Genomic DNA, 144,179 nt, shown 5'->3' with positions numbered 1-144,179 from the left:
GATTGTTTCGCATATACTCTTGTAACTGGAAATGGGCTATTGATGATTATTTAAATGTGAATAAAAGCACACTGCCACTAGGAGGCTCTTACTGGGAACTGAATAAACTGAACACAGACCAGATTATTGGATTTCACTGGTGTCCCTCCCTGCTCTGTGTCTGAGGACAAGTCTCTGTTGGACACATAACTCAGAAGTAGTTCTTGGACGCACTGTTCACTCCATATAAATCGTGGTCGTTTTATGAGCCTCTGGTTTACTAAAGCTGTCCCCTCACACACACACACACACACACACACACACACACACACACACACACACACACACACACACACACACACAGCCCAGTCAGGTCTCTACTGGGAAGGTCACACACACCTCGTCCCTGTTTTGAGACTTCAGATGTGTCTTTTGGTGTAAAAAAACACAAAACTGACTCATTGCACAGACATGTTTTTCTCTTACTCAAGTGTACCTTGATTCTCTGTAACAAAACGCTCTCTTAGCTAAACTTTAAGAGTCATCAGAGTCTCACTGTCACCTTGTAAAGCGTACCAACAGATTTTGCACGCCAACATGGAAAGTTGGTACTATACCATGGCTGAAAGTTATAATCCACAATTTCAGTTTAGGTCCTTGTCTTGTTTGACCCACAGTTTAGAACCCACCTGCCAAACTAATTTATGATCCTGTTAAGAGAAACACTGCCCAGGATCTTGAAGGCTAAATTTCTGGCCCCAGCGCTGCTACAATATTTCACGATTATCAGGCTATCCCTGGCGGCATCATAAAACACCTCATATTACCACACTTCCCTGTCTGTCTTGGTCGCAGCCTTTTTTACACCCTCTCTGTGGTGGGTCAAAATTTAAGGCACTTTTTAAAGGCCATATTTCCTTCCAAAACCCAAAACTGGTGTGTGTCACAAGGTTGTCGGGTGTATTGGTCATTATAACAGGGAGTTGGCCGAACTTTCTCCTATTATTGTTTGTATATTCTTTAGGCGTTTTCAGTACGACACGTATTGTTATTTCAGAGGAGATGCATGTTTTGCTGACAGTAATGCTGATGCATGGAGAAAGACGTTAGAAATCGCAAAAGGAACTGCCCACAACAGTGTTTCTCAGAGAAGTGTTTTACTGGCAGGTCTTTCACTAAAGCGTATAATACTGTTGTTGATTTTAGCCGGCTGTAGACGAACTGCAGTTAGCCCAGTCAATGGCACTGTTCAAGGCCTCTCCATCATTTTCTGTGAGCAGAGCTGCGACTAGCCCGTAAAGCTGCTCATAAACTGACACTAACAGAGCTGGCTCTGCCCAGATACATAAAGCACCCAAAGCAACACAAACGCATTACTGGCACTGTATTAACAACAACTCAAAGCACCGGCGGTTCTTTTCACCTGAAAAGAGCTATCAGTGTGCACATGATTAAAGAGGCTTTAAACTGATAAATGTTTTAACTTAATGGCATTAAAACTTTATATTTAACTGTCTTTTTTAAAAGTTTTTTATAATGTTATTGCTTTAAGAGGTGACCCATGAATCACCCTAAAGTGATTTGACTGGGAGCTCAAAATCAACAAAAAAAGAGTAAGTGGAGGGCTGAATTAAGACATGGAGTTTAAAACCTCTTTTGTGTGATGAAATATTATAATCTTCCAGAGTATGGGGAGATTGACCTGTCAAGCCTGCACTGTATTGAGCAAAGGCTCAATATTAGCTCAAATAATGGCCCGTTTTGAATTAGTTAATCCTGCTATTATCTGAAATGAGAACAACTGGCCAGACCCAATGACTGCTTGGCTAGGAATCTGTTTTGTGTCTTTGCTTACGGTTTTAACTGTAACAAGCTGAGGGGAGAAAGCAAAAAGACTGAAATCTATTATGCCAATGTCACTTGGGCAAGCATTCCCTTCGAAACATCACAGCAAAAGAGGTCTTTAGGTGCAGATTCCCACCAGAATGGCACAGAAACCCAGCCAGGAAAGCCAAAGGCAGGTCTAAAGGGAAACAACCTCATTTTACTGGAAAATTGTTAAATTGAGAAATCTATGAAGCACAAAGATTGCAATCAAATGGAGCAACAAATGGAGCAGACAAAAGGGGTCAAAGGTTTTTGTTTTTTGCAGTGAATGGAGGCACAGTGACTGAGGAATGAAGACAGAGCAGCATTTAAGGGCCCACAAAGCTGTGCATTTAAATAAACAGGGTTACGTCCTTCTCCTTTGGGCCCAATGAAGTCCATCAAAGAACATGGTAATGCCCTACTGAATGGACGCAAGGACTCCCAAACTCCCGCTTTTTCAGTTCGTGTGAAAGAATGTGACATAATAAACACCCCCCCCCCCCAAAAAAACAGACATAAACTGAGCTTTAAATATTTTCTGCCCTGGTTACAGCTTTAAATCATTATTGGGGTTGCCATGTGGGACGTTTGGCAGTGTGCAGATGTCATTATTTGTGGGAAGTTAATAAGTAATGTTGTGCCCTCAAGTAGTAAAAACAGAAATACAGGAATCAATATTAATTGCTGAGGGGCAGGAGTACTCCCAACAGCAGTGGAAAATGTGTCATCTCTGTTGTATCCAATAAAGTTGCGTCTACACAGCTTCTGGGATTATCAGTGTACAGGTTCTGCTCATCCATTACTATAACTTCATAATTTATCATAACAGTTATGGAAGAAATATTTAGATCCTTTACTTAAGTGAAAGTAGTGATCCCACAGTGAAAACGTCCTGCATTCAAAATTTTACTTAAACCTGCATTAATTGATTTGTTTGGCCAAATGGGGACTGTGCAAAAAGCAAGCAGCAACCTCCGGGTCTGAAAAGTGAAGTCAGTGCGGAAGTGCCTTTCTAATGGCCAGCAGAGGACAACTCCACTGGTTGAAAAAAGAAGTCTGATTGTATAGAAGTCTATGAGAAAACGACCTAGTTCTTACTTGATTTATCAGTAAACATTCTTCTAATGAGTTTATGGTTTCAGTTGTTCATTTTGTAAATTATGGTCACATTTAGAGTAAAATAGATAATAAAGCTGGGTATGCTTTAAGGCGTGGCTACCTTGTGATTGACAAGTTGCTACCATGGCGACCTGTCAATCAGGATAGAGATGATGAGTATCCACTGCACTGTGTACATTTAACTAGCCGTGAACTTGTTTTTTGGATGCTGTCTGTGTTTTTGTCTCAGAACTTTGACGCTTTCACAGTGTGTTTTCAGTTCATGAAAGTTAATTGTAACATTTTGGTTGCCTAAAAATGTCTTGTTCAGCGTTCGGTCATACTAAGAGACACTCTAAGGAGTCAACTGTTAATTTTTTCTGTTAAGTACATTTTGTTTTAAGCCTGTTTTTCACTAGCCAGAATTAGCATCCCAATTAATATTAGTTAACGTGAATTATGGACACATCTTGCTAACCAAGATAGCTAGCTCCAACCACTCAGCCAAATATAGTAACTTCTGTCTCCAAAAAACCAAGATGGCGACGGCCAAAATGCCAAACTCGAGGCTTCAAAATGGTAGTCCACAAACCAATGGGTGACGTCACGGTGGCTGCTTCTACTTCTTTTATACTTCCACTTCTTTTATAGAGTCTATGGCAAAAAGTGATAAACACAACATTGACATATTATAACCTTAGAATTAGCATTAATTTGGAGTCATGTTTCTGGCCACCAGGGAAATGTAAATCCAATTTTTACTCTCCTTTTAGTTCTGTTTTGGTCTCCACCAACTCCTGAGGGAAATATCTGGCTCTTTAGCTGTTAAATGCTCCACCATGTTCACCAGCTCCTCGCTAACTGTGTCTGTCTGAGGTTTGGTGCTGAGCAGGTAGCGTACAGTGGGTTAGGGTTAGGCATAGGACTGGGGGTGGGGGGACTAAGTATGCAGGGCCCTCATGTGAGGAGTAGGGTTGGGTACTGAACAAGGTACTTTTAAGGATACCAACTGAATTACGGCGGTCCTACCGAACACCAATTCATGTTAAATCAATCTGTGCCAAATTTTGGGAAAGAGAGAGAGCGAGACTACGTCACCCCTGCTGCTTGTTCAAGTCACAGGGACACCTGTGTGTGTAGTGAGTGTGTAGTTGAACAAGAGAGAGCGAGCAGCAGAGAGTGACGGTTAATGCAAGCGGTGCAGAGGAAAAGGTGAGCAGTGATGCTGTCAATCTGGCAGTAAATGAATAGTGTAGGTTAAAGTTTGTCTTTGAATAACGGCTGCAGCTTCTCAAGACCAAAGTAAAGCTCTCGTGTGTTGTTTCCTAACTGCTGGAATAGTGTCGCTATGAGGATCAGCACCGCCTGAGGGGGCACTTTCCGCTATCTAAACTGGGGCAGCATTATGCTGGCATTGTTTGGTTTAGTGTAGTAAAAGCAAAGCAGGCGTAATGATGGCTCTTTTTATGGCAGTATTGCTGCCTTTGTAAAAAAGGGCTAATGAGTCAGGGCAATGGTGAGCCGAAAGCGGTCACAAGTGTGGTTACACTCTTCAAAACTCAAGGCAGAAAACACTCACTGCATAAGCTGGCCAGGGCCAGGTGTTTCCCCTAACCTGAGGAAACACCTGGTTAAACACAAAATATATCTTAAAGCTGAAGAGAGTAGCCTACCATGTTTGATAGTTTGAAAGCCAATTCCCCCGCAGCAGCTGCAGCTAATGCCTGCAGCCAGCAGGAAGAAGTTAACTTACCCTCCATGGATGACTGAAAAATGAGGCAGTGAGGTAAAATGTTCAAAATAAATAACAAGGTTGAAATTGAGAAGTTTGGACTTATTTTTTTACAAATGAAATGACATTTTTGTTATTACAGAGAGAGTAAAGTACTGAAAAAGGTAACACTGGGTAACCAGTACTGGTATCAGTTCAAATGTGAAAGGTACCCAAAACCTAGTGAGGAGGGCCCACAAAGATGCTAGAATGAATAACCGTGGATGTGGGGAGGGGCCCATAGAGAATGTCTATGTACAGGGTCCAGAATTTTTGCTACACCCCTGGCTGCTGCTTCCGCTGGAAGCAACGCTGATGAGAGCTGTGAGAGTGAACCAGAAACAGTAAAGTTGCAGGCCATAAAACCAAAACAATGAACTAAAAGATGCTAAAACGCATCATGGAACTGAGGGAAACTCCAGAGTCAGGTGATAATTCTCTGTGGGTTCATCACTACGAGTGACCCCTTTCACATTACATATGGCCATTTGATCCATTATTAAAATAAAAACATTAATTGGTGCAGTTTTAAGCAAAATTAGCATAAAGCATATGGGCAAAATATATTGGGGAGTTGAATGTAAAAGTACCCATGCAGAAAGGCCAGTTACATACGTTAACATGTGAACGTAAACAGCATTTTAATATTGCAGCTGGTCAAGATTTGAACCAATTTTGATAATGGTTACTTTATAACAATGCATCATGGTTTTTAAAATTACTATATGTTGTTTGTAAAATCTTAATTAGCAAAGTAACTAGGTACAATATCTGTCAAATAAATACAGTAGAGTACTTTTTTTTCCCTTCTGAAATGTAATGGAGTAGAAGTATAAAGTAGCACAAAATTGATATACACTAGACAAGTAAAGTACAAGCACTTCAGAATCGCAGTTACCTTCCACCACTGCTGAATGGTCAGTGCATTGAAAATGAAACATCAGTCACACAGAAAAACATTTGACTAACTTAATCCTACACTCCAAAATGAGCCAGAAGTCAGGAACAAGAGAAGATTTTATGATCCTGAACAGATGTTATTTTTCCTGCTTATCAACTATTGCTTTTTAAGCGAGCATGCACACACACAATTCCGTGCGCAAAATCTTGTTTATGATGTGGGCTCAGAGATTGTGGGCCACTCAAGTCTAGAAACAGGTGTTCCCTGCCAGCTCGGTCCCAGCTGAGCTGCAACATAGATGCAGCTCTTCGGTTCACTCAGCTCACTCGGCAAAGCATCCATTCCAAGTACTTTTAATTTTACAAGAGCCCAGGGGCCACTAGACCCGCTCTGGCTCTGGATCTATGGCGTCTGTGCCTGGATGCACAACATGGACCCGAGCGTCTCTCACACACACACACACACACACACACACACACACACACACACACACACACACACACACACAAACTATCCTGTGTAAATACTGCAGGCCAGGCCCAGCTAGGACCAAATTGGGTGGCAGCATGGTGCTGCACTTCCACTCAGACATCTGTTCATTTAACTGTTATCTGCCATCGTGCCCTTGGGTCGTCTCATTCAGCAAGCCACTTTGTTAAGCTAAGGGGACAGAGGGAATTTTATGCTAGGGTTGTTTGTCTGTTTGAAAGTTAGCTAAGGTTGTATTTGGTTGGTTATATTGTGCTCCCTTTGTAGGTGAAGTGTCAAGGCTTACTTAGTCATAAACGCTGCAGCTAAATGATAGTACATTTCTGGTTTTCTGGAGTGCGAATGAGTATGTGGCATGTTTCTCTCTTTCTGTCTCTTTCTCCCTCTCCTTTTTCTGCAGACACAGTATCTCTTGCCGCTGGGTGCAAGCCCTCTCTTCCTCCGTATAAATGATTCAGACCCTTATTAGCGTTAGGTGATATGGCTGCAGTGGAAAAGGAGAGAGGCAGAAAAGAAGACAGGGAGCAGACTGGGCAAAGAGAGGGGGATGGCGAGTAAGAAGAAAGAAAAAAACAGATTGGGGTGAGGGAGGGGTGGAAAAAGAATGGGTGGCAGGAAGCAAGAGGGTGGGGAGATCAGTGTGGTGAAACATAGCAAGGGTAAGAGAAGATGGATGAATTACAGGGATTTGAAATGTAATGTTGATGGCCAAGGATGAGAAAGATCGTTCCAGCTGGGAAAAAAGCAGGGTTTCACTTCTGCTTGCATTCTTTCTTCAATAATTAAGCATTTCTACAATAAGATTTGGTTAATTGGATTATTTACAATGCAAGTATTAGCAAGATTTTTTTGTGATTCTAATAAAGAAGTCCATTGTCATTTAGAGCAGAACTCAGGGGTCTTGACCTGCGGATACAAGTCTTATTACCTAATCATTTCTAATCTATTGTACAATCCTCTTCTCTAAGCCCTTGATTATGAGTGCAACTTCTTCCTTAAAGAGGTCCTATTTAAAAGCTGGCACTTTCTGCGCAGGTTCATTCATCAGACAGGGAGGTCCAGTTCAGATGAGCAAATTGAGGTTTATTTGCTTGACTGCTAAAAATCTACAGAACGCACTCTTCTAAATAAAGCCTGGTAAACTTTACCTTCTGCGGTTATGCCTCTTGTACATGTGTATGTGTGTGTGTACGCACAAGTGTGGGTGGCCCCCATAAAAGCAGATGTTACAGCAGTGCAGCAATAAATGCAACCACTACAGTTTATTCCTTTAATCAGTGATTTACAGCAAACTACTTTCAGCCAATGACACAGTTCAGTTGCATGAGCAGGAGCTTGGCTTGAGCCAGCACCTGTTATCTTTGGCTCTGATAGTGTATTTATCTACTTCTGGGCAGAAACACCTGAGTGCTAAACATGGTTCCAAGTCCCAGAAGAGATAAGATAAAAACATAAATGAAGCCAAAATGAACTTGAACACTTGAGATATTGAGACCCAATAAAATGCTTGATTGCCTCGATAGCTTCTTGTATTATTGAAACGTGCTCCTTGTCTTTGAAATACATGTTCTTAGGCATGCTAGCGGCATGGCTCTCAGGATGGCAATGTTGGTCTATCTCTCCACTATACTATGGTGAAGACTGAAATATAACTGTTGGAGGGATTGCCATGTTTTGTACAGACAGTCATGGTCCTCAGAGAATAAATTCTTAGGGGATCTTTTGGCTTTTCCTTTTGCACCAATGTGAGGTTGACATTTTGTGATTTTTCATGTTAAAAAAAGACAATTGCCATGAAATTTGGTACAGACATTCACGTTCCCCTCAGGATAAATTGTATTAACTTTGGTGATCCCTTCACTTTTAATGTAGCGCTATCATATGGTCCAACTTTTTATGCTAATTAGCAAACGTTAGCATGCCAACACCCTAAACTAAGATGTTGAACAGGGTAAACAAAAAAGGGGTTTTCAGACCGAAAGCAAAGGAAATTTTCACTGTGTGTTATTCGTGCAAATTCGACCGATGGAGCGTTTGTGCAGACCATGTTGATGCGCCCCAATGTACCAAGTGTGCGGACGTTAGCTGTTAGTTAGCTTGCAACGTATGCACCGACTGTGTGTGTTGAGTGTGCCTGTGTGTGTCTTTGTGTTCAGCTCAGCCTCTGACTGATCTCAGAACTCACCAGAAACTCCAGTTCTTTCTGTTTTTTGCTTTGTTATGAAGCAGCCTCATAAAAGTTTCACTCAAGTTATAACATTTTCAACTCTTAGCTTCGCTTGCACTGCCCCTGAGATCTGTAGCGTATTCTGTCTGAACACACCTTAATACTTGCTAAACATCAGCATATTAACATTGTCATTGTGAGCATGTTAGCATGCTGACGTCACCATAGCTAATTTACACTCAAAATCAGCCAGTAAATGCTCAATGAAAGAACTTTTAGATTTAAATGAAATCAACTGTAAGGTGCGGCATAGCTCTTATGGCATTGACTGGAAACAAGAGCAAAGGTTGGAAAACAAAGCAGAACCTGGAATGACACTGAGCTTGGATTGTATATTTTTCCTTACATTTCTCTCCTTTCAGAGGAACGTGACAATATTCTGCATATGCAGCAAACCAGACGGGGGAAACAGAGGCAAAAGGAGGTGATGCTATCTAAAATGTGCAGAGTGAGCGATTTCCCGTCTCTTCATTTTTGACAAAGAAAAGCAATTAACAAGCAGTGAGGAGGCTAATACTTCTCATTACAGACCTTTGACAGCCTTAGCTAGACACCATACAAAAGGAGAAATTACACTGGGGTGGCAATAAATGTGAACCTCAGCTATAGGATGTAGCTATTTTAGATCTGTCTATGGACCTACTACAATGTAAATTAACTTCTCTGTGGACACTCAGCTATCTGCAGAGGACGGACACAATAAAAAGAACACCTGTAAAATAGAATGCAATCCATTTAGGTTGCATTATAGACAGCTGTCCCATTTACAAACAATCCAAGGGTAGAAAACACTTTGCCACAATATCATGATAGCTTAATTATGGACATTTTCAGTATTTAGAAAGTAAGCAACTTGCTGGAAACCAGTCAAAATACTGTTTAAAGGTGAATTCGTATGAAACACTTGTCCTTGCAATTTCAAAACTTTTGACCACACAACTGTCTTAGGCTGCGTCAGCCTTGGCTAGCTAACATGACACATGGAAGTCCAGTGAGAAGCTAGTAGCAATGATAATGCTAACAGAGATTAAGTTAGCCCTACAGGTAGTGAGAAATGAACTGTGAGTGTCCCAAAACATCAACAGGCAACAGGGGTTAAAAGCACAGAAGCCCCTCCTCACACAGGTAATGTGAGCATTAAAAAAAAATGCTGTTTATGCTGTTTGCCTGCTGCACAAGTTAAGAGCACAGAACCTTCTCATTCTGGATATTATATTAGTAATGTCAGTATGTATGAAAATCCTGCTATTTCCAGACACTAGATTTATGCCAGATGTGTTACATTAGTGCAAAAACTCATGTTAGATGACCGCAGTGTAAACGGGCAAGATTTGTCTCAATACAGGATTTCAAAAGTATTATTTATCAGGCACACAAGATCATGAAAAGAGACTGCACAGCTGTTTGATTAATTTCTCAGAAAAAGTGGAATAACGTGATGCATTTTAAAAAAAATCTAAAGGATCAATCTGCATCTCTGTCAATCACACACTTAAACTCTAAACACACTTCAAACTGATCACTAATGCAAACGTTCCCACAATTCATTTAACAGCCATAAACCTGTAGCAGTATGGAGGACCAGAACTGCCAAAATCAAAAATGAATAAAGAAATAAATGAATGACTCAATAAATAAATTAATATGCCATTAAATGCACCAAAAAATAATGCAGGCGTTAAATAATTTATAAAATGTGACACAAATTGATATTTCTGTTTTAATTTGCTTCTGTGTTTATTTACATTTGTATTAATGCCCCTATTTATGTACTTCCCCATTTAATGTTCCATTTAATTTATGTATTCATTTACTTTTATTTATTTATTCAGTTATCTATTCATTTTTTTTACATTTTTTTAAATGTATTTATTTATGTATGTATTATTTTCCTTTTGCATTTCCCCCCCATTTCTGCTTCATTATGCAAGGGGTGTCATGGGGTCAACTTTTCACCTATTGGTTGATCGACATCAGAGTGTATAGATCGACTATACATGCCTTGCTGCCACAACGGTGGCTTCTGGCCACTGAGGGACAGTCGGCTCACAGCTATCACACTGAGGAGATTTACAGTTTCCCCTCTGATGTCCTCCGGCTGCTCTGCCTCACCTCTCTGTGACTGAAGGAGTACTGATGAACATATAGCTGCCCTCAGCTAGTTAGCCGTGAAGCTGTCATTTCTTTATTTCTTTTTGATTTTGGCAGTTCTAGTAATTGTGTGAGATGTCTTACCTTAAAACAAACATTTTACGTCACCAGGGTCAGTGCAAACCTATCCACCAATGCTTTGCACCATGTAAAATCCATGGTTCGGACCTGATTGCTAGAGCTTATACTGCACTGTGAGCTAACTGGGAGGCGTCATTCTTGAAATAATGAACATTTTCCACCCATTACTTTTGTAAACCGTAAACAGTCAATATAGTAAAGGTTTTGCTTTAGATGCATTCTCACCCTATACATTTATTCATATTTTTTATGCAGTGTACACTGTAGACTGGTGTGATGTCAGCATTTTATTCAGAGAGGCTGTTTCAAAAACAGACTCTGTTTCCAATAGACCCGCTGGAAATCTAAGAATGAACCTCCTGGTCAAGAGAAGAGGTAGGTAAACACATGACACTCAGCATTAATAAGTGTAATGAAATATCTCTGGGTAACAAGTAGCAGGCCTCGTCTGCTATTTCACCACTGACAAAGTCTGAACAGCTGCCGCAGTCATTGTCCCGCTGTTGTTCATACAACCACAAACTGCAACAATGGCGGGGCTGAGCCCAGAGGAATGTCACGCACACACACACACACACACACACACACACACACACACACACACACACACACACACATAAGTGTACACACAGAAAAGAAAAGAAGTCTTAGCAGGAAAAAAATGTCTCACCTCAGCAACAGGATAGTAAAGTTAAGTTTAGGAGTCCTTTAAAAGGGAAGTTGTGTCCTAAAAAGAACATTTTCCATTATGTAGAAGTAAAGCACTTCCTATTAAGACACACCCATGTGAGTTTGTATGTTAACCACAGAGCCAAAATGTAGTTTTAACATTTTTTTGTGGTGCAGCTTGCTGTAAGCTTAGTGCACAGTACAGGTAATGGACAGCAGAATACAGCATGTAATCCCTAAAAAGTGCGAAAATGACCAGTTAGCTCTGTTCTGATTATAACCTTTCAGTCTGAGGTTTTCACCTTTCCTGCCTCTCTCCAGGACTTTTTGGATTCCTGTCAGACTTCATAAGCAGGATCCTATGTTCTTTCCAGAGGTCTCTCCAAACTCCAGCTCATCCATCACTATGATCTCTGTTATGGAGCAAACTCCCTACCGTGGTCAAGGACCGTGATAACAAGACAGCGTAGAAACAGATGTGTGTAAAGGTGAGCAAACACCTTTATTTATCACAGGGGTTTTCATGAAGAAAAGGACTTTTCAAGTTTAGGGTTGAAGAAGGAGAAGGGCAATGACTGGTCACACTGCATAGCTGCACTACAGCTAAACTACAATTGTATTCACCCTACCCCCATCCCCTGCAGATTTGACTTCTAGCACATACAGTATTTAATCACAGAGTAATGACCCTCAGGTTGTCTGTCATCTTTGCTTTGGCACAGTCACGCTTTTCAGGCCAATTCACAGCTGGGTATTCCTGGCTCACCTCTTTACCCTCTGCTTAATTTATCTATTACCTTTGAGAATTCAGAACAGCTTTGACTCAATGTAATGAAGAAAACCTCAACTACTCAACTTGTGCTGTACGAATTCCTGACTTTTTTTGACTGCTACCTCACATGGATCCACCAGCTCTGGGATGGAGCAGCCATTCGTATTATCAGGTTGTGTGACCCTATTGTCTCCCTTGTGTTTTCACTGCTGTCAGGAGGGAAGTGTGATAAAGTTGCCTTTTCTTTGCCTGTTTCTATGTTTGACTGTCTCTACAGTCAGCCGGTTGGTCTCCTCCTGCCCCGGGGGGACTTTGGGCACAGAGGCGATTGTTTTACGTGAGGTTACAGGAAGGTCAGATCCAAAATCAATGAGGAAACAGCTCTGCTGCTCTAAACTCTATTTCTGCCAAGCAGGATCCTCTAAGAGGAGCTGGGATATCAGGAACCCCAAATGGAAGGATCGTTAACATGACAGATTGGGAAGAGGGAAGAGGAGGGATAAGAGGAAGAGAGAAAAGAGTGTGAAACGTGAAACGCACAGGTGTAATGCAAGTGTAGTGTTTTCTTGAAAACATTCTTGGTGCTAAGCAGAATTTTATCCTCTGGATCCATTTGCCACATCAAAGTACACTCACTGAATGTGAGAAGTATTGTGTTGCATGTTCAGTTTCAGGACAGAAAAATAAAACATTGCGAGCAGGAAATGACTAAAATTCACAACATGTTTTAGCTTAATGGTAAGGCAGGGCAAACTGGTGCTGTAATTGCCAATATCCTGATAACAATGGCACCAATAGATAAAATAGCAGTACATAAATAGTAAAACATTTTTAATTACATATTCAAACAGGAATTTTAAGGGGGGGGGGGGTCTTTTAGAAGCTATTTAAGTATTTTCTCTAGAAAAGCACTACACAATGCAATAATATCCAGAGTGTCTCTGTGCCTTATAGGAAACCTCAGGGGGTTGCTTTAATGTTTCCTCCCCTCTCTGCTTCCTTGGAGCAGAGCGGATATTACAGATTGGGAGCATATAGCGAGTTTATAAAATCTCACACTGATTATGAGCAGTGTGAGCCCTTGGCTTTCAAGTTATTTTGTTCAGTGAGGCTGATCCAGGATGTTTAAGTTTGGGACAAAGCATTGAACACTGGGTTTGGTTCCACAGCGTTTACTGCTTCCACAGGCTCCAAACTAACAGAGAAGCCTCTCTCCACAGGTCAAAAACAATTTTCATTCATTAGGCCTAAGCGCCTTTAAAGCAATAGTTTGGCATTTTGGGAAATATAATTATTCGCTGTCTTGCTGAGAGTTAGATGAGAAGATTGACTCTCGTATCTGTAATGAAATATACAACTACAGCCAACAGCCAGTTAGGTTAGCTTAACTTGAAGAAATGGGGAAACAAAATCAAACAAACAAACAGGATATAACGTGTTAGTGAGGTTTGAAGTGCTGGTAGGTGGATTTGTTACCTTTGCATTCCCAGTCTTTATGCTAAGCTGAAGGCTAAAAGCTAAAAGGCCTCTGGCTGTAACTACCGGATTCTCTGCAAGAAAGCAAATAAATATATTTACCAAAATTTTGAACTATTCCTTTGAATCTGCAATAACTGATGTTTTGACCACTAGGCGGCTGTAGACACAAGCTGTGACAGAACGCTGACATATTATCACCCTATGAAGCTGATGCAGTGAACTTGTTAGCAATCAGTTGCGTATTTACACATCCAGCGGATACATGTAATGTTAGCATTCATGTGGAGTCGTGTTTTTTGGCCACCTGGTGAATGTATATTCATATTCATTGTCCTGTTTTAGATCTCCAGTTTTGCTTGATGGAAATATCTATCTCTTTAGCTGCTAAATACTCCACTATGTTCACCTGCTAGTTGCTAGCTTTGTCTGTCTGCCATGTGGTGCTGGGTATGTAGCATACATTGGGGTTTTGGAGCTTTCTCACTGAAAACAGCTGCTTGCTGCTGCTAAATTATACTATGAGAAAAGTGAGAGTAAATCAAAACAGCAAAGTTGCGGGCCAGGAAACCAAAACAATGAGCTGAAAGATGTTAAAACGCCCCATAGAGCTGAGGGGAACTGCAGAGTCGGTGATAATTCTCTGTATGTTCGTCACTACGAGCAGCCCCTTTCACATTACTTGTACTTATTTGATTCATTGTTAATTTAAAAAAATCAATTATACTATAATATTCTTATATTTAAGAATGGAAAGTACAAACCTTTTTTTGTTTTGGTTGCTTAAAGAAATAGAATTGACCATCTTACCATGATTCTCCTAGTGCATTTTCTTCATGTGCAGATCTGAAGTGTAAATACATTTATTACCATGACCCTGGTAAAGGCTTGGCCCCTTTTTTACCTTTTTTCTGAGACATTTAATGTCTTCCTGTGTGTAGTTAAGGTGGACCTGACCCACCAGGCAGAACATGAACAGGAGGATGTGTGCTCACAAGCATTTAATGTATGAACCTCACTCATAAATGCCAGTCAGCATCAAAGCGTAGCTACAGTGTGGTGCCAGCCCCACCTGCCTGTGAGTCTGAATGGTATCATTACATGTAGGCTCAAGTATTTCCAGTATTTGGAGAGTGAAGTATGTGCCTGTCCTGGCTAAAAATGAAAAACAAGGTATTACCCTAAGTTCAAGTCCAAGCTACTGTATCATATCTCTGTGAATGTAGTTGGGGTTGGACAGTTGAGTTTGACTAGTTTTTACTTTATGCCTCTTCTTTCTTAACTGAGTCAATTCAGATTTTCAACACTGCTGAGGAAGGATTAGTGTGAAGCAGGGGAATTTATGGGGCAAAGCTTTCCATTCCAACGGTATGTGAAGTTATAACACCTTCTTTGAAGTGGAGATACAGTAAATATGGCCCCACCTCAACTTCTGAGATCAAACTTGTGCTATCTGCTTACAACCAGACATTATCTGATATGCCCAAAATTCGACAGTGTGTCTGTGTGGCAAAATGCACAAAAATGAAAGTTTGTGAAACCTTGATGTAGTTTAACAAAACAACTGAAGGCGGTGTAGTCCCTCATTCGTCCAGGAGTGTTCTATCGTAGAAAAGGTTTCAGTCGTAGTCATCTGGACACTGTTTAATTGAGAATGACTTCCGGATGGGAGCCGAAACGTCTTGATTCTGAAAACAGTGACCAGATGACTACGACTGAAACCTTTTCTACGAGAAAACAACTGAAGGTCCACTTAATAGCTTTTCCAGAGCTTTCAACCATATCACATGGTCTTTTTCAGCAGATGGCGTCTGCTCAGTTGTCATGGAGATGGATCTGTTGACATGCGAGGTCAGTAATGGGCCTAAAATTAAGTCTGAACCTTAATTCTTGACCATATAATAAGTAGCTTTACAAAAAAAAGCTAGTAAGTGGACATTGAGTTGGGATTACTTTGTCAAACTAGTATGATGAAGCGTGTAATGACATTTATTACATTACAATTTAAAGACATTGTGCAAATTGTTTTGTTGCTGAAATTTTAGAAGATCATGCAAACATTTAGAGTGTCTAATAGAAAGGTTGAATTTAATGCACAATAAATATGGAAGGTTGCAACTAAAGCTGTTGAGAGAATATGTCAGTTCATCTGTATCTGCTAGAGGTAATATGCAGATACATCTTTGTAGGAGCAAATGTGCTAGCATTTAGTGTGACTCTATATTGTCTATTTATGTAGCGGAGTGGAAGCTTTTACATTTGTAGCTAGGATTTACTCATTTAATGTAACATTACACTATAAAAATTACATGATTGCAGCTTTTAAAAATGTTTTTATAACTGTATCACACACATTTTGTTGCTTCAAGTCTGTTACAGTGTGAAATTTTGCTGTCACACTGTGGAGCGAATTCAGATGACATTTTGGGAATAATGCCATCCAAGTGTTTGAAGTTTCTTTGTGGTAATCCAGACAGCATGCAGATGATTCGTTGAATTTATTCAGTGGTGTTGAGACTGCTCTCGAGAAAACATCAATTACAGTAGATTGTTCTGGTGGCATTTCAGTTTAGTGCGAGTGGTTTGGCTGAACCAGCAAAGCAAAGGCTATGTGATGCGTGTTTAGTGAGTTCTGACACGGTCCAGATCTCGGTTGATCCTTCTTTATTGAATAAGCACATGTCTTTGGGAACAAGAAGACTGATGCTGCTCTCACTGAACTCTGGGATATCCCTGTCCTTGGCTGGGCAAGATTTCGGGGTTTGTGGGTAATGGGGGGAAACCACTTCCCTTGCTTGTTAAACAAGACCATTAAAAGGCATTATGAGCTGGTCTCTGGAAAGGCTTTTTGCGTGTCATTGCTTGCATCTGTTGGAGGGTGTTTCTGGGCTCTCTTGTTTCTTTTGATTATTCCAAAATACAATAATTCTGCTCCAAAGTGTTAGAGAAGTCAGTGGAAACACTGAGGCTAACAGAGAGACACAGTGAAGAGGAGCCCACTGTGACATGAGACGGCATATGTGAGACAGTCTAACCTACGTGAAGCATCATCAGTGTTAGTGAAGCGTTCAAACGTCAACTATCAAAACTTTCTGTTTTGATTTTGATAATACACAACAGTGGTACAAGAAATAATCTGTATAATAATAATAATTATAATAATAATAAGAAGAATATAATCCTATTCATAGAAATATAACTGTATAAACTCAACAAAGGCTGGGAAAGAATTATCAAAACTGACATATTTCTAAGAAGAACTTCAAAGCTTTTCCCTGCTAACATGCAGCACATCCCATGATCTGAGCCATCCAAAGCCATGTCAGCCCCTCAAACTGTAATCACATGTTTTCCAGGTTACACTGGTGGGAAGGGGTTTGGTGGTCTCGCAATACTGTTCTTTCATGGGTCAAGAAGAGCTCTGGACAGAGTTGCACCAGCTTACTGTATTTGTCAATCAATTCTTCAGTTTGTGTGCAAAGTCCTCACTGTGTTTTCAGTAATAACTAGTTAGTTTCAAACTTGCATTTGGTTCAGGCTTGTAAGGAATGCTGTACTTAGAGAAGTAAGTTAAATGGTTTCCAGAAAGAAGCTGCTGTTTCACCCAATCAAAAACACATCAGCTCCATAAAGATGGATTTAAGAAGATAAAAATTACAAAACAACACTTACAGCTACAGCTGTGGTCGTGAGAGCTATCATATGAAAGTGACGTTTGACCACGACGGAGAAGAAAGAGTCCAAAATATTCTATGTGAGTTTATCAAGCTGACTTTAGCAAAAAGTTGCCTTCTCACATCTAGCACACACACAGCAACATGCACATCCACACATTCCTTCATTGGGGTGGGGGGGGGGGCTGTAACAGTGCAGAGCAGACGCAGTGATGGCAACTTCATTGTTTATTTTAAAAATCAGTTTCCATCAGTGTTTATCACATTTTCTCTTCATCAATAAATCAGCTTTTCTACCTTGCTCCACTCACGCTACATCAAAACAGGTGGATGGAAATTATACAAAGATGGATGGTTAGCAATAGTCATAACATTACTCCTGCGAACACCACTAGCAAACATTATTGCAATTTTTGCAATATTTGGGATTCAAAACTCATTAGGATTTACAACTCTCAACAAAAACTCTGACAATGTTTTCTACATGCTGCGCTGTCTGGTTTGGTCTGGTTTAATAATACATAACTATATTTACACTTATGTTATAACGAGGCTCAGTTTCAACGACGAACATCTGGTGCAACTGGCTGGAATCAAATAATGGAAAAGATTAATAAGCCTACATGCATGCATGACTGCAACCAGTGCTGTGACATTACAGAGTTTTTGTGTGCATGTGTGTTTAAATGGACAATGCAGATCCATTGCTCCTCCCCAGTTTCATTACTGGGGACAACAATAGTCTGCCAGATAACCTCAAACAACTGGTGCATGTAAAATAACAGAAGTATACTGATTTCAAATACATATGGCTTTGGATTGTGCGTGCATTACCACAAAATACTACTTTTTTCTATATTTACTGTATGATTGTCAGTTTACATTGGAAGCAGTTTACATTGGATGTCTTTCTCCTCACTGTTATTTGTTTTATCTGTCCATCAAACCAAGGTCATTTTTAACAAAAATGCAGGACTATAGCAGGACTTGGATGACTTCTGCATGGGCTTAACCCAGCACCATAGAAACTATCAGGAACCCCAGAACTAAGTTCAAGCTACAGGTCTGGCACACAGTGGAAAAAAGGGGGTTAATGTGATTAAGGTCGTGTCTGAATAGAGACTTCCCTGTTAGAACTTCGAAGGAGGAGGATTAGATTTGTCATATGCACAGAGGAGCCCTGACTGTGGTTGTGCACACTTCACTGGTCCGGAGGAATCCGTGAAGCGAGTGTCCGTGCTGTTTGGGATGTTCATTGGAAAAAGTAATATGAGGGCAGTGTCAACTGGAGAGGTACTGGGCTCAATTCCCAGAAATAATGCACTTGTGCACATGGATATTACCAGAATGCTTGTATAAGTGAAAGAAGGCACCAAACGCAGAAGATGTAATATAATCTGTGTACTGTAGTTGGATCCCAGTGTGTGAGGGTCATTAAGTATGCATGTTAACAGATAATGAGAGTGGCACTGCTTTCTCGCTCTCCCTCTCTCTTCCACCATCATTCCAGTGGCAGTGGATGGCCCTCTTATTAGGTCAGCTGAAAGTGGAAAATTAGCACAATTCCCCCAGGCTGGGATTTATCCCACATCTCTTCCAATTAGCTCCCTGAGCTTCTGGAGATAATTGCAGTGTACAGTGCAGAGACAGGAGCTCCCACAACCTCGCTGCCGCTGTCGCTTCTGCATTCCTGCCTCCATTCCACACACAGTCATGCACTTCCTCGCAGAGAGAAAGAGCAAGTGAAAAAATGAAACTTAGGGAAGTGAGAGAGTATCTATAGGATAAACCTCCCATCTCTCCTGGTTAATCCAGCTTGGAGGCGGCCCCATCCCTTGAGCCTGGTTCCGTTAAGTACTTACATACGCTAGCAAGAGTTTGGAGTTGGGAGAAGTTTTGCATGTGTTGTCATTTATAGCGCTATCATCTTTAATAACGGGGAGGGATTAGCGCCATTGCCTTTTGATCCTATAATCCGCACTCCTCAAAATCCCAAACTTTATCGGCTTGCCTCTCTGCTGGACCCGCTGATCTGCTGGGAAAGACAGAATTGACCTCAAATGAGGCGCTGTCCTGTGAAATCTCCGACAGGTGACAGCAGTAATTCATGGCAGAGAGGAGAACAGTTGGCCTAATGTGGCCATTGGAGATGAGCCTGTTGGCTCATATGAGGCTGTTGGCTCATATGAGGCTGTTGTCAAGGGAGATTAAAGGACTTCATAAATATGCCCTTCCATTTTGCGGCACCGTATATCACCGGGCTGCATTAATCAGCGCTGCCCATCCATAGCACCGTAATTGCATCTGAAGATGAAAGCCGAGGAACTTCATCTTTCCACCTGTACCATGCATCGCATCACAGATTTGTCACATATGATTCATGTCAAATATGGAAACAACACAGCATATATCCTCCTCCCAGCATCCATACATGCAAAAAGAGAACAGATAACACTTTACAACCTTACTTACTCATTGGCAGCACAGGAGTAACATTAGCACTAGTTGGAACAATACATTGTGTATATATATATGTATATGTAATTTGTATAAATTCAAAGATACTAACACAAAAATGTTTTGTTCCTGCTTACAGCGTTGGAAAGCAATAAGCGATAAATGAAATCTGTACAGTAAAAAACGAGAGAAAAGAATTAAAATTAAGTCACAACATCCATAGTCAGGACCAGTGTTACAACTAGCTTGCCTTGCTCTCTTCATTACCGTGACATGGACTCCCTCCCATCGCATCCTCAGGATTGATGTTCCACTTTCATTTATGGCCCTCCTTCCTCCACCACCGTGCTTTACACAGAGAAGGGAGTAGGTTCATTTCAGCGTCAGAGCAGCGGCTCGTGGTTGCACACTGGAACTAATTAACGAGCTAGGCCTCCGTTTATGTTAAGCAATGTTTGAGAGCGAAGAACGACAGGAACTTAATTACATGGTTCTGGAGACAAGAATAGCCGCTAAAGGTTTCATTGGCAAAGTGTGCAGGGTTGCAGGGGCTCGTAGCTTTGCGAGGCTCTCGGCTGAGGCTCACGCTCGCATGCTCTGTCACTGAGTGGATATTAAAGTCGTGTGTCACATTCTTTCTCTCTAAGATTTGCAAGTATCGTATTTCTTGTAGGATGTGTGCAGGGTGAAGTACATACAGTTGATTTACCCCCCTCCCCCCTTTTTTGATCTACATTCATACATTGGGCTGCATGACCAAAGAGGTTCACCATTACATAGATGTTGACTCTTGGCTTAGAAACAACTTAAGGCTGGAATTAGGGAACCTTTGTTGAATTACTGCCAAAAAACCTGAGACTGTGTGTGTGTGTGTGTGTGTGTGTGTGTATATACATGAAAATGTGTGTATCTGTGTGTTTGACTGACTTTCTACATGCTGACTGTCCACTGGGTGTATTTAAGTGTGTATCTTTTGTGCTTTACATCTCCAAAACTCAGCAACACACACCAAAACAATCTAGATGGATATATAGCGCTACAGGAAAGATGAAAAATATGTATTTTTGATTTGGGTTGAACTGTCCCTTTGAGCCTTAAACAACATGTGGGTCAAACGTGCCCAGCGATACCTGGTTCTCTGGGAGCAGACCAGGCTGCTTCTTCTTGCTTTCCCAACAACGTATGTCGATGAGCAGGGGTTCAGGCACACTTCGGCTGGTTTGGTTGATTTGGCGACACCTGTGGTTACTGATGATGGGCCTAACAGCAAGTGTGGTTTCATACTACAGGTCACAGAATTCTGGGGACAGCGAAACAAACTATTTTAATAAAGAAGTCAGGCAATAATTGGCCTTTTTCCATCATTCTGTGAGCAATCGTGATCTGATTTTCTGCTGCACACGGCATGAGTCACAATGAAAGGAGTTCACTGAGAAGTTGGAGGTGTGCAGCCTGTCGCCTACAGCTGTTCATCTAACTTCATCTTGTTCCATTACTCCCTGCAATATTTCAACCTGATTCGCTGTCAAAAAATGTAGAAAATGGCCGTTGTCTTGTTTTGTAGACCCATTTTTGATGAACGATATGTCAGTGCTAATCGCTCTGTCAAACATCGCATTTCCTGTGACTACTTAATAATAAAAGCCAACTCGTGTTTCGCCAGTTATATGCTTTTAATGTGAAGCTGCAGGAGTAGGAAATGTTCGGTTTGCATTAACAGTAACTTAATACAGCTTTTTTTCTGGGAGACACCCAATTTGTAATATTGCAAATGCAAGGGATTTCATCAGTGGACCACAGGTTCAGTCAACATTGTGTTACCTCATTCTGCGATAGATGTAAGGAAAAACATTTACTGAAATGAAAATCTTCAAGATTATTACTTAAACAAAAATGAATAGGCCTATAATATAGGATAGCCTACATATCCTTCTGCTTTTTTTCCAGCAGCCTCAGACTTCCTTGGTAGGCTGCTCTTGTTTTCCATTGGAACAATTAATAAGAATGCTTCTTGTTTGGCATCTCTGATTGGCTGCTGTTTGTGATCTATAACGAGACCTAATTAAAGTTTGAATGTCAAATTTCTAATCATTTAATACTCATAAATATAATTTCTATTTACATGGCTTTTTTGCTCCCTGGGAAACTAATGTTAATGATATTCCAACTGTCCAGTTAAATCAAATCTGTTATATGGCATTCAATGACATGCTTTTTCAGTGATATAACACAGAATAATAATCAACATTAATATTCAGGGAGGACAATTAGCCTACATTTTATCTGATGGTGGGTGGTAAGGGACCTGAATAATGGATAGGGGGGTGCTGGCCCAAAAGAGGTTGAGAACCACTGCTGTAGATGGTCAGTAAATACATTCAAAACGTAGGCTGGCTGTTTGTTAAACCACAGTGTCTTGTTATTTCTACTTGTGTTATACAGATAATACAGATGATGCAACGTACAGTAGGTGTGGAGGATTTGGAGTTGTTTAAAGGCACCTTTAACAGAACTGTGCTGAGAAACGAAAGTAAAGTAGTGAGTAATGTAACTAATTACTTTTGCTGTTGAGTAATAAAGTAAGTAATATGTGATGAGTAATCGCTTACATTTTTCAAGTAACTTGCCAAACACAGGTGATGTGATCTTGTGAGTGTTTGGTGCTCCTGGTGTGAGCAGCAGGACCCCCCCTTGGGTTACGTGGAATGTCTGTTGACCTAAAGAAGGGGCTGCAGGGGTTGACAGGAAGTGAGAAGGAGGTTAGCTCGGGGAGCCTTCTAGAAAATGTAGCTGCCATAAAACAAAGCGTACTCTTGAAATACTTCACTGATAGATTTACAAACTTCAGGCTGGAGAAAAGGACGTTTGGTTTATGTGAGATGCTTTTTTTTTTTTTTTGGCCACAATGTACAGTACACAAGAAAAATAATGTTAACTACGGGATGCTGTTGTTGATTCACTTGAAGAGTAGAGCGTGTGGGAGGGTGAGTGAGACTTTCAGGCCTGTAAAAGAAGGAAAATATTAGCGGAGAGTCCTATGATGAACTGTTAACTTGGCTTATGCCCCTTCCTTTTATCTTCTTACACTTTAGCCACAAAGTCCCAGCCCTCCACCTAGAGCCGTACATTAAAAATGTATGTGACTCTCTGCACCTTTGGTTCTCTGCATTACCTCTGTTGAAGTAATAATCTGGAACTATTCTAATAAATTCATAGTAATAGTGGTTCATAAGAGCTTCCAGATTTGCTGCTTAACATGTACAGTGTGAAGTGGTTTCTATTTCCTGGGAGTCCTGGGATGTGCATTACATTTACGAGATCAGCAATAATAACAGATTTATAATATATAAAAGGGAGAAGAAATATTTTTAAGTCAATATTTTTGATCTTTTGTACCAAAAGTAAGGAAAGCAAGTCTTACTTTGAATGTAAGGCTAACATTACTCTGAACATACCCGAGTCTGAGTGGATGCTGCCAGTTTAATCTACTTATGGAAAGATTTTTGTAACTTTAACCCAGTGAATCAAATGAAAAACACAGACACAGATTTATTTTGAACATGTTTATATGGGTGATATATTGTATAGAATGTCATTGCTATGGTTTATGTTTAGCAATAAAAGCTAGACCTGTTCATGGTGAATATGGAATCAGTTTATGCAGAGGAATGTGGAAAACTCCCCTTGGTCACATGGTCTTGTTAGTCCAACACATTCAAACACTTTGTTATTTATGATGTTGGATTCCAGGGTTTCAGCGCTCGCTGGGACCTCACCTGCCGTCCGGGTTCAGCAGGAACCCTCACATCAGACTGGCTAACCTCTGGCCATGTGCGACAGACAGAAAGGAAAGAACACTCTCGGTGGTGACGACAGCTCAGTTTTGTGTGAATGCACGGGGGAAGGGGTGACTTGGGCGTGTAAAAAAAAAAAAAGAAGAAGATTTTGTAAGAAAAGAGCACTGTGCCTTAGTTTGGGAAGGGTGGTCAGCCTTTCCTCCTACTTCCCCTCACAATAACCATTCTGGAAAAGTGGCTGCCAAAGCCGCAGCTCTTATAGAGGAAACCGTGACCAGCTGTGACGCAGCTGCCTACACTTGACACTCCAGCATCACTGAATTATTGCATTCAAGGTGGTGTCCTGACCTGGACATTCAAGCCTTGATACTGTTTTCATCTGTGGCCTAGCTTATCTATTATCTAACACCCTTTTTACCTTGGCACTGCCTCAATATCATGAAACAGTGAGCAGCATTGTTTAGCATTATGTGATCCATGCCCACTTACAGCTGTCAACAGAAAACCACATGGAATTCCCCCGTGCTTTGGTAAATGTCATGTCTGAAAAAGGAAAGCTTAGAGACATGACTTTTACTCCTCTGCAGGCTACTGTGTGGATTTGTTGTTGTGGCCCTCGGGTCCACAGTGCACAGGATGCGTATTTATGTCAACCAGTGATCAGTGACCAAACTAATTACACACTAATCAATCAAGTGTAATGAGTCTGTGCCTGGCCGGGTGTGGCTCTCTCCACCCCTAATCCACTGCATCTGTTTAAGGGTAATTCCACAACCCCACTTGTTTAACTTCACACACCAGACCTTTTTTTGTCGACTTCTTTCCCATACGATCTTTCTATCATGCAAGTCTTGTGTTTTGGCAGAGAGCAAATTAAGGGTTTTGATCAGCTTTTGATGGTGCGGGAACACAGGAACACAGAACAGGACTACACAGTATATTACAGCTGCACTACATTCATAATCTTTTTCATTTGAGCTTTCATTTCTGGGCTAGAAAGCCTACAGTCTCAAGCATTCTTTCCCACGGTACTTTTAAAAAACGATCTGTCTTTCCCGTGAACAGAGAGGGCCATCCCTCAGTGAAATGATTCATGAAAAAATGTGATACTCTTCTATGTTTTTAAGCTGCAAGCGAAGCATAGCAAGGTATATATCTGAGAACAATGAATGTGTTAACCTCATAAAACATCCCAGTTTGGAGTTAAAGACAAGAAGAAGACCAGAGAGCTGGTTTCCTCCATTTCCAGTCACATATTTCTGATCTTTTCCTACATTCTACAAATCTCCATGAGACAACCTCTGCAAGCTTTGCTCTTTTATTTTCCCTTTTCTTTCAACTCCACTGTGTTGGTGTGGTTCTTTCATGACATTTCTGTAATTAAAGCCAAATGGCATATCCCTCGATTAGCCCCGCAGCTGCTTGCATTTAATTCCATACAATCAAAGTGTCCTGTTCAACTGCTCGCTGTCACAGCTACCAAAGCTATTTGTCACAACAGAGATAAAGGAAACATTTATGACCAGTAACAATATTGCTCATGTTGTTTTACAGAGTTAAGACTTATTTAGAAAAGAAAAAAAGACATATTACATTTCAAAAATAGTGGTAGCTGCAGATAATACTTCCATACCCGCAGAAACCACCTTTCAAATCCTTTTTTATAGTGTGATACTGGTGGAGCCACAAAGTGAGGTGTTAGGAATCAAAGACATATCTGTGGGGAACTTTAAAAATCAAACCCCATCAGACACATACGCACGTACAAGAGCTTAACATTTCCAAAGTTGACACTTGTGGAAAAAATACAGCCTAAGTGTTACCTGATATTCTGCACCCCTGTGTCATAGGTTCCTCCAGATGGGCTTTTTTCCCCCAAAACCTTGTGACCTTTAGAAAGCGGCGATGGTGTGTGATCCCATGAACACCCCCAAAAGTCAGAGCACAAGCTTGTTTTTGTTTTTGGACCCGTTTCCTTGTGTTTTGACTGGGTTGCATGTGCGCCAACTATGGAGTGAGCTCATACTTTTACATAAATTAACTCATCAGTGAAGCTTATAAGGCAAGGAGTGTTAAGCGCAGAGTAACTCAATTGTTCAAGAGGAAATGCTTTAGTCCTATACCATGATTGTTTTTTCTCTGCTGCTTTTACATCTGTAGGATCACATCTAGTAGTTTGAAACAGCATGTTCAGCATCAAGAGGGGTTGCATAATATCGTAAGAATATTTTTTGCCCTGTTTCTCTCCTTATTTCTTTTTTCTAAAACCTCCTGGTCTTGTTACATCGGAGAAATACAAGAATACAGGGGTTATAGGATAAAAAAGCACATCACAGGAGGCCTGTCTCTCACAATGAAATACATTTGTTTTCATAAAAAGAGCAGTAATATAAAACTTTCCAGCCTCTTAAAACTGTCTGACTGTGGGCAGTTATATTCCACTGGGCAGAATTATTTCATTTTTTGGATGCAAGTCTTGATTTTTAATGCCATGACTGAAATGAAGCCAAACTGATCCCATTTCTGGAAAACAATCTTCTTTATTTTGGCTTTTGCTAAAAAAAAATATGAATTGAAATGAACAGAATTTCTTTTTGCTGATAATTTCCAATAGTGAAGACACATTCTGATTGTCGGCCCATTGTATTGGAAGCAGTAAGGAAACTCTCCCACTTCAATGCCAGGCTTGCCCTGTATCCTGGAGACAAGAGGCCTAAACACTTCAGCTTAAATTTAGTGCAATCGTTAAACTATTCTGAAGTAATAATGAGCCATTAAATGAAGAGTGGGATTGCCCTGTCACTGGTGGAGCAAACAGTCACTCCACATGAAGGTGATTTCAGGAGACGCAAAGGCCTGTGTGTCCTGGCTGCAGGCCGATGGGGTCTCCAAGCGGGCGGACCTCACACACACACACCGGAACTCTGAGGGCTAATGACATGAATGTGCACCAAGGCTGCTTAACATTCAAGCATGGATACATGTAAAGGCGGTTAAGTATCCACACAACGACACAATTGCGCACACATCACGGACTAGTACATCATCTCGTCAGAATTTGCGAAGCATGATGATTTAGTTCAGTGTCACATTAAGTGAACTCGCTCATCCTTCAGTCTGAATGAGGGCATTAGGCAGCAGCCCAAACACACCATGCAGGCCTTTTATACTCACTGCATTTCAACACTCATGCAACTCAAAGATTAGAAATTAGTTGAGTGTACATAATTAATGATAAGAATAAGAAGAAGAGAATGTGGCTTTAAGTTCAAGTAACACAAAGATCAACAACTCATATAAAGTAAAAGAGATAGATGCACAAGACCCAACCAGAAAAGTTAAAAATACTATTTTATTTTTTCCATGTTACTAGAGAAATATGACTTGGCGATGGATCAGTCACAAAGTTAAAATTATGCGATTAAAATACAGAGTAAAATTCACGATGATCACAAGAACAGCTACAGAGAGGTCTGGGAAAGAGAAAGCCACCAGGGTAGATCCAGTCACCGCACCACCACACATCATTCCCGTGGTCCTGCTCCTTAACACACACACATTCGCTACACAGGAAAACTGCTGTTAGGTGCTAGAGTAATGCATGGCTCCATGAAAGTGAAAAGGAGCAGAGAGGAACGCTTCAGCCAGCAACCCCTGCAGTATGACCACACCCTTGTTCCGCAGCCTGATTTCTAAAAAAAATTGATCCAGTTTAAAGCTGCTATAATCAATATTCTTTGTTTCAACGATGGATCAAATTACTACGTACATGTGAAAGGTGTCGCTTGTAGTGACGAACCCACAGAGAATTATCACTCGACTCTTCAGTTCCTCTGAGCGCTTAAGAGCTTTAAAGCGTTTTTTTTTTTTGGTCATTGTTTTGGTTTTCTGGCTCCCAATTTTACTGTTTTGATTCACTCTCACCACTCTCATCAGTGTTGTTTTAAGCAGTAGGCAGCTGTTTTCATCGAAAAAGCTCTAAAAATCCGCTGTAGGCTACCTACCAAGCACCAAACAGCTGTCAGAAAAAGTTAGCTACAAGCTGGTGAAGATAGTGGAGCATTTAGCAGCTAAAGAACCAGCTAGGTGGAGACCAAAAACAGAGCTAAAAGGAGTGTCAATATTGGTCTCATATTCGCCTGGTGGCCAGAACCAGGACTCCAAATGAATGCCAATGTTGCTCCAGGTCTGCTGGATGTGTAAATAGGCACAAGTTTGCAATGTCAGTGTTGTGTTCACAGCTTGTTCCTGCTGTTCCCAAGTGGCCAAAAAACTACTTCTTATTTAGTTATTGCAGCTTTAAAGTAAGGAATTGTTGGTTCAGCAAGGCATAATCTTACAGAAGGCAAGCCAAATATGGTTGAAGAGGTGTTGAAGGTGAAGAAGTGGTCAACCTCACGAAAACATGATGCTGACTGACTGCATGTTTTAATCCATGTTAGTCATCTGAAGTGCAGATTTAAGCCAAGAGAGAAAGTGAAAACTCAGAACTCGATCCTAACTCATGGTTCATGTAGAGCAGCAGCAGCCCAGGCCTCTCAATTAAAATGTCATAGTCGCTCAACACTGACATCTGATTTCCCCGTCGCCCCCAGTGTCAGACACGCAGAGGGCTAAGGGCTTCACTCATTCTGCTTCACCACTCAGAAATGTCCTCTTCTTTTCCCTGTGGAGACGGGGGTCTGGATTTGGAGCTGCTAGTGCGATCAGCGTGTCCCCGTCCTGACATAGTGCTGACCGCAGAGAAGCCGGTCCAGACTACCAGACAGATGTGTTTCATTTGGCTTTATCTGTTGACACATCCTGTCTACGTTGCATGCGAGGACAGCATTACACAGCGGCACCGAGGGCAGAGGCAGAGACACCAGACTGAAACCTGTACTCAGCAGGGGACATTTTCCTCTGCACTGCCTTCTTACACCACAGTCGGTAACATCACTCCACATGAAGTCACAGAACACCGCAGAAGTGTTTCTTCTTTAAAAAATGTCCATTTTGACACAGGCCGGTGTTTACTGACCAAGCCATAGAACTTTTGGTAATTTGCAGATCTACAGACATGAAGATGTCTAGGTTAACACTGAGCTAGATTTGGCTGAAAAGGGACATTTTAAGCAGCATGACTCTAGGGATGATAATGTCAGTCTATTGATTGGTCCATCACTCTAAAATATCTAAACAACTATTTGGATTGCCATGAAATTTTGTACAGACATTCATGGTCCCAAGATGATGAATCCTAATGACTTTGGTGATGTCTTCACTTTCACTTCATTTCCTTTATTAGGTCAGTTTTTTTGCTTTATGACCAAATACTTGCAAAACTAATGACATTCCCATCATCCTCAGTTGTACTTTGTGTTTAGCAAATGTTAGCATTCTTACACCCTAAACTAAAATGGTGAGCATGGTAAACTGCTATGCCTTCCAAAAATCTGCGTGTTAGCATCGTCATTGTAAGCATGTTAGTATGCTGATGTTAGCATTTGGCTAAAAGCACAAATCAAATAGCTTGATAAAAAACAAACAAAACAAGAGTAGTATCCAATCAATATAGTAGGATAGTAGTATCCAATAAAAATCTTACATACACTTTGTTGTTGGTATATTTTCATGGTCGTTAATTACATTCTTTAATTTATATTCATCATAAACTCTGTGTGATCCTTTGCTCCATCACTGCTCTGTTCTTTTCTACAGAGAAAAGAGCTACCTCGCATATGTATGGATGTCTTGGCTGACCTACAGTGCTCTGATGTGGTGTAGGGAAGTGACCCTCCCTCCCACACGCATGCCTCCCCTGCTGGTCACTCATGAATATGGCTCTAATTGAATTCACTGGAGACAAACGAGTGTTAATTGGGAGGATAACGATGACCGCAGCCATCTATTCAGAGGATGGCCTTCAAAAAGGGGGAGTCCTCCTCCCCACCGCAGGCCTGTTCTTCCCAGCAGGAGGGGGTCTGTGGGAGGCTGAGGGGAGGTCGGGGAGGGGGCTCTGCAGTCCTTTGTGCTCCTTTTCTTTGGGAGGAAGCAATAAAGCAATAAAAAGCCTTGGTAGTTGAGTCCTCTGTGCTCTGACTCCCCCTACGCTCCAGTGTGAAAGAGGGGGGCCCTGTGACAGATCAGAACCGCAAACAACAACTAGGCCCTTGTGTGTGTGTCTGTGTGTGTGCAGTAGTGTTTCATTCACTTCTGACTGTGCTGAGATTCTCAACATTATCACATCCCCAGAGCAATATTTTCATGATGCAAATGCAAAGAAGGTATGGCGTAAACATATCAATTATTAAAGAGGCTCATGTGTCATCGCCATGCACACAAACACACATGCACCAACACAGATATGAATGCCTGACTATGGATATCAGCTTTCATTTTATACCGTATTAGAATTAGCCTGCAGGATCTTTGCCAGTTGCTTTGGATATTACCTTTGTTTATTTTATTGCAATCCTACAGTCTGTCAATATTTAAACGGTATGAAGGCAAAAGTCTTTACACTCACTTGGTCGCCTCGCCTGGTCATATTTCATTGCTTTGTTATAAATTCTTCATGAGATAATACAATCGGAAATGCTTAAACACTGAAAAACACGCATGGAAATAAACAGCTGCAGGCAGCTGTTTTATTCATTCCTGTGTTTATTTAGATATAAGAATGGCGTGACACTCTCTAAGGCCAAAAATTGAAGATTTATTCAAAAAACAAAAACATGACATTTTCAACATTCATTATCCTTGTGTCTCCACTCATGGCCTTGTGCCAAGTGTCACACCTTTCCTTTATAAATCAGCTGTTTATTTTTTGAGCTGCACCTTTTATTACCTAGACTGAACTTTTGTTTCTGCTTCAATTTTATTAATGCTTCTACTTTCCAATAGGAAACCTATGATAATTGCTTGAAGTAGGCAGTGGTACTGCAGTGGCACTAAATTTTATTGTTGTGCGTATGGTAACTTTTTCGTGCACACTAGCACTCACAGGCCATCTGCTACGTGACCCAAGTCGTCTCACCTTTTTCCGTTCTTGCCTGGCTGATTTTCTCTGTCAGCAGCTAGTAATCTACAGTGGGGGAATGTTAGCAGCAATACACGAAAGTTGCCTAATGTGTAACACAACGACATGACACAAACAGAGTCGGACGATGACACAAATTCAAATCATACGCGAACAGTACTAAAAGCAGACTATGAGCAGCCTAAGTAAGCTAACATTAGCACTACTCCTAGCAGCGAAGAGCACCAGCTACTGCTACAGCTACTGCAGCCAACAATGATGTTAACAATAACATTCATAAATAATAATGGCCCAACTGTTGGTCAAAGGAGCAAATGTTTTTTTCGCTCTGAACAACTTGCTCTTATGTTAGCATACTAGAAGACCCCTCACATTGAGATCAATCAATCAATCAATCAATCACACTATATATATATATAGCACCTTGTCTGAAACAAATCAAATGCAATTCAGAATGTTTTACAAGGGATACAAGCGGAAATTTAGGATATAAAATATGGTTTTAGAGACTAATGCACACTAAAACAATAAAAAACTAAAAGTTAAATGAATAAGACAACAATAAAAGATGTATAGTTAAAAAATAATAAATAGATAAATCAATAATTAAAGTAAAATATTAATACATTAAAATATATAGATAATAATGATAAAATATGTATAAATAATAAAACCATAAAATTATAAAAAATACTACGTAAAAGCCAGAGTAAATAGATGAGTTTTTAGTTTACGTTTAAAAATATCAACGTTTTCAACTGCTCTCAGATCCTTAGAAGGCTGTTCCAGCGGCTCTGAGCGTCGTGGCTGAACGCAGCATCTCCAAAAGTTTTTGTTCTGGTTTGTGGAACAGCTAAAAGAGAAGAACCGGAGGATCTAAAGGTCCTTCCTGGTTCGTAAACTAAAAGCATTTCTGAGAGGTAGTCTGGTGCAAGGCTATGTTGTGCCATATAAACTAATTTAAGAATTTTGAATTTAATACGAAAACTAACAGGTAACCAGTGTAAAGACTTTAAAATAGGTGTAATGTGTGCTCTCCTTTTGGTCTTAGTCAGCACTCGTGCAGCAGAACTGAACTAATTGTAGATGCGTGCATCAGTCTCTCTGTGTTGCTCAGAGAGAGAAATGGCCTCAAATTGGCAACCAATTGATGACAGACGTAAGGGTTCTGCAGGCACTTGAGGGACAACTGGACATACAGAAAGCACATCTGACCCCAAGACTTGCTGAGGCCTTTTATAAGTAAATGTATTTCTTTTAGTGATGCTGGTGGCGTGGCTCTGGGGATGGCATTGTAAGTTGGGTGGTCCACCACTTTGGTCCAGACTGAACAATTAGATGGAATGCCATGAAATTTTGTGCAGACATTCATGGTCCCCAGAGGATGAATCCTACTGACTTTGGTGATCCGATGACATGTCCTCTAGCACCACCATGAAGGTTGAAATTTGTGGTTTTGAGTGACAACTATTGATTGCCATCAGATTTGGCACAGACAATCATGTCCCCCTCAGGATGAATTGTGATAACTTTGGTGATCCCCTGACTTTTCATCTAGCGCCGTCATCAGGTCAAAACTTTCATTTGTAACACTTTGTTTTATAAACCAATACCCGCAACAATAATGACATTACCATCAGCCTCAGCTGTACTTTGTGTTTATTTCTAATTAGCAAATGTTAGCATGCTAACACACTAAACTAAGATGGTGCACATGGTAAACATTGTACCTGCTAAACATCAGCATGTTAGCATTGTCACTGTGAGCATGTTAGCATGCTGCCGTTACTATTTTCTATACAGCCGCACAGAGCCACTAGCATGGCTGTAGACTCTTTGTCTTGTTGTACTTACTTGATCCCGGTCAATACACACACTAATGTTAAAAATGTTAAGTTTTCCACTTAAAGCACGGACTATGATAAAACTTTACACAAGTTGTACTGCTAGTGAGCTTGGCCTGTTTTCCGTCACTCATGGCAGTTGAATTTTTTGAGTCTGTAACAAACTTAGCTTGAGGTATGGCCATTAAGATCATCTTCTTCCAGTTGGCTCCCAGAAAATAAGTTCTTATCCTATTCCTCTCCTATGGGAGCACAGCAGCACTCCATCACCCCCAGCATGACCCTGGACTATGGCATGATTTCAAAGCTATGCTCGGCCTCCGCATCACCCAGAAGAATCTGTCCAATCACCTCCGTGTCCCACTGCCTCCCTCGCTGGCATCTGTCTTCTTTCCATATATCACAGGTGAGCGTTGGCCATAAAAGGGATTACTCCGCGGGGAGACTGTGCATCCATTTCCACCATTAAACCGGATTCAGGTGCTGCCTCCTCTGCTCTCCATAGGCATCCAGTGAGTAATGGATACCCTCATGGCATCTCGCTGCCCTTTCTTAATGTACAGCCTGGGGATGCTCACCGACTCACACAGACAGAAAGACACAGGCACACACATACTTACTCAAACAGGAACACTTAGTCACTTTTAGTTCTCGTCTGGAAGCTTTCTTGAGTTTTATGCAGGACATCAGTGTTCAAAAGAAGAATTTTGGATCATGACCCGTTTCGTGACAGATTGGCCTCTGCACTGTAGCACGTCCTTCATCCCCTGTCCTCCAGGGACTCATGGAGACGTAATGTGCTCTCCAGAATTTTGCCATAAAAGCTTTGTGTTTAATCACTGCTTTATTTTACTGATCTCTGTTGATTTTCTTCTTTTCAAATAAGAATTGCGGTTTAACTTTACCATTGGTGTCTGTGTGTTGAGTAGCTGTGAACTCCAAGACCACGTTGGACAGCCGATAACGCTTCGTTGGTTTCACAGTGCTAAAAGCCCATATCACAGGGCTGTGTCTATACACAGGAATGATTTTCACAGCTGAGAAGGCGACCCTCCAAAGGAACGTTAGTGGTGGATGAAGAGATTAAGGAACTGCTGAGTTTGACTATAATTCACATTCAGCAAAGAAAGGATGGGGAAAGATACAGAAAAGATACGGTATCATCAGGTTTCAACCTTTCAGGCTGAAGCAAACATATTAAATAAAGTCCCCTCCCAAAAGAAGCAGACGGCCAAATCTGAAAGCAGATTATAATGAAAACGTTCAATATTTCTCAAGTATTTTCAGTGAAAAAACTAAACTATTAGCTTTAAATGCAATTGTCTTTTAAATAAAGCTTTGGATATTAATTACACTCATCAAAACATCCTAATCTTAAAGTCCATTTCTTCTTTCTGTCTCTTTATTTCCATCTCACACCCACTCATTCAGTCTGTTTTTCTCTTTGGAATGACTTTGAAATGTTTTCAAGTTGGATATTGCCAGCTGTACTCCATTTTGTCATCTTCCAAAATGCATAATAAATTAAGGCTAACCATTAACCATTTCAAAAGTCACAACTAATCCCAAATTTACAAAAAAAAAAAATATTTTGAAAAACATTTCTATTCCATAATCTTACTAGATTGGACCGACTATTTTCAACAGGGCATAGATCTGAATTGATTGTCAGATTAACGTAACCTCTTCTCATCACTTATGCGTAGATTAATGTTTAATAAACTAGACAACACTGAAAGTTGTTGAAGAGTTTCTCATATCCGATCAGTCATTAAAAAATATTTTCTCGTCACATGCCCTCACGATGGTCATTAACATTTTAAACTCACCGCTGCTCCCTCTCTCGCTCTCTCTCCCAGGTGCCAAATATCGAGCAAGAATTAGTGAGCAAGAGTGCAGGCATGGAAAATGCTGATGGCAATGACATAACTGACTAACATTCCCCCACCAAAATCTTTGCAGCGGTTATGACTTGGAAAACATGTAACCTATGACAGGTCTCTCTGTGTCTGCCTTACAGTGGCAGAGCACTTCACATCACTCCATGCAAACATGACTGAAATGCTCCAAACACAATCCTCCTCTGTTCAGTCACTTGTGCTGAGAGCTTAATTTCTAGAAAATTGAGTTGAAGTAATCCAAAACTCAGGTAATGTGAAAGACACTTAACGTGATGGCTGAGATGAAATGCTGTCATCAAGTGCTGCCTGTTACATGCATCCGTCTGTCACATGATGTCATGTCTGTGAGGTTCAACACGGCTGTGGTCCCCAGCGTGGAAAAAGCTGGGACTTACTGCCAGCACTGAATCAAGTACATTACCACTAAATGTATTCCCACAAAGCATATACAGTGCACAAGGCATTTTGTGGTGCCCAAAGGTGAACTGAACCTGCAGTGTGTGTGGTGGCATTGGTGGAAGCAGGGAAACTGTGATGGCAGAGCTCGGAGCTCAGGTACAGGGCAGGGAAATAAAACTCTCCCCTGGAGGAGTGCTGCCCAGGCCGTGCGTTTGACGTGAAATGTTCCAGGAGTGTTAAATTATTCCTGCACGAAACTCAATCTATCCCCCTATCGTCACTCCGGTTCGGTCACGTTTGATCCTGCCACTTCACTTTAAAGTCGTTCTCTATGAAAGACTGCTGTTTTTCCCCCTGTACATTCCTGTATCACGAGTAAATAGCCATAATAATCTCCTGGTTCTGGAGCACAAAATCTTTGATGACCGAAGTAAAGAGCACCAGAGACTGTCTCTCGGGGGCTCTGATTAGTCATCAAAGACCTCCAGCGGAACCATACCCTTGCTTGAACAATACACAAGCAAAGTTGAGGCAAAGGCTTTTGGGAGATATTCCATATTAAAGCTTGTCTGAACACCTGAAATAGCAGGCAGAGTACAGGAATGGGAAATTCCCATCTCGTCAGAAAGGCATGGCGATGTATCCTGAGGGTTGCAGGGAGCCCCTCCTAGTGTGTAATTACTGGACTGAAATATATAGTTCATTATACTGCTCAGACCCCACACGCTGTATCGGTGTCACCGCAGAGATGAGAAAATTAGACATTCATTGTGAATGACAAATGAAGGAAGTATTTGTAAAATAGCTGCTTACTGTGAAGGCAAATGGATCTGACTGTATGTTATATTCATGAGTGTGCCTTATATTTATTACTAAGGAGCAACACAAGTGTCATTCAGAGTTACAATATGTATAGATTCTTTCTTAAATACACATGGCAGTAAATACATCATGAAATGTACTGTCTAATTAACAATGACTGAAAAAAATATATTTAATTCATTTATTTACTTTATAAGACAAGAGAAATACCTAATATGAAATGTGAACTGAAATTAAAGTTGTAATTACCAAAAATATTAAAACTAGATTTTTTTATCTCTGCACTGATAGTGCCCCCTACATTGATTTTCTCCAGGTGAGTTTTTGGTGCCAACTGAAGTGCCCAGTATCTATATTAATGATCTATCATCCATCTGTCCAGAAGTTAATATTCAAGTTTCTGCAGACGTTTATGTCATTTATGTACATGCTGATTCGAAACAGCAAGCTGCGCCTTGACCTGCAGGGGCTATGGAGAAAATAGCAGAATGGATGACTTATTTACGCTTGACATTGACTTTGTCCAAAACGGTTAGTATGTTTTTTTTTTTCCATTAGAGGAAGCAATTCCCCTCCTCCTGAAATTATTGTAAATGGACAGAGGGTATATTTAGGTGTGATTGTTGATAGCAGTCTAACCTTCAAAAACAAAACTGTACATGCATGCAATGATAGTCACATTTTTCACACTGTATTACAACCTGGTGTCAGACAAAAGTACATTAATGCAACCACTTTATAGTTTGTCTAAGCAAGCATTGGAAATCTTGGATAAAAAACCTAAATCTCATCATTATTGCAATATAGTTAAAGTATAATCATTTCACATTTGAAAATGTTCTTTTTATGGCCCATGCTGGTTTATTATATAAGATCATTCACAATCTAGCACAGCAACCTCTTTAACAGTTTGTAACAACATGTAGAGCTAGCTCAAGGTTAACAAGAGCTTCCTCTAGAGGGGACTGTTATGCAACCCCCAACATGGAGACGACTCTGTTGGGAAGTTTGCCGATGACACAACCATCAGCGGCCGGATTACAAACAATGATGAAACCTTATATCAGGAGGAATTCAATCAGTTTTGCAGAGTGGTGCACAGAGAACAACCTACTGCTCAACGTCAGCAAAACCAAGGAGCTGATCGTTGATTTTAGGGAAGAAGAGGGAAAGACACACACCCCTGTCTACTTCAGTGGAGCTGAGGTGGAGCAGGTGAACAATAGAAAGCATCCTGACTGGAAACATCACAAACATGGGATGTGCACGGCCCAGGACAGGAGGGCTCTGCAGCGGGGGATTAAAACCGCTCAGAAGATCATTGGTACCAACGTACCGAGCAGCAGTGATATCGGTGAGGTGAGGTGAGGTGCCGGCGCAGAGCCCAGAGGATACTGAAAGACAGTACCCACCCAGCCACAGACGGCAGCTCACTCTGCTGCCGTCTGGAAAGAGATACAGAAGTACCACCACCAGACTACAGAGCAGCTTCTTCCCTCAGGCTGTGAGACTACTGAATTCATCCTCAGCACGCTCAGCAGCATTATTTATTCACTCATCTACTGAATATCATTTTTTGTATATAATGTTTGTTTTTGTGAGAAGCATAAAGGCAACGACAACTCAAATCTCGTTACAACCCTGTGTTCAAAAATGATAAATAAATCTACCTTGTACCTTGTAAATTTCAGTCTACAACATTTGGGCAAAACTGCTTCTCGATTAGGCAGCTGGGATGTGGAATTCTTTACCACTGAGTATCAGAGAGTGCAGTACTTTTAAAAATTTAAAATTTAGTTTGAAAACATTGGTTGAAGAACAATCAGGTCTGTAGTCATTGAGCTAAGAGACAGTGGACGTGGCCAGCATTGGTACTGAGTGATTGGTTGGTATTTGTACTGATGAAATGTCTGTTTTTGATGGTGTCGGGATTGATGATGGGGTGCTCCCTCGTGGGGTGTTCTTCTGTTGTTTGTTTTGGGGTGGTTGTTATTTTTTGTTTTGTTTCATGTGCTGTCTTTTTTTTGCGTCTGTTTTTTACAAAGTATAAGATTGTTGATTTACTACAACTGATATTTTATCTCTGTAACCGGCGCATCGCTGGTGGCCTCCGCCCAGGGACTACAGATGAAAATGAGCTTCTAGCTTTATCTGGTAGAATACATTGATTGTGCTTTGTCCCTGCTAAATATACAATAACATAAATACAGATGACTCAGCAAGTGTTAAAATAATACAAGAATACAAACTTAACAGCACAATGAGAATGTGCGTCTCCGTGTGTAAAGATGAAGAGAGAGAAAAAGGGAAAAGGGCGAGACAAAAGGAAGCAGGGAGAAAACGAATTAGGTATAGGAAAAAATAAGGGGCAATTTATGGGAGAAAAAAATAAGTTACATTTGAGTTTGTGGTTACATTTTAATAGTTGACATCGTCAGTATTACTTCTGGACAGTTGCCTTTTCTTCCTGCATGTTTCAGGTGATTAAAAGAAGAGAGTAACATAATGCGGCACTCAGTAAAGGCACAATGAAAGATAAAACAGAAACTTTGACAAAACCAAATCAAGGTTTTGTGTTTATTATTAGGGTTTATGTTATTGTCATAAATAACGCTTAAGCCTCTTTAAGTTTTTCGTACTGTCGAGAATGAATGGTGAAGTGCTTTTTCACAACAGAAGACAACAAGCCCTCCTGTCTTTAACTAAGTGCAGACTCTAGCAGGAATACTAGCAGGAAAGCAGAGGGGCGACCGGTATAACAGACACAAACTGGAAAAAGACTTTCAACTACATACACAATGTTATTGTCTTTGACTTTAAGAGCACGTGGAAGTTCAGTCAGCGACGACAGAAGCTGTGTTTGTGTATCTTACTCTGACTCAGGGCCAGACAGCGGGACACAGGGCACCTCATGACATGTATGAGAGGTGACTGGATGACAGACGCTAACGGCGGGACCTTGTGTAAACACACCCATTGAAGACAGTGTCAATCAACACCCCAGATTAGAGCTCAGGCTATTAAGTCAAGTCAGAAATCCTTCATCTCTCCTTCAACAGAACTTCAGCAGAACAACGCACTAATTGAAGTGCTGGCGGACTGAACTGACCTGCAGACAACAAAGCGATAACAGATTATCAGAGACACTGGTGATGTAAAGCTGAAATAACTCCAAGATAAAGGTTTAAACGAGAAAGTGCTCAGTAGAGAGCAGACCCAGGCCAAATAGTTAGCCTTTACTTTCATAGCCATCATTGCACAGGGGGATGAAAGAATATTTATGCAAGGGTAGCCATAGTTTGGGCTGACAGTGGCACCACAGGAAACATCACAGGGTCACCTACATCAGCAGGCTCCTTTTTCATTAGGCCCTGAATGCGCACACCAAATTAAATGCCAAGCAAGTCATTGTTGGTTGGCCTGGCAGTCATGGATGGATGGATGTGATGATATATGTCCAAACAAAACTACTCTACAGCCACACTAGCAGCTCTGTTCATGCATTATTCTAAGATGGTTACCACCACTCATCATTTAGCAAAAGTAGCTAAATTCCCGATATCTGTGACGAGGCTGACGTGAACGTTTATTTCTGACTGGGCTGCTCGTAAATACGCTCTGAATGTTATGATGCGAATGTGGCATTTGGCAGCGGTGCTTTGAGCTACATGCTAATGCTCACAATAACAATGCTGACGTTTAGCGGGTATAATGTTTACCATGTTAACCATCTTAGTTTAGCCTGTTAGCATGCTAACATTTGCTAAATAGCACCAAACACAAAGTACAGCTGAAGCTGATGGGAATGTCATTGGTTTCGTAGGTTTTTGGTCATAAACCAAAGTATTGGACACATTTGAATGGCTAAAAAAAAATCACTGTTACTTGAAATGTGTCTTTGTTCTGTATGCTCACAATGACATTTGGGTCCCTTTGCGTGCCTGCTGCATCTGGAATAAAATCAAGGCAGTGTGATAGTTTGGTTGCTGTGATAAACATCTGGTCTGTGTGTAGTACTTGAAGTCTGACTGACTGATTCTCCTGAGACTCACTCACTGAGATCCACGCTGCCAAAGACCAGGTGTTTTTTTTTTTTAGAAGTACCAAGACTTTTCTCTCTTGGGAGCCTGGCAGCAACACAGTAGACACTGAATGAATGAATTACCATTCAGTTCACTTTTGTAGAGCAGTCATTGTTGTCTCTGACACTAAAAGAAGGTGAAGCCTACAGCTTTGAACTGGTGTGCTGTCTTATTGCTGAATCAGATGAGTGAGAAAGAGAAAAACAGAAAGAAAGAGAGGACGGGGATGATGTCATCTGACGGAAGAGGTGATTCTCTCATCTTGTCACACATCACATCCACCAAAGTTTATAAAACCTCCATGCTTTTGTTTTTCTGGGTAAATCCCCTCTGTGAGTGTTACGCTGCATTTCAGCCCTCATTTTTGTTTCAGTAGTTTAATCCGACTGCTAGATTAGAAGGTTTGAATGTTGTGCTGTGAAATCATGCTGGTGGTTGTAGAAAGGCTTTATCTTGCTTATGTCAGAGTTATGTGATGTTCATGACCTCTGCAGGTCTGTTTTCTGCAGGGGTATGTTTGTTAGGAGGAGGGAAAACATTTACACTATGTTCAGCTGGGTGCACTGCTAAACCACCGTGTGGATGATGTCATCGCAGCAACCACAACCATATCTGTGTCCACACAAGCCAAATGATATCGAGAGGATAGTGTAGTCAGATTTTGCTAGATTATTTTGATTTTCATTGAAAACAAAGATGGTTTGGGAGCATGAACTAACAACAGGTATGCACATAATACATAAATAAGACACACACACATACACGTACATACAGCATGGTGGAGTGTAGGGCTAGAAGTGCACATGTGATTCCTATTGTCAGATTGCACAGAGTTCTGTTTTACAGATCCTTGTTCACTTGTGAGCTTGGTGTTTGGGTACATTTTGGCAAAAAAGTGACATCACCTATGTTATGTATTCATAGGTCGCACTCCTGCGACATTAGCAAATGCAACCTCTCTCTGTGGAGGATTTTATAGTGTAATTTGATGATTTACTGAAAGAGCCAATCCCGCTTTGAAATCTTCATCTGAGTCAGATGAATAGTTTAAGGAACAGGCTCTGAAATGGAAACAGGAACACAGCTATCTTATAATGGTTATATTTAATGTACAAGTGAAGGCTGTATGGCTTGGTATTTATTGTTGCTTTAAAAGATAGTATCAGATTTTTCTAGATCGTAATACAATACTAACATGACCATTGGAACACTGAAAGAGTTATTGGTCGGTGTAATCATTCCTCCTGTCCATTCTGGCCGTGAAGAGATCCCAGTTAACATGACTCCAGTGTAAGTGATGGTGGACAAAATCCACAGTTCTCCTTCCGTGTGAAAATTCATTCGAAAGTTGAGCTGAAGATAATATGAGGCTTCAGAAGAATGAGCTAGCCAAATCAAGGACAGTACAAAATTCCCAGTGTATGCATCCATCATCAGCTCAAATGTCTCAGCTGCACTTTGTGTTTAGTACTATTTAGCAAATGTTGCTAACCTACTAAACTAAGATGGTAAATGTTATCAGAAGTTGAGACTGAAAACAATTTGAGTTACAGATCTATGAGTTTGAAGGTTTATCAGACGCAACGGTGTATAATACTCTGACATAGGAAAATTGTCACGTCACGAAATATTTTATCTTTTCCTGCGACGCTCGCGAGGTAAACAGTAGAAGAACGGCATTTATGCCTTGCCCAAGAGCACCTCATCAGCAGTCACTGAGGGAAGGGAGAGAGTTACTCATTCACTTGACACAGCCAAATTTCCCCAGCCAGAGTCGATTATAGTGCCAGCCTGAAACAGCTCCTCAGTGCAGCACTGCTGGCATGAGACCATGTACATTCATACACAAACACTGACATTCCTGAGCCTCTGGAGGTTCCTCTCTCCTCCTCTACACGCTGAACTGGGATATATGATCCAGTGCTTATTAAACAGAGCTTACTTGTAATTAACCCTCTCCGATGGGTTTTGCTTGAGGTTCACTTTAAGCCTCTCTCTCCGTCTGTCTCCCTAAAAGTGACGAGTGAAGAGTAATAGGTTTCATAATGTGCCATAGAAAAATGACAGACTGTTGAAAAACGAGAGGCGGCCATGCTCAAAAAAGTCAAGTAAACCAAACACTTCTTATTTAGGCCTTAATTAGCATCAGTAATCACTGTCCCGAACGTACCCCTCCAGTGGCACTGTATGCAAGATACTATGAAGTGCTGCAAGTGAAAGTCCAGCTCCAAAATGATTACACAATATAATTAGAGCACTGTCTGCACAATAAAGACTTAAAAGGGAAACCTCAAACATTTTGGGTGAGGTTAGAGTGTTTATCTCTTCATCCATACAAGTCAATGTGCAGACAGGATCTCCAAACGCAGTCATTATGTAATAAAACTGGGAATGAGATAAAGGTTTTTCATTCTGACTTATTGCTGTCTTTTGTTTGACTCAACCACAAGAGCGATTCTGCACGGTATTCTTGTTTAACAGTAAACAAAATCTGACAACATGCAACATGAAGAGCAAGATGGAACAGGCCGAACATGATGTAGCATGTGGAGGTGCACAGCTGTGCAGGGAGGCAGGAAGCCAGGTGACCAGCAGGAGAGCGGTCCAGGATCCCTCTGATGCATGTGTAGGCCTCCGACACCTCGCTGTGGACCTGCGCCGCGCTAACGGCTTTTACAGAAACATCTGGCAGGCGACAGGTCTTATTCTCCACTTTCTTGCCAATTAGTGTTTCTCTGCACTCCTCTATGTTCCCATGCAGCACACACACACACACATACTCTTAGTCTCTGTTCTCAACCTGCTGGCTCCTGCCAGGTTGGACACACAGGGACGCAAAAACATGAAAAGAAACCAATTTAAAAGGGCTAATCTACTCATTTTTAAACATGAAGTTTATTTTTACAGTCTCCAGCTGGACTTGCTTCCAGTGTGTGGAAGCAATCAGGAAGCACAGAGAGAGAGAGAGAGAGAGAGAGAGAGGGAGAGAGAGAGAGAGAGAAATTATGTTCACAGATTCAAATGTCACCAAGCCTGGAGGATAAACTGCAGAAATGTATAAAGGCCCCATTGAAACGATTTCTGATAATACTGCTTGGGCAATTGCCTCCAAATGGATGTCGCATTTTGTTTTTATTTGCTAAAGAGGAGGTCACTTCGCAAAAAACGACACATTTGGTTTGAGACCGGGCAACATACCAATCATTAGCCCTCAAAAGCCACTTCAAAGTGCACTGGTGTGTCAGTTGAAATACAGAGGAATACAAAAAAAAGCTACGGTCGTTTTCATGTCTTTGTGTCTGTTTGTTTTCACTTATCAGGCCTGTAAGTGTTGTCTTACTACCATGTGCCTGGAATTATCTTGCCTTGCTCCCTGCTTTTACAAATATATTTTTAAAGTGTTGTTGCTCGTGCAATGATGTTTTTATTGTACTGTGGCGTGTTTTTAGCTGTTTGGGGAATCGCACAATAACACACTTAAGTCTGGTAGAGGGTCAAATGGGCCTATTAGTACTTTTCTAACAGGTCACTGCTCCATCCAAGGAGGACAACAAACAGTACTGTGAAAGTAGTGCACCCGCTACGTGCTACAAAATAATAGTAATACAACACTAAGTCAAGACAAGTAAATCACGTCTGACAATTAAAGCTGAAGATATCAAATATCCTCTCTGGATGCTGAGCTAATGTTAGCTAACGCTATAGTTTCACAGACTGACAGAACAAGCTGCTTCTCAGCCCTGAATGTTCAGAGATCCTCAATAAGGTGAGGTTTAGCCGAGGGATTCCAACAATTGTTTACTATCAGATAGCGTTAGCTGTCAGTCGCTACTCGACTGCAATGTAGCTACAACATACAGAGCTGGAAAATGACATGCGCAGGCAGCTAACGCTAGATTAATAACTGCTAGCTTAGAGGTTACGTTAGCAGAGAGTGACAGGAGAGGGGATATAAATGAATGGTAGGGAAGGTATAAATTTGCCACAAACACTATAACGCTGATAAACACAGTAAAATGGCTTACAAATAGTAGAGGTAGTATTTCTAGTACTGCTACACTCGGTTTCACGCTCACAATCTTTCTTACTCCATTCTGCCCACACTGCTGACAGTTGACTGCTGTATTTAAATGTCGGGGTGGGGGTGGAGGGTTGAAGTGATGTTAGTTTTTTGGGGTCAAGTGGACAGAATTACTGGGTTTTCTCTGGAAAAAGTTGTCGCAATAAACGCTATAAAATGGGACCAGGATCAATAGATAGTGTAATAAAGTGACTGTACAAAGTGGATTTAGTGTTAAGTTACCCTAAATGAACTCACAAAATAAATGTTGATACAGTTTATGAAATCTAAAAATGAGAAGCTTGCTAACAGCATTGATCCTGGCCTTGATTTTATGGCAATTGGGCGCTGTTTTAAAGAGGTCATTGTCACAATGATGCGCTCTGGCTCAAACCCTGAATCACTGTCATATTTGCAGCATTATACATCTACCTGCTAATACATAAAATGTGACTGCTGCCATTCAAACATATCTACCAACAGGACCTCTGCTGAGGTGTTTGTCAGGCTTAAACCCTGTTTGACCGAGCCAGTACCCTTCCTTCGCCCCACGGATGACTCTCCTCTGCCCTCACCGCTTGACATGTTGCTCCTCTGATGGATGTTTGCCATCTGGACAAGGTGTCCCTGCGCTTTCATCAGGCCCTCAGCAGGTAGGCAGATAGGCCGAGGGAGCGGGACGAGCATCACATGCCTCCGCGCGGGAGATAAAACAACCGTCCCATGTCACCACGCAGGAGATAAAACAAGGCTCCTCTTCACAGATCATACATCAATATTATACCATCTGACGCCAGGAAGCAGCAAAGCATGCTGGGTAGATGACACACCTAAAAAGATCTCTCTAATCTGAGGAGTAAACACATAAATTATCCAGGGATATATTTAAGCATGTGCATGGGAAGTTTAGCTGAGACAGAGAGATTTTTATCTCACGTTTACGTATTTATTTTGAATTTATTTCATATGACCCCAGCATGCAGATAGAAAATTTAAAACAATATATGTCTTTTAACCTTGGTGAAATTCATTAGAGTGTGTGTGTGTGTGTGTGTGTGTGAGACAGTGACATGTCACTACCTCACTATCCTGCTGGGAGAGTCTGACAAGTACCATCCATCGCAACTTACCTCGGCACACTCTTCATCTGGGAATCAAACCACATCATCCTCATGTCTTTCCTGAGTGCTGCATGGTACTGCAGGGGCACATCTCTGTACGATCGACTGTACAGTGATTTTTCAGGAGACCTTGACGATCTGCGCTGAGGAGACATAGGAATTACTGTAAACATCTTTATCTGTCACCTCAGCTTAGAACACCACTTTTCTTTTTCTCAATAGATTCTGTATCTTTCTATGCACTTTGATTTCTCTCTCCTGAATGCCCTAAACACACAGAGACAGTTACATTGAGTGCAGTTTGATCGCTCACTGAGCGGAGCAGTTTTCAGTTGCGGCCTGACAAACACTTGACATCAGAATCTCACTGTATCACTCCGCACTTCCTTCTTGTGTTCTCAACCTTTCAAACTCCATTATATGTGATTGTTCTGTTATCCTCTGAACATGCTCGAGCCACCTGTCATCCTTCTTGCCACTTAACTAAATGTAGTTTTCATCTCTTTAACATGGTTTAGATTTCTCCTCTGAGCTGAACCGCATTCTCCTCTTTCCATGACTGTGAGCTGGCCCACTGTGAACTGGATTATGGTGTTCAGGTGCCCATTGGCTTGCAGCGGGACTGTTTATTTGTAGAACTGGCACTCACACTGTCTCCCCAGTCAAGTGCACCGCAAGCTTTAATTACTGGAATTTGAAATGAGGCTCCATTAAAATGAATGACCTTCATTAAAGTGGTATTAAGGGACAGATGCCTTTGCTGGTGGGTTGAACATGCAGCGAGGGGGGGGGGGCGCAACTTGACCAGACATACAAGTGCCTGAATAAACAGTTCGGCAGGTTTTTCTTTCTTTTGCCCTCTTTGAGTGAAGCCCCACTGCGACCGCCATCGAGATTACAACCACCTGGCTGTGCGTCCTGCTCACCCCCTACCCCAAACATTTTAATCATGGATGAAATTCATTTATATGTTGCGATAATTGTGCCTAATTGTTTCTTTGAAGGGGACTGAGGCCAGCAGCATCTGGCTGACATATGGCTCAATGCTTGTGAGAGTGACTTTGTGCCCAGCAGGAAACCGTGGGCCTGATCGGCCCTCTATCGTCCATTTACCCTGAATGAGCCTGAATCCAAGCTGTGCTTCTGAGGTAATGAAGCCAACCTGGTGACTGAGTTGAATGAGGTACCTAAGCACTCAGCTTTCCTCCACATGTGTTCGAAGCCCACTGAAGGTGTGTCATCACCAAGACTGGCTGGAAAATGTTCTTCTTTTTAGGAATTCAGCAGCCTCAACTTATCCAGCTGGGCTTCCCCTTTCTGGTTGTACTGTACATTCCACATGGCTATCAGACCCAGTGATGATATACACAAACACTCATACTGCACTTTACTTTATCCGTACAGTAATGAACACACAAAGATGCACGCATTCACCAGACATGCGCTCTCACAGGCCAGAATGCTAGGAATTACCTTTATTATGGATGATTCTACACCTTACGATTTGCATCCATTGCAAATGTTCAGTGCCAGTGCAGGAAGTGGTGTGCCCTTTATGTGGCGAGGTGGAAACTAATGGTGTGGAGGTCAAGGAGGTGGATGAACATGTCGTATGCCGGAGACTGGAGCCTGCAATTAAAGTTGTAATCCTTATGGCTTCAACAGAAGAGCAACTGGTGTACATGTATCTGTTCACAGTGCAGCCAAACAAATGTTTTAACAAAGTTGTCCATGTCTCGTGTTGAGGCGTTTTCATGAACAATCACGATCAGTGCTAACCACAGTGACAAATACATTGCGTCTCCTGTGACTACTTCACAATAAAAGCCACCCCGTACTAGCGGCAGTAGGAAATGTTCGGTTAGTATTACCAGTACCTTAATACAGCTCTTGAAGAGAATAAACATAAAAAAATGAGGCTGTTATCACTAATGATAAAACAGTAACACTGGATTATATGCTGCATTGTTTCCTGTGGATCCCTCGTGCATTTGAAGGCAATGTGAATCAAAAGCGGGAATGTTCATGTACTTGTCAGATGACGTTCTTGTTGACTCTCAACATGCGCAGGCAAGCTCATAAATGCACAGCTCTTCTGTGATTAAAGGGTGAATAGACATATATGCATGTGTGTCTCTCGCTCTCTTTTTTCTCACACACCCACTCTCATGTTGGCTACGAGGTATATGTTGTCACCGAAACAAGCACACGAACTTGAGTGCAGTCATTCCCATGTAAACATAACCTTCCCCAAAAGCGTCCGGAGACACAAACACAGGTTGCCACTGAAGAGATGATTATTTTTCTCTTTCTCTCCTTGAGTGATATTCCCATTCATGCTGAGAGCCTTTCAGTCAGTCATCCCCCCCACCACCACCCCCACAACATCCCTACCTCGTCATTGAGTGTCGTTGATGCTGACATGTCACATCTGGAAGCTCTTCCCTACATGTGCTGCATAGACATTTCTCTACTCACTTTCCCTTTCCCAGGAGGCCTGATTGTGAAGCTCCTGTAATGATGTGAAAAAGGAGATTTCTACATAACAACTCTGGACTAATGAATGCATTCATGTCCACATTCCTCCCCATGATGTTATGAGATCAGTTTTCTCAATAGCTGGAGAATAAAGGGAGATTAAAATGGTAGCAATTTGCTGCGAGTCCAGGAGTCTTTAACACCTTGTTTGTTCTGAGAGGCTCTTTGTGTAAGGTCAGAAAAGTGAAACCTATTTTAAGTTGACAAGGATGAGATGCTTTGTGGCATGTGTGATAGCATACTAGCATCTGTAAACAAAGCATGAAATCTCAAAGATGTTTGTCGGACACTTGACACTTGTTGGCTAAGCAGGCGGCAACAGAGCGACTGTTTCCTGTGGAAAATGTATGCTAAGTGTGCTGCTGTGCTCTGTAACAGGCGAGGGTGTTCCCTTGGCAGGAGGAGAGAATGAAATAATCATTAATGCGTCTGAAGGGTAAATGATGTCATACACAGTGAATAAATGTTGCTGTCAGGCCATATGAGACGTTTGCAGAGAGAGTGACACTTTGGGCTATAGTGTTTCACAAGCACAGATATGTTACACACTGTAACATACACTGCACACAACCACATAGGTGTGTACCCACACACCACACGCACTCAAACACACATAGTGTGCAGTCTATTGATGAAAGGTAGGATGATCTGCTTCCAGTTAGGTTGCACACTGTTCCTGTTCGGCTGGTGTACAAAGAGATGGATCCAATTTCAGGACATGCTTTTAATGAAACTCAAACTGAAACACGTTTCTGATTGGAGAACAAAGACGGAGAATCAAAAGCTGTTGCGGAGGTGACCTGGGCTAGAGCGTGCTCACAGCTCTAAACACCAGCTCCTCACAAAACGCCAACTCCAAACAAGGCCCCTCCGAAGCATCCTGTTCCCGTAACAACGCAAAGCAGCCTGACAAACGTAGCCAGACTTTATATCTTTGCTATCTAGAATTACAATTTGTTTTGAAAACTATATGACATATGGATAAACTACAATTTAGGTTGCTTATGACTTCCAGAGATGTAAAGGCCAAAAGCTGAGGCTACTGAAACCTTGGAAAGCTTTGAAGACGAGAAGCATATCGCAAACATATGTCGTTTTATGCAGCGCACTCATGAAAAGTATACATCATGAATAAAAGAACAGGTTCTTCCTTTGATAAGAAATTGTTTAAGCAGATATTTAAAAAGGCTCCATTCTGAGCATAACTTTATTACTGTGTAAGCTATGAAGCGAAAGATTTCTAACGTAGTAGTAGTTTAAACTAATTTAAACTAGTTATGTCTAAAGCAATAGTTCGACATTTTGGGAAATACGTTTATTTGCTTTCTTGCCAAGGGTTAGCTGAAAAGATTGATACCGCTCTCATGTCTGTATGGCCAGCAGCAGTTAGCTTAACTTAGCTTAGCATAAAGACTGGAAAACAGAGCTAGCCTGGTTTTGTGCGAAGGTAACAAAATCTGCATACCAGCACCTCTAAAGCGCACTAATTAACACATTATATCTCATAATGCGTACAAAAATCTAACAAGTAGCGGTTTTACAGAAACTTCCTGAAGTCTTGTCATCTTGCACATAACCCCCCATAAAACAGAAACTAGTTGTTTTTACACTTCGGCTTTTGTACAAATTAAACAATGATAAATAATAAAAAAATTAGATATGATGTGTTAAGTGCCTTAAAGGTGATGGTAGGCGGCTTTAGTTACCTTTTGACAGAGCCGGGCTAGCTGTTTCCCTGTTTCTGCTCTTCGTGGTAAGCTAAGGTAGCCGGCCGCTGGCTGTAGATTTGTATCTGCCAGACAGATATGAGAGTGGTATCAGTCTTCTCATCTAACTCTGGGCAAAAAGGCAAAGAAGTGTATTTCCCAAAATGTCGAACTTCTTTCTTCTAATTTTAAAATCACAAATATATGAATAAGATGTTAATCCTGAAAGAGCAAAACCTGTCAGAGTCAACCTATAAATGCTCCTTGCTCCTGAGTCTAATGCTGCTATTTATGGAATTAAAACCATCTTTGAAAATTGCTTCATCCTTTTGTGCCTCAGTTCAGCTGAGAGCCCAAATCCCATTCAAATGGTCCGTATCAACGTCCCAGAGGTGATCTGACATCCATTCACCCAGTCAGACCAGGAGGAAGGTTCATTACTTTCTCCACAGACTGCTGTGTGTGGTGGTCCGCTGCCCCGAGGTCTCCAAGCTCAGCCTGCACCTGTGGCCAGAGCTGAAGAAAAGAAAACAAATGCAGTAAATAACTGCCCGTCTGCGTAATGGAGCTTAAGAGCAGCATCACTCATTTGCTATGAAGAACAGAAAGTTTAAAGTGATTTATAGCACAATGGCTCTCAAATAGCACTTCACAGTGTGAGCGGTCCCCAGTTGTGGTGTGCATGAATAGCCTTGTGATCGTATCAGTTTAAACTGTGCGCTGCATTTAAAAAAAAGGGAGATGTTAGCGAAACGACTGCAAAGGTTTGGTGCAGAGGTTAAATATACGGGTTACCCACATTTGCCAGGAGAAACAAGCGGAAAGTCCTACACAAACATCATTGTCTGCTACTGAGGCACAAAGACTGAGGGTTAGTGCATCAAAGACTCATTCAAGGACATGGAGGTAAACTGTCTCAGATCCAACACAAGCTGTAACTTGAGAATGTATATGAAGTCTTTCTACATTCACTATCTGGTTATTTTCGTTTTAAAGAAAGAAAAGACGCTTTTTTCCTCTTTTTTGTGCATGTATTGTCTAGAAAAGTCAGTACTATTGTACTGTATCTGCGGACAAAAACATTATTTTCTGTAGTGTGTTCTGCCTTGATTTTCATAGTAGTGAGCAGAAGGATCGTGGATTTCACCACTTCTTCGCCCTGTTTCGCTCTGTGGACAGGATTTTATTTATAACAAGGGTGTAATTTATGAGAATCTGAAGGCCTCCACAACCCAGGTCAGACTCACTCATTCTTCAGCATGACAGGGCTGGGCTCCTGGAGTTATGGGATCAAGGCTGATGCCTTACAGAACACCGCTCGGGGGAGCAGGTATCTGCACTTCCTTATTTTATCAGCTCTCCAACAAGTGAACATGAACACAGGCCCCTATAAATCATTTGCTTCTGATGACAGCCCAGAGGCAGCAAGGCAGAGCATCGTCTGATGTCGTGCATGTGTGCCATCTTTGGGGTTTTTTTCCCTTAGAACACATGTAGCATGACAGAGTGAGCTCTCCTCATGCCTCTGCGTGGGTCTAGTACACCTGCAGAGTGTGAGGACTAAATGACGGTAGTTGTGCTACAATTAGTGGCCATTTTAGCTTTAGTATCTGCCACCACCTTATACTGTATTAGCAAAAGGGTCCAACGTTCCTTCTGGGGACTGCGAGCCAATGAAAAGGGAGTGGGGTCCCCAGCATGAATGTATTATAAGAACTAGATAACGAACTCAAAGATGGTACCCACTCACTGAAATGAAAATTGCTTGCCAAGCGCATAAGCCAAAAAAGTTTTCTAGCTTCTGGGTTTGCTTCTGTGTTGTGTGGCCCGTTGCACATGTGTGCACAGGCTAAAAATTCACAATATCCAGGTCTCTTAATACATCCACGGGCCCCAGGCACGGGATGCGTCACTTCCTTGAGGGTCCGCAGAAGTGAGGTGTGTCATTTTTTGTCTTTTTTTTTCTTCTTTAATGTAACCAGATTTGAAAACAGCATCAACGTAATGTTTTTTGTCAGTCAATAATATAGCTACATATTCTGTCTTGTAGTGTGTGTTGTTTGGTGTGTATGTTATGTTAGCCCTATAAAACCATGTGAAACGAGTTCTTACATAATATATCCTCTGGAATAAAAGTGAAAACATAAACCCCTCTTGTGATGTTAGTGTTTATTGAAATATTGAAATTTAAAAAACATATTTTCCAGTATTTTTTTAATCCTTCCCTCTCAGGATAGCTTTATTGACAAACACAAAATCATTAGCTTTCATGCTAATCTAAGCAGCACATTAGCTAACTTTTAATGACAGCATTAGGTTGGATACTACTCTATTTTTTCCACAACGTGCTAATGTTAAAATGTTACAAACATTAAAAACAAGTTATTACGTGAACATTTCGTGGCTTTCTTGGATTTTTATTTCACTTAACCGCTGAAACCAAATGGGTGTGGGAGTGAAGCAGCCTTCTTTCATGCAAGAGGTCCATGACCTTGATTCTCTTTCCACTCTACTGTTTCTGTGTACAGAAGAGAAAGTGAACACACAAACATGCACGCTTGTTTTTTAGTGTATACATATCGTGTGGGCTGTGTGTGTGTGAGGGGGAGACAGATATAGTCACAGTCAACAAGACAAGAACAACAGATTCATTACATTTGTTTGACCAATAACTTCCTGTGGAAGATAGATGTGTTTTGGCCCGAGCAGCTGTTCGGTCTGACAACAGTCACTCCCCTCGCATGATGTCCCTGCACGGCAGGGGAATTAGCATTTAGTGCACGTACATATGTGTGTGTGTCTGCCTATGTGTGTGTGGTCTGGGTTAAAAGGTTTAGCGTGGCTAATTCAGAGGGCCCAGACAGAAACCCGGTCCCACCTCGCACTTTTCAGAAGGGCCACAGACACTGGAGGCCTTTCTCCATGAAGTTAGCATCCTTGTGCATGTTCAGCTGTGTGCGCATGTGTGTGTCTCGGTGTGTGTGTGTGTGTTTTTGAGTGTTCTTTGGACCGAAACCTAAATCAGCACATGAAACGTGTGTATCTCAGTGTTGCTTCTCCTGCTTCTCTGACAGGAAACAGACCCTCGCTGTGGTATTTGGTTTCTCCAAACTCACACAGGACTCCATTTCAAACATGGTACAAAATTCAAAACAGAAATGTAGCATGAGTGGGGACAATAAGGGCAATGTTATGTCACTAGTTAAATTTAATTCCACAGATTGCTCACTGCTGTTCCAAATATGTTAATTTAGCATGAATTAAAAAATGAAGATATTTTGCATGTATTGAAATTGGCGTTTTTATTTCATCCAATGCACCGATTCAAAGCCGAATTTAATAATTTCATTTCACTCTGCTTCAGTCTATGCAGAGTGACTCCTCCTCTCAGCTTTGTCTCTGTGTGTGTTCTTGCAGTGAAACGTGCAGTCATTACCCCTGGTTCTCCAGCCCAGCAGGAGTTTTGGTGTTATTTGTGTTGGGCCGTGTGTGTAACACAGGTCTCCCACAACGCCAAGATTATGGGGGCTGACACAATAACAGGACAGGGAGGGGGAGGATGAGCAACAGTCTGACTGAAGAGAATAGAGAGGAATTATGGCATATCTATCATCACATTTGCGCAAATGTTTTGGCTAGACCGGTTGAGTCTTCTCTGTCATCACTAATCACCTAACAATAAATCCCTGAGCAGCACTTGGTGGGAAGCAAAGAACCAGAAAGACGAGTGGTGGCAAGAGAGGCAGCCTTTTCAAATATTCACAGACTAATAAAAAGAATGGGTTGAATTTGGTTTCTGGCAGCTCATCATAGACATTTTCCCATTTGTGGGTCACAGTGAACCTTGGCAAAGGTCAAAATCTTATTGGATTTGTTGTTTAGTTGTATGTATTCTGCCAAGTTGAATTTCTGCTCCAACAGCTGAACTTGAGCACAACATCAGCATTATTTCTTTTACCCCTGCAGGCTGCCGTTGCCGTGTATTTTGTAAGATCGCACATCGCAAATGATCAAGCTTGTCTGACTTTTGTATTTGTTCTGTTGCTACAGTGCATGGCCACGAAGAGACACGAGACATCGACCCAGCGTGTATGAAGTGAGGACAGCACTGTAGTTCCTAATGAGGCTGAGGAGTGATGGCACACAGCAACAACGTGCTGACAGAACTGACCAACACTAAAGCTCCAGAGGTGGACCGGCATGCTGACTGATGTCTTTAACCCTCCAGCCTTTCAGAATGAGCCTCTATGTCCTGTAACTGCGGGGCCTTTCATCTGCTGTATTTCTTCACAGTTAGAAAATGTCAACATTCTTGTTTATTGGAATTAGCAGCTATACTTGGCATAGTACAGGGTTTAACCTCCCAAAGAGGACAAAACTGGGAAAAGGAGACAATTCTCCATCATTCTTCTGGAGCATTTCCTGGTCAGCTTTTTGCCTCTGTATATTGAGTTCTCGTCTTTCTCACGAGTCTGTGTCCAAGGCACCATTGTGCTACAGTGCTTCAAATGTGGTTCCATTTCCTGCAGGCAGTTTAAACATAAACAATCGGGGCATGCAGTTTCCCCATCAATATACGTCTATTTTGATTTTGCAGGGTCTTTCCACATAGGAAACTAAATTTGATGTAAAATGACAAGATGTGTTCCCCCTTTTTTTGCTAGAAGTGAAACTATTTTTAGTTTGGGGCATGATGTAATTATTCAAAGCAGCATTAACTGTTTTGTTTTGTTTTTTTGGCCACTTGCGGACAGTGGGAACAAGCATCACTGACATATTAACACCTCATGATGTTGATTTGGCAAATTCGTTAGCAAACAGTTGGCTATTTACACATCTAGCAGACGCGTAGCAACATCAGCATTAATGTGGAGTTGGGTCTGAGACTTCATATCAGGAGGAAATCAACAATCTTGCAGAGTGAAGCACAGAGAACAACAATGTACTGCTCAATGTCAGCAAAACCAAGGAGCTGATCATTGATTTTCAGGCAAAGACACACACCCCTTTCTGCATCAGTGGAGCTGAGGTGGAGCAGGTGAACAGTTTTAAGTTCCTTGGAATCAGCATCACAGAGAACCTGTCATGGTCATCTCACATCTCCATCCTGGTCAAGAAAGCTCAGAAACGGCTGTATTTCTTAAGGAAACTTAAGAAGGCAAAGTTCCCATGCCAAGTTCTTGTTAACTTTTACAAAAAAGCAACAGAAAGAATCCTGACTGGAAACATTACAAACTGGCATGGGATGTGCACGGCCCAGGACTGTATTTAACGTCTGTTTTTGTGAGTAGCATAAAGGGAACTGCAACCCTGTGCTGTAAAATGATAACTAAATCTACCTCCTTGTACCTTGTGTCTGGCCACCTGTGAATGTAAGTCCATTATTCACTCTCCTTTTAGGTTCAGTCTGGTCTCCACCAACTCCTGAGGGAAATACCTGTCTCTTTAGCTGCCAAATGCTCCACCATGTTCACCAGCTAGTCGCTAACTTTGTCTGTCTGCTGTTTGGTGCTGAGCAGGTTTTTAGTTGAAAACGGCTTCCTTCTGCCGCTGGAAACATTATGAGAGCATTGAGAGTGAACCAAAATAATAAACTAGTGGGCTGTGAAACCAAAACAATGAACTTTAGCTAAAACCCTCCATAAAGCTGAGGGGAACTACAGATTGGGTCTGAGATCATCCCCTTTCACAGTACACAGTCATTAGATCCATTGTCTGATATGAAAAGTACTGATTATACCAGCTTTAAAAATTCTGAAATTCTGTATAAAAAATCCTAACTTTTTAGAAAAGACAATGCTTGCGTTTTGTGTTCTGTTCTCTCTTAAAATGATTGTGTATAAATGAAGTTTTGGGCTGCGTGTGGATTTGTGTGTCTGACTACCTGACCTGATACGCCGCTCTCTTGCCCGGAGTGGAGTCTGAAGATTATTAGAACCTTGTAAATCAGCAAGCAAGGCAGAAAGATCGTGAGCATGGTGTGTGTGTGTGTGTTTTCCTCAGACAGGCAGGTTTTTCGGCTCAAGCCCTATGGCCTTGTGTCAAGCATTTGACCTTTTGCTGGTTTTCTGTGTCAAAGCTTTTTAGGTACCCAAGTGCCACAGTCTGTTTCCATGGAAATGTGGCTTTAAGGGAACATCCATCACTGGCGAAAGGCTGACCCAGAATACCCAAACACATCCTGCCCTCTCGTATTAAAATTCTTCAGCATGGCACTCTTCGCTGGGCACACACATTCCACATTACTCCGCTCAAGGGAAGTGGAGGGGAAGGCTACCTGTTGCTGCGGCAACGCAGGCCAAACACAGAGGTCAGACAAGCGTGTCCGTGTCATTCCTAACGTGACAGCGGTTTGTCATAAACCCGAACCGGCGTGGTAATGATACTCCTGCGCAGTGGGCGGGGCTAGTGTTCGGCTCTGTGGACGCTGGTCGGGGCCCAGTCTGGCCACACTCACAAATGGGGAGGCAACACGGAAAACTGGGGCTTCCAGTAAAAACATGTAATTAGAAACACATTGACTGGGAGCCGAAGCATGATACACCCAGCAGGAAGGGAAAGACACATGCAGGCACGGATGCGCACGGGTGTGGGGGGGGGATAGTTTGACTTAAGTGGAGAACAAGATCACTGGGTCACCGGGAAAGTCCCATGAGAAAATCAAACGTCGTGAGACGAAAATGGAAAACCAGAGATGTGGACGAGGACAGGCAAGACACATCGTTACAAACGAAAGACAGCAGAGCGATAGTCAAAAGCAGGGATATCTCAACACCCAGTCTGACCTGTCAGCCAGATCAGGACATGTGGCAGACAATATTATTCCACTGTTGGAAATCCCTACTACTACTGTTTACAAGATGCAACATAAATGCCACTGTATTGCGAGTGCGTCAGTATGGCCTGGAGGCTTCACCACTAACAGGCGGGCGGCGGACAGCACAAGCTCAGCGGGCGGCGTGGGCTTCGGCGGGGCCGGGTGACTCGAGCCACGCCCTGCATGGCCACGAGGTGAACCGAGCTCCAGAGGGAGAGCAGGCTAACCCGGCCACATGTGATCTGAGAGTCAAAGCTAACCACGCTCCCCAGAAGGCCTGACGGAGGCTGATAGGAGTGCGGAAACATCACGCAGTTTTTCATTTCTATGCTGCGAGCAATGGAGCCGAAATGTAATCTAACGTACATACCGGTAATTAGTTAAATGTTAAACAAACAGCACACACTCAAAGACGTGAAGATAGACGTACACATAGTTATGTGTTTTTAGGAAGCCAAAACCACACATGGCAAGATTTATTGAGATTGAACAGCAGCCCATTTGACAAACTTCACAGGGCGATGACAAGAACGACTCGGAGCTCTCCCACTTCACTCCACCACTCATGAGATTCTCACAGAGTTAAATCCTGAGATACCAGAGAGCCTCTGCAGGGGACGGACGTGAGAAAGAGTCCCCACATCCACAGAGAGAAACCATCAGAGGCGCTTTTTAGAGTGTGGCTTTACAGATCAGGCGAGCAGTGACTGTGGCCTCAGAAAAAAAGAAAAAAACCTTAATTAGCCCTCGCTCCCAGCAGACTGCCAACCCAAGAATAGGGGTTAGATTAACAACGAGAACTGAACACTTCTAATCAAGTCTCAAAGCGTTTCCTTGTACTCCCCCAATGTCAACAGTTCACAAACACATAATTAGAACGAGCGGAGGAAATGGATGTTTGGTAGGTGATGAGGTTTTATACATTTCAAAATACAAAAGTGTGAAGTGACAATTCACAGTCTACAGATGCAGAATAAACAGCAGGGAAATGTGCATTAATCAAAGGGGCAGTAAATGAGGAAGCAAATGGGTCTAGATATAAAACAGGACAGAATTGCACTTCTATGGAAATACACGAAATACTGTATTGAACAATGATTAATAAAGAACAACGTAAACACACACTGTAAGGCACAATAACCCTGGGCCATTCATATGGAAACATACTCAACAATTCATTACAAAAAGTCAGCACACACAGTACCTTGGATTTTCTTTTTGTCCCTAATACAATTTGGGACACAGAAACAGTAACACTTTGAGCACCAAAAGGCCATGGGTAAGGAAGGAACAGGTCAACTCGTTCATCATAAGTTAATAATGTAGGTCCAACAGTTTTAAAGTTGTCTACCAGATTATACCTAAAAACTGAAATTACTCCTGTCTTGTATGACATTGTTGACTTCCCATCAGCTATCCCATAGTACAACAAAAACCATGCAACTTTTCTTGGGGCCATTCATAACTTTTTAAAAATGAGGGCCCTAGTAGATCTGAAAAAGGAACATGAAAGACTGAGGGCAGTATGTTTATACTCTCTGGCTCCAACTCCCCATGTCCTGTTCGACCATCCTTTTCTAATACTTCTTTTTTGAAATATTAAATGGAGCAACATGGTTTTCAAGTATGCTCTCGGGGCTTAACAGAGTCTAAATATTAAACATGTTTGGACACCAGAGAACAGGTGCAAAATGTAACAGAAAGGTGTAAACATGTCGAAAGCGTACAGGTAAAACAAAAAACAGTGCGCTAAAAGGTCTTTGGTCGCAGGTGTTCTTTGACACATGGCAACTGGCCACAGATGTACAGTAAGGTATTCAGACAGTTGGTCAGTAAATGCTACAGTGGAAGAGGTCAGGCTGTAACAGTATGAACAGTAACACTGGTTAGAAGTCAGAAAGACTAGAAATGAAATGTCTGACATTTCTGTGTGCAGACTCAGCGGCTCTGGAGGCAGCTCAAACATATTTGGGATTTTGTTTGTTCAAATATTTCTAAACAGTAAGACAAAGAAATGACCAATGTACAGCCTATGTTTCAGTTTTGAAATACTTGCCCAAATGTTTTCCATATCCTACATGTATGTATCTTTAATAACAACATTCCTGCTATCTATCCATCTGTGCATACAGTATATATAGGCCATGCTGGTTACATAGGGCTGAACTTTATCTGAGGAATCAGATATCATTTTCAGCCAGTGGTTCCATAATTGGTTCTAGCTCTCTGTTTCCCCGTGGACATTCTCCATATGTACTTTGAGGTAGTCATTCCTGGTGAACTTCTTATGGCACAGCTGGCACTCTGCCATGGGCCGGTTAGGGTTGTGTGTGAGCTTATGCCTGCTGAGCATCTTCTTCAAGCTGAATGACAGGTCACACACCTAGAAAACACGAAAACAAAAATACAGGATTTTAATAGTAATAATTACAGCAAAGAAACACTTTATTGAAGTTTTTTGTTTGCCAAATTCTTCGGCTCACTGTAGAGTTTAGCCTATACACAGGCACAGCCGGAGACACAGAGAATGATTTCTAAATCACACGCGGCGGACCTTGGTGACAGAAATCGCTTTTTTCCCCCCACCAGTAGCGAGAGGGAATGCATGCAACTTAACATCCATCATAAATGAGCCATTTTACACTGTACAAATGACTCCATCGTCCTCTATCAATCATGATAATCCGCCACTGGCTGGTGTTCAGCTGCAGTTTAACATATTGCTTCAAGAATCACAGCATGTGTCCTCCTCACTCCATCTGTGAAGAACTTCAGGGCAATGAATTACATTCAGAAAATCTCACAGGCAGTTTACATCTGTGGGTAAATGGCAACAAAAATAGAAGGCCTGCAAGAGGTGAATTAAATCATTTTGGGTTTGAACACAAGCATAGTCAAGAATATTGTATGGTCCTGAGCGGTTCTATGTTCATAACTGTACAATCTACAAATCTGATCCAGTGTCAGTAAAATATTTTATAAAGTGTAACAGTGACAGGAGCTGATGAGAGAGGGGCCTCCTCGTCTCATCTTAACCCAGATGTTACTGGATGCTTCTACAACATTTTTAATGCTGTTATGACAGACGCTGCTCATAGAGCCCCTCTAGCTTGTCTGGAAAATGTTCCAGGAACTGTGCGATCCCTTTGTCTGACCCAAAATAAAATCCACATGTTATTTCTATTATCTTTAATAGTTTAGTGTAGAATTATTTACATGAAAATCGCTCTTCCACAGCTGAGAAAAAGAATCCAGATGAATGTTGGATGTCGCTGGGAGACACTTTCTGGTGATGCTTCACTGACAGTGAATGGGATACTGATTCTGTGGTCTTAAACAACAACTATAGACCATTCTCCGGGGATTTAGAACACGAGGCGATGCCTCGATTGAGGCTTATTAGGGTGTTAAAGCTCAAACGAGAATCTGAGAATCCAGAGTTGTGTGATGGATTAGACACAAGATTGTTTTTTGATGTTCATTAAAGAATTAAGAGATTCTAGATTCTCAGACTATAGTCCATGACTGAGCTGTCTAGTACAAAGGTTTTCAAAGTCTGACACTGTGGACCCCCCTCAGACAAAATCAAGACAACTGGGCCTCCCCCAAGTTTCTGTCACAGCAAACACAGCAAATAGCTGAACCTTAGTAATGTCAACAAAAATATTGACATTATGCAATATTGTTGCATTGTGGAACATGAAAAAAGTTAATTCACGGATTTTGTTGTTTTATAAGTTTTGGAACTACAGTTCCCATAATGCTTTGGATGTGCTTTGGATTTGGACGCTGTGGGTTACAACTTGAGTCTCATTTTTTTGTCAATATTTGTTTATTTTTTGGCAAACTGGGACCATTAAAAATATGCGCAATAGCATGGAGGTTGATTCGCGATGGAGATCTGCGATGGTGATATCCTCAAAAGGTGTAAGTCACACTGAATGTAAAAAATATGTGTCTCATGTCTGTGTGTGTTCAGATTTGACTGAGCTTTGATTGCATGAAGAAGAAGCTTAAGTACTTTAATTGCCTGACCATGTTGGTGAGAGGGCCAAACTACAATAACTAACTTCCTGTTGTTTTCAGAACACCAGCATGCACCTGTCCCTTTCACCTCACACAGCAGCTTTAGCTTACATCTCTCCCTCTGTGCCTCTCCTGGCCTCCCCAAGGGAGGAGTTGAAAGGGGGGAAAGTTTGAAAACCTCTGGTCTAGAAAAATACAAAAAAAAAAGATAATTTAATTCTGTTTGAATCCAAGAATCCTTGGGCTTATATTAATTTATTAATATATCCATCCCATTAAAACGTTTTGAGAGTTAGAATTTCATAGGATCTTGAATTTGAGAGATTCCCAAGATACAACTGTGGCTTTCTAAACAAAAATCAGAATGTGTAAAAAATCAGTACTATGTTTCCACATTTCAGAAATGGCGTTAAAACACTCCAAAAAGTTTGTTCCTAACATGGACAACAACTTCTGTCGCATGTTCCCTCCCCAGTCTCTGAGAATAATTATTACTCCTACAGTATTATAAGCAGAGGGTAATTTCTCCCTCTGAGCCTCTCAATGTGTTTATGTGAGATCAGCCCACTTGGCCCCTCCAGAGGAGCATGATAACTATCTGCCTCTTACTGAGCACACCCCCCCCACCTCTTCCCCACATCTGGCCGTGTTCCATCACATATACATGCAGATAAACACATGCGAGAATCAAGGGGAGACAGTGGTTGGTTTAGAGATACAGTGGATGTGGTTGGACACTCACATCACATTGGAAAGGTTTCTCTCCTGTGTGGGTCCTCATGTGCTCGTCCAGTCCTCTTTTCTGGCTGAAGGCTTTGTTACACTCGCTGCATTTATACGGCTTCTCCTGCAGCGACACAAAAATACACACACCGCATTTAAAGAGGGCACTTGATCTGTCAGTGTGCAGCAGAACAATACATAAAACAATACATCCCAAGTTTGGTCACATATGGTAAAAACCTGGAAGAAGATTTCTGTCCATCATGGCGTACACAAGTGTAATGACACACACATGTGCACACACACACACGCAGAGAAAAACAGACAGGCACAGCACACTGGAAAACACAAGATGTGGAAATATCCCAGTGACACGCACACCCACATTCACGTTCACACACTGATACACTCTCACTTCACACCCCGGTGTTCTCCCTGTGAGTTTATGAAGATATGAAATGAAAGATTGGACAGCTCCTGCAGTAGGGAGGAAATGACCGGCGTAGGGGCCATCAAAAACACATGGATTCCTCAAAAGAGTAAGGAAAACATGGCACAGAAAATCCCTTTGAACATGTATCAGTGCACTGGCACTCTGGGGCTGTAGAATATCACTCCTCTGTCTCCACACCTCATCAGTTTACCAAAGAACATTTCCTCTGTGCCTTTTGGAAGCCTGTCTCAGTGTCAGTCAAAGCAGCTATCTCACTGTGAGTGTGTTTTTACAAAAAAAGCTCTAAGTGTGTGTGTGTGTGTGTGTGTGTGTGTGTGTGTGTGTGTGTGTGTTCAGCAGGGCGGACGGCCCTGAGGAGTAGGTGTGTCCTACAGTCTGAGGGGAAACAGCGGTGACACCTAAAAGACTTGAGGAGAAGTGAGAAGCGTGGAGATAGCGGGAGCTGGTTCCCAGTGTCACTGTTTGGGAAGCTGTTTTTGACAAGTCTGGCTGATAGCAACGGCTCTACCCATTTAAAGCTTAGTTGTCATGGGAACAGGGTGAATGCAGGAAGTAAGGGTCCTGGGAAAGGCGCTATCATGTGGGCGGGGCAAGGAGTGCCCACTGACACAGAATACAAAAGGAGGTAAAGATCAGGTTCAGTGGATGTGGACGCATGTGTATGAGCGGCTTTAAGTATGCAACTGTTTGTGTGCGTGTGACTGAATAAAGGGGAACAATGGAAATAAAGCAGCGAGTGTGTGTGAGAAACCTGCCTCGAGGAAACAGACTAATGCAAATTTCCACTTAAATCTTCCGCTTTAACAAGGATCACTTTTTCCATAAGGGATGAATGGTTCCTATATGACAAAGAATAAAAAACTATGAGGGGTCAAAGTCCAAAGGTCAGGAAACACATGGATGGACTTATGTGATGTGGTGTACCCAGAATACATCCTTATGACCCCGGTAACATCGAACATCTGTACCTGGTGACCTTCACTCTTCAGCAGCTGTTCACCCTTTGACCTTTGACCTGACCTTTCCTCTGAATCTGACCACTCTAAGCAAAGAGCACATCTATAAATGCAAAGATGGAGTTTGGTTTATTTACTCCAAAAGAGCCTCACGTCTCATGTGTGATGTTAAATATGTTGGTATTTGTAAGGCAGCATGCCAACAGGAAGTCATTGGGCTCTATTAGACTTCAGGGTGCAGTCAGAAATCAACAAACAACTCACAGTCAAAATAGTCTTTAATATATGGTGTGAATTATGCAAAGAGCCAACTCACAATTAACAATGGCTGGGACTTTGTGTTAGAAAATTTGAGCTATTGTTCCAATGTGGGAAAAAATGTAATATTTGATCTTTAAAGAGTTTCCCCTCGGGGATCAATGAAGTATTTCTGATTCTGTAAACTTCAGCCCAAATTCAAAATTTACAGAGTCTTGTACTTCAATGGGGTCGTTCCTAAAATCCACTGGGGCTCTCATATGTCTTATGCTCTGCTTCCCTCAGTATAAAACTAGAAAGCTGTGTTGAATGAATAATCACAATACCAAACCATGTGAGGAGTAATGTGTGGAAGCATTATGGATTTGACACCACAGACGGAAAAATCGTGGATAAAGGTGAGGCTGGTTGCTGCATTCTAAAAATACAACCGCAACAAACGCAAATCTGAGTCACCTGTACACTTGTCAGCCGAGAGAGGCCACAGAAGGACGTGGGTGGCATTTGAATTATTTCAGCAAATTAAGCACGCACAGAGTCGATCCACTGGATCGTACTGGCATCGATACTGACCAGATGTGACTGATTAAACAGAGTTTTCTTTTCTGCTCTGTTCATTTGCTGTGGTGAGCTAATGTGGCTACATGAAAAACACTGTTGATACCAAGCCACTTCCTTTCACTATAAAAGTGCATTTTAATGTGAAGGCAGCGGTAGGCCTTCACTACTTCTACTACTACTGAAAGTAAGTGTTGACGATGACATTCACTGTCAGCTAACATTTACTCCATTTAGTTTTTAGATTTACATTTTCTGTATTTTTTGTCAAGAGACCATTTTGAGACATAACATGGACGAAAATGGATTCTAGTGTTTAACAAGTTTGTTAAAGGAGAAGCGGCACAAAGACCAAGGACTGCCATTACATCATATTAAATACAAACTTTTAGAAACTGGATTAGGAGAAACATGTTGTTGAGCAGGTTTTGGTTTGTGAGCCACGCACAGGTGAAGTGGTTTGGTGAAGAGATACAGAAGCATGTAATTACATTCAGTGAAGCCTTTTCTTTTACCTGCCGTGTCTACGAGTGCAGCATCAGCTCTGAATACAAAAATTACAGTACATGTTAGTTCTTCTAATTTGATGATTTTTTTTGCGTGACAGCACTGCCACGAACGCTGCACCTTTATTTAGTCATGGAAAGGAAAGTTTAACCTTGAAAGCCTCTCTGAGTTTTAAAGTGCCCAAGTGAAAAAAATTAAACAGCCTTCCCTCATGTCCAAGAACGAAAGATGGAACCTTTTACATAGAAAGTGAGTTTGTAATCATACAACACGCAGCCACATCCATTTGCGTCAGAGATCAAAACAATATTATAAAGAAACTCTTAATATCCAAAATGTCAGCAGTTCATATCGGCATCAAATGTGTTCCATTTTAGTTTGCCGATGATGTGGCTTGTGGTATAAGCACACAAATTGCAAATGCATCCATCTCAAATCGTCTGTACATTAACAGTGAGCTGCAGCGGCCAAATGACATTTGTTTTGCTCAACAGTGACTTCATCTGGCTCTGCTATTTGTAACTGTTCAGCCCATAGTTCAGAGAGCTGTGAGTAAAGGCAGATCTGGGAACATTAGGAACGAAACATCAGTCAGTTTAATCAGCCACTCACTAGAAAATTATACCTGCCTGTTTCTACTGAGAGACGTCAACCTGGGCAGGATACCACCATTATCAACACACTGTAACAGCAGAGCGCTGTGCTCTGGACAGCATTAAAAGTGGACAAATCTTTGAAATGAACAGTGCTGACAGGCCCCAACTGTCACAGTCACAGCTGTATAAATCGATGATGGAAATCTATGATGAAACACATATTAAGTCTCATTTATCAAAAGTGGCACTAACACACACGTCCAGATGCTCACAAAGAGCTCATGCAAAGTGTCGCTTTGGTGGAGAACTTCAATGGGTCGAGACGTGACGCAGGGAAATGAGCGCCGTCCCAACCCAGGAAATGACCTCATGATGTCCAGTGAGAAACCTACCTTTTCCTTTCTCCACCCCGAGCCCTGACTCATTTTACATTTACATGTTCAGGCCATCAAAACAATGTTTCCTATGTCTGCATCTGAATATTCTGAAGTGCCACACAGTTAATGTTCTCTTCAGCCTGTATCTACACTGTCTCTGGCTTTTGTGTCAGTAGGCATTACTAGATGATTTATGAGAGAACCCGCAAATGTGGGAGTTACCTCATTTTAAATGGGTAGGGAGTGTCATGTATGTTAGACACAGAGGAGACAGGACTTCTCACTACTCACAAGGCGAGGTATGTGAGAATTTCTTCATGCATACTCAGCAATTCAGACAAAGGCTAAACAGAGAATCTGAAGCGTAGCGCTCCAGATTGAATGATTAAGTCAGTGGGACACCTGACACTTGGTTAGCATCCCTTTCTCGCTTTCTCTGTCTCTGCACCTTTTCACTGCACTTATTTTGTATTGTGGAAAATGGTAAAACACTGAAAACAGTGTAATGAGGTGTTAATAGGCCTTTTTCACAGGCAATGTTTTGAAAAGCTCAGGTGTTAGTAATAACACTAACAATGGCTCTGTTCTATTCAAGTGTCCCAGTAAAATAGGACAGTGTGACAGTGAGCCAGCATGTACAATACCAGGACCCTGGAACTGAAGCAGCTAAATGGAATTCAGCCATCTTTTATTTTATTATTTACAGCTGTGCTTTACCTTCTTTGTGAAAAATACCTATGGTGCATTTGGTGAGGCTTTGTCTGATTAACAATGCCATTGCTTTCATTACTTCAGTAAATATATAATAATGCCACCGTGGCATGTAACAAAATGAAAAGGACCTTTCTATACAGAGAAAAAAACAGTCACACTTGAAAGTTACTGTGTAGCTTACTTCACTGCAGCCAGAACTGTGTTTTGGGTAGCAGAGATTGGCTAACGTGCTGGAAGTAAATGGTCGTGATTGGTCAGACAGTTTACCAGTAGTTTACTGGGAGCGATTGATGTGATGCACCAAAGAAAATACATCCAAGCCATCGACATGCATCCGATCAAGTTTAACTAATAAAATTATGATTGTATTTATGATACAATAGACTGTAAAATGAGAAGGTTTTTAGTGTGTGTACAGAGTAGCAGTTAGTAGCAATGGAGAATACAAAATAGTTTATACACAGATAATAATAACTAAGTTTGAAAGATAAAGGAGCACAGAAAGGGGGGAAACTTACACGAGTGTGTGTGCGGATGTGCATCTTCAGGCCATCGTTCTTGCTGAATGCTTTGTCACAGTAGGGGCACTGGTATGGACGCTCACCTAGGGAACGAAAACCATTAGTGTGCATGAGACAACGTGATTCACATGTGAAACTGATGTTGTACCGTACAGGTTTAAACTAGAACTCTGCCAAACAGGAGGACATACTCAGGAAGACAGGAAGTCTTTCAGTCATACGTATATTGCACGTTTGCTCATGTATGCCACACACACATTCACTGATATGATATATTGCATATAATATAAATATAATCTCCAACATGACCAGTTTAAATACAGTCATTCACTGTCAGGTAGAAGACATAAAAAAATGGACATTTATGTGTCTTGGCCATGGTGAGTGAAGTGTGATGTCCTGCCTCACAGATGGTTTAGGTGTGTGCATTGCTGCCTCTGCCCTGTCCCTTCCTGTAAGTGTTCTTCCTCACCGTCCTAACCTGGCTACTGGTAGACCAGATATATTTCACTCAGAGCCATTCATTTCGGACGCACACTGACTTGCCACAGCAGAGCAAAAGCTTATATTGGCTACACTTTATGGCTCGCTATCTGAGCTACAACTGCCCAACAGTTTAGGAGCACATCAGAGGCAATGTGGCTTATCCCAGTTGGATCAAAAGCAGTCCAGCCAAACTCCTGCAGATCCTATCTGAGCACACACCGGTGATGACAAAGAGAAAGTGACAGGCTGTCAGTCAAACAGTCCACTGACACATGGATCTGTTTACCGCATGCTGATCCACAGGCCAGATAGGAGCACCAGAGCTGATTACTAATCTATCGAAGGGATATGAGGTAACCTATAGAACCGCACTGAAATTAAAGTCTCAGACAGGAAAATACAGTATAAAACCGACAAGAAAAAATTCTGTAAGTTCAATAATTGCATAATTTATTTCATAGATGTACGCTTGATCAGGAAGCTAGTGCAAACTAAATCTCCTGTGTCCAGAAAACTAAAAATAGAACCTAACTTAAAAAAGTCTATATTTTCTTAAGTCCCCTTCCACATGATATAACAAATTACTCTCTTTTGAATTTCTATATATATGCCTGCAAGTGTACACAGTACAATTTAATGAAACACTGCTAAAAATAGCTACCTACCGCCACACATTTGTGTTCATTCCTTCAGCACAGCAATCTCATTTCTCATCTGCTCCATAGTAACGTAATCTCTCTTTAGTGGCTAATTGTTGAACAGGCAAGCAAGTAATTTTATTGATGGGGGAGATGTTTTGCCCCTTTAAGTAATAAGGTTAATTAGCTGTGTTTCCCTGGGATTCAAAATGCAAAGATGCTTATTAAATCAGAAAATCCACCTAGGGAATATATGAGAAGAGGAATATTATCCCACTGCTATAAACACAGCTGTGTTGAAGGAATGTTTCTCTTCTGTTCCTTACAGTAAGTAAGGAAGGCATGATGACGGTACACAGTAAATATTTAATGGCCATTTTTAAATATTATTTCGTTAAAATTCTTTCATTGAATTTTGCTGCTTTCCCCCCCCAGACCAGATTACCTCATGTATCCATTTGTGGGGTCTGACTACTACTTTGACATTACAAATTTGTGTTATTCCAACTTTTGACTGTCAAAGTACTACAATGGTTACATTTAAATCATTCATATCCCACAAATCCCATGTCTTTCAACAGAGAAGCTAAGACAGCTGTCGTGTAGCAGATGTACAAGTCGGGCTCTAAACCCACCATAAATCCCCCACAAGAGGGCTTCAGAGGTGCACAAGGAGGAGCGCTGTGACACAAAGCAATAAAATGTGTAACCTCACGTTGGTGTGGAAAGGGTTAATGTGACATATGTGGACTGATTACACATACATGTGCAGAGGGCAGCTCACCAGTCTGTCCCAAAATCCTCTTCTGTGCAATTTCAGCCCCTAGGAGGCCTTTGTTGACAAACAGGGAAATCTGAATCCCAGATGTGTTTTGAGAAAGAGGAGAGCAAATCCTATGTCTTATGTAGCATGTGTGGTATCGGGTTAAGGCCCAGCGCTAGCCTTGGGGAGTCCTGGGGAAGGCATTAGTGTGCTAATAGCACCGGAGCACAGTGTGCCAGCGTACTTCTGTGGCTTGGATAACATCCCTCCCAGGAGCTGGCTATTGTCAGTTAATACACAGCACAGGCAACCACACCCAGCGAACACAGAGGCTCAATAAGTGCACACCAATTCACCTACTTAACCTATACACTCTCCGGTTCTGGACATGTGTGCCTCATCTGGAAAATGCAAACAGAGAAAATTATGGTATTTGATATTCTAAAAGAGGTCATTCATAAATATGGTCACTAATAGATCACATCCTCTACTCAAAACTATTTTTGTTCAACAGTCCTGGCTTTTCCACTGGTTCAACCTACTCTGAGCGAAACAAGCAACTCAATCCCTTAGCGAAACAGGAAACAAACAAATGCTACTTGGAAGCCTAAGTAGTAACATTCTTGCAACATCGGTCTCTGTTGTTCGTGCGAGAGGCTTAGTGTCTGTTCTGCTGAGTGTTACTGTAACTAGAAACCCTCCACTTATTCTCCAGATTGAGCCAGATTGTTTGGGGATTATGAGGGGTGGCTGCAGCACTGAGCCAGGGCTTTATGTGTGTGGAGATGGTAACTGATTTAGCATGTGCTGAAACAGTACACCATCTCTTTGACCCTGGGTGTCTCCCCCCGGCCCCTGCTGTGGCCCTCACACTCCTTGTCTGCTAATCGATCCGTTTGGCACCCCTTGTGTGTTGTATATGTGTGCGTACGGCCATGTGTCTGGTTAGCAGATGGTCGGCTTTGTCGTTTTGCCTGCCGCACAGTGTTCGTGTTACAGAGAACGCTTTGTAGCTTCGGGGCTCCGGTCTGAAAGACATTAGTGCTGTCTATCAGAAATTAATTCCTGGCTTCCTCCAGTTCAGCCAGACAGTGGCCCTCCACTGTCCTGCCCTGTGTCACATGCCGACAGGGGCCACGGAGGTAATGTGATATCAGTGTGTTGGAGATGATAAGAGATTGCCTTTGATGAGCCGTAGGAACGCCCAACAACTTTTACACTTGACCTTTCCATTATAGCCAGGGTCTCGGTAGATTTCTCCACTTCCTCAAACAATTCTCTTGAACTTGCCCATCAGACAGACCCGCCTTACCGCACATGCAGCAGATCCGAACTCCTTTCGAGCGTCTCAAAACACAATCCTCAATCCAAATTAAGCATCTGCACAGCGCCCAAAAAGAGTTAAAGCTGCGATAGCGAGGCACTGTTCATCACAGGGACAGATACGACAATAATTCAGTACAAGGTGATTTTACTTGACGAGATTGTAACCATGACCACAGTCAAGACAAACAAAACCATCCATTCGTAAATAACTCCAGTGATTCCAGAGTTCTACCAGATGTCCATCTGAGGGCAGTTGTTCTGTCGTGAGATCACTTAAAGCTACAATGTGTAGCTCTTTAAAGCACCAAAATATGGCTGTGTATAATTACCGTAATAAATGAGACAATGATCAAGACAATTAGTATCCTCTGTCCAGTGCCAGAGGTATAACTAGTGCGTGTTTAAAAAATTAAGACGGCATTTTCCAAGAACAAGTTGCTTCACATTTTTTTCTCTTTCTCTTTTCCTTTACTGAAAGGGAAACAATAGTGATTGTATTGTATATTGTCTTTTAATATCAATTGTTGTCTCACTGAGAAAACCATAATTACACAAAGAACAGTGTCCTAGTTCTTTTTCTGTGCCTCAGAGCAATCCCTATTACATCAATTAAATGTAAAACACATAACTGGAAATGCACGTAGAATATTTTAACGTTTTGTGTAACGTTGTGTAATTATACAAATATTTCAACATTTAGATGGCAATGATTTACTGGTGTTAAAATCTTCACGTAGTACACAACTGTAACACAAGCATTTGATTTAGTGAGGCAGATCTACTTTATTTGTCATCTGAAGTCCAAAAGTTAGACCAGCCACTCCTTACTCTAAGTCTCTGTGGAAAACCACACACTGTGTTATACACTGTATATAACCTGATAATAACAGAATATAGGTGTTGACATAATGATTACGCAGTGGCCTGGACCAGCGAGAACTTGGGCTTTTTGATTTGTCAGTATAAGGGCAGTGAAGTTGCCACTGGCTCCTTCTCTGACAAGTACATTAAAGGGGCACATTAAAGATTTTATTTTACAACCTTAGAGCTGTGGCTCTGTGAAAAAATAACCCTGATGATGTCAGTCTGGAGACTACAAATTTGAAAGACGTGAGAATTTACTAGGCAGTGAGGGTCTAACAAACGACACCACTGAGTTGCAAATACAGCATTCTCGTTATAAAGTGACAAAGCTACCAGCGCTTGTGCGTATTTGATTGGCCGACGCAGCGCCTTGCAAAGTTTGAGCCAGTCGGGCTGAGCGTGGCCCTAAAAGTCAGGATCTCTCGGTCTCTGCTGCTTCAATTTTGCCCCATCTGTTTTTCTCTTGTCCACCAACATTATGGAAGTGAAACTAAATTGCTGGAGTGGCCCTTTAATGCCACGATGTGAACATCTTTCATGATTATCGCATCTTCAAATTATTTTGATGGCATAAGTTTTTGTTTGTTGAAAAATGAGACAATCCCAGTGAAAATTGGTGCAGTCTATGTGCTGACACATAGTGGCTTTAATATACCCCATCTCAAACAGCTGTGTAGAGTTGACACATTGTAGTGGTAGTTTCTTTTTGTTTTATTTGTCTTTATTTTTTATTTATTGGTTATGATGATGATGGTTATGAGTGTTCCCTTTTTGACTACTGAACATATGCAAACACACTGGAGACCCCTTTGCCTGAGTGAGCATGTGGAAAAAGTTTAAATATTGAAGCTTGATTCATAATACAACATAAACACTAAATCAGCATTTTCAAGGGTTAAAATGCCACACCAGTTTGTTGTAACACAGAGCTCATGGGTTTACAGTGATCACTGTGCCCAAACATGACATGTCCTATGATGTCAGTATGACAACCGAGGCACTGGGTTCTGTCAACATTTCCCTTGGCACAAATAATTTTCATGACCCCACTACGGTTATTTACCACATCATGGCACACATGGTGGGAAAATCTACTCTCACTGAGCTGTGATGTGGAGAAGGACACATTTCTACCATAACAGGGCCAAAAAGAATAATTTAGAAAATGATAGAAACATCCATCATGACTACTGAGTTCCACAATGTCTTCAGCATCCTCGTCCAAGTTTTTGACAGCTCACATTTTATGGGTTGATCTCATAAAGGCTGCTCTCTAAGAAGACGCCTGCCTCTGTGGCACTACAACTAATTTGTCTGAGCTCAACACGATGTTCTAATCAAATCAAATTGAAACAAAATCCAAGCCAAATAAACAGCCCATGTCTTGCCAGCTACTTAACACTCTCAGGTGGATGTCTTAAAAATTTCTCTCTAATCTATTTCTCACTTTACCCATTCCTCCCATAATGCTCTCTAGTGTTAGACGGTAAAATGATAGGGGAAGGAAATCTCTGAGGAATCCTTTACAAAGTCCTCTGTGTTTAGCAGGTAAATAATCAAGCTGACTTGTTCCTGTGAAGCAGGAAGACAAACAAGATCAAGCTTTCCTGTCTGCCATCCAGAGAAGCCGTCGTTTTAAAGGTCTTTACTGCAGATGGTGGCCTTCTTTAAGAGGTTACTGACAGAAAAACTAGCCGTCCTTAAAGTTTTACTTACATTAACAGGGTCATTTTATGATGTACACATTCCACACTTATCACACAATCTACATATCCACAGATGGTTTACATGAGCTGTGTGTGCCCACGCAATTACTCTTCACTGTTTGAGAACAAGATGAGTCTTGTCAGGATTGTCGCTCAGGGAACGACTCACGCTTTTCACCAAAGCTTATTTTTTCCTCTCACACAAAAACACAACAAACAAAAAAAAACAAAAACAGCCCAGTCTATAGAATGAGGGGACAGATTTACAGCCAGTCAGGGTCAAGGGTCATCCGGCTGGATGCTTTCTTGGAGTGGTCTTTTCTCTCTTTACTCCTTTCTTTCTTTGAGGTGTCCCCTCGGCTCCCACCCCTCCCCCAGCATTCCTCTCTTTTGTTTATTCTATATAAATACAATCAGACTGGGCCGCGGCACACACTGGAATACATTCTCTCCTTCTGTTGGTTTGTCCTTCACACGTACACATGTACGAAAACACACACACACAACTCGCGCACACACATATACAAAGGAAGCTGTTGACCAAGTGCGGTAGGCTTGTCAAAGGACCATCGTCCTGCCACCACTCAAATATACACACACATTTTGACACACACTAATCACTAATCTTGTCAAAACCTGACGGGAAGGTTTGAGAGGCTAAACATATGATTTAAGCTGAAAACATTTATAATTTGGTGTGTGGTATGGAATCCAAGAGCACAAAAAAGAGCGTGAATGAAGCTGGTTGAAGCATGAGTTATTATATTAGGTAATTGATTCACTAATTAGGGGGGTCTATGTGGGCTTGTAACGATGACATGGCTCTACCTGGATTCAATAGGAAGATCAGAAGATCAAGACACGTGAGGAGGATTGATATGTTTTATAGGAAACTGCCATTTTTTCAGAAAGACTGCCTTTCAGCAGGCGAGTCTGAAGCTAGAAAGCAAGCAAAGTGACGAATTCAAAAACAACAGGACAATGAGAAGACAACATGAGAGCGAAGAAGAGATGAAGTTCAGTCAGAGTGAGGAAAAGGGGGAGACAGCCAGGAGCGGGCAGAGAGACAGAGAGAAAGAAAGAGTGAGTGAGTGAAGAGGCCAAGAAGTGTGTGTGTGGCTGTGCCAAGGTCGCTGCACCAGTCTGTTGGTAAGGAAACGCACAGGAATGTGTAGCTTTCCAGTTTAAGGCAGTTTAATGAACATCCAGGGCTCTATTTTTGTGGCATCGCAAAGACTGGAGCAAGCCGTGCTACATCGTGTTGGAATTTTCTAATGTTAAAATGTGCTTTATGAATTTGTTTGGGATAGTTGTGACCTGTGCAGTGTGCATGGTGTAAAGGTGCTAAGAGCGGAGCATCATACAAAATGCAAATGACATTCAAGACAAAGTTTTGCTATTTAGTAGCCTGGTTCCAGACCTGTAATCGTCACCCACATCTTCGATATGTTCACCGATTCAGATAGGTCCGGTGTTGCACCCAGTGACAGCTTGTTCCTCTGGTTGGTCAAACAGGTGACCAATCGGAGCTTTACAGGTGGGATTAAAAATGGGAACGTCATCCTACTACATAGCTTGCCAGCTACCTGGCTACATCTACTACAGCGCATGTAAACATCTTCTCCGATTAACTGCGTAACCTGGTTTCTTGAGTGCATGTAAACATACCGATGTGCACAATGTCAGCTTGAATGAATGAAGGGAAACAAAGTGGCTATTCAGCTAGTCTGATTAGCAGATTGGGTATTTAGTTCTGCGTCTTTCTGATGCAACATGATCTTCATACTGTTGATAATTTGGTGATTCTTTTAAGTAGGGAAAATAAAATGTGTGACATGTGTTATGATGATACTCCACATCTTCCACTCTAGTAGGTGATGTTAATGGCAGCTGATGGAAGGTCGATTTCACAAAGCATTGAACTGTGGAGGGCCACTGACCTGTATGGCTGCGGATGTGGACCCTCAGCGTGCCGTTGCTGGCAAACTTTTGCCCGCAGTATGGGCAGATCTTCTCCTTCTCCCCCGTGTGTGTCTGGCAGAGAAATGAAAAACAGACATGTTAAATTGAAAAATATTTGTAACGTTCATCCTCACATCCTTCCTACGTTACAAAATAAAATGTGATCTACTGTGATCGCTGGAATTTATGGTCAGAACATTATACTTTTTTTAAACTGATTGGGCAAAGAATTAACAACATTTCGTTTTCTCCTATATAGACTGTGAATGGAGATGCACATGTTCACATGACAGTGGATTCACTGAGCTGCCCTGAAGGCAGGATCAAAGAACACAGACGATGCAGATTTGCCAGGGTCCAAAGCCCAGGGGACTAAAGGCCAGGATGCATGTATGCATTCATCTCCTCATCCTTCACGTCCCAGCAGTCCACAGTGTTGAGCTCTGTGGGCTCATAAGGGCTGCACATGCAAACAGGGAAGAGGAGCATGTGGAAAGAGTGTACTGCCTCCTCTACCTTTTCCTCCACCCCTTCCCCCTCCTTTCTCTCCTTCTCTCTCTCCATGTTGAAAAGTACGTTCTGAATTCCTCCTCCTGGCCAGAGCGTGAGTATGAAAGGCTCAAACTCAGAGCGACAGTTTCAACAGCACTACAACAATACAGGAACACCTCCTCTCTGGGCCCCCATCCTTTACTCCATCACCCCACTGTGTCCCTCTGACACCTCGGGTGTTTCGTTACAAAGGCTCCATCCACGCACGCATGCTCACACAGACACACACACACACACACGCACATTAACAAACACGTGCATACACACTCAGTCAAACATTATCATGCAGAAACAAATCCCCATATATTAAACACGTGTCTCAGATGGAGCAGTGTTGCATTATTTAGTTGGTTGTTTGTACAATAGAGATATAACATCACTGGTATACTACCTTCATAAGCAGACAGCCACAGGGGAGCGCTAGCAATTTCACTTGGGAATGTCACATTCCGAATCATAAGTGTGAAATTTATTGGGAGTTGTAGGTAATTATTTTTATATTTTTTTAATATAAAAATGATTTGAATGTCTGTAACAACTCAAAAACCAACCCTGGAATTTTCATCCAGGAGTGAATTCTTCCAGCAACTGACAGAGGTGAGACTAACTTGTACAATGTGCAAAACATATAATACATGCACATACATGCTGACACACACGCCCTCTCATATAACACAGATCCAGGCTCACTGAGGAGAAGGCATTGACTGTAACACAAGAGCACGCCATGAATAACTCTGGCCTGTTCTGTCAGAAGTGGACCGCAATACTGTTCATTTACACAAGCAACTGCTGCAACAGCGCATCTGACCAAAGTTCAGGGAAACAAAGAAAGACACAAAGTTATACATCTGTCCTGTCTTGTGTAGGAAAGAAAGAAAGAGCTTGATTCTATATCAATATTCAGCAGGTCATTCTGTGTCATCTTTAATCTAGAATTCTTTTTTCTTTTGATGAGGTGAGATAGCTGCATTTGCCAAAATGTCAGATAGTTTGTTCCATTAAGACCACTTGTTTAAATGAGTCAAGCCATTCAGGCTCAGTGGCTACATCTACTGTATATGTGCTTAGAGAGGAGCCGCCTGGTAATTCAGAAGAAGAGCTGAAATGATTAGTCAGTTAAACAATTAGTCGATCGACAAAACAATAATCAGAATCTATTTTGATAATTGATCAATTGTTTCAGTAATTTTTCTAGCAAAAATGTGGAATTTGCTGCTTCTATCTGTTATATATATTTGTAAATTTCATATATTTGTGTTTTGAACTGTTGGTCGGATAAAACAAACAATTTGAAAATGTCACCTTGGCATTATCTCACTATTTTCAAACTATTTTTCTATTTCAAAGACTGAAGACTGATCGAAAAAGATTGGTCTAATTGTTATTTGCAGCCCTACTAGGCATCATAATTTTCTTAGAATAATGGAGGTAAATTCATACTATGGCCATAAGAAACCTGGATCAGATGTTTGGCTTTCATGAAGTTAAAAAAGTTACTTACTCCATTTACTTTTGATTTTCATCACGTGCAAAATCAGGTGCGCAGAGCTGCGGTTTGATTTTGATACTAACAAAACATGGCTGTGAGAACTATTTGTGATTATTTGGGGGCTAAAGTGTACATTAAATAAGACCTCAACAACAGTATGGCCAAAAGCAAGGTTACTCTGCGCATGTAAACACAGCCAGCAAGTTGTCGTCTCCTCGGCAACCTGGCTTTGATCAAGGCCAGATCTCTCAGCAGCCTCCAGACCCCGTAAGCAGCGAGACAGTTCAACATGCCAGTCTTGAGCCCTACTGTTCTGAAACAACCTCCAAGACATTTTCTTTTGCCGTGTGCCAAGAATCTGTTTGGTTTCAATCTTGATCCATAACCACACCGGACGTTGTCAGATTTAGGGCTCATAATCTGCAGAGAGATCTGTTTGGGGCTTTGAAACCCTGCGGAGCTAATGGACTAACTGCCATTTCTAATCAACATAGGAATTGATTTCCAAGCCTTCATGGGCAACAATGGTCAAGATGGATGTCTCCAGCAGGTTTGCCAGTCCAAGATATTTGTGCAGTTAGTGCATCACTTTTGTGAGATGAGGAGACTGGATGTGAAACAATGGAAACATTTTGGTAAAGTGGATGCTTGGCGTGTCATTTCTTCCCCTTTAAATCTAGTGTGATAGCAGAAGATTGATGACGGAAAATCTGTTTTAAAACTGTAATTTAGTGGAATGCTTCTATTACTTTTACCGTTACCTCAAAATGCAGAAGGAGCATATTCTTAGTAACTATCTGTAGTTACGTGCAGATTGATGAATTTATCAATCAAGATAATTTAGCGAAATTGTTTTCTAACTGTTATGTTTGAAGTGTGTGCATTTCAAATAAATACAACAAAAATGTAGCTTGAACTCAATTTCGGGACAAAGTGCCAGGCCTTGCAGACATGCAATCACTGTCTATGATTGAGGCTGTCTGGCTTTTCATTCACCTTCTTGTGGCTCTTGAGGACTGACGGCGTTACAAAGGCCTTCTCACACAGGTCGCACTTATACTTCTTATGGCCGTCGTGCACCACCTGGATGTGGACGTTGAGCGTGTCCTTCCTCTTGAAGGTGGCGTCGCACTGGTCGCACTTGAATGTCCTCTCACCTGTAGCAAGGATGGAGGAACATTATCTATTGTTGTGCCTGTAAACACACAGCCATCACGCACAGCAAGAGGGGAACCAATTTCACTGGGGCATTTGTGTGGGCAGAAAAATACAAAGAAGGGTATTTCATTGCACCAGACAACCCCAAACAATGGTCTTTAGAAAAGTCTGGTTCTGTTTTTGTTTTTTTTCGACAGAAGTCGTCCTGTATTGTGTATCTGTAGCTGACATCCCAGGGGAAACAGTAAAACAAACTGCTCTGCCATATGTTTCATCTGAATGTCAAATGGTTCTGTAAAAAACATGCCTTATTTTATTAATCATTCCACTGAAAGGCACTAACATGGCAGACAGACAGTGCTCAGACAGTATGTGGGGGCACGATCTCAGCTGTTCGGAGAGCAGCCTGATGTTTTCCTTCACGCCTCTGCTCTCTGCCTCCATACAACAGTCTCTATTGTTGAAGAGTAGTTGTTTCCATTATATGGAGATCATTCAATTTCCACAGAGTAGTTTGGACAGAGAGGGTGTGTGTGTTTGGCGGGAGCAAATGGTTACAAGCTTGTGCTCATTCTCCTATTACCAAGGCTGATGATGGTCAGCCCAATAAAATGGAACACCAGTGAAAGTTGTGTTTTTAATCAAATCGAGACATTCACTTGATGATAATTAATGTCAACGACACCCGCACATAAAGACTTCATTATTACTTGGAACAGGTCTTCAGTCTGGTATTAAACCATGCATGCACCTACACAGACATGCACAGATAGTAATTTATACATTCACATACACACAGGATTGTTCTTCAGGTCTTACAACACCTACAAGTCCACAAATTGACATTTGACCCTACATAAATGTGCTGTGCATGTTTCATTGGGCAAGAAGTCTGCAAACTAAAAGATTTGTTCTTAAGTGACATGTAAGAGTGATTGAAGAGAAGTTGTCGCATTCAGCAGTTTCCTTGTATTTAGAATTTTCTCGAACAAAGCGCGCTAGCGGTCCAGACCTGTCGTACGAGTCATGTACAGATAGTCTGCCTTTCTCCACAAGGGGGAAAAAAAATAGTTTGGCTTAAGAATCATACTGCTTTAATCTGAAATATGTTCCCGAAATCAACTCGTGGCAAATGCAACTTGGCTTGCCAATAAACTGACAGGTGACATCTTTTGTTTTTTATATTTTATATTTTATGATTCAAATTCAGCAGCTGTTAGGAAAATTCTCACGCTCCGACAGCTGCCTGAGGGTCTATATGTAGGTCTAAATCGCTTTCAAAGATCATCCTCCATTATAACACCTGACAGTGTAACATCACCTTCTGTATGGTGGCAGCTGTATTAATATTTTCTAGCTAATTGTTTCAGGTCCCCTAATACAACTACTGACACTGTTACATTGTGGTGTGTTTTGAAGCAGGACTTGAAGCTCAGCCGTGTGAAAGTCTTCTTTTTACTCCTGGTGACATTTGTGAATGAATGAGTGGAACCTTACACAGCCATTTGTGAGGATCGATTATGCTAATGATCAAATCTCACAAATGTGCACCTCCTTCGCGAACAGGTGGCATCCATCAAGTTGAAACAAGTGATTTACGACAAGTTTGTCCAGTTAAAAGAGTTTGCTGAATCCGACTTGGAACACTCATACAACCAGACCTCACAGAAAAAAGTACGAGAGATTCAGGATAAGAATATGAAAAAGGTTCTTGCATGAGGCCCACTACGTTTGAAACATTTTTTGATTTCACCTGGAAATGCTGCGACAGCTGTGCATCATTTTCTCGCTGTGAGACAATCACTAGAGCGCTAACATTAACTCACAAAGACAGACACATCTATGCTCTCACCTACAGTGAAATCACACACTCAATCCTCACGCCCCACATACTGTCTTGAACTTGATACATAATAGGAGTCCTGGTATTATATAGCCTGCCTCCTGAGACAGCAGCAGGAAATGCCTTGAGCTTTACAATCTCTTTGTTATCTGGCTCAATTTGAGGAGCAGCGCTGCATCCTGCCGAGGCTGGACTGCTCCTCAACTGTCTGGGGAGAAAGATTCTGCTGGGCCACAGCACCCAGGGTCCACCTGAACGCTTTCTCATGTCTCCTTGGTGAGATGTTTGATAGAGTTATGATTTCTATTATTACTGGAAATATCCACAGGGGTAAGGATGACTTGAAGGCCAATGAAAATATAGGACTATCACCTAATGAACGCGCTAAGCTAGTTTTAACTTAAAAACCTTTCTTCTAAGAGATATTAAGATTCAATTAAATTCAATTCTAGATGCCTTGATCTAAGTACAGGAGGGATAAAATGATCTACTCCTAGGTAATGTCTCTTCAAAAACAACTTGTTATTGCACTTTATGTATAAAATATTATAATAACTTGATTTGTTTTGGTAATTCTAACTTGAAATCTTAAATTTGAAACACCTACATTCAATACAAAACAATGGGGAGAAAAAATAACATTAACTTTATTGACTTCCTTCCCTTTTAAATATATAAGGAGGGCTGCAACTGCAAGACATAGCACATTCTTGTACGTATAATCCATCTATAAATCCTGCACGCTGTAAATACAATATATAGACATGTAGACATACATATACCATAAATAAACACCCTCGTCATGTATATAAAACAATCTAGTACATTACCCATTCAATATTTAGTCCTTTGCACTATTTGTATTTGTTTATAATCTACAGAAGGCTTGACTTGTATTTAGACATTGTATGTTGTTGGTCATTGTTGTTTATTTCTATCTTACTGTAAATTGTTTTGTGTGTAAGTACATTGAGAGCAACTTAAAAACGGAATCAAATTCCTTGTATGTGTACAAATGCTTGGCCAATAAGACTGATTCTGATCCTTCCTCTTACAAAGTTCAGAAGCAATAAAACGCACAATTACTCAATTCATTACACGCTGCAGCTACAGCCTTACCTGGTCTGGTATGACCAGTAGCTTATGGTGGCTAATGTTAGCTAATGTTCCCAAACTTTAGGTAAATACTGCTGTATTATGCGTATTACTGAGTCACTTTGCTGACTTTAGGACTCTTTTCCACCTGTGCTACTGTTACATTAGTTTAACATTACTGTCACTTGTAGCCACAGAGGCCGCTGTTCAGCAAAAGTTACATAGTCTTGCTTTAAACAATTAGCCAGTTAGGAAAATAATTTTCTGTCAATCGATTAATCAACTAATCGTTGCAGCTCTACTTATGGGTGTATGTATTCATTGTGGGCAGGGTCACAAGAACACACAGGGGCACACTCACACTCATACTTACTGTTGTGGATGAGTAAGTGACGCTGTAGAGAGAAGGGGGTGCGGAACAGCGCTTTGCACTCCTCACACTGGAAAGGTCTTTCCTCAGAGTGGGTCTGCAGAGGGAGCAGGGCAGCATCAGCATGTTTACAATGTGTAAGCAGAGCCGCCTCCTGCCTCACTGTGGAAGTTGACGAAGCTTCTAAAATTGATGTGAGAAGATCATGCAAAAGGCTCCGTAGCCGAGGGGCTTTAAGGGGCTTTAAGGGGCTTTAAGTTCAAAGTGCTTCTGTTTTTCTGCGCCCCCCTCTCCATGCCCGACCTATCTATCTAAGTGACACCCCAATCCCAAAAGTAAACATGGGGTGGAGCAGACCAGAGACCCCACAGATAACAGCCACCAACGAGACCCTGATTGATTACAGCCTCACTAATAAGTCTAGCTTTGAAGTGACTCTGTCTTTCAATTAATATCTCTTAACACCAATCAGCTAGATACAGTGGTATAGAGAAATGAATTACCACTCTTGTGAAAGCCTATAATTACAGTAACAATTAACTCACCAGTATTTTATCATGTGTGATACCACATCTGCTCACCTTCTTGTGATTCTTGTAGACGTTGCGGTGAGCAAACTCTTTCCCACATAGCTTACATTTGTACGGTTTGTCCTCGCTGTGGATGATCTTATGAGCCGTCACTTGGTCCAGACGCTTGAACGAACGGCTGCAGATCTCGCATGTATATGGTCGCTTCTCTAATCATTGAAAGATTAAGACAGATGCAATATGGTAAACAGAGATGATGCATAAACTCAAGGAGTGATGTATTTAATGTCTTCTTACCTGAGTGTGTGATCATATGGCGTTTTAGCTGATTTGTGGAAATGAACTTCTTGTCACATGCGTGGCAGTCAAATATTTCATGGACCTACAACAAAAGAGTAAAAGACAGAGTGTTTAAGTTTTGGTCTTGCTGCTAATTTTTTAAAACTTAGGTTGAAGGATCACGGCCTGCGATGGTCAACAGAAACGAAATCTTGTCCACTTTCATTAGACTGATGTCTACAGACAGAAAAGCAATTAAAGTGATGAAAAGTTTCAATCCCTTTTCTGCTTCAGAGCATAGCTCCAATAATTGCACATTCAATAGTTCCCCGGCGTACAGCTACAATAGCATATGCTAATGCACGGCAGCTCCTCTTGTCACAGCTGCTACTGCAAAAGCTTGTTCAGCTAAATGATGATAATGACAGTTTTAAGCTGCTTTGGAGCTAACGTGTCATTATGGAAAGTTTGATTGCTCTTCTGCAAGAATAATACTTAATGTCCCAATGGTTTTGATTGAAGTTATAAGAATACACCAGATATTCTTTGGCCAGAAATGTGCCATATTTATTATAACACTTTGTGTTTAAATAGGACTCGATTCTTTTGAACATCTTTATTAAATGTGTTACTGGAAAACATCATTTGTCAAAATCTAATGTAATACTGACCTAAATTTATAGAAACATATTCTGCCTTTCAGATCTCCGATTTTATAACAGACAATGGTTCAGACAATAGTGCATGACTGGAAATCATTTCTGCTATCATGCGCCACATAATAGCAGAACTGGCATATACACACATAAGGAGGCCAAATAGGAATATTACATAAGCCTATTTTAAAATACCCTGGAGAGCTGAAACTGGAGAATACTGACTCATAGACAGGTGAAGTAGGTTAAATGATACGCTGCAAAACTATGTCACAACTTCCAGGTGACTTTAAATGGAAGTGGCTTGATGATGAATAAGGTGACAGGGACGGATTAATGCCTGTTGATTAATCTGGATGATACATGTTGACAAGAGAAAATGAAATTCCACAATTACCAGCTGGAATAATTAATGAAGAATGTTACTTAATGAATGACATGAACTAACATTCTTCATTAACATTAACACACATAAGACAATTTGTTTGCGATCATCAGTGAAAGTGCTGTCCCGACCTGAAGCAGGGAACTGCTTTCAGTGAATTGATTAATCCACAAGGGGGGAAAAACTGTCATTTATAGATATTCTTGTTTTTCTTAATCCTGATTAAACCTTTCATTTGGTGATACATTTCCCAGTTCATTGCAAATACTTCAATATCAATGGACAGACAGGAGCGCCCATATTCAATTTACATATTTTTTCATATCTACATACAAACAAGCACATATTGTTCAACTGAAAGTACAAAAGCAGCTTCAGATTGCTGGCAAAGACCAACCTACCATGTTGGACTTTACTACACCAGTCCAATGTATGCTGGCTAATTATTTAATGCAATTAAATTAATTGCATGTAATTGCACTGAAATTACATCTTTAAATGGAAGACATATTAGCCTACTTTGTGAGAGGACAGAACTATCCACTCATAGATGTCTACAGCAAATGTAAAAGCGTTCATGAACTGAACACAGGCTAATACTGGCAATGAGTACCAGAGTACCAAAACAAATATCTATTTGTGTGAAAACATTTTAAAATAGTATTTAAACAGCCCAGTTCAAATCTGTAATCCATCAGTAAGAGGGAGAATCCTGACGCCAAGGTTAAAACCTTATTGTCAGCCAAAAGAGCCTCTTAAATTTCACAAGACCTGTGGGATGAGCTAGTGAAAAAGAAACCACCCCTCTGCTCTTTGTCACCCAGAATACATTTGTAAAAACTTGATCATAAAGACACCCTCACGTGGAGAGGGAATAGCCGAACAAAGTGAACTCAGAAGCTCAGGAAGCAGAGATGAATGCAAGATTAAGAGGTTAGACTGTGATGGATTCCACTGTGTAGCATGAAACAGCAAAAAAGAGACATCACTGTAAAAAATGGATCATGCAAAACTGCGTAAACTGAGAAAATCCTCTCAGATCCAATGCAAAGTATGTGGTTGGGATCATTTGAGCTGTACAGAAGCTTGTTTAGAGCCTCACCTTTCTGTGTTCTTGTAGATTCAGAGAGGAGGAGCATTTTCTGTTGCATATGGTGCATGTGAGTTTCCGACGTGCACTCCCTATAAAGAAAAGTGGATGAAAAATTACCAAACCTAACCTTGTTTGGTGGGCAAGCACACCAACAATTTCAAGACAATCATCACACAGCAAAAGACAAATACCAAACGTTTACTGGACACTGAACTCTCCTCATCACAGGCCCAGTGACCCCACCATGGGACCCTCCCCTTATCCCCATCTGAATCACATGCCCCACATCTGACGAGTCTGATCCACTTCCCCCTTCGCCCACACACACACACACACACACACCCCTTGTCCTGACCACATAAGGGCCGGATCTCAACTCCATCAGCCTCTGAAATGAATGTCTTAATCTCGGGTTGATACTTGATTCACGTGTAAGGCTGCCCTACATCCCATCATAAATAGCTATGGAAGTCCAATTATCTAAAGGAGTGAGCCGCCCCAGAACACACAGGTCAGCAATTATGTAGCGCAAGTAATTAGAGATGTGTCTCAACATTGCAGAGATTTTAACTGATCGAGGTCAAGTAATGTTACTGCAGTTCCTTGAGTGCTGAGGTTGCTAATGGACAATTAACTTCATTACATGACGTTTTTGAAAAAAGAAAAGTGCTACGCATGTGAATATGTGTGTGCTAGAGAGAGAAAGAGACTGAGAAAATCCCAGAGAGACAAACAGGGAGAGACAGAGAGGCCAACCTGTGTGAACATTTCCTTTATGCTTCTTCAGAGCGTCCTTGCTCTTGAATCTTTTGCCACAGCTCTCTGCTTTACAGATGAACCTGGCATCTCCTTTACAGGCTTCCTTATGCTGTTCAAAGCTGTACACACAGGATACAGAAGAAGGAGGAAAGAACTCTATCTAACTGTGCATCTTAGGAAATAAATTGCATGTGTCCATTGTACATTTTAATTTATACAGGTTATAAATTCCCTTTGGGCAATGTATGTTACCTGGATTCAGAGCTGAACGTGTTGTGGCACAGGGAGCACTGGTGCGCTTTAGAGTCACCTGATGGATCCGGTGACTCAGAACAATGCAAAACACTGGGGAAGGATTCAAAATAAAAACAAATTAGGCACCAAAGAAGAAATGAAACAAATCAGGGTGACGGCTAAAGAAAAGTAAATTGTCAAGTGCAGATATACAGGATAAATTCATGTACAATACACAAAAAAATCATTAATTTCTAATGACATTAACTAATCAAATTTAATTAAAGACATAGTTCGATTTCTTGCCGAGAGTTAGAAGATTAATACCACTCTCATGTATGTCCGTTTAAAATAAAGCTACAGTCAGCAGCCAGTTAGCTTAGCTTAGCAAAAAGACTGGAAACAGGGGGAAACAGCTAGCCTGGCTCTGTTCAAAGCAAAACATCCGCCTACCAGCACTTCTAAAGCTCACTAAATTAACTCGTTATATCTTATTTGTTTAATCCGTACAAAAAACAAAGTGTAAAAGCAACAATTTGTGGTTTTTAGGGGGATTATGTGCATTTCTTGCCCCGGGTGCAGTGACTTCCTGAAGTCTCCGCTAGTCATGGTGACGACAAGAGTCCAGAAGGGTTCAAAAAACAAGATATAATAAGATATAAATAATTAGTGAGCTTTAGAGGTGCTGGTAGGCAGATTTTGTTACTTTTGGACAGAGCCAGGCTTGCTGTTTCCCCCTGTTTCCAGTCTGTGTGCTAAGCTAATTGGCTGCTGGCTGTAGCTTCAAACTGAATGGACAGACATGAGAGAACTATTCCCTTTTTTTTTGTGAAACCAGCAACATCCTCCTCCTGAATTAATTTATGCTTTTTTTTATTAGAAGCAAAGAAATGAATACCTTTAAAAACTGAATTTCTTTACCATAACATATGATCTAAAACCTAAATTGCTGCCAAATTGATTAAATACTTTTTCAGACTTCTTCATTACCTGCAGATTCATTGTTAGAACAGTTAAATGTTAAATAAAACTACACAAAAACCACTTAAGTGATGGAACAGAAAACCCACTGGCGCTGCAGAGCCTGTTTGATGGGGAACTTCTTGCCACAGTTCCTGCATTTGAAGTCCTTCTCCTCTGTGCTGGGCCTCTGGTGCAGACTCTGGAGGTGGGCGGCCAGGATCTCCTCACTGGGAAAACTGCTCTCACACAGCAAGCAGGGGTGGTCCTCCTTCTTTATTACTAGTTCTGTAAAGATGTGGCACACATACAATTAGCAGAGATCTAAGAGGCAAATATATGTTTATATATATCATTTCTGTGTGATTTTCTCTGAAATGCATATGATAAATGAATTGTATATGTCCGGGATTACAAATAAGGCAATATAATGCCACTGTACCCATTTCAACAAGATGCTTGGCATCTTTACTATTTTCGTCTTCATCTTTGATGACCTCCTCTTCTTCTTCCTCCTCCTCTTCCTCCATATCACTGTCCAGGTAGCCTATTAGGAGCTCTGTGTCTGTCTCTATGTCATCCACAGCCAGGTAAAAGATGTTCTCTCCATCCTAAGGACCACAAAATGGTTGAAATCTAGTAATCACACAATAATAACGATGCCATGGAGCACTGGCAGAATTGTCCCTGACAAATTTGAGAAGAATGTAGCTAATGAGAAAAGCATTCTTGCTAAAATACAGTTATATCCATTTATGGTAATGCACACTGAGTAATTACTGAGGCTGGCTGAGGGTTGAACTCATTACACTCAGACAACAGTCTGTTAAGTCTGATTGAGGCCACAGGTCAAAATCTCAAACCCTTAAAAATGTCGTCATTAACTTTCTTGTCCTTAAAGGTCATGCTAATAAAATCAAACTGCCATTTTGTTTTAACTCTGGGATTCTAAATATACATAAATAATGATTAAGAGGAAAGCCAGACAATAAATGTCACTGTTGATGGAACACAGAGCTTTAACACACATGGATGACCTTTAAATGACCAATCACTTTGGGCATTCGTGTATTAATGGCAGGAACTTGGCCCTGAGACCTGAAATGTTCATCTCCTCTTCATTCCACTACTATTTTTCTTGCATCATGAGAAAACAATCTCTTTTATCTTTTACACAGGAGTGCAAGAGGTGAAATTTCCCAGATCCAGTGCTAAGGTTGTGTTCAAGTGTGTGTGTGTGTGTGTGTGTGTTTGTATGCTTTAAGAGGTTGTGTTTTGAAAATTCTTGAGGGTTTTTTTTGTAGTCATAAGCCTAGCTACTGTTGTTGAAGCATAATGTGTCATTATAATAATTTTAAAAAAATGTTCTTGTAGTCTTTTGGAAATAACAAATTGAGAGAAGATAATAATTCCCAGTCGCTGCAATAACTCCTGGATCAACAATTGCAAAAACATTCCCTCAGCATGAGAGGCTGTATTAAACCCTCTTCCAGTTCAAGTACATAACACTTGTTTATAGTCTTACATCTGGATTTACCATGATACATTTATGGAGATATGTACAGAAAACAAAAAAAATGGATTTTTCCTTGCCCAATTTTAAATCCAATTTACACTACATTTTACAAAATAGTTCAGACATCTGGCTATATAGAGAGTTTAAGCCAATGTGATTTGTTTTGCGATGTAAATGATAAGCATGTATCCTGTGTCATGTAATTTCATCAAACTGATTTTTCCCTTTTCACCTTGAACCTATTTTCATTATTTAAAAAAAAAAATCAAGATCCTCAGTTCAGTTTGAAGCTGTGCAGATTTGTCACTTTTCCATGCTTTAGCCACCATCTTCACTCTCTCACCACTGATCATCGAATTGTAACATATTTAATATCTATGTAATCTGTAAAAACTCATGTGGTCATCTGTGATGTCTTCCAGAACAAACGCAATAAAATGTTGCCTTTTTTTTAATCTCCACTACTGTAAAAAAAGTGACTTTTCAGATCTTGCTTTGATGGTTTTCCAGGCTGAAGAGTCTGTCCACTGAAAAAAAGTAACGAAATTCCAACATCTTCTACCTGTATAAGTCAAAAAGTGTTTCTCTTTGAGTCTCTTTATAGCCACTTTTGTTTTTAAATCATTAGCCGGTCCTGACAGATGTGTATTGCCTGTAAAATGTATCATTGTCTTTCAAGTCTGTCTTTTTAGGTAAGTCTGAAGGATTCATTGTCCTCTGGGAGGAAATATACCTGTATGGCTGCCAAGTTCTTCTGCTCTTGTGAAGGCGCCTGATGGACAAACCGCAGCCAGTTGGCATAGCGCGGGTTACTGGCATCCAGAATATACAGTACATCTCCTTTACTGCCACGGACCTGGGAAAAAAAACAATAGCTGCTTGAGTTTGTAGAAGTGAACAACTGATTCTTCTTCTTCTCTTGTTGGTTTCATGGTTTGTCTTCTGTGTGTTGGCCTTACATGTGAACACCTAATCATGTGCACAGGCTTCTTCCTCACAATGTGGCAGCTACAGATAACTACATCACAGCATTTATTTCAGTGGCTACCATCAATGGCTTCCCCACAACATGAGAAGAGAGTGGGTTTAAATCAGCCAGTATTGTTAATTGATCTGCGGTGTAATTAAACGTTCTCTTTATCACAGAAAAACTAAGAGAACATATTTGGACAGAACTGCAAGCAGCTGTGTCTTTCTTGAAAAGCTGTCTTATGATAAAGGATGTGTTTTGTGCTTAACTGCAATACCAACTGCAAGGAGACTATTTACTGTACTGTTAATTACCACATTACATATGTAATACAGCTTTTACATGTGCGAGGCTAAGTGCTATCATGATGTATGCGCCTCTTAACTAAAAACAATATAAAGTCACCTTTGAGTGACTTCTGCCAAACAGCAAACGCACTTTTGAATTCTGAAACCTTTAAACGTGTAGAGTGGTGTTAAAAAAAATAAGAGAATGTATGTGCATTCACCTCCCACATAAGCCTGGTGTCCGAGCTTTCATCCAGCTCACTAGGCAGCTTTTTCTCACCTGCAAAGGGGCCAAACTTTTCTCCCTTTAAGACAAACAGAGGGATCATTTGTCAAACATGATGCCATTGTAAAACAAACTGGCAGCCAAAATGAATTATATTAAAACACTATACACCCTGGTGGACTGTCCAAACCATGCTTTTTGCACTGTGGGTAAATGTTGGATAGCTAGTGAGCACGCCTACTGTTTATGTGACATGTGAATGCATCCTTCAGTACTGGACATTTTTCCTTTTGACCTTCCAGATGTGCCAAAAATCCAGGGGGGCGTGGTCAAAATGTGTTGGTGTCGGATTCATGTTCATCCTCAACCTGCTTTACCACAGTGCTACAGATTCAAATAACAATGTCCTCCTGCGTGTGAACACATCCCTACGGTACCTGAACCCACTCATCCTCTGAAACATTTCACAACTGTATTCGCCTTCTCTATATACCTGACAGCAGTGGGGAAATGGCTGCAGTTTTGCTAAATGACGCAAAAAAGCGGCGAGTTTTAAGCTGAATGTAACATTCATGTATAGTATGTACTGCGTTGGTTCACGAAACCCTTCTTTACCGACATGAGAAACAACTGGAGTCACTGTAGCTACGTGGCACTTCACGTCAGAGGAGCCTTGGGTTGAGAGTGAGATTTTGACAGAGATTCAAAGGAATAAAGCGAACAGATATCCTATGTACAACGCTTAGAATCTTTTTAAAAAGTCACATAAAACGCTTCGCGCGTGTAAAGTCGGTTACAAAGTTGCCCAGTCAGAAACAACAAACCTTTTTCACTCGCCGCGCCGTGTAAAGACCGATTCCATCCTGGACCTTTGACGATTTCAGAGAAAATCTGTCTGGCACATACATACCCAACATTGTCATTACTCGGAAGCGTTTCCTTCAATGACAATTAGTTGGCTATCAGATATGTCAGCGGAAGTGAATAAGCATCGTCAGTTTGAATTTAGAGGAGATAGTTTCTTCGTGAAGCGCTCCAGATTGAACTGTTGCTCCTGCTGGAAGGCAAAGCGGCGTCCTGATTGGTCCAAAGTTTGTAACCAGAAGCTACCTTTGCTGTCGTGCAACACTCCAGCCTGTGTTTCATTCAGCCTGCTCTCCCAGCCTGCCCACGATGAAAGCAGCACTGCACACACACAGTGCTACTGTAGTAATAGACGTAAAACTTGTAGTTTTCCCTGCATACTACACACAAACGCTGCATCTTTTCTTTGTAACTAACATGAGGTAGGGTCCCCCCAAATATTCTAAATGATACATGCCCTCACCTGAGAAGGCTAAGTGGTTGGATATGATTTTGAGGGAAAGGAATGCAGTGAAATCTTCATATTATGTGAGCCTATACCACATTCACTCGCTATGTCAGCATCATTGATTTATTGGTTTAGGATGGATTAAAATATATAATGAATTAAACATTGTTTGGCCACCTGACCACCTACTTGAACTTAAGGCCCCACTTTAAGAGCCACTGACATAAGCCAAGGTAAAATGACGATTAATAATTGGAACATTTATTCCCATTGGCATATATCACATGAGAAAAAAATTAAAATGTCCAATTCAGGAGCTTTTTTATCGGTGCTTATGTTAGAAAATGGATGTGCGAAAACAGGTCCATTAGTACTTGCAGGCCATTCCACGGTAAACTGTTGCAGAAGGGCATTACCTACACTACTCTGACAATGCATGCATTTCACATAGCTCAGAAAGAACACTCCCCATCATTTTCCTCATTCACCATTAACCTCTAAAACCTCAGAATATTGTAATGGCTGTGTGTTTTGGCTTGAATTTATCTGTTCTATAATTCAGAAACCACACTGTACCAACAAGCAGTAGACCAGAGGTCTGACTGACCTTTTCAGCTTAAAACAGTCAGCTCAGCAGACCAGAAACCACAATTTACAAACAGTCAAAGGCTGCTGGGACAGATGGTTCTTCTGGCCTGAAGCCGGCTGCTCAGCAACCATCTGAACCGAACCTTCCAGGCTGAAACATAAATCAGGAGTACGATCATACCTACCATTCCCAGTAATGATGACTGGTACCATATTGATGATATAATTACTACTTTCACATAGCTGGTATTCAAACTTATACAAGGCTCCAAATGAATTAGAGGTCAAAAATCCATAAGCCCTGTTACCGAACCTTCGTTTAGTAACTCTAAAGAACTTTGTTGTACCTCTTTTCTTTGCATTAAAATATTCATATCATGTTGAGTTTACATTTCAGGTAACATCTTTATTATATATGTGCAATGTGTGTAACGTAATGTCATGTAAGTATGACAATACACAGGACATGCAAGTATTGTCATTTACTTTAATGTACACAAGACTTTTTATTGCCACATTAGTCCTATTCTTTACCCATTACAACTACTTTTCCCCGGAGAAGTAGAATAAATGCTACCGTCTTGCTCAAGTGCCAGTTTAAATATGTACCTGAGGTTTTTTCTATTTACAACTCCCAAAACCTGGGAGTTGTTTTTGATCATTACCACAACTTTAATCAGCATATTAAGAGCCTTGTTCAGTCCTGCTTTTTACAAATAAGAAATATTGCCAAAGTCAAACCAATGCTCCCCAAGAACATAGTTGAACAACTCCTCCCACCTAGACTACTGTAATTCCTTATTTACTTGCCTAAACGATGCAGCCATTTTCTAGTTCTACAGTTGGTGCAGAATGCAGCACCAAGACTTCTCACAAACACTCGACGCAGGCCAAATTACACTGGATCCCCATTTGTTGCAGAATTGAATTTTAAAGATTATTTTTTGGGCATTTTTGCCTTTATCTGATAGTGACAGCTGCAAAGATAGACAGGAAAGGCGGGAGGGAGAGGGGATTACATGCAGCAAATGGGAGGTTGGAATCGAACCCAGGCCGCTGATCTACCGAGGCACCCCTATAGAATTCAATTCTATTGATACTTTTAAATCCCAACATGGTCCGCTTTACATTTCAGAACTCTTAGCCCCTCAGATCAAAGAATCCACAGTCCAGGCTTAAAACAAAGCTTTTTCTGTTAAAACTCCCCCTCAACGTCAGATCAGCTGAGTCAGTTTAGAAAGCTTTTAAAAACCCACCTGTACAGACTGGCATTTCTATAATATTTTTATAGTGTCTATTCAAATGTTATAATGTTGTTCTTTTTATATTTTGTTTTATCTCTCTATGTTGGACCACTTCTTGAACTCCCTGTTTTTATTGCAGTTTCTGTGATGTTCTTTTAAAAATTTTTGTTTTATTTCTCTATGATTTGCCGTGATATTGTATTTTGTGAAGCACCTTGTAACTTGTAAAGGCGCTATAGAAATAAAATTTATTGTTATTATTATTATTATTTATTTGAGCTAATTTAAAATAGACTCAGAGTAAAGCTTACACAGTTAACCTTTGAGGCTGAGAAGATGGAGTTCAAACTAGATTTTTTTAAAGGGAAAACTTGAAAATTCAAAATAAAAGTGCACAAAGTAAAGCCAGATGATTCCTTTTTTTCCAAGCTGACTAACCACACTGCTCTGAAGGCTGTGTGGTGGATGTGGTTTCAACTGTACTGAAAAACACAACTTATAGCTATGTTATATCTTTATCTATGTCTGTCTGTCTGGCCCCAAGCAGACCTCACATATATACATTATGTTCGTTTTGTCTCTACTCTCCTTGATTTGTTGACTTTCACCCTGCGCTCAGAGATTAGCATCATCTCTAATCACTGACTGTGTGTATTCTGTTTTTGAACACCTCTTCAGCAAAAACACCTTCCTCCTTTAATCAGCAGAGTGTCAGTGTTATGTTGGTTTTGTTTACTGTGTTTATAGCTCATGTTTATGCCAATGGTTTCCTGTTGTGTTGTGGCTCTACGCTGAACTGCTTCGTGATTGGTCCAGATGACCAACGTTGGCTGATAATTACGGCAAAGACTGGATCATGATGTACATGTTTCCCTCAGAGACAGTGAGCGGGTGTGCTCGAGTGTCTTTGTCAGACTTTACAGACCGCTGTTTTTAAAGGGTTTAAGCTTCAAAATTTGAGTAAACATGTCCTTCAATGAGGACCCCCCCACCCCCCCCAGATCACTATTGTGTTTGAGATGGTGTCATCAGTGGCCCGGGGTCATGTTCCAGGTGTGTTTCAGAGAGTTAAGCCATAAGGGAGGGTTACAGGGAGACTTATTGGATGACAAGTCTGATCACTGCACTGAGGGGGCCTTTGTGTGTTTCTGCCCCACCCATGTCTTCCCTGGTCCATTTCTGCCCCCCCCCCTGACCTCTCTGTCAGTGCCTTAGCCTGTCGGGGCAAGACGATTAAATGTCACGACCCCTTTTTTCCTCCGTGCCCTCTGAGGACCCTCCATCCCATTAACTTTCACTCAGCTTTCACTAAGATCCCAGGGTTATCCCCACCAGCTCTGATCTCCATCACCTGCACAAAAGACACACAGAAACACACACACAGAGATCTCTTCTGCTAATGCCGGGACCCCATTACAGGATGAGAGCAAGCAAGATGATAATTCTGATTTGGCCATTTTAAGATCATGGAGAGTCTGCGCTGGTCTGCACAGATAACTCACTGGCTTTTGTGATGTGTGGGGGTTTAGGACTTCTCACTAATGATTGAGACTCGGATTGAGGCGAATTGGGGCAGCACATTTTTGATCTGGGACAATCTGAACACAAGCCTGTAGTTTGAGCTAGTTATCAATGAACGCTTTGCTGTGATTGTAATCTGAGAAAGTCTGTCATTAACTGTGTGATACAAAGTATTTTGCAGTTGGATAGGATTCAAACAGAGAGTCTACAGCTACTGCTAGCGGCTCTGTGAGGTTGCGTCAGCATGCTCACATGATCACAATGACTGGCATGTTGATGTTGAAAATGTTCACCATATTAGTTTAGAGTGATAGCATGCTAATATTTTCTAATTAGCGCTAAACACAAAGTTCAGCTGAGGCTGATGGGAATGTCATTAGGTTTGCAGGTTGATGATGCCACAGTGATTGGGTGAGGGGGAACATGAATGTATGTACCACATTTCATTGCAATCCACCCAATAGTTGTTTAGACATTTCACTTAAAACCACAAATGTCAACTTCATGGTGGCACTTGAGGAAAAGTCAGGGGATCACCAAAGTCATTAGGGTTCTTCCCCTGGGTACCATGAATGTCTGTACAAAATTTCATGGCATTCTCTCCAATAGTTGTTGACATTTCAGTGTGAAAGTTGCAGACGGACAGACTGCCATTCATAGAGCCATGCTAATAGCATGGCTACAAATGTAGGCTAAAAACAGTCTGGACAGCATCTCCTTTGACATTGGAGCATACTTAAAAGTAAGATCCTTAAATCACTAAAGTCATTACCAACTCTTATTGTAAACCTTGTCTACCCAATGCAGTGGGAGGGCATATCACGAAGGCTTTCTTCCCAAACATCTTTCACCATATCTGACTAATACAGACAACGTATGAGTGAAAGAATGCCCTTAAAAAGTGATGACAAAGTCTACACATGGGAAAAGCAGCACTAGCAGACAATGAGGCATTGAAGACCTAAAAATCTACCATGATAAAGATTTTTTTTAACTAAACAAAGATAGTTGGATCATTGATCCCACAGGACCAAGACTTTGAACCTGAAAGCCATGGAACTGAGCCACTCGGTGGCTGGACTGCCAGTTGTGTCTCTGAGGGCCAAAAACTACAGAAACCACATTTAGGACATGGTGAAGGAAAGGATTGCAATGAAATAAATACTTGCAGAGTTTCTTTTTTTTCTAAGTAAATATTTTCACTGGAAGAAAACCTCAGTTTGGCAAACATACAAATGGTTCCATACAAGATTTTCCAAATGGATGTGTGCATTTTTCTGAAATCTCTCAAACTTGATACTGTAGATTGAGGGGCCAGACCACCTTTTGTTTCATGTTTCACAAAGCCCGCAGTCCCTCACCACAGCTCCCTATTTCAAGGCTGTCGCTGAATAGCCAGCAAACCATTTCCTGAAGCTCCGAGGTCACTGGATAAATGATGTTTTCATTTGACAACCCCAGGTCGCCACTAAAGGAGGGTCTTCTGAGGAAGCCTTTTGAAATTACAGTACTGATGAAGCGTGAGAAATTACAGGCACTTAGAAGTGATTTCATGAGCACAAGAGAGCAGGGGGACCACCCCTATGCAGCTCAGGCGAGAGGGGGCGATGGCAGTGAGTACACAAAAACACAAACACACAAGGCTTTTCATGTGCACACAGCTAATGCATACACACAAATAGACACCCAAACACACACTCACACACAGAATTACATTCAAGTGCAGATGTATCAGCACCATAACAGGATCCTCAAATGCGTATCATGTGTACAGGATTGTTCATATCTGTGTATGATAATAAAACTGACCCTCGAGTTAAATATACAGCGGGATTAAATCAAAGTCATGTTCAGGAGCCAGTCATTGTTTTTTCCCTACTTGAGTTATCCTAATGGAGATCGGCTGAGACGGGCAATGCCCGAGGGCCACTGGTCCCTCTCCACCCTTCCTGGGAATGGGCTCCTGGTCAGGATGGGTTTGGAAGGAAGCCTCCGATTTCTGCCTGGCCCTCTGCTAAATTAGAGCTATGTAGAGCTGGTTTGGACCTGAGCCTCAACAATGATCTATCCCCGGAGCCGCTGAAGTGGAATCATTTTCATCATGGTCTACTCCTCTTCTACATCGCAGCCGGGGCTCCCTCTCCGTGTGCGTGTGTGAGATTTCAAAGCGTCATAATTTCATTTCACACTGTTTACTTTGGAGAGTTCTAAGACAGTGGCACCAGTGCAAGGCTGAAACATCTAATTTAACTGCTCTCTAGTATAGTACCAACCCCATAGATGGCAGGAGCCCTTGATTCAGTACTGAGCTTTTTACACACAACAATGTTTCACGGCTTTTCTCTGCCGTAGGAGTAATGCTCAAAGCCTTCCCAGCATGTCCGTCTGTTTCCTGTCTGTCTCTGTTTGGATTCTGTTCGGGCCTCTCCTCCCTTTTCACGATCTCTGTCCAAAAGTGTCACTCAGCTCTAAGTTGAGCAGCAAGTCCATTCATGAGCATATACACAAAACACGCTCACAGATGCCAACATCTAAAGCCCTTCGTAAAGGGACGGTGGTGGTGGGAGTTCTACTTATGTTACAAATTACAAGTGCTGCAAGTCTATGAAGACATCTGTGACATTATTTTCTCCAAAACCCAAAAACCTAGTTTTTTTCCCCAGTGCTTCACAACTATTTCAGTGAAACTGGCGCGAGGGTGCGAGGGTCATCAACAGGAATAGCTCGACTTTTTGGAAAAATACATTATTTGCTTTCTGATATCATGACTGATATCATTCTTATATCTGTCTCTTAACATGAATTTTTGAATTTATGAATTTTCGCTCTCCTGCCAGGAGATATGACTCTCATGTCTGTGCGATAAATATGCTACCGCTAGCAGCTGGTAAGCTTAGCTCATAACAAAGGCTGGAAACAGAGTGACACAGCTAGCCATGGCCTTGACCAAAGGTGGAAAAAAGCTCACTAATTTAAACTCATTTGTTTAATCCTTTTTCTTTTTTTTTTTTAAACTGACTGACGTTATTACACCCAGCCAGGTAAAGGTCCATTCCATCACATGACCCCTGTAAAACCAAAATGTGTTGTTTTTACAGGTTCTGCACAGATTAAACAAACAATATATTATGTGTTAATTAGCGAGCTTTAGAGCCGCTAGTAGATGGACTTGATTACCTTTGGACAGAGCTAGGCTAGCTGTTTCCCCATGTTCCAGTCTTCATGCTAAGCTAAGCTGTAGGCTGTAGATTCATATTTGTAGTACAGTGATGAGGGTGGTAGCAATCTTCTTCTTCAATCTTTCTATATATATATATATATATCTGTATAATTGAGATTTTATGAGGTTATTTTATTTGCTTAGGCTGGTCTTAACTGACAGCTCACGAGTCTGAATCTAATATGGTGGCAAGACTAACTAGCCGAAACAGAGCCAGGTCTTCCGTGCACTGCTGTGATTACTACACCACTTACCCGAGCACTACATGTCTGTCTCCACTCCTTACCCTGCTCCATGTACTCACATATATACAAAACTCATGCATCAAAGTCCTGCACTCATTACCACGCAAAAGATAAACATGGACAGCCCTGCAGATGGTTAGCTCTCGGATAGAGGTTTCTCTGTATATGTATGTTTGCGTGAGTGTTTGTGAGGCGATCTCCTGAAGCATGCTGGCAAAATAGAAGTGTCTGAACATTTTTTTCCAACCTAGACCTCTTGAGTTGACCAGAGAGCAGAGAGAGATTCTTTAAAGGCCTTCACAGCAGATCTCATTCACACATGCAGGATACCATTTGAGCAGAGCTGGCCAGCTTTATTAGTGGCCGTTTATAGGGATATCCATGACTCCCACAGCTCTCTGGACGCTCCTCCACATTATTCCAGGGCAAAGGCAGGTTAATGGAAGCCAGGTGGAGCCTCCCTGCATTTCCTCTGACCAGGAACGCTTGATTGACAGTGAGTTGTGGCGATGAATCGGAGTGCAGCTACCCAGAATCAGGGTCGGGATGGAAACATGGCAATTCAAGAGCAACAGCTGCTTTTCTTGGCCACAACAGAGAGAGCATTTCCATTCACCTGAGACTACTCTTAATTGGAACGTGTGGATATGTGCACTGATGTGTGTCTGGCTTTTCTCTTTGCTTATTTGTGGTTCACTGTGTCTAATGGTTAAATAGTATTGCAAGTCACCCAATTCTCCCAAATTTGGAGCCTGTTTTTTTAAGTGTATGCACTTAAATAAGGGTAGGTGAACAGAAAGATTGCTTCAGAGATGGTGGCCTGTTTAGTATCACCTGTTTTTTTATCTTAAAATGGTGTTATTTCAAAAATTATCCAAAAATCAAGTGCAAGAATGGGCTATTTTGATTAGTGTATTATTATAGCTTGTTTTACTTTAAAGCAAGACTGTGTTATTTTTTTTAAATAAATGAAAAGGTGAATTAATTTCTAATCAATAAAACACACCATTGCTCACACTCAGCGGTTATACTTCTACAGTTTTTCTTGGTCTGGTATGACGAGTAGCTTATGGTGGCTAATGTTAGCTCATGTTAGCAAACTTTAGATAGATATTACTGTGTAGCTGATATTACAGAATTAGTTTACTGATTTTATCACTCTTAAGTTAACATTCTCAAAATACTCTTAACAATTCAATGGTTTTGTCACAAAAGTGAAACAAGAAGTAATCATACAGTGTTTATCAATGTTTATCTGTGACAATCCTAAAACAGCATGGCAGTAGCACAAGTAAAGAAATATTACAAAGTCAGAAAATTTACTGAGTAGTGTCAGTTACACAGCAATATCAATCAAAACTTTGCTTACATTAGCTAACATTTGCCACCATAAGCTACTGGTCATAACCAGTATCCAAGTGAGCAATGGTGCATTTTATAGTTTAGGAACTTTTAATTTGTAGATTAAAAGGGAGGATTATATTATTTCTTCTCTCAAAAGTTATATAGTGTCACTTTAACTAACATAAAAAAGAAGATAAACACAACAAAATTAATTGTTATAAATGACACAAATTATATCAACAAATCATGGTAAGAGTTATTCATTATTGTAGGTCCTGAATCTTCAGACCTGTTCCTCCACCCATTCAGATCATACGTCATTTCATGTATGAAATGCAAATTTCCTAATCGACAACAACCTGTGTAGCCACATTTGCATTTCATCATCAAGGAGATCAGTGTACAGAGCGGCAACACCATATAAAGTGTAACTGTTTATACAAAAACAAAGATTACAAGGGGACCATGTGAAACAAATTCTCTGTACTCCCAGGGCTACAACAAACTTTCAACTTACATTTCTGCTCTGACTTTCTTGTGCGAGAGCAGTTTTAAAAAAAAAGATTCTTTAATATCAAAAATATGAATGGTTCTCCATCAGAGACAAAGAAATGCACTCATAATTATGCTAAGGTGCACTGATTTATTTCTGTACATCTATGAGAATGTACGTCAATGAGACACTGGTTTGATTGCAAACGATGGTGCCAAGAGGTAATATTTTTCTAGTGGAGCTTAGGCACCAATTGTGTGATCTGGAAAAAGAAGTCTTAAAAGTTATTTCCAGCGAATAATTCATCCTCTGTCGGTCTTTTCTTGTCACAAATCATTTTTGGGATCAAGTTATCATTTCAAAGCACGAGTATCAAGTTCTGCTTATGCAATCCTAATTTAAGTGTCTGAGTCTATAAACACAATACGCAGTGTGCTCTTTCATCTCAGAGCCATGACTGTGATGTTAACTGCTTGGCAAAAGAATATGACACCCAGGGTGACAGAGGGATTACTTGTTCTATATTTAGTGTTTATGTACATGAATATTGGCAGGACAACTCTGTACATGTGACACACACACAGCGATACAGTGATAATAACACAGATCTCCAGCACAGAACACATTTACAAGATGGGCTCTAGAGCAAACACTGGCTGAGATACATAAGGGAATGTCTGAACTACGACAACTTCCTCATAAAACTGGAATTTCCTCTTAACAGTTATTATTGTCATCAATAAAAACAGACAATCAAAAAGAGAGATGAAAAGTATAAAATAATTTAAATTCCTCCTAAAACATGTAGTGAATATGCAGTGAGAGATCTAATGCGGGTAGCGACTGTATCTCCTCTGGTCAACGTGATTTGAAACTGAAGGAACGCACAAATGTGACAGACCAAAGCAAACGTCATGCAGCAACAAAGAAACATATAAGATGAATGATGATCTTCTTTGAAGTTCTGCCTCCCCAGTGGCAACATGATGTCAAGACGACAAGTCTGGTAACAAAGCTCCTCACGCTATGGGCCACCTAGAGGTGCCACAATGAAATGTAAACATAAATATACAGGTTGATATCTCTCTCAAACAGTTCAGTCACTGCCACAGGCCCATCCGCTGTGTGAGTAGTCAGTCTGTATACACTCCTTAGTAGAATATCACTTAGAGTTAAATAAACTTATTTAATATATATATTTATAATAGATTTATTCTTTGCAGAGTCATTTAGCAATATTTCCTTGTTTTCACCAGTTTGCTCTGGTATTTCACTGAGTGACCACTGTGTCCCACCACATAAACGTCCAGCAGGTAGGTCTTGCCTGGCTCCAGACTAGTGATGGTCTCTGTAGTCACAGCTTTCTGCAGGTTCGGGCTGTGGAAGTACTTGCACAGGACCTTTTCTGACTTCCTGCGGGTCTCTGGCCCGGCACACTGGTTTTGTTCCCGGCGTCTCTGCTCCTCGCCATAATTGTCAGCCACCTCCTTGCGGTAAATGCAGTATTTGTTGCGGTCCTGCGTGCCCAGCCAGGCCACAGTGACGGAGGAGCAAGTGCGCAGCTTGTCAAAGGCCTTGATGCGCGTATCCTCTGGAAGCGAAGGGAAGGGCTGCTTGCTGCTGGGTCGTGTGGTGGCTAGCACCTTCAAAGTGGAGGCCCCTTTCCTGCTGCCCCGCAAACGGATCAGGTACTTGGCTTTTGGCTTTCCCCGCAGCTGGAACTGCCGTACCCCCTCCACGTTCTGGGAGAGCAGTAACTTGCCATCGCGCCTCACCTGCACCTGCACAGCGTCCAGACATGTGTGGACAAAAAGAGTGACCCTCTGATGGGAAGAAACAGGAGCAAAGCGAAGAAACTTGCTGCCCTTTCTCTTGATGAAAACATCCGATACTTTGCCGTCCTTCAGCTCCACTGTCTTCTGACGAGCCTCCTCTTTAGTGCGGGCGAATGTTCCCACGTATGCTGTGCTGGTGTTGGTTGCAGAATTCACAGCAAACACATCAAAGTAGTACTGTGTGTCTGGCTTCAGGTCTGACACAGTGAAAATGTTTTTATTGCCAATACACACCTTCTGAATGTCTGATGCTTTGGGCTTGGCTGTGTATGCCCGTGAGATCTTGTTACTTGTGAGGCCTCGGTCCTTGCCAAAACCAATGTCAGAGGGAACAAAGCCAAAGTGCGCAAAGTCAAACGGGCTAAAGTCTCTGCCAGGCTTCGGAGCCAGCATGAAGGCATCATCAGCGGTGATCTTAGCTTCAGCAGCACACATGCTCTTGAAATTGTGCTCTTTGTTGATCACTACACAATACTGGACAGGCTGGCCCATCAGAGAGCCCGTTGGTGTCGGCTTCCAGGCCAGGGTGACAGTGGTACGGCCCAGTGCGGTGACATCCACACGAGGGTCATAGGGCAGCTCCGGGTAGGGCTGGTCAGACTCTGGAGTTGTGGTGGCGTACACCTTGAAGTTGCTGTCTTTCTCTGTGGACAGCAGCTCCAGCTGATAGAGGCCAGAGGGCGTGCTGGTGGCCACATAAGACTCCACATCATTACCCTTGTAGGTAAAGAGCTCCGTGCCCTCGTCTACGGTCACCTGCTGCTTCTGCTGGTCCAAAGGTTCAGGCTCTCCTGGAAAAACAAAAACAAACAGGCACAACATGAGCTCTTTGATTGACACTGTATCCAAATTGATATTAGAAATTTTGACCGAGATTTGCTGTAATGACCTTTACAATATTTTTTCTACAATTTCATTTTTGGCTTTGATGAAAAATAATTTCCACCCATACTAAAAATGTGTTGATGCTGTGAGGTTATGATGAAGCTCTGCAAGCCTCACGGGTGATTAGCCCCTCACATGGCAGCCATGTTTTCACTCCAAACATCCCCAAAGATCAGAGGCCAGCATTCACCTGGCCTTTCCGGGGAAGCTGTGCTACAAAGACGTGCCTTGTAGCTTCTATGTGAGAGGGACAGCCCAAGCATAATATTATGTTTGTAAACGAGAGAGTGTGCTCAGTGGTGTACTAAAAATTAATGCTCAAAGATCTGCTCCCACAAGAGACATTTAGCAAAAAGAGCTGTAAAGACAGGAAGAAGTTCACGGGTTCAACCATGGCTCCAACACATCTCGTGTCAGACTTCCACCAATGGCACTGCGTGTGTTGGGTCCAAATCTGTCTTTATTCTTCTACTTAAGAGATGAATGCTTTTCACTTGAGGCAAGGTACATGTCTTCATACAGTGTAGCAACCCAATAAATCATGTTGTAATACTTGATCTGACAAGAGCACAGACACACACGCAGGTGCTCATGTATTGATATTCAAATATATGCTCACATCACACATCTACGCTCTGAACCACCACTTTGGTCATCTGGCAAGATCTCCTGTGCTGAAAGGACGCCCTCCAGATGGAGAAAGTTTTAATGTGAGGCAGAAAAAAAAAAATAAGACAGAAAGAAGGTATGGAAAAGAGGAAGGAAGACAGACAGACAGAGTGCAGCAGGATTTACCTTAAGAAAACCAAGATAGCTTAAGTAAAGGGATGTAATGGCTTTGATTCAGTAGGTTGGCTAGAGTCCTTCTCTTAAATTATAGACGTCAGGCTGGGCCGAGTCAGACATCATAAGTGGTCAGACTAGACACTACGACTGAGACTTAATTAAAACCCACCAAAACACAAAGCCTAACATCACTGCGTAGGTTAATTGTGTGTGGGGGATAGTGATATTTCCACATAACGTGTCATTAACCTCTTCCACTGCTGCCTGATGTCAATTATACCTGATCCCTCTCCACTGGCCTCTTCTGGCAGCTCCTGCAGAGTGAGTTTCCACTCCAGAGGAGCATCACAAGGTGTCACAGTCACAGACAGGGGTGTGTTGTCTTCTTCCACCACAAAGTAGTACCTGTGAAAATAATAGTTTAAAGGGATTGATATCGACATTGCTTCATGACATTTTGACGTTATCCAAAATAATGTGGGGGGTAAATCCATGAGCAGACTGTAGCACACAGTGATATTATTGTGCCACTGACCTTGGTCTCTTTCGACTGTGAGCAAACAGACACTCGGTTACACAAACACGACATTCTCATTTATTATTTCGTTTTTGCATCAACATAATAGATCATGTTGCAGAGCAACATCTGATGTTTCCTATCTATTTACAGTAAGTGGCAAGTGTAATGTTTTGTTCAGTTATAGCTCAATCAGAAGGTGGAATTGGCTCCTTTTCACTCTCATAACAACATGTAGACAGTTTTAATCACTAGGATTATGTAATTCATTCAGTCATTGTTTGTCTTACCTTTTGGGTGTGTCCCTGAACAGGTAGCCACTGATCTCAGCTCCATCCGGGATGACGGAGGAGTCGTGGAACAGCGACTTGTCTCTAATCTGCATCTGGAAGAGCCCTTCGTCTCTCGTGGGCAGCTTCTGGGCCAAAGCTCCCAGCCCCAACAGCACCAGCAGCACCAGCAGCACCACACTCCAACCTTTACACTGCCTCATTCTGAAAGACACAGCACAATTACTTCAGTTTCATTTACAGTGTAATGTACAGCGCATCCTGGAAACAGAAGCATAGAGTTTTATCATGGAGTTGTTGTTGTCCAGCACATAACCCTCCCCAAAACCGCAACTTGTCATTTCTACATTTACTTTTTGTATGAATTAAACAAAGGAGATATAGCGTGTTAATTAGTGAGTTTTAGAGGTGCAGGTAGGCATCCCCTTTTTTTCACCTTTGTACAGACCCAGGCCAGCTGTTTCCCCCTGCTTCCAGTCTTTATGCTAAGCTAAGCTAACTGACGCCTGTCTCCAGTTTCATATTTAATGTGCAGATATGAGAGTGGTACCAAACTTCACATCTAACTCTTGGCAAGAAAGCGAATAAGCATATTTCCCAAAATGTCAAACTATTCCTTTAAGATCAAATATAACTGTATGATAAAAGAAAATAATTTAGAGGAACTGGTTGGCAGATTTTTTTTAACCTTTGGACAGAGCCAGGCTAGCTGTTACCCCCCCTGCTTCCAGTCTTCATGCTATGTTAAGCTAAGCTAATCGATTGTTGGTTGTAGTTTAATATTTAGCGTACAGATGCGAGTGGTATCGATCTTCTCGTTCTCTGCAAGAAATTGAATAAGCATACTTCCCAAGATGTCAAGCTATTCCTTTATAGTAAAACCCAAAATAACCCTATAAAGAAAAGAACATACTTTTTATTTATTTGTTTATTTAACAGGGACGGTGCACATAAAGAACACTGCTGTAAATGTGCCAGAGTTAGTCCCTTTTAGACCTGCTGATGGTTATTGTTACCTTTGGACATAATTAGACTAGCTGTTTCCACTTGTTTCCAGTCTTTATGCTATGTTATGCTAAGCTAATATTTAGCATACAGACATGAGAGTGGTATCAATCTTCTCATATAACTCAACAAGAAAACAAATAAGCATATTTCTCAAAATGTTGAACTATTTCTTTAATGCAAATTATCATTCAATATTGATCATTCATATCAGTTACAATGTGTCTTAAATGTCTATTTTTGCCATGGAAGTTCTAAATGGCTTTTTCCTATTTTTCCTTTCATTCTGGCATTAGCTTAAAGGTGCAGTATGTTGCATTTAGTGGCATCTAGCAGATTGCAGCCATTTGAATACCGCTCGCCTCACCCTCCCGTTTCAGGCATGTAGGAGAAACTACGGTGGCCGCAAAACTCGCAAAAAACGCAAACAGCTCTATCTAGAGCCAGTGTTTGGTTTGTCCGTTCTGGGCTACTGTAGAAACATGGCAGTGCAACATGGCGGTCTCTGTGGAAGGGGACCTGCTCCCTATGTAGATAAAAACAGCTCATTCTAAGGTAATGAAAACACAACGATTCTTATTTTCAGGTGATTATACACTAATGAAAACATACTTATAAATATTAGATTCCATTTCTGCCAATAGCTGCTCCTTACATACTGGACCTTAAAAACACAAAACTGCTTTTAATGAGTTCTATTTGGCAACACTGAGCTTTGGCAACAGACATTAAAGTGTTGTTGGTAGGGTTTTTCCACTACACATTTTATTTTGTGTTAAAATGTGTTTGCTTGCCATCTTTTCCTTTTCGTTTTAGGGTTAATTAACATTTAACATTAAAACTGGGTGACACCAGAGGCACCATCTTTGACTGAATCAATGAGAGAGAGACAAAAAGTAAAGGGAGAGTGAATGAATATTCCAGGCCACAGAGAGGAAGGGGGGGGGGGGGATTAGATTTAAACACAGACGTGTGAAGGGGAAGACATCGCCAGCAACTCCAGGGAACAACACTATTTCATAAAACGCTTAATATAAAATTCTCTAAATCCATGTCATTTAAGTTTTATTGATGCTAATATAAAAATGTTTAGGGGTGCAGTCCACAGATGGAGCTGTGGCTCAGGACGAGGTGCAGCTGACCGTGGCTGAGAGCCTCTCACGTATCCCCTGTCTATTGATTTTGCCCCATTGATTGCAACTGATGGGAACGCCAAATCCCTGGTGATTTAATCAGTGTAATGATGGCAGATTAGCCAGATACTTTACTGCCATTTACTGCAAGCAAGATGGTGTCCTTTTAATGACCCCTCTCCCTCTCCCTTTCCCTGCTCACCCTCCCTTGTCTCTTTCCCTTGATCACAGTTTTTTCATCAACAACTAATCTCTCTTTTTTTCACACTTGTTTCACAAACAATATAGCCTTTTAACTTTACTCTCTCTTTGCATTTTCTCCTCGCTCATTGCCTCCCTAAACAAAGGGAGATAAGTAAAACCAGAGGACTCAGGCCTGGAAGAACCTCCACACTACAAACATGGCTTCATTTCTATATTATCATCCTTTAAAAACGCGTGCAGGGGAAAAGGCCTTGACAGCTCCTGTCAGAGTCTCCGTCTCTGCCGTTGTCTGAGCCCAGCCTCCCGTCGTACCGCCAAACTTCAGAGAGCAAAAGGAAAGCCGCCTAAGTGGTACTTTGAGGTTTGACTCACACAGAGTGTGGAGATCCTTATCGCCTCAGCTTGTCTCATTCCACTTCAGAAGCGTGTCAGTTGGAACAAAGACATGTCTATTAATACTCAAGACAGCGCTGAGGTGGTATGTACAGAGCTCTTCAGAGCCGTCTTTCAGTCCAACATCCCCAAACACCACGCAGACACAGCGAGGGTCCCAGCCCCGGCCGGCTCTGTACACCACACTGATGTCATTACACATAATGTCTGCTATCACTCATACAGTAAGGGTTTTATCACCACTGTCATTAGCACATTTGTTGTGTGCCTTTAGTATGCTCCTCACATGTGACAGCACTGATTTAAACCCTTTGACTGCTGAACCATCTACTTCTGCCACATGCACTGAACCACTCAGTCTGTATTGACAATATATATTGCAGAGAGATGACATCTGAATATTAGAGCAGTTCTGTTGGGTCGCTGCAGTTGCATGGAGTCAACATGGACACACAGGCTACACTGGATCTGCTTTTACATGCAGGCCTGCACCATTCTCATGCCACAGAGTTCCCTTACCAAAATAACACATCAAAAAAGGCTGCATCTGGAACAAATAAAGTGTAATGTTTAATTAGAACGGGGAAGAATGTATGATTGCAATTTGGGAAACGGATAATTTTAAGGCAAGGTCACCCGCAATCGTGTCGATTTTGTTTTGCTGTTGCTTTTTATCAGTTTATTTATACATTTACAGTTTTTTGTTTCGCTTTTAGTGGAATTTGCTAAGCATTTTCGGTGGAAAACATCCTTTATATTCTAATTGGCAAGCTGTGGAATCTGTGTAATAGGATTAAAGGACAACTGCAGTTTGCATTGGTTTCACCAATAGAGGAAATAGTGATGATCTTCTTTCCCATGGCTGTCTTTGACACATCTACAGTATCAATCTCAAACAGAAAGAACAAAAGAATGACCCCCGCACTCTCTCTCCATTCCTGTGTGATCTGAGGAATGGCATCCTGTCATTTGAATTACTACTGTAACAGCTTTGACCCTGCTCTAATTTAGGGGCATTACAAGCAAATCATGTGCAAAGCCAAAACAAAATGTTCACACTATGTTTTACATCTCCCTGATGAACACAATGTTTTCAGAGACATCAGTCAACTGCATAATTAAAATCATTCACAATCTACTAAAAAAAAAATCAGTTACACGCAATTATTCAGCCACAACTTTCCTGATCAACTCTGTGTGCATGTGTGTATTTCCAGCAGGAACACACTGATTATAAGCACATTATTTCCATGTATGGAGGTGGAGCAAAACAGATGCATGCATCCCAGCCCCGTCGTGTGTGTGTGTGTGTGTGTGTGTGTCGGTGTGTGTGTATATGCTCGTGCACGTGTACGCCAAACTGCCCCTGACCTCCCCTATCTCCCCTCACTTTGTTTAACCGGTCTCTCTCTCCTTCCCTCCAGCTCCTTGTCAAGACGGATAAGCCTCCTGCCTGCTGCCACATGGAGCTCATTAACAGAACGGGAGGGAATAAAAGACAGTTTAATTTCAACACAAATAAAGAGACATTTCGGATTCCACCCAACAAGACGCCTGGCAGGGCTCGCAGGACCTGAAGCCTCTGTGTGTTTTCTTTAAGGAAGCCTGAAGGCAGATTTATGGTGGGTCCTCGGTAGCGAGCTCCATCACTGCTGTCATTTCAGGGCCAATGTGGGGATTGGAGTGAGTGGAGTATATGGGGGCTGGGAGCCAAGGATGGAACCACACAGGACCGGGACCTGTGCTATAGGCAGGCCAAACCAAAGCAGGTCTGGTACTCTTGGACCGCTAAACAGCTCATTAATGAATTGGTAGAGACTGTGGTAAGGGCTCTGATCCAAGAATGGAGATTTTTATCTGGTGCGTGTATGTCTATATGTGTGTGTGCGTGTGTGTGCGTGTGTGTGTGCCCAAACCATCACATTCCTCAACTCCACTCTGTGTATAAGTCTAAGCCATCACTCAGGACCTGTCTCCTAGCCATCCACAACATCACTCACAGTTTGAGTTTCTGAACTATCCACATCATCAGAACCCCCAAAGCTGGCTCAACAGCATGATGGAAAGGAGAGTTTCCCAGTTTCCTTCCCTTCTCACCCTCCCCTCCCGCCTCTTTATAGTCCATCTCTGGAGCCTACATTTAGCGCTGCATCCTGGAATGTCTCTATGAGGAGGGTCAGGTCGCTGGGCCGCTTTCTGCGCAAAAACTATTCAAATAGAGTTGAGGGTGAGGGTGGTGGGGGCTCTGACTGATGTGCTGGCATTGTGGCTGCAAGGGTGATTAAAGATTACAAGAGAAAATGCCCCATGGGAAAGTCATCCACCCACTGCCCATCATCCAGGGCAAAGCATGCACTGGCCTGGCTGCGTCGTGGGAAATGAGTCTATCACGCTCCGTTATGTCGTGCTCGGGGAAGCAGAGAAGGGAAGCACAGAAAGCCTGTTCAGCAGCTAGTGTGAGCCGCTCTGCCTCTGCTTGTGTCCGTCTGAGGGAGCATAATGAGGGGCTTTGCAAAATGAATGTGTCCGGGGGACTGGGAGCAGGGGTGTGGACATGATGAATAATTTAACAAGGAAATTTAAACTTGCGTCCTTAACCTTCCAAGAGTGACTCTGGATACGTGACAAAAGGCAGCGCGGAGGAGACAGTATATACACCGCAGCCTGTCACTTCTCTGGACGCAAACGGCTATAGCAACACTGGCGGAATTCTTTCAGCCAGAGAGTTTTCATATGCAAATCACGGTTTAGTTACGGTATGCGACGCAGACCTTCCCATTTTAAGACTTTTTTTTTGTTCATGATTCATTCTCCTGAGAAAGTAGAAGGGAGGCAGTGTGGCTTCACCCTGCTACTAAATACAGTTATTCAAATCCCCACTCCGGGTATGTCTCTCATTAAACACTGACTGAGAGGAAAAACACGGCTCTCACATGATAAGGAAAAACAAGTCCCGACAGGAGCTAAACTGTCACTAATCTGCCTTGAATCATTTTTAATTTAAACAAGTGAGGCGGCGGTGAGTCAAATATATTACAATTTCAGTTAAATGAAAAATGCACCTCATTAAGCTCTCCACTCACATCCGTCTGGGCTCTCACAGGTGCGTAAAAGCACCCACGGGTGACATGATGAAACACACATTTATCCACATTGCACTCTAATCAAAAACTGCGCAGTGTGTTTACACTTTGCAGCTAAACGCGCGGATGGAGAGAATACCACACGTAGCGCGCAGGCCATTAGAAATACTGCGCGTATTGATAAATCGCCTTATTGGGTGTTGTGTCACCCCTGGGAGCATGGGAACCATCGGGAGGCACAAAAGCAAGAGGATTCCGTTTGACGGTCCTCACCAGCAGCTGCATATACATACATACACAGCCCAAACCAACATAAGTTAAGATTAAAAGAGCATGCGAGTGAGTGCGGGCTTGATTGAAATGTGTTTGAAACTTTTTAACTTCCCGGAGTTGTAAACCGCAAAACCTCTTCCCCTCTCTCGTTCTCTCTCTGGCAGAAGTTTCAAAGGCACCACTTTACTCGGGGAGTCCGGCTGTGAGTTTATATGGAGCTTTTACGCACATTTAAAAAAATAAATAAATAAATATAAAGCCTTAGAAAAGTTAAAGAAAGGAAGGAAGTTTGGTGGGTTTTTTTCGGATCTAATAATGTCCTAGAAGCTCTGGATCAGACGCACCGCTACATGATCATGCGGAAAAATAGACAATCTTTACATGAGACGGTCTTACCTTTCAGAATATGAAACGGCGAAGTTATCAGACGGATGGCGCTTCTTGCTCTCAAAACCACTCTGATGTCACCAAGATTTTTTTTAAAGTGCCTTACAACTAAAGCGATTTAAAAAAAAACAAACAAACAAAACACAAGTTGTCCTCTACAGTGTCCAGTAGTTCCCTCAGTTTTCACTTCTATTGTTGGTGCCTATCAATCGGATTAGGCGACTGCTCTGGTGCGTGTTTGCAGTTTTCTTGCGGATTTAACTGGTCTCTAGTGGGCAGGAGTGTGTGTGAGTGTGTGTGAGTGGGTATCCTGAGTGCTGGCAGTGCGTCCCTCCCCTGCCGCGCTGCTGCTATTGAAAACTCCACTGGATTGGAGGCAAAACTGGTGCGAACTTCTTCCCTTCGCTCTCTGCAGGAAGACTCCAAGACACAGAACCAGCCCACTCCTTCAGCACACCAAAAAAAAAAAAAAAAAAAAAAAAACTAAAGCCAGGGACCAGACAGATTTACTCTGGCCCTCAAACTCATTGACTATAAGAACCAATCTGGCAGACACATCACCTGAATTCTCCATAGTTTATATTTTCAAAGTCAAATAACTGACTAAATAAATAATTGACTTTAAATCACATTAGGAGCAGAGTAGGTTCAGAGTTGCTGATACAACAGGCAGTCAGATGTCACCAGAGCATAAATCTAAAGACAGCGGGGTTCCCCCTCATACTTATTATTTCATAGCTGTTTACTCTGATGCTCCCTCGAAATTATTACTTTGGGCAGTAGCGCCTTGCAGAAGTCACGCAACCCTCGGGGCTGTAGTGTGTAGGCAAGTTTTATCATGGGCCCTGATACCTGGGTGTGCAAAACATGATCACAGTACACATCCTCTGCAGAACAATGATGGCGAGGAGAGAAAAGTGAAGTGGATTGCGACACCAGTGCAAAGTTGCTGATCAACTGTGGAAATTACCCAGTGAGACGTTAGCGTTGTTGTCTTTCCCCAGGCTGAAGCCCAGAGAAGCAAATATTTATCCACGATAAGAGAGAGCCACTGACTGCCTCGGAACTGAACTGCCCCAAATTTATGGCTTGATGGGGGTCCATGTCTGATGAGCAGGCAATCTAGATTTAGAGGATGCTGCCGCTTCCTCCCCCAGGAGGAGCGTCTTTCAGGTCACGTAGCTGCAGATTTTCACGCATGAGCGGCTGCAGGTTGCACTCAGCTCCCTGCAGGAGCTGGACAGATACATCTTAATCTGCAAGTTAAACCAGGATCAACACCATCAGTTTAACCTGTTCATTTCCTTACATGATGAAAAGTTATAGTTCCCCAATAAGATATCAAACATTTGAACAATGTGACAGAGCAGGTAGCCGAGATTAAGAAAGAAATGGACAGTAGGCCCTGGAGAGTAGGCCCTATTTGAAAATATCTCGTTATAAATGTACAGGCCTGAGATTGGCCATTCATTAACAGTAATAGCAGATTTGTAGGACAGCAGACAGCAGGGAGAGAAGCTGGACGGAGTGTTGGTGCAACAGCGTCATCTAGCGTCTGCTGTAACAAAGGCCACAGAGAACACAGCTTGCAGTGTCCACTGAAGAGAAAAGGGGGAGATTTTTTTAAAATTTCTGCATACAGGTTTTACTCATAAAAGTGATCACCTAAGGCTCAAATTACTGCACAGAATCCAGTACTTTCAAGGAGTTTGTAAACTGAACTCAGTCTCCCATCACATAATACAAAACTTCTTTTTAGCATCAGTTAGGATTACACATCAGCTCATAACACTTTTTATTTTTTATGGGGGTTTTTTTTCTATAAAGACAGGGACTACTGATGTATTTGCGCATGTAACCTACACAGAGGTGCCTGTGTGTGTGTGTGTGCGTTGGGGTTGAGGGTTATTGATGCCTGGGTTCATGATTAGTCCCGCTGTGACTTTCACATCCTTGGGATTAAAATAGATGCCAAATTGAATCTGCTATTAGCCACACCACCAAGCTGTGAAAACGAATCCACTCTGGGGACATGTATACTCACAATAACCCAGACACACACACACACACACACACACACACACACACACACACACACACACACACACACATACATGCACTGACCCAGCTACATGCCAGAATCTTGAAAACGTATCCACACCAGGGACAGTTTAGTACAGATGGAGGGAGGAGGGGTATAAGGAGGTGGAAAATGCTCCTGTAATGCTAATCCCGCTGCACTGTTTCAGCTTGCAGAGAAAAAACAATCTAATTTTAACAGATTTACTGAAGAAAATTCATACATTTTTGACCTTTATTCTTTTTGAGAAAGTCAACTTAGCCACACATGCTCTTTTCTAGCAACGCCCCGTTTCACACTTACACAGTTACATGCTGTAGCCTACATTCACATCTGCTAGTTTCTACTGTTGGTTACTGTTGGCGTTAACTGCCTTGCTCAATGGCATCTTGATTGTTGTCAGATGTCATGTGTTACATAAAGCAATGTTTTTATTTCTGGAGAATTTGAAGTATTCTAATAAAATTCAGACCTTTAACACAAAATCTCATCTGCGTAGGTTTTCAGTGGAACTACTTTCTGCTGAAGAAATAGTCCCCTTGACAATGTGTAACCAGGACACTGATTCTAGAAAGAGATGTTATTGTTGATTTTTTAAATGTAATTTTAGTGACACAAAAGGGTACAAAACATATACTAAGTAATGCTGCTTAATTTATATGCCACCAAATTAGCTGGATTCCAGTTACATATGACCATTTCTCTCTGAAAGTACAACAGTGTCCTCATAGAAAAATTAAGCCTTATTTTTTTTATCAAACTGATCGCCAGATGCAAACGTCTACATATTTCTGCATGACTTAATGGTCCTTATGTCATGTACAGGCTAGGTGAGTGGACGCATGTGTGGGAGATGAGTGTTAATTGATTATTTCGTTAAATTTGTTTGTTGTTGTTGAAATAGGTGCAGTGCAGCGCGCGAGAGAATAGTGCACTAAAACTAAACACACAAATCAGGGGAGAATGGACAGAAATGTTTAAGCTTAACAGAAGCACCCAGTAAACTGCATGTGAGTAAGACACAAGAAGTTACTTAATCATTACTTCATATGTGAGATAATCGTTACTCACCTGTCTTGTGTTCCCTCAAGTCACGTCATGCATTAGTTAAGCATTACTATACCGTTTTGTACCTTGATTATAGTGTTACCATAAGTTTTTAAATGCTGAGAGCACCATAAAGTAAATTCTATTCACCTCCGTTGTATATGAGAAATGTAGCTCAAAACCTGGACAAATAAAACCAAGAATGTACTCACTTCAAGATAAGTAACAACATTTTTCTCTTTCTCAGCTCTAAGTATGAAAAATGTTTTAAGTAATTTGGGTGAAGCAACCCATTATCTATGGGAGCTCATGGAGATTTAACCCAGTGAACTACAGCAATGATTAATGGTTTATTATCAGTGTGAAACGCTGAGATTGTGGGTCTGACTTGTTTGCTGTTTGGATATCAAGTCACCCGCTTCACTGACCTTGTTTTCCATCCTGATTGTTTGCATGTAACATCAGCTCTGATTGAAATGTCAGCAGTTGGTGTTCTCTTGCATTTCCAGCTTCATATCTCAGATTACTGATTTTTAATGAAAAATATGTAACTATCTTTGTGAGTTCATGATTTACGAGAACATATTCTGGCTTTGAGATGTTTGCGGGTCAGTCTTGAACAACAGATGCATGCTGAGAGTCATTATGCACTGGCCTCAGTCTGTTTGCTTTGGGGGATAACTCTGTCACTGACTGTGGCCTAACCTAACTTATCTCCTTACACTTCCCCAACGGCTCAGGTAATCCATTAGTGCAGGAACGATGGAAAGTAATATCTTATTGGACTGAAATGCATTCATATGGTGCTGAGCGGTGCCTGGAAGGTGTAATCTTCATCACTCACCTCACATCCTTTTAACGTTGTCTGAGAGGCTTTCTGTCACTGCTGCAGAAAAGGAGGATGTCTGCCTTTTAGTGGCCTACCCACCTATTACTGAGTTCATCATTAACTCAGCAGAGCTAAAAAGCACGCACTCCAGGCAAACATCCACTCTGTAAACGTTTCTCCCCATAATTTTCCCCCCCTGTTGTCTTTTCTTGGAGAGCGACGGGAGGAGAAAAAAAATGTGTGAACTCTGACCTAGCTAAAGATGTTACACTCTTGCCATCTTTTCTAATAGATACACTGGTCAAAATATGCAGTTTGCACACCGGGTGACACTGAAGGCATCAACCCAGAAGTGAACAGCAAGATAGAGTGGGAGGAGAGACAGAAGGTTACAGATCAAGGGAAAGAATGAGGGAGGGAAGGATGGTGATGGGAAACCAGGCTGTGTTAAGGACATCCTGTGCGAGTTGTACCCCATCGTGTGCCCACCTGGCCTTCAACAGATACCTCTGTCAGCTGACACAAAATGAACCTGGGAGTGGAGATAAGGCAGGCCTGAAGGGTTTGTTACTTGAAGCCATTTTGAAGGTTTTCGCTGTTTTGTTGAGTTTGTGTGATAGAGAGATTCATTATGTTGCAGAGATAAACATACAGGCCATTTGGGTTGCTTTACTCAAATTAGTCTATAGGCCATTCTTTAACTCACTCATCCTCTCTTTTTCTTCAAAAGCTCTTTTGGCTCGTGATAGAAAAAAAAGACTAAAAGCCACAATTGAAACCAGATGAAAGAGGACATGAGTGAAGAGCGCATGTCGTGTCAGCGTCTAACTTCCACTCATTATCCAATAAGAGAGCAGCAGTGTCAGCGTCCAACTTCATCCTATTATCCAGTGAGGGAGCGGCATGTCAGTGGTGCCCAAAATACTCTGGGGACAGGCAGACATAAACAAAGAGCAAAGTTTAGATTCACAATCACACACACAGAGGCAGATTCAAACAGGAGTCTGTCCCAGGCCTTTTTAGTGAAACTCTAGAGCGCAGCAGCTCCAGGCGTGGTATGCAGATTGTAAACACAGCCGTGAGGAGGCAGAGACAAGTAGAGGAGGATCTGCTCTCCCCACTCTGCATTCTGTCTACAGGCAAGAGCAGGACAAACTAGCAGAAGCATTACATTATCTGTAACATATTGCACAACTGACATTCACACATATATTATCCAAACAGAAATTTAAAGTGATAATCTTTACGATTTTCATGAAATGAAAACCCAATTTTTGATACTATTTATGGTTGTCATTGTTTCTGCATTAGCCACTCAGTGTATTTACATTCTGTAATTACTTTTCTATATAGTAGTTTTCATTGTTAGTGGCGGAGTCTGCCATTCCTGCCCAGGATTCAAATTGCCGACCTAGGTGTACGCGTTTGTTTGGTCGCGCGTAAACAGATACATCAGCTGCTCTTCTGTTGTATTTCTGTAGACAAAGTAGCTGCTCATGGACTGTTGGCTGTAGCATTAAAGTTAACTTGCTGTTACCATGGTAACCACAAGTGTTGCTAAATCAACCAGGACTGAAATTACAGCAAGAATTACAGCTTTAAACAAATTATAAATTAGCCACAAACGCATTAATAGATGCTATTATAATACCATCTATTGTTGCAATGACAGTCATAGCTAATTGCTACAAAGTAGGGTAAAAAAGAAGAGGGCTGGTTTTATAATGTAATTCTATCTAAGAGATTTGTCCTATTGTGAGACAATGAGGTGTGCTCCAGGATATAACAGCTGCACCCATGAAGCACGCAAAGTTCTGTACATGACAGTATAACAAATGGCCCCAACTCATGCGTTTCCACCTTGGACAATTAGGAATATGTTTATGCTTTGGCAGATGTAGTGCATAGCTATGTCATGTTAAACCACAAGCTGTGCAAAAAAAAAAAAGTTTTTTAGCACAGCTTGTGCTAAACCTGTGCACGACATGTTTGACCTATACATGCTTTGTAATCTCAGATTTGCAGTAGTATATTGGTGAAAAGCTTTGGTGCTCTGTAAATTGATACAGTTGGAAGATTGCAGTATTTTCTTTTATATTTTATATTTATATTATACATATATATGCAAAACACAATGTAAACTATTCAATTCTTTTGTTTTGATTGCTGAGTGTTTATTTTTGAGGTGCAGACAGCCATAGGCTATTTTCAAATTTAAGACAGGGCATAAGTATTCCACTGCATTCTTTCATTCATTTGAGGAGGAACTTATTCTTAAGTTATTATAAGAAGTTATTTATGTAATGTGAATAGTTGAGCCACAATACGGTCCTAGATGAATTTATAATTGTAACCATCTGTGCCTTATCTAATTTTTTAATTATCATTATTATTATTATACTGTATGTTTTGTTTTATTTTATTTAAATCTAGTATTTACCAGTACAAATGTTTGATCTTTCCCCCGCACATGCACATTAGGTTCAGAATGACACACAGAGAGAACAGTTCTGAATGTACGTGTTGCTTTTCCAACTTCCACAGATAATCTGGTAAACAGAGAGAGGATCGTTTGTATGGCATTGCTATGTAAAGCCTGTGTTTCTCATTTCTCTGTCAAAGTTTCAAAGACACATGATTTATTGTGATATTTTACAGACCAGCAAAAACAGAGAGCAAACTGGAAACTTACATCACATGTAAATCATGACTTCCAAAAGTGGAACCATTTGTAGCATAAAAGCTGTTTAATAATACAGCAACTTCAACTTTTTAACACATCCTAATGTTGAGCAAATAATGATGATGGTCTATTAATGCAAGAACCTCAGTGTCTCACAGATTTGCGGGGAGAGAATGTTGCAATCCTCACAGAGACTTGAGAAAACCCAGCGAGGTGCTCAGACTTTATTGGATTTGTTCTGTGGTTGTCAGGGGGAATTTCTACAAAAATACTTGAATGTCCTGAGGAAGATTTTCAGTTGGTCCCAAAAGAGACTTTACAAAAGAAAAGACCATAAAATCCTTTCAGAGAACATTCCAGCAACAATATCACAGTCTGCTAGAGCAAGCCAAGTTTATAGCTCTAATATGAAATGTTGGAGATGAACGAATTTACCCAAACACACACACACACACACACACACACACACACACACACACACACACACACACACATAGCCCTGGAGAGAAATTCATGGACATGAAATTCCAGTTTACTGGACTGAAAAACATATAAATTAAATGCATTATAAAAAGATGTTTCATTGACTTTATTATGGGCACAGAAGAGTCAAAGTGGTATTAGAACAGTTCCAAGAATTCAGTCACTCGCTCCCAAGCGTCAAGTCTGTTAAGGCAATATCTGGGACTGGGAAGAATTAGGAATGGAAACACTGTGCCCTCCTGGCCAAAGATGCACACTGCAGCCATTTATGTAGGCTCATATAAATATATAGTCTTCAATCTTTCATATCTAGGTTAGCTATGCAATACATTCTAATATATCTATAATCTATAATCTAGTATATTGTGTCAATACTTGCATAGCAAATCAAGAATTGTAACCACATAATGATTCAACTTAATATGATTACCTCATAGCTGGCCTTGTTTGATGTTGCTATGAGAGCTTTGCCCACTGACTTTCTTATACATGTATATAAATGTATATTGACTTCAGACAAATCTGAGCAGCCTACATATAATGTCCAAAGAGATATCACATAATGGAAATTAAATAAATATTAATTAAATATATGCACACAGTCTCCATATAAAGAAAAGTATGAGGGTTTTTTGAGACAAGTTAACTGAAAGGAAAAACTTTCATTAGCATTTGGCAAACCAATACAGACTACCAAACACTCTGACATAAACCATGTCAGGTGTGTTGCTGTAAAGAATGGGGTACTTGGAGGCTGAAGAGGTTGACTTTAATCCTACAAAATGTGCTTAAATATCCCACATACACAAAACAATATAATATTTATTTTACCTGTGAATAAGTTTTCTATTTTCATGTTTGTAAGCAGCATGTAACTATAGCACTGTATTTTAAGTTACTGCTAATGTAGATCTTGTGCGTGTAATCCCAGTGTTAAATGAATGATGGTGACCATACTGCTTCCTGAGTTTAAAATGCTGAAGGTGTAGCACACCAGAGACATTCAGTACAGAGGATGTTTTTATTCCCCTTTTTTTTCAACAGATGAATCACATTTGTAGTTTTAAAGTAGTAATGTGCAGAAACGGGTTGTAAAATTGTATTGTATGTTTGCTTTTATGCGTGATGTGATGATTTTTATAATTAAAAATTGATCTTTATTCAATGTCTTGATGAGCTCAATAAATTAATGGATAGGTTCACATTACGTGTGTTTAATACAATACTCATATGCTCATATATACATCTTAATAGTTATCGGTCGCTGTAACCATTCCTTGTGTCCATACTGTCCATGAAGAGATCCTGCGATGCAGGCAATGAGGGAATTTCCCTTGATACCCATTTGATTTGACTAATAACTCAGACCGCTAAATCCTCGTATTAACTAACTTTAGAATGTATTTTTGCACAGATTGAGGACTGTGGATTTATTCCCAATCACTTAAATCGGAATTGCGTTAAGAGGGGATCTCATCACAGCCAGTATGGACAGGAAGAATGATTACAGCGACTAAATATTCTTTCAGTGCACATAAAATAGTACATTTTCAAAACAGTTTTGTTTTAAAACACACTTTAAAATGTGAATGCATCCTTTAACTTCACATCGTACTACCAGCCCCAGCAGTGGATGCAATTATTGCAACTGTTCAAGGGCTGTATCGTGTTTGAGAGGTCTATTCCTGTCTTAGAATCGTTCAAATAAAGTTATAATGTAGCATTGCGCTTTAGTTGTCTGTAATCTTGTCAATTATGTACATGCCAGTTCAATATACTGTTGAAACAAAACCACACCACAAGGAAAAGTGGTGTGGTTGCAAAATGTAGTTGCAACTTTGATCTTTCTATAGATATTTTTTCAATAGATAACAAGTAAGGTTAGAAATGATGATACAGTATTTGTACTCAAATCCCAAAGTACCGTTTGTGTCTATGACAGTGATGGACAAGCCTAAACATATTTATTACTGCTGTGCAATATACTCTTTTCAGTTTAAAATTCCCTATTTATTGATATCTATTACTGCTATGCAATATCCTCCGTCTCATCATAATCTTAAGAGGCTACACTTGACAGTTCATGCACTATTACTTTATACCGTATTATTATCATCAACCGGTAAAGCCACTTTGTACTTCACACTTATTTATATCCACTTGGTACTTAATTTATCTGATCTGTATTATAGTGTATTATATTTTTTGCTTAGTACTTCTACTCCTGTGTGCACTGACGTGACAGTGAGCAGCTGTAACGAAAGAGTTTCCCCTCGGGGATCAATAAAGTATTTCTGATTCTGATCTGAAAGCATTATTAGCCAAGACATGCTCACCTGACAAGGGTTTAATTACAGCAACAATAAGCTAGTTTCCACTTGCTTTATCAAGGCATCTTAAACAAACCCCTCCATAAACCTGCTCAGGACACCATCTGGACCAGCTGCCTGTCTCCATTCACTTTCTCCAACCTTCTCCGAGCCTTCATTGGATAAACTGTCAAGCTGAGCTGCAGACGAGTCAACAAAGCCAGAGGAGGGTCGGCCGGGGGGTAGGGCCTGTTTACTATATATCAGATAAAGCCTGTTTGGTTTGTTGATCTTCCATGACTGTCACCTGGACTGTGCGCGGTGACAATTTAAAAATAGTTAGTTTATTGTTAGTATGGAAGAGAATCTCGTGTTTGCAAATGATACCTCCTGCCTTGGAGCAAATTTTTTTTAAAAAGCAGTCAAAAAAGAGAGGTCGTTTGAATAAACAGGACACTAAAATAAACCTTATATTTGGTACATTTCAATGAGTTATCAGGTTTCTAGAAGGTGTGGGAGACAGCAATTAAGATCGAGACAGGTGCAGGTCAGCAGATAGCAGGTTGGTCAAGACCTGTCTGTTCTGCAGAATATGATGTCAAAGACAACAATCAATTCCAATTTATACTCTCAGTAGAGCTATCAAGGCCTACATGCTTTATTAATTAGTTCAAGTTGTACATAATAATTGTTTCTTTTTCTGGTGATGATTTTAAGGACTCAGTTTGCCTTACAGTCTCATTACCACCTGCAACTATACTTGACTAGGTTTTGGTATTCTGCAGAAGACTGTTATTGTCCTCTCTTACTCACCAGTTCAAGCAGTTTAAACAAAATAAAATTGGATATTTAAGATATTTTGTAACTTTTTATCCAGTGTATTTTCACTGAGCATGATCGCTCTTTTGCAGGAATGTGCTGCTCCACAAAAAGCTGCCCAGTACTATCACTTTCTTATGTGTTACTAACAAGTCTCTGATATTATTGGAGAGATTGTTGGTCCAGTAATTACCCCCAGTAGTGGAAAGTAACTAAGTACATTTACTCAAGTACTATACTTAAGAACAAATTTGAGGTACTTTAGTATTTGCCATTTTCTACTTCTACTCCACTACATCTCAGAGGGAAATATTGTACTTTTTACTCCACTACATTTATCTGCTTTAGTTACTAGTTAAAATTAAGATTTTTACATATAAAACATATGGAGAGTTTATGAAATATTATGTTTTGTTATAAATTAAACTACCCAACAGTTTACAACACAACAGCAAATCTTCACAAATGTGAAGATTTTCTGCTTTTCCTATTAATGGAGAACATAATCAGCAGATTAATCCATAATGAAAATAATCATTAGTTGCAGTGCGATACAAAATAGTTTGTAATGAGCTCCACCTCAACCAATTATAACAGTAAAATCCTGCTTTTACATTAATGCATAAGTAATCTAATGATACAAGATATACAGTTTAACAGTCACAGGGGACATTTTTCTGCTTTGAGGACTTTTACTTTTAAGACTTTATCTACATTTTCCTGATTATACTTATATACTTTAATTATGTAACATTTTCAATGCAGGACTTTTACTTGTAACAGAGTATTTTCACAGTGTGGTATTAGTACTTGTACTGAAGTAAAGGTTCGGAATACTTCCTCCACCACTGATTACCCCTAAAAAAGCATTGAAGACTCATGACACTGTGCAGTAGAGAATTATAAAGCAGTTAGGTTTGCCTGAGCTAAAATGTAATGTGAAACCTTTAAAAACTCAAACTGTTGATTGAAGCCATTTTACGTGTTCCATTACTGCATTCATTAAAAAACACAGAGGTGAGAAAAGATTCCCTTTGTATTCTCAACATGTTGTGCAGGTTCCAATCTTACCACTGAGCGGCAGTGCTGTGTAACATGTACTGTTCCAACCACCTCTGCAGCTCAAATGAGGAAGATGTAGTGTTGTCTTGTGGGTAGGAAAGAGGTGGAGTGGAGGGCACCACAGAAGTCACTTGTACCAGGGTTCACACACTCTATGCTAGCGCTATTTACAGTAAAAAGCCATTAGAGGAATGCAATTTTGTCCATATTAACAAGGTACAACAAGCAAAAGCTCCCCGCAACAATGAACTAGCTATGAATAAAACAAAAGGGAACACACTAAGGGACGTTTCTGTAAAGCATAAACATACCAATGAAAACCTAAAATAAGCATAAATCTGAATTAATAATCATCAGGGATTCTAATAAAGAGTATTTGTCATTTTAGCTCTACAGTAAAGGAAGTATGGGGGACCAAAGCCGCTGCCATTTTTGCACACACAAACACATCTATCAGCTGGCAGAAGGACTGCCTACATTATACATGATGCCAATTTAAAGATTAACCATACACTGCTTAATTTTGTGAAAAATGTAAATTACATGTATTCATTTATTTTTTTAAATGTTTTGTTCTGTAGATAGATAGATAGATAGATAGATAGATAGATAGATAGATAGATAGATAGATAGATAGATAGATAGATAGATAGATAGATAGATAGATAGATAGATAGATAGATAGATAGATAGATAGATAGATAGATAGATAGATAGATAGTAATACTAATGCACTATAGATAGTAATGATACAAATGCACACCAAGTGTTGCTCATTTGCATCTCCCCAGTCCCCATCTGAAACTTGTTTTGTATTTTAAAGGGAATAAAAGACATCTACTATTCATCGGCTGAGGGAAGAGTTAGCCTAAAACCCTCTGTTGTTTCTCTCTTCAGTCCTCAAACACAAATGAGCAGTCAGATGGTGACATACTCAGAACTCAGACACACACAAACACACTCACTCTTTCCCATCCACACTAAAATAGAATTTGCCAGTAGCCATGTAGTGCTGCTGGTGGGGGCCATTTATGAGGCACATCATGTGGTAGAGTTGCATGTCGATGAAGATTCATCTCCCTTGACACAGGCTGACATAGAAAAGTATAGACATGATCAAAATAACTTATTATCTCTTATTCTGTCATATGGGCTTTGAAGTAAGTCAAACAAATGGTAAAGCTGTGAGCTTGACATGATTATGTAAATTGACTAAGATTTTATCATCAATGGGCACATTATCAGAGCATACAATGCTGGCGAGTTTTCAGTTGTAATTAATGCAATCTAACTATGCATGAAATCTGTTTTCCTTGAACAGACAACAATTCAACTCTTTAATCTAGCACTAGTTGGCACAGTATCAAATATTAGCTTTGGGTTAATTTGGGATATTTGTAACTACTGTGTACAGCTGAATTTGATTTAATACATTATTATTATTTATTATTTTTTCAGCAATGAAAGTTATGAATTTACACTTTTAAGAGCATTTGAGGATTGAGCATTACAAGAAGAGCCAGAGAATTACACGTAAGAAAAAAAATATCAACGCTAATATCTTTCAGCTAATGATCAGTTTCAGTGAAGGAAGAATATAGAGACAGAAATGATCCGTGCTCTTCCTACACCTGCTGGCTTCCCACAAGGCATCTGGAGGCCAGGGACACCTGTCATTGTTGACCTCTGACCCCAGCTGCAGCTCTGTGCTGGGGACACTTGAGATGCCCTCTGACAATGTATGGAACACACATGCAGATGCACACACACAAACAGGCACACGTGTACACACACAGAGAGAGACACACACACACACACACACACCTAATTACATTACCTGCAATAATGCAATACACTGACAGACAGGTGCTTTCATAGACTGAGTCAGAGAACACGCTGTCTGTGTGTGCTTATGGGTTTCCTCTTTGTTTCTCCTTTAAACAGCATTACAGGCATCTCCATATGTCTGAGACCCCTGTTGTTGGCTGACATTACAGCTTGCGTGTGTGCCATTCATGTATTTGTGTGCAAATAAACGGCCTATGGAAAGCAGAAGGCTGGAGGGTGTTATCTGTTCATGCGAATGTTTGCTGTTACAACAGAGCTCTGGCTTCTGTGCAACAACCAAAGGAAAATTTACTCTGACATTAAGATAACGCCATCTCTTTCCCTAACACACACACACACACACACACACGCACACACACACACACACACAAGCAGAAGCTAAGAGAGTAGACAGATGTGATGTGGACACAATCACTGGAGAGCACTCGCGGGAATATTGGGAAAAGGATTAGCGACAAGAGCACTAGTCAGGAGAGCTCTAAGACAAAGAACACGGGATAAAGTCGATCAAAGATGATGAAAGCTGTAATAAATTGAGCAAAGGATTTATCTTTTGAGTTAACAATACTACTGTAAGGTCACATACGGCCCAGTCTGATGAGGAGAATCACACCCGTCCACACTTATAATATGTGTAAAGTGTGACAGATGTGCCTGCCTGGTCTCAGGCCTCCAGCCTCGGAGAAACCAACCACCTAATCAGTCCCGCAAGCCTTCTGCAGTGGGCCATAAAATGCAAATATGCGCCACTCTGATACCGACCTACTGCTCATTCAGTCTCACAGAATAATACCAATCATAGATGGGGGCTTTTGATTAATTCTGAAGCAATAGTGGCTTAAAGTGGGACTAGTAGGTGTGACCGCTGGGGACAAGGCCCAGTTTGGATAAGAGATAAGCTTATCCAGGCATCTACTGTCGCACTGTATGTCAATCTGTTTGTAAGTTTGTGATCTAATGTGGGTATAACATCATTACCGACACCTCTGGCTGTGTGTCTGTGTTTGCGTGTGCGCATGTGTGTGAGTGAGATGACTGTTTGCAGAAGCTTTATCAGTCAGCGACACAAAGAGCTATTCAGAGCCCAGAGAGACACAACAAAGGGACAATTTACTGCAACAAAGACACCTCCATCCTGGAGGCCATGCTGGGTGCAAATCTGAACAAAAAAACCCTTCCATGAGCTGGCATTAAAACTGCAGACTGCCATGCAAAATTATAACCTCAGGTAGAGCAAGCCTTGGTAAATCAGAATCAGAATCAGAAATACTTTATTGATCCCCGAGGGGAAAATCTTTTGTTACAGCTGCTCACTATCACGTCAGTGCACACAGGAATAGAAGTACTAAGCAAAAAATATAATACACTAATAGGGAAACAATGACAAAGTTAAAGGGCCAGTTCATCCAAATTACCAAAAAAAGCATATTTTTCCATTTATCCTGGACAAATTAAACTAAAACAATCTACATAGGTAGATACCACTATAGCTAAATAAAATGTGTCTTTTGTAATTTGGGTGAACCAACCCTTTAATCATACAGAGGAATGATGATATAATGGTATAGACTGTACTAATCTGACTTTATTACCACTGTTTGAGTCTGGTGGTTTCCACTGAGAAAGTAGGTCGACAGCACCTCTGCCTGATGACATCTTTGAAATACGAAACCAGTGTGGAGAGGCACACAGGAGGCGTACTTCCTGTATGCCGAGATAGGATTATAAGAGATGGAACACACCAAATGAATCCCAGAATAGAGTCATCACAGCTGATGGATAGGTCTGTCAAACAGGATGAGCTGATCAATGCTTTCTGCCCAACCCTAAAGAGTGAGACTGAGAGAGAGCCCTGAGTCAAACAGAGTAATCAGCCACACAAAAAGAAATGCAGATTACCTGTTGCTATGGCGACTGCAGCTGCAGTGTGACAGCCATCCACTCAGACAGAGACCTAAACAGAGCTAGCTTTACAAGTACAGTGTTTTCAATATTTGTGTTCTTACATTTACATTTATTCCCCATGTACACTATACGCCCCAGTGTGCATGCACAGACAATACAGCTAAATCTAAAGGTGAATGCAAATGTTGCCGAACTATGCACAGGTTAGTCATTTGGATAGATGTGCCACACTCTGTATGTGGCAGGGCCAGCTGGGAGTCAGAGAACTGACCCCCTTACCACTTACCACCAAACCCGCCTCCACCCCACCCACCCTGGCTGACCCCCTCCCCCAGCCCATCATCGTCAGATACCAGCAGCTGGCAGCCTGCCCCATTTCACTCCCCTCCAGCACTTACTGGGCCTGGCTAATCACTGGTGCTCAGCTCCAGCCGTGGCCACCACACCTGCCCCTCTAACTGGTGGGACTGTCCCATCTGGGACCTTATGATGGGGAATTTCTGGGGGGTGTCTTCTTACTTCCCAAAACAGCTCAAGGTGCTGTGAAACGCGAGAAGGAAATCAAGACATCAGTGATTGGAGTCAAAATCCTGTCATTGATGAGGTTCATGATGTGTTAAAGCTAAGGGAATGTAAAGTTCTCATCACCAAAACATTTGTACATGCAGGAAAGGCTTTGTAGCACTAATGTAACAATGGTAATGATAATGTATGAGAACCAAAACCTTCCTGGTAGACACTTGGCAGACTCCCAGCAGTCATAACAACGAAACTTTATAACATTTAGTCTAAAAATATTCCCTGAGTTTTAGGTGAGGTTAGGAAGCTGCCATTGCTTTTGTAATCAGGTGCTTTTGATTTTTTTAAAAAGCATTGTATAGGTGACAATGCAGGGCGGAAAGCTGTGTGTAGTTTGTGCTGAGATAAGCCCTCATCATTAGTAGCAACCAGATGGTACGTTGATCATGCACATTGCTTTGCTACTCTGGTATTTTTCCTCTTCATTAGAAACCACATTCACACACAGAGACAACAATGATTTATTCAGCTTCAATACTGAGAAAGAGAAATGATCCGTGTCTGTTGATGTTACACAACAATAGCGTTCACACCGAAGGAACTGGAATAACACAATAAAATCTATAACTGCAGCTTTAACTGGGCCTTTTTGTACAAACAACAAGTGTTGCTCATTTGCATCTCCCCAGTCCCCAGCTGAAACTTGTTTTGTATTTTAAAGTGAATAAAAGACATCTACTATTCATCGGCTGAGGGAAGAGTTAGCCTAAAACCCTCTGTTGTTTCTCTCTTCAGTCCTCAAACACAAATGAGCAGTCAGATGGTGACGTAGGCCTACTCTGAGACACACACACACACACACTCACTCTTTCCCATCCACACTAAAATATAATTTGCCAGTAGCCATGTAGTGCTGCTGGTGGGGGCCATTTATGAGGCACATCATATGGTAGAGTTGCATGTCAGCTCTGAGTTCAGAACAGACGATCTTCTTTGACACGCGCTGACATAGAATACTATATTTAGCTGCTGGCGTCCGTGCGTAAAGTGACGCCGGCGCAGACGCACGCGCAATGGTTGTGGACTGAATACTGACAGGCACAAGCCCAAGCAAACTGTGGCACATCATGTGGTCTGGTAATGTTTAAGTTTTAATGAAAACATTTATGAGGAGACATTCTCCTCATAATGTGACATGGCGAGTTCTTAGACTTCCTTCCTTCTGATCTTGCAGGACTTTGGTTGAGTAAGAAGTCCCTGATTAATCTAGATTCTGTTCGAGGTTGATTGGGAAGTAAAATGAAATAAATGGCTCTATAAGCTTGTGGATATGCTACGTCAGTTCATTTCAAAATATTATAAAACACTCAACTTTGCATTAATGAAATGAACAATACAATAAAAACATGACAACTATGAAATAATTTCAGCCTACATAACAGCCCTGTACTCTGCGCATGAGACTATAGAGCAAGTAAAAGGTCATTACAGACTCATTACTGAGAAGCAGACTCACTACAAGTCTCTACAGGAATATTAATGACATTTGTAATTATGCTCACTGTGTTACTCAGACAAGTGTAGGCTACTTCCTGGGGTTTGCTGAGGGTGTAGGCCTACTGCACTTTATGAATAATGAAAACATGACGTAAACAATGCGGTCCTCTATGCAGCTCGGGCTCGAGGCTGGAGGCGGGCGCACCGAGCCGTGATGCAGTCGTGACGTAGATTCACTCGGGGATCTTTAATCCTCTGCCGCAGCAGCACAACACCGGTAACCAGAGGAGGGGGTAGCACGGTCGGACAGGAATGGACCACACGGCCTCGGCTAGACTACTCCTTGGCCGAAATAGCTCGGTCTTTAGATATTATGATAATATCACCGAGTAAAACAGAGATTACGACTAGAACGAGCCGACTGCTTGCACAGGCCAGACCCCCTCCTCACTCTCTGCCTGTAGCTAACAGCCTATGTAGACATTTTTCTATTAAAGAGAACTCATTTAGAAACGGTGGTCAAGATATTTTCAAACGCATATATTTGCTTCATTTAAAGTCGAATTCGGTATCTTTAAGCCGGCTGACGGACACTACGCCTCGTGCTGCCGGTTTCCTGCAGCCAGTTGCGCCCCGGTTCGCCCTTCAGTGGCGTCGCCGCGTCCCCGCTGTTCCTGTCAGCTGCTGCGCATCAGCAAAACATGCAGGATGAGCCTGTGGGGGTGACAACCACACAATTACCCCCGTCAACCGAGGAAAAGGACAGCAACAGCAGCAGCACGGTCAGCAAATCCGGGAAGCAACCGAACCAACCCGACAACCGCGACAGCCTGCTGATCTCGTTCACGCCGGATTATAACCATCTAAACCAGAACATAGGCTAGCTTTTCCAGATTTCGATCGAGATCATTTTTGCCCGACGCAGTCGATCTGTGACCTTCAGCACAGCCGAAAAATACATCAGCAGTTAAGTCAGCACACTGAGTTTAGCCCCACAGACTCGCCCCCACCCCAGAGACATTTCAGTCACCTGCCGCAGAGGCAGCCCTTCTCTAAGCCCGAGCACAGCGCTGCTGATCCCTGCGGCTCTCCAGTGGAAGAGGCTGAAGCCGATGCTGCGTCGCCATCGCCCACTTCCGTAACACCAAACAAGATCCAGATGGACTCCCCCATCGCCCACCATATAAATGGCAATGGCAGCAGCAGCACCGGCAACATGTTGTCCGGAGGTCTCGGCGCCGCTTTCCCGAACCTCTCCACCCAGGAGATGCAGAGCGCCAGCGTAGGCTCGTCTTCACCTTCCCTCCCCGGATTCGACACCCCGTGGTCCGTCCAGACCAGTTCCTCGCCCCCTCCCGCACCCAACTCCATCAACCCCATCCACGCGAACGCCATTAACCAGATGCCCAACACGGACTCTGACAACAGCTTCTACCCAGGTATCCCCTCCTCCATCAACCCGGCCTTCTTCCAGAGTTTTTCGCCAGTGTCAGTTAATCCGTGCGCCGGGATTAATGTGCAGGGCTTCAGCGGTCCTTTCTCGCCCCAGATGAACGTCCCTCAGCAGGCGCAGAGTCGCAGGTCCCCGGTCAGTCCCCAGATGCATCCCCAGCAGGGCGCCTTCCTGCAGCAGAGGAACAACTACAACCAACATCAGGTGAGCTGCTATAGGGCATAAATCACATGAAGGGGACACAGAAGCTCTCCTATCTTATGCACCCATCTTTTAGTTAGTATTCCCACCTTTAATGACCAAAAATAGGCCTCAGGCTCCATTCTTTTTTAGCCTACTTGAATCATGATGTTCAACCACCAGGATGTCCTTAGGTTAGGGGGCATCTTGTGACTCTGCAGAGATAAAGCCCAGCCTTAAGAGTTCTGTGTGTGTGTTTGTGTGTGTGTGTGTGTGTGTATTACCATAGTCTTTGAAGGACAAATAGTCTTTTTTTTTACTTCGTAATGCATTTGTCATGTCCTCTGCAAAGGCTGCAGTCACTACTCTTGAGGCAAAGGGAGGGAGGGGTGAACAGGGGAACAAGAGAGCAGCACTGAATCTAGCTGTTGTTCTCTCCTGGAAGCTGGCAGTGGGATGCAGTCACATGGCACTGGACCATCCCTGTCTTGTGGTTCAGTCAGTGGGAGTACAAAGGCTTGCAGGGTTTGGTGTCCTGAATAGACGTTTATTTTGGTGAAATTAAGACATCTAGTATCTTGATAGTGTGTGTGTGTGTGTGTGTGTGTGTGTGTGTGTGTGTGTGTGTTGGCAGGCAGTTAGGGGACTCCAGGAAAGACCAGTAATAGCAATAGAGGCTTACATGAAGGTTGGGACTATGCAGTGGTGTTGGGGCCTATGCGTTTGCAGCCTTCAGCTTCAGGTTTCTCATGCGATGCACATTGGGTGTGTGTTTGCAAGCTAGTGTGTGTTTCACTGACCTTTAACCCCTTGCTTTGATTATGAGTACTATGTAAATATATTTTCATTAAACCCCCAAAGACAACCAATCCTGTTGGTCCCACAGTCATACACACATCCAAGGGATCAACACATTAAAAGGAGACTAATTTAATAAAATGCAGCATGTAGTAGAAAATATATTTGTTTTGTTACTGGTTTGTTGTTTGGTAAAATGCTTTTTTTTTTCAATGGCTCTTTTGTACACGAGTAAAACAGCTACTTGTAACATCATTCATGTCCGTCAGAGTTCTAAACCAAACTCTCTAGGCGTTCCCATTTTCTTTAACAGCACTCGCATTATCCTAGTTTTTTAAGCACGCCACTATCTGACATTCCATAGCTGTTTGCAGTTGATACAAAGACAAAAGGAAAAATTTAGATCACATTATGTATTGAGTGTGTGAGGAACAGAAAGTTGATTGTCCTCTGTGTTAGATTTTCACGTGAAAGCATGCAAGATTAAGCATGATGCGATCGGATGTATGATATGCTTAAGGTCCAGGTAGAGAGAGAGAGTGTGTGTAACTTACACTGGCGGTGTCGCAGCACACGGGATACTTAGTATTAGTCTTAAAGCCTTAAATCTTCTTATCTACCCACCCGTTACAGGAGCAGATCAAGCTAGGCTGTGACTGACAGGGAGAAAAGCAAGGATAGAAAGACAGGATAGGATGAAATGGAAATAATATATAATATATTTGTGGTATTTTATTTCTCTTGTTGTGAAGCACTTTGTATTTTGTTTTGATAAGTGCTCTATAAATAAAGTTTTATCCATCCATCCATCCATTTTCTACCGCTTGGTCCCGTTAGGGGTCGCGGGTGACTGGAGCCTATCCCAGTGACTTTGGGCCTTAGGCAGGGTACACCCTGGACAGTGGCCAACTCGTCGCAGGGCTTAAAGTTTTATTATTATTATTATTATTATTATTATTATTATTATTATTATATAGATACTAAAAATATACAAAAAGAACTACATGCCTTTTTTTAACCTTCCATCTTTTCACACCCTCTGTCCCCCTCGATGTGTGTGCAGCCCATGGTGAAGCCATCTCCCTGGGGCGGTCACCAGGGCAATGGCTGGGGCTCCAGTGGGATGTCCTGGGGCCGGGACCACCGCAGAGGGAGTGGCATGGGCGTACCTGGCTCCGTCAGCCACGTCTCGCCACTGAAGAAGCCCTTCTCGAGCAACGTCATCGCTCCTCCCAAGTTCCCACGCTCTGGAGGATCACTGGGGCCTAAGTCCTGGATAGAGGAGAACATGTTTCGCACAGACAGCAACAGCAACACTTTGTTGCCCCTGCAGGTAAATGTTTTGGGTTGTTACTGCTTTGGCTGGTGTGTGTTTGTGTGTGGGTGGGTTTTGTTTTTGCGTTACTGTGTGAGAATCGGTGGCTTTAAAGGTGGGAAAGAACTAGTAACAGAGGCATACCCAATCATTTGAATCAGAGATTGGACAAAGGGAATGATGAAGAGGTGTGTATGTGTGTGTGTGAGAGAGAGAGAGAGAGAGAGAGAGAGAGAGAGAGAGAGAGAGAGAGAGAGAGAGAGAGAGAGAGAGAGAGAGAGAGAGAGAGAGAGAGAGAGAGAGAGTTTCAGTTGAGATCCCTTCATGAAATAGAAAATTAAAGGGAATAAGAATTTTTTTATCAATAGAGAGACTGAAAGCAAAGGATTCTTTAGACAAACATGGCAGTGTGTAGATGTACATTCCCATAAAAGGGCCAGTATTGTAAGCATTTCAATCAGATGGGAGGAGTTGTAAATGATGCAAACAAAATTGCGTCGACCTTAATGCATTTCATTTTCGAAGGTTTTGAATTATACACAATATTGTACAACATGTACACAACACTTGTCAACAATATATATCATATCATATACTAATAATCAAATAGACACTAGTAGTAATTATGATTATTTGGGCAGGGAACAGTATTTAACTAGTTTGAGACTCATCTAACTGATTTCTTTTCTTTAATTATGTTTAATTTATCTTTAGTTGCTTTTAACAGTGTTGGTAATTAGACCAAAATGAGGTTTTAATTCTCATGTAAAAACAGTCAGTCAGTCACAGGCTGGTGAGGCTGTATGTTAGAGGCTTTCACTGTTACATAAGAATAACTGCACTGACTGTCTGTTACTGTACTCAACAGTGTATTTCTTCATAAAAAACACTGACTGTACCACAGAGTATAGTTTATAATGCAGTGTGTTTCTTAAGGACACATATTTAATACTCAGTAAAACTGCAAACTTGGTTAATTAAATACATTCATTCATTCTAAGAATAATGGCACATTTTAATGATCTCTAACAGAAAAGATATTCATTACTGTGACTCATTCAGACTAAAATAATGATATCACCTAAATAATGGTGTCATCAAATGGTATTACTGTTGCTATGAGCTCAAATTATTAGTGATATCAGTGCCAAGAAGTACAACGCTTCCTATTCCAGGAAACAGGCTTGACTCCATGGATTGTTAATTTCCATAAACAGTCTCAGACCCAGAATTTTTCAGATTCCAAGTCTTTTCCTTCCTTCCCTTCTGTTTAATGTTTGGCAGTCAGTGACACATCTCTGCTGTGTCATGTTTTAGACATCACGCAGAGGTAGGCTGAGGAAGATAGGAGAGAGTCACTGTGTAGTGTGCCTGTAGTCTGTCTTGACAGTTCTTAAAATTGTACAGCAATTTTCTACCTGTTGTTGTTTTAACACTACATTGTTAAAGTAAAAGAGAAATCCACCTAACACCATGATTCCCACAGCTGTACGCTGAACTTTTGTGTGTGTTACAATTTCCTCCCGATCCATAATGGCAGACAAGTAAAGTCTTTTTGCGGACACTCATCCAGTTCTGACTGGTGGCTTAAAGGGGAACCTCACCAGTTTTACACATCCAAAGTCTGTTTACAAGTGTTGGGGAGTGCTACTGCATATATGATGCATAAAGCCTGTTGTGGCTCCAGAGGGAGCTGTGCAAAGTTTGATAAATTGCCTCAAGTGATGTCACTGTTGGGGCTGAAGACTACAAGCTTGGACATGAAAAAAATCTGGTGGTGTGTGTGAGCTTACCAGTAGCCCGCTCCTCATCTCTGCTTGAAGCCAGCAGCTCGATGCTACATTAGCGGCTAATAGCATAACACACACCCAAATCTGTGCAGTCAAGTTAATGGAGTCAAGGTTCATTGTGGGTAATGTAGGTGCCAGGTTTTGACAAGGTAGAAGAATGTATGGAATAAAAAAAGACGATATGTCTGGTTCTGCTGCAAAGATTTTGATCCTTCTTTTCAAACTGTCCTTCATGAGTCCGACATTGTTGTAGGACTGCGATGCTAAATCATTGGAGTACTCATTTAAGTCCTTCTGAAAATGTTGGCCTGTCATGAAAATTACTCATTGACTAATAGACCAGTGGACAACTCAGCTCTTTTGTTTTAAACAGTCAGTTCACCCAAATTGCCATAAAAGTCCTATTGTCTCATCTGCCTTTAGTCGTATCACGCAATACAGATAGTTTTGGATTTATTTGTGTGATATCTAATTTGAGTTTTCTGCTGTTAACCCTTTACAATGTTGAAACACTACATTTTTAATACATTTTAGAATAAAAGGCACACTGTCACCTTGTATTGATGTGATAATCAGAGAAAGATATTTCCAAATGTGGAATAGTTAAAATAAAATGTATATGCATGGCTAGATAATATTAGTGGTAAATGAAAAAATAAATCTTCTTGTGATTTAGTTGAACTCACCCAATAGCAGTGGATGTGAAGCCAATTTCAATGTCTGGCAACCTGTTTTAATGATCCCCTTATCAACATCTTTTAAACAGGTAATGCAGTGATGAAGTAGATGTTAAGTTACTGGAGTTACCGGATTATATTTACATTTTAGTTGTAATTCTATTCTATGCCATCTAATACAACTTTTCATTCTCCATTTTATGAATTACTGTCACTATTGCACTAAACTAATAAATGGGAAAGCAAGCCAAAAGCAGAAGCATGAAGAATTGACCTTTACTCTGCCACTATGTTGGGTGTGGAAATAGGTATGCTAGTCACCAGAATATTACCATATGAGTGTGCCATAGTTTCTGCTATCTCACTGGCCCGCTGATGAGCTCACAACCTCCATCTCAGCTCTCCGGCTAAATGCCACTCCTGGTTTTGGTTTCCATTCTCTCTCCGTCTGTCTCTGGGAACAAGTCCAGAGATCCTGGGGAATCCGTCCTATAGGCCACTCACAAATGTACCTTCAGACCCCTGAAGTGAATAAATACGGAAAGAATGTTAATCCAAGCGTGAGCTACTCACTCTCTTAAATCTCTTACGTGTTAAGCCAAATACCCACATTTCAGAGGCTTTATTATTTACCAGCCAAATCACCAAAGTGTAAACGTGAGGAATTAGACACGCATCGTGACGTGTGTTTGTTTTGTCAGCTCTGACTCTGGATGATATGAAACCTCACACCTGTGTTTCTCAGGACCGCTCCAGAATGTACGACAGTCTGAACATGCACTCCCTGGAGAGCTCTCTGATTGACATCATGCGAGCTGAGCAGGATCCGATGAAAGGTAAGTTTCCCTTTCTATCTATGTTTGGTGAGGAGGCCTGACATCGCGCAGGGAAGCAACGGGCCCATTGCTCCCAGAGCTGTGTTGTTTTTCCACACACAAGCTTATTTTTCTCCCCCGCTGAGAGCTTAATACTTCTGCCACCAGCTGCACATTTACATGACCTTCCAGCTCTGATCCTGTTGCTACTTAACCTGGGCAGCAGGACAGAGCTGAGGAAGGAGTGGAGGAGAGAGAGGAGACAAATGATGGCACTTTTCTTTGCCGTGAATATCGCTAATTAGTAATTAGAGATGATTAGAGATGTTTTCTGACAGAGCATGCATGTGCATATCACAGATGACTTGGAATTTTTTAACTAGAAGATGTATAAATAGTCCTGGGTTTCTTTTGAATTATTCCTCGTGGTTTGCCAGTAGCAAGCAGAGAATGTACTGTAGTGTGACACTGTCCTGGCCTCCTGGGCTCAGCTGCTGGACAACTAGGAGCAGTGTCAAATAACCGTCCTTACCCTCCTCTCCTAGAGATGGCTGCTTGTAGCTCATTTACAGCCTCACAGGCCAGCTACACTTGAAGCGTGACCCAGAAATAACAACACCGGTAAAACCAAACCATGCATACAGTCGTTATTTGTTGGCATATGTGTAGAAGCACCAAAATGGTTATTTGTTGTCTCCATTAAGACCCTGCTAAAATCAGGACTCAACCTGTGCCCTCCTTTCTTGGGCGAGTTTCTTGTTTTTCCTGCCGGAGCAGATGGAGAGGACATGGGCCAGCATGCACAGCAGAGAGAGGGGGATCTAGACTAATTTTAGATGTGATTACACTTTCACACGCTGTGTATGACAGCCAAGAGAGGAGACGAGAGGGAAGGAGGGCTTGCAAGGGTGGGCTCTGCCATTTATAGCATTGCCATGGCTAACACAACATCGTACAGTATTCTGACTAGCAGCTCCAAAATAATGGCAATACAATTGTAGTGCTTATATTTAAAAAAAAGTTTTTGTCTTTTGCTTTAAAAAAAAAATGCAGCCAATGAAGCTTGAACGCATGCAACTTTTTTTGAATCCCTGTGTCATTTTTAGTATTGGTGTGTAAGTGCTATTTAACATTTAAAGCAGCAGTGTAGAATTTGAACATTTCTGACTTTGGTGCCACCCAGTGGTAGAATCGAAAAAGACACTGACAGACAGCAATACACACCCATGCCCTGACAGTGAGAAAGAATAGCTCAATAGCAACACACAGTCTATACCTATTTTCCCTGATATTGTCTCATTTTTCCACGAACAAAATCGTATCTATAATGTAAAAGATGCTATAATCACATTATTAAAATCTACACATAGGGGCTTTAAAAGGTGTCAAAAGGAGTCAAAGGTGACTTAACTTGACTCTCAACTTACAATCTAACTAAAATATGATTGAAATTATGGATGCAACTAATGATTATTTTCATTGTTGATTAATATGCCAATTATTTTCTTGATTCATCTTTTGGTCTATAAAATGTCAGAAAAAAAGTGAAAAAAAAATGTCCATCATAATTCCCCAGAGCCTAAGTTGACATTTTCTAATTGCTTGTTTTGCCTAACTAACAATCCAAAACTCAAAGATATTGTTTAAAAAACTATAAAACTGGAAACTTTCAGAGTCTAATTCTTGGAGCTGAAAAGGAAATGATCCGTTTTGTCCAAAGACTCCAATCTAACTGTTTTACTGTTGACGGAAACAAAGTGTTTCATTCAGCTAAGTTCACTCTGTTTTCTCGTAATATCAGCTCAAGGTATCTTTGAGAATAGGAAGAGCTTTGTTCCTTTTGCTGACTGTAGTGCTCACTGTAGACATGTGAGAAGGCTGTTGTAACACATTCACAGGCAGTTTTATGTGTGTGTGTGTGTTTGTTCTCGCTCTCATGTCCACACATTTGCCTAGCCCTGTCCTCTCCATCTGCTCTGTGTCTCATCCCTATTTATGTGTGTGTGTGTGTGTGTGTGTGTGTGTGTGTGTGTGTGTGTCTGTTTCTCATGTCAGGCCGTGTGGGATGCCCTAACCCCGGGGCTGACGGCCTACTCATGCTCAATGGTAATTATCTCTTAGCACCATCTTCCTCTGTTGCGTATTTTCGGCGTTTCCATCCAGCTGTTTTTAATGCGCAAATTGAAAATGCGCATGGAGAAACAGTTCTCAGTGGAAGCATCATGAGAACTGTGTCTCCAGATCTCATGATGCTTCCGCTGTTACTCTTTAGATACACTCACCAGACTCACAGTGGTACAATAGGGTCAGAGTAAGTGACATGTGTTAGGGCTGTTGTAGAGAAGAGAATATCTGCCAGTATTTGTTAATTAGGTTTCTATTATTTTAAGAAATCCATACAGTATATTTGCATAAAGTGCCATTTGTCATCAAAATGTCTATGTAGTGCCACTCTGGGCTCTATAAGCATCATTGTATTTTATGTATTATAATGTTATCATCAGTGTAGCGTTTTCAAACTTCCCAATTGCCACTGGTGACTATGTGCTTTTTAAAATTAGTTTTTTAAATCCAACCTAAAGATCTACCATACTAATGTTTTTTGTTGGCACTCACATGAAAAGGAGTGTTTCCATTGTTATACTAAGTCACCTGACGATTTTGAATGCACCACAGACATGACTTTGTTACATCCCTTCATTAAAATGTTAATTTTCAGTGCCACTTAGAATAATTGTAGCCCTGCAGACTCTTTTTCTGCCTCACATGTGGACACACGTCATGCTGGTGTCAAAATAAAAAATCTTGTTTTATAACAGTCTCAATAGAACACAAATCTGGGTCAGACAGCATTTGAAAATAATTGCGTGCATGCTTTTTATTGTTTCTGGGGCTTGCTGTTTCCTCCTGAGACCCAGCAATCAGCAATTCATTTCTGTGCTGTGTTGGAGGCCGTTTTTGGCACATGTCATTAAGACCGAACATGTTGCTGAGATGAGCCTTGGTGTCCCTGACAGAGGACATCCAGGGCTTTTCAGTGATGTAACATATGTGGAGTTGGACCTTGATAAGTAAATTTTTCTGATTTTCCAAATGGCTTCCATCAGATCTGGTGCATTTTATGGAAAAAAGAAAGATAAGTTGTAGAAAGTGTCTAAGGAGTAGTTAAATGAGTTTTGAGAGGAGTGAAATTATTTTGTTCACCCGGGAAATGTCTTTGTATGGGTCATTTGTAGAGACAATAGGAATGTCTGTATATTTATTTTATGTGTTTTACTACGCAGTGTAGTAAATTACACATAAATGTGCATCTTCAGATACTTACTGTTTGTCTTGATGGCCACAAGGGATGTGTCCTGTTTTTTGTTTTTTTTTTTGCTATTATGTTTATTTTATCCAAAGGCGTGATGTAGGAAAAAATGATAAATCTTGTTCTGGGTCTCAGGAGGATGTAAGCTAAGCTCTGTTTAAAGTATTAAAAAGTCAATTTAGTGGACTTTTTTTTGTTATTGACAGCTTATTTGCCACTGACTAAATTGCTAGGTGGATGGATAATGAGGTCATGAGATAACTCTGCAGATTAAAGTCCATAGAGGTTACATGTACTTTTTGAGGATGTCTGTACAGCTGAAACTTGCACTCTGTACTTTTCTACATGCAGCCAGGAGCTATGGGAGACGCCGAGGTAAACTCAGCTTTCTACAACATGTCTTTTTCCTTGTGGCTTATTCTCTTGTGGCATGCTTTATTGCTTGAATGGATACCAAACTGAGACCATAAGTCTGGAGTCAGACTTCAAATTGTCTGTCTGTTTTTAAAATCAGGAACGCATTGATTTTTTTGTTTTGTTTGTGGTGATGTTATACAGTCGTTAAGTTTTTAAATTTTACCCAATAAATGATTGTTGGTTCGCTACCAAAAAATATAACAAAATGACTTCACGATTATATTGTTTTAGTATCCAGACATGCATGATGTCAAGGGTTTCATGTTTGGTCATGTTTATCTGAAGCACTATGGCAGTTGTGCCTCTGCTCTATGGAACCCCCAAGTGGGGGTAAAAAGACATTATGAAATAAAAAATCATATGGATAAATTGTCTAAAATATATAAATGAGCCAAATCATTTGTGAAACAATTGAAAAAATTATTATAACTCAGTTCATTATTATGAAATGTTATTTCATCATTTACTTACATGGGATATCATTTTTATTTCCCTATAGACATTCTTATTTCAAAATGCCCTTTTTCAAAGGCATTTTTCCCAATTAAACTTTTATTTCATGTCACTTTTCATAACGACGCATTTTATTTCATGAGGTGTCTTTTCATGACAGTGTTGTTGTCACCACCCCCCACCTTTCAGCCAATCACATGCCCCCTGCCTCTCATAAGCTAGCAAGCTCAAAAACTGCTACCAGATTCAGCCAGTTAGCTTCTGTTAGCTACAGCAACAACAATGCTAATGTTGTCCTGAATCAACCAATTAGAGGCTGCTGCTGTAAATAAATGCAGTACATAGACACAATATCTAAACCTATTTAGCTTTTACGCCTTAGCTTAACATGGCTGCACATACTACCTACCTAGCTGGCTAACTAGCTAAGCCAGCTTCTGAGCTTAGATTGTTGTTCAGCATCAAAGTGAGAAGCCAAATTTAGTAGGTGTTTTGATCTTCTCTGAGGAACATCTTTAGTTATTTTTTCAATTTTATTTGACCAGATTTGAAAACGGTCACAACTTTGAGTAGTGTTAACATAATGTTTTTTGTCTGATAAAGAAATAGCTTCTTTTTTTTTTTTTTTTTTTTGCTGTGCGTTAGGTGTATAGCAGATTTTTTACACAGAAGATACTGTTACCTCTCATTCCGAGTGAAAAGGAGTTCAATTAAATGTGAAAGTAGTAGCCTATTTGCTTTTATACTTTTGTGGCAGAAAATGAAGTGACATGTGTAATTTCTGGGAATGGAAGTGACACGCTCACATATGGGGACCTTACTCTCTTCCCATTAGCTTGCAGACCTGGGGACCCTTCTCCTTCACTTTAATGCTGAGTGATAAACCCACCCCACAACCCCGCCTAGTTAGCCAGCTAAATAAATAAAAGGAAATTTTAGTTTTCTGGCTAAATCTGAAAGCAGTTGTTAAGTGTGCTTGCCATGTCTTGTCATGAACAGTGACGTTTCTGAAATAAAATGTGAAATGAAATAAGTGTCATTGGGAAAAATGCCATTATTAAATAAAAAACAACTTTTGAAAAAGAGCATTTTGAATATAAAATAAAACATTTTAAAAATTCTATCAAAACTATATCGTCTAAATCCTATAAAACTCTGTTATTATGAAAATCAGAATGACGAAATAACATGACAGGAGCTGAGTTGTAATCAATTTTAAAACATATTTTTCTTTAATTTATATATGTGATAGAATTTATTCATATGACAATTTATTTGATAATTGTTTATTTATCTTTTTAATATTGAACACTTTGGGGGTCCATACTGCTCAACGATGTTATTAACTGCATTGTTCTACACAGCCTGCCTTTCCACACCCGCTTTATCTGCCACACTGCTCACGATTCTTAAAGGACGTATTTTCTTGCCACTGTCGCCAAATGCTTGCTCATTTGTTGGGTCTCTGTAAATAATATTATAAAGAGTATGGTCTAGACCTGCTCTATAGGAAAAGTTCAATGAGATAACTTCTGTTATGAAGTGGCGCCATATAAATAAAATTGAATTGAATTGAATTCCTTACTTTAAGCTGGTGCTTTGTTTCACAACCACTCAGCGTAACACTGCAATAAAAGCAGAAACATTATTTTATAGACATCCTCTCCTCTGGATTGTCCTTGTCATAGCAGAGATATGAATTTCCATAAACGAGCCGCAGAATACTTTAATTTGACTGGGTTTAGCTACATGTTTGTGATTTGTGTTTCTGCTTGTGTGTTTTTGTGTGAATGATTGACATTTGCTGTAGCCTTAACTGCCTCTTTCCTCCACCAGGCCGCTCCTCCCTCTTCCCTATTGATGATAATCTCCTCGATGATAGCCACGGCAACCAGGGTGTCCCAGGAGTCCTTGGCTCCCCCAACTGTTACCCCCACCAAAATGGGGAGCGCATCGAGCGCTTCTCCCGTAAGGTGTTCGTGGGAGGTTTGCCCCCTGACATAGATGAAGGTGAGGATAACTATAACACAGTGTTTCAGGATTGCATTCTACTCCCGCCCTTTGCTTCTTCTATTCTATCAACCGTGTTTCACCTGTCTGTTGTTTTTCCACTTTACCTCAGATGAAATAACCTCAAGCTTCCGCCGCTTTGGTCACCTGGTGGTGGACTGGCCACACAAAGCAGAGAGCAAATCCTACTTTCCACCTAAAGGTATTGACAAAAGCAGCGAGCCTCCATATTAAACATACATTTATGGATACTAAACTTTATTTGCATTGAGCTTGGATGCTGTGAAACTATCATTTGAATACTGGTAGTGCTCAGTATTCAAATGATGCCTTATCTATAAGCATATTTGTGTCTTTATTTGTATGTGTTTAATGCACACACTGAGTCTGTGGATGTGTGTGTTTCCTAGGATACGCATTCCTGCTGTTCCAGGAGGAGAGCTCAGTGCAGGCTCTGATTGAAGCCTGCATGGAGGAGGACGGGAAGCTCTACCTGTGTGTCTCCAGCCCCACCATCAAGGACAAGCCGGTGAGTTCAACAGCACCAGCTCACACTGAAAAGACACCGTGCTGTCATTTCAATTTTTTTGCTGAATGAAGAGAGAGTGGATTTAAAGTTGAATTTTTGAATCTTTGTTTCAGGTGCAAATTCGACCTTGGAACCTGAGCGACAGTGATTTTGTGATGGACGGATCTCAGCCCCTTGATCCCCGCAAGACCATCTTTGTGGGAGGCGTCCCTCGTCCCCTGAGAGCAAGTAATTATGCGTACTTTGTTTTTCCTCAAGTAAATTTATATCCGTTTTCTATTTAGGAAGTACTTCAGCCATGAGTGACATGCGATACAATCTGCATCAAGAGTCTGACAGCTTCTCCCCCGCTCTGTCTCACCTACTGTAGTGTAACTTCCTCACATCCTCCCACATCTTTTCTTAATCCTTTCACTCATCTGAATATATTTTTTTTTTCTACCATTCTGTTCACCCTCTGACTAGTTGAGCTGGCCATGATTATGGATCGTCTCTACGGCGGAGTCTGCTACGCGGGAATTGACACCGATCCAGAGCTCAAGTACCCCAAGGGGGCGGGACGAGTGGCCTTCTCCAATCAACAGAGTTACATCGCTGCCATCAGCGCGAGATTCGTCCAGCTGCAGCATGGTGACATTGACAAGCGGGTACAGCCTCCCCTTTCTTAACAATTCCCAAATTCCATATTTTTCCAGTGTATTTCACTCAGTCATCATTAGGATGTGTCATTCATACAATTTGTGAATGCGAGTCTGTGTGTGTGCACCATCAGCATCACCACAGACAAGCAGCAGCTTGTTGCTATGGTGAGCGAAAGCTTATTAGAGCTGATTAAATTAGCTTCCTTCCCAGTCTCTACTGCTACAAGCCTCTGCCTTTCATGAACATACACATTATATTTTTTTTACTGTATGTATTTATGCACTTTCCATGTCTTCTCTAAAATGTGTGTATGCAGGTGGAGGTGAAGCCCTACGTGCTGGATGATCAGCTATGTGATGAGTGTCAGGGTGCACGCTGTGGAGGGAAATTTGCTCCCTTTTTCTGTGCTAATGTCACCTGTCTGCAGTACTACTGCGAATTCTGCTGGGCCAACATCCACTCCCGCGCCGGACGAGAGTTTCACAAGCCCCTGGTCAAAGAGGGAGCCGACCGTCCTCGCCAGATTCACTTCCGCTGGAACTAGAGATGCGACCACAGCCATGGTGACACAGTCAGAGGGAAAGGAAATGAAACACTGGCTAACAGGAAAAAAGAGCATCGTCCTGCCTCTCCTGCTCTCCTAAGCTATCAGTATAATCGAGTATGTAACACTATACAGTATATACTATATATATATATCTATATATCTTTTGTAGCAGCCAAACACCACAAGCCTCAGTTTTTCACCAAAACCCCCCTCACATCTCAGGCTCTGACAACTCTACAACTCTTTTGTGGTACTTTCATCTTTTCTAAGAGGAGATTTAAAAAGAGATTGATTTTTGTAGGTTTTTTTATTATTATTATTTTTGTATGTGAGATTTAAAGTAGATATGGGAATGTTTTTGCATGGGGGCAGCTTGTCTGTCTGTTTGTCTGCTGCTAGCCACCCTACAGTGCGTGTAGTGCACACTTGTTTCTGGGAAAACCTTGATTCTCTAATGTTGAAGCCTGCCCCAGGTCATTAACCAAAGGTAGCAAAAAGATAGGAAGCATAAAATTGACACATTTTTCTGCCGCAAAAAAAACCAAACAAAACACAGTTGTTTTTTAATGTTCCCATGGGCTCTTTCTTCTTTTTAGAGGGTTTATTAAAAAAAGATGATAGGGTTATATCTGCGCTCATGCTGACCCATAAAGTGATACCTCAAAATACTAAATCTGGTTTCTGCTAACTGTATTCAACATTTATACTTAACAAGCTATTTTAGAAGCTTTGCTGCTATAAATACATATATATGAATAAATGTGTAGGTATTATATTATTGCCATTTATAAACCAGAATCATGTAAAATGGAATGCAGTATGCACTCAACCACTAATGGCCCCGATTGCCATGGAAAGTGCATGCTATTATAATAGGCTTAGTTATACAAATAGCATGCAGGATAGATGTGAGAGAGAAAAAACACTGAGAAAAAAATAAAAAACAAACCACTGAAATCATAATTAAAGACAAGACATAAAAGTCTATAGTGAGTAGTATGACCATCTATTACCAATGCCTAAGAGGGGAAAAAATCTGACAAATAAGACAAAATAAGTAAAAGAAAAACATATTTAAACTTGCATGCATTGATGTTTATCTGTTGTTTGATCCGTTTACATACTTAACAATACAAAAAGTGATATTGGTTCTACTGTAGACTTAGTGGAGGCCATCATTTTGCGACATGATGGCTTGTATGGCAAAAGAAAATTCCTGTTGGAAGCAGAGTGGTGTTCAGTGGTTTGTGTTTGTGTCGTCCCTGTGCTGTGTGACTGTTTTTAGTGTAGACTGAGGCTCTAGTTTAGTTACCAACAGATTACATATAGGAGAATTAAAACATCAAAATGACTCTGCCTTCACCCTTCCTATCCCGCATCTTTGCATGGTTCCAAAGGTTAATCTGATATAGCACCGCCCTCCCAGACCAAATGCAAACAAAAGACTTGATCATTTTGGAAGACTGAACTGGGGGAAGTGGGCCTGGGCTGAAAGTCGTGTTCATAAGCATCCTTAGAACATGTTCTCTTCACTAAACTTGCTTATTTTGTAATGACTAGTTGAAAGAGTCAGGCTTTCGTGAATCCAGGGAAACCCTGGCTCGGTTACTGAAAGATAAAATATCTCCACATCTCCTCACGTCCTTTCACGACGATGGCACGCGGTCCCTTGGCGTGCTAAAGGTGAAACTCTCTTCTCTTTGTTTGTGTTGTGTGTCTGTTTGATTTCCACGGTGACCCTTGAATTACTCAAAAAAAAAAAAAACTATTTAGGGACAATCTTTCTGTGAGGATGGTGGCCCAGCCATCCGTTTGGTACTGTAAAAGCGTGTCGCTCTCCTGTCGTCGTGGTTTTTGTGTTCCATACCCTGGTGTGTGCTCCTCTGTATCGGTGTTCAGGCATCAAGTGTGTACTGTTAACAAAACCTTAATGAAACTGAGACTCTTAAGTTTATTTACTTATAGTTGAGTCTTATAATTATAATTTGTTTGTGTCAGCTACTTACCCTTCACTGGCCCTTCAATATGTTTTTTATAATATATATTATGCACTCCTTTTTATATCCCCACTCAATTTATTTCTTATCCACCCCCTTAAGTGATTTCAGTGCAGATGTGGATTCTCTGAAACCTCCACCTATTTATAATTCTACAGATGATTTATCAAATTTTATTTTTTCATGATTCCTTATTTAAGAAGTAGCGTGAAGCAGTGGTCTTAAGTTATCTATATTCTGAATGAGTAGAGCAGGAAATCCAGTACGTTCTAATATATTCTAATATAGTCTGGATGTTGTGAGGACCGGGAGTTGGAACGTGATGGAGATGAAAGTGTTAGAACGAGCTCCCGTCGTCCCGTCGTCAACCGTGGCTTTAGTTCTCATGATGCGAACGTGTTTGAATATCGTCACCTGTAACACTTGACTCGTGCTGTTTTTGTGAGGTTCTATTTTCTGTGTTGAACACTGTTACTTTGTTCTGTGTCTTTGTTTTTGTAAAAATCATATTTATTTCAATATTTTTGTAGACAAAAAAAAAACCTATTTGATTTTGATTGTATTTTTCTATTTGAATAGGACTATTATACAATTTATTTCCCCCCAATTGCAAATTATGTCCAAACGTTCTGTTCAAAGACAAAGAATCATGTCATTAGTAACAACATCAACGTTTTTGATATACATTTGATTCTTATTTTGATACACATGACACATTTCATTTGAAGGAAGGAAACATGAAGGTTTTATTATATTCTTGGAAGACACTTGAGATTCTCCCCTGTTGCATCGGGGCCCCAGCTGCCTGTCCTCATAGATGCTCTGAAACTTGAATATAACACATTTTGAAAGGCTGACTAACCTCGAATCTGTGTTGTGATGTGCAATACTGTTTCTAATGTTTGTATAAAAGTAAGAACTACAGTGTAAACCTTTTTAATGCAGATTTATTTTTTTCATTGCATATTTTGCAAATTTCTGATCCACAGTGTCATTTTTTACTGTCAGAAAAAGAAACCCCGTTTTTTCATTGCAACTATTTTTAAATCCAGATATCTTTGTACTGATGTAAATGATTGTAGTTATTTTGGATAGTGTTTTGCTAACAAACAGAGAGACTTTTTCATGCATATTTCTATTTCATTTCATCTTGTTTTATCCCACACTTTATTTCATTTAATAGTAGCAGAATTCTTGGAATCATTTTTCATATTTATTTTCATTGGTATTATTTTGTATTTTTATGTGGAAATACACTATATATAAATTTAAGATGCTAATTGCTAAGATATTATTTTGAGTTTAATTATTTTTAAAGCTAAATATTTGTAATTTTATTGTTAAAGTGACTAATTTCTAAATCAAGAGTTTGTGTATAGATTCACAAAAGTGGTTTATGAGGTGTTTGGATTTTAATTATTACTGAATGGTTCTTTGATATGCAAAATGAATATCATGTTTATTTTTATTTTTGTTGGTTTTGTATTTAAATGGGGTGTTGATTACAGTCCTTTTTTTTTCTTTCACTTTTACCTGAATAAAGACCCATTCTGTTTGGACACAACATGGCTGCTGCTGCATGCTGCATGTGTTTGGAGGAACACAAAAAAGACAGTAAAAAGAGGAGAATGTGCTCTACAAAAAACACAAACATCATGATTGAAGTCCTTAATATATATATAATACATTGAAATATTGAATATGTATATATATATATATATATATTTAGTATTTTTTAATACAGTATGTTGAATTTTTACACGTGTACATACATATACAACAAACCAAAGCGCATGCTGAGGCACAAATTTACAAAAGTCACAAAGAACAATCTTCTCAGCCATC

At 41.1% G+C, this 144,179-nt stretch overlaps 3 protein-coding genes across 5 annotated transcripts; 1 reads left to right on the top strand and 2 right to left on the bottom strand.

The window, feature by feature from the left end:
* Positions 1-56,615: 56,615 nt before the first annotated feature.
* Positions 56,616-88,678, bottom strand: prdm5 (PR domain containing 5). Its single transcript, XM_044198659.1, has 16 exons — positions 88,387-88,678; positions 87,558-87,641; positions 86,813-86,935; positions 85,006-85,174; positions 84,674-84,851; positions 83,622-83,714; positions 83,367-83,488; positions 82,620-82,699; positions 80,495-80,579; positions 80,249-80,406; positions 79,671-79,764; positions 76,198-76,358; positions 73,136-73,229; positions 65,410-65,495; positions 60,491-60,595; positions 56,616-58,105 (listed from the first exon to the last, which is right to left on the bottom strand). Exons 1-16 carry the CDS (start codon positions 88,483-88,485, stop codon positions 57,941-57,943), a joined length of 1,896 nt encoding a protein of 631 aa, XP_044054594.1. The 5' UTR covers positions 88,486-88,678; the 3' UTR covers positions 56,616-57,940.
* Positions 88,679-98,028: 9,350 nt separating this feature from the next.
* Positions 98,029-108,746, bottom strand: ndnf (neuron-derived neurotrophic factor). Its single transcript, XM_044198657.1, has 4 exons — positions 108,330-108,746; positions 101,843-102,046; positions 101,316-101,440; positions 98,029-100,155 (listed from the first exon to the last, which is right to left on the bottom strand). Exons 2-4 carry the CDS (start codon positions 102,043-102,045, stop codon positions 98,759-98,761), a joined length of 1,725 nt encoding a protein of 574 aa, XP_044054592.1. The 5' UTR covers position 102,046; positions 108,330-108,746; the 3' UTR covers positions 98,029-98,758.
* A 16,771-nt stretch (positions 108,747-125,517) lies between these two features.
* cpeb2 (cytoplasmic polyadenylation element binding protein 2) lies at positions 125,518-143,898 on the top strand. Of its 3 annotated transcripts, none has more exons than XM_044198654.1 (10): positions 125,518-127,058; positions 128,896-129,165; positions 132,360-132,450; positions 134,485-134,535; positions 138,446-138,619; positions 138,732-138,821; positions 139,030-139,148; positions 139,262-139,376; positions 139,614-139,795; positions 140,107-143,898. In XM_044198654.1, the coding sequence occupies exons 1-10, from the start codon at positions 126,561-126,563 to the stop codon at positions 140,332-140,334; spliced, it is 1,818 nt and encodes a 605-aa protein (XP_044054589.1). In that variant the 5' UTR covers positions 125,518-126,560; the 3' UTR covers positions 140,335-143,898. The 3 variants fall into 3 exon arrangements, with proteins under 3 accessions (XP_044054589.1, XP_044054590.1, XP_044054591.1); XM_044198655.1 differs by lacking the exon at positions 134,485-134,535 and adding an exon at positions 136,091-136,114 and having other exon boundaries at positions 126,138-127,058; XM_044198656.1 differs by lacking the exon at positions 134,485-134,535 and having other exon boundaries at positions 126,138-127,058.
* Positions 143,899-144,179: the final 281 nt, after the last annotated feature.

This window comes from Siniperca chuatsi, linkage group LG6 (genome assembly GCF_020085105.1).
Source record: "Siniperca chuatsi isolate FFG_IHB_CAS linkage group LG6, ASM2008510v1, whole genome shotgun sequence".
NCBI classification, from domain to species: Eukaryota; Metazoa; Chordata; class Actinopteri; order Centrarchiformes; family Sinipercidae; genus Siniperca; species Siniperca chuatsi.
The sequence above is the reverse complement of the archived record's forward strand: the minus strand, read 5'-3'. Positions and strand labels throughout refer to the sequence as shown.

Coding starts and splice junctions, on each gene's coding strand:
- ndnf (XM_044198657.1), bottom strand. CDS start 102,045: ATGAGGCAGTGTAAAGGTTGGAGTGTGGTGCTGCTGGTGCTGCTGGTG. Junction 101,441..101,842: donor TTCAGGGACACACCCAAAAG/GTAAGACAAACA, acceptor TTATTTTCACAG/GTACTACTTTGTGGTGGAAG. Junction 100,156..101,315: donor GGCCAGTGGAGAGGGATCAG/GTATAATTGACA, acceptor TTGTTTTTCCAG/GAGAGCCTGAACCTTTGGAC.
- cpeb2 (XM_044198654.1), top strand. CDS start 126,561: ATGGACTCCCCCATCGCCCACCATATAAATGGCAATGGCAGCAGCAGC. Junction 127,059..128,895: donor ACAACTACAACCAACATCAG/GTGAGCTGCTAT, acceptor ATGTGTGTGCAG/CCCATGGTGAAGCCATCTCC. Junction 138,620..138,731: donor GCCCCCTGACATAGATGAAG/GTGAGGATAACT, acceptor ACTTTACCTCAG/ATGAAATAACCTCAAGCTTC.
- prdm5 (XM_044198659.1), bottom strand. CDS start 88,485: ATGACAATGTTGGGTATGTATGTGCCAGACAGATTTTCTCTGAAATCG. Junction 83,489..83,621: donor ACGTTCAGCTCTGAATCCAG/GTAACATACATT, acceptor CTGTGTGTACAG/CTTTGAACAGCATAAGGAAG. Junction 65,496..73,135: donor CCACATCCGCAGCCATACAG/GTCAGTGGCCCT, acceptor TTCGTTCCCTAG/GTGAGCGTCCATACCAGTGC.